This window comes from Melopsittacus undulatus, chromosome 6 (assembly GCF_012275295.1).
Source record: "Melopsittacus undulatus isolate bMelUnd1 chromosome 6, bMelUnd1.mat.Z, whole genome shotgun sequence".
Lineage (NCBI taxonomy): Eukaryota > Metazoa > Chordata > Aves > Psittaciformes > Psittaculidae > Melopsittacus > Melopsittacus undulatus.
The window spans coordinates 61,320,176-61,464,354 of record NC_047532.1 but is presented as its reverse complement, the minus strand read 5'-3'; the positions used below and the strand labels follow the sequence as shown (position 1 = coordinate 61,464,354).

Sequence of the window (144,179 nt, the reverse complement as noted above, 5' to 3'; positions counted from 1 at the left end):
AAAACCCACATCCTTAGTCCTCAAAACCTGGATCCAATTGCAGTTCCCCAAATGGGAAACTCATTATGACTAGAGTAGGGCAGTAGGAGAGTACTCAGAATTATATGAGAATTAGTGCCTGCTTCCCAGATTACACACTAAAGATTACTACACTGACCTTCCATAAGCATGGCTAGAAGACAAGTACCAAAACTGGCAAATCAAGAGTAAAGCCACGACTAGCCCTGGACCAGGAAAGCCTGACAAGAGCTTGCCAGCATAATTTGCCAGCCTATAAAACTGACACATCCATGATCTACACTAGTGCAGGATCAACCAGTGTCCTTACAGCCCACAACATATCCACCATACTAATAGTATTTGATTTCTTGTCTTCACCCTCAAAATATTAAATCCTGCAATGTTCACTGTTGGGGCTGGGAGTTATATCTTACAGGAATACAGGAATGGACAGAAAACAAGCCAGGCCAAGACTAGGAGGTTTGGACCAAATATACCAAGTAGAACAGCTGTGACAAAAATAACACTTGTGACAAAAACTACACCATCTGTGATAACCTTATTTAAAAGAAAAGAAAAAGCTCAGCTAGAAAGCAATGTGCCCTTTTTTTTTTAATGAAAAGTAACTTTCTGAAGCAAAAGTTCTCCTGGAGTCTCATATCCATAATGGTTATCCAGATGAAGACATCACACTGTAATCAAAAGAATTTAGCTAGCTTCCCACCTCTTTAAGGCTTGGTAAAGTACTTATCAATCCATAACTAGCCCCATCCAAAACTAAATCTTTTGCCTTCATGTATAGGTACTAACAGCTAGCAGAACAGGGACATGGATTGATTTGGATGCCTGGATGCCAATTCAACACAGCCAAAACAAATTAATAGAACAGTAGAGACAGACACACACCTCTATTTCTTCATGTAGCTTGCAAATAAATGAGTGACTCTCTCATGAATTTCTTCATGAATCTGCTACCAAAAACACTTTAATTATATTTCTCAGGGGTCTGCAACATTTGGTTGTTTAAGATTCATCATCTACTCTCAGCACCCCTTTAATGTGATGCTGCAAAGGTAATTGTTCTGCCAGGAAAAACATTAAAACATTCATCAAATATCAACAGTTATAAAAATGTTCAAAACATCCCAAAACACACAATTTGGCACAGCTGAAGTTTTATAGTGCAGCAACAAAACTCCAACCTTATAACCTTACACAGGCAAAACTCCAACTGAGTCCAAGGTGTTTTCCCATATAAAGAAAGGGGAAGACAGGCTGTATTTTATAGTCTGTAAACTCCAGAGGCTGGTCTAGCCAAACATCTTATTTTATGCAAGTTCCAAATCCTGATTAGTTCAGTTTTTTAGCTCCTAACAACCTACTTTTTCTCAGCTATTGTCCTTATACTATGTGATGTTTGAGAAATCATGCCATTAAATAAACACACTGTAAACATACTGCCGGTTAATGCATAATTTAATAGAGCAGCTTTTGATAACCTGTGTGTAATACTGTAGAGTGCGTAAGGTAGAAGATACAAGCACAAGGAAACAAATGAAACAGAACTATTTCATTTAGAAAGTAGTTTGCCCTTTGGAATGGCTGCCAAATAAGATCACTGGAGTGAATAGCATAGCTGAAACTTGTGTAGAAAGGCTCTGCAGGAGCAAGTAATAAAAGGGGGAAGTGAGCACTGCGAAGTCCAGAGATAAAGCAATTAAGAAAGGCTGAGAAATAATATCTTGGGCTCAAAGACCTGCTTCAGTGTGTCAATTCAGATATCATTAAATGCCCAAATATACTGAGCTAGAGAAAGTCCTGATTTTCAGTGAATAATTGACATTATGCCTCAGACTTTTGGATGCAAATAGAGTCAGTTTGTAAAGTTTGGTCCTGTACAGCTTTTTTTTAATCTGTGCTTGACTTGCACATGGGGATCCCACAGTTTCTCACAAGATCTGGCTATAATGTTCACTTTGACCTACTACTTGTTTAATATGTTTTCAAGCATGACCCTTTCCTTGCCATTTAACAAGATATTTCCCCACTCCTGAGCTTTGTCTTGCAATAACCACAATCACCATCTAGCTGGTTTTAAGGAATTCAGATTGCTCTCCCAGCTGCAGTCTTGTACATACATATGGCTGCCTCCAGCTGGCAGCCCTCCATTTCAGAAGAGCTACATAATGAACACAAGTTATTTCCATTTGTCCCTGATGGTTCTAATAAATTTGTCTTTTCTGAGATGTCTTCAACAAGAAGGTGTGCGTAACAGTATCATCTTGAGATACAAATGCTCAGGTACAGAGCTATCCATCAAGCTAGCTACACACACCATACTTGTACTCTTAACAAGAAAATACAGGTGGTAAGTATCCTAAAAAAAGGCTACTTATCTTTACAAATATGTAATGAGGACTATTTTCTCCAAGATGTTTTTTGATTGTTGATAGAAATTATTACCTTTTCAAGCCTATCCTCTGAAAGAAAAGAACATAAAGTTGGTGATGATTAGCCAGCTTTATTCTATTTACTGAGATAAGGTTTATAGCTCTGATATGAGACAAAATTCTCTCAAGACAGCTCACACTAGCCTTTTAGCACAGAAATCATCAAGATACTATGAGATGCTGTCCTATCAAGACAGCTGCTGCAGGATAGAAAGACTAAGCAACCAAATAGTAACTAGCTCAGTTGTGATCTATTGTGTCAGTTTATTGTCACTGGGTCACAGAATACTCCTCTCAGCAGAGAACTGCTTTGTAAGCTATAACAAGACACAAAGTTAAACCCACTGCTTCAATTTCACTTGTATTGCCCGTGTTTGCACAGGTCACCTCTGTGACCAGATTTCTTTTATTTCTCACATACCTAAAAACTGGCAAAAAAGGGTCAGTTTATTAAACTTCAGATCTTTCTTTTCCCTGCCATCACGCTAACAAGTGAACACCTAAACAAGGTGCTTTAAATTAGTAAGCAAACAAGCCTTCCCACCTATAGTCACCAGAAAGAGAAAAATCTAATTACATGCAAGCTAGTTTGAACATACAAAACTGCAGGGCGCTGCTCACCAGAGTTTGAACAAGCATCTCAAAAGCTCATCTGCCAGGCCCTCTCATGATTACAAGCCGGAACATGCCCATTAAGCTCAGAGTAAAATAAAAAACATACTGTTGTACCAATACAGTGAAAAATGCAAAATTTCCTTGCATGGGTGCCAGCCAGCACAGCTGCTGGAACAAAAGTTAATGTTCAGAACAAAACCACCGTGCTGTGACCTCATTCTGAACATAGCTGCTTGAGTTGAAGGGATGGATAGACAGACAAAAAAACAGAAGTAGCCATGGGGGCCTGCCCTGCTCCCACCTTTGCTCTGGGTGAAGAAAAACAGTACCTGCTAATCCAGATTAAAGGCACTAATGTTGTTACAGGTATGGACAAAGTTTAAAACAGATTTTCTTCAGCTAAACTTATTTCTGTAGAATTTCAGGAAGGAAAAAAAGAATTAATGTAAGCAGAAATAACACTTAGGGATCACCTACACAGGCTTTTATCAATTTAACTTGCTTAAGAAAAACCTTGAGAATTGCAGCCATCAGAGGAGAGAAAAGTGCAAGTACAAAAACATAGAGGCAAGGAAAACTCTGTTGGCACAGTTGTATTTTTATTTGCTCCCAGTGAGCCCTCCCCAGAGTCTCTGTTTTTTCCTGCTGACTCCAAGATCACTTCCTTGTAAGGATGACTTTGCGCCTCTCTTTCCTTGGGAATCCAAGACAGACAAGGAAATCACTGGTTAGAGAAGTCTGGCACCCAGAATCATGTGTTTCCCTCTCTGGTTTGTTTTATACATCAATAAATTCTTAATAGTCTTCCTCATTGCTTCCCTTCCCGTTACAAAGCTTTTTGCAGTTTAATTAAATGTTTACAAAGCTATTTGCAACCTTCAAATCAAGGCCAAAACAGTACTGTTCAGTTAACTTCTAAGATTGTTGATGACAAGGATTTGTCTCAGTTTACCTGTTTCAACTGAAAAAAATTAAATCTATATTTGAGACAAGACAGTTAAAGTTCTATTCACCTCAGTTTAACTATATGAAAATAAGGACCAACATACAAGTACCACACATTTCTGAAGCATGTTTTAAACTGTATGTATTGCTGTACTTAGAGTAAAATACGCAACTTGTATTTCTGCAAGAGCCTTTGCAACAGACTCAAATGTAAGGGATTTTCACTCATTCTCCTCTGTGACTGTGTGCACAGGGCTACCTAATAATGCCTAAGAACAGCTCAGCTGAGGAAAGTTAGAGACATTTGCACCTATTAATATCAGCTGCTACTTTTGCTACAGCACATACTTCTAGCACTGTCAGTCACCAGGATCCAGCAGGACACACACCATTTGATTGCACAAGACACCTTACATACGTCCTGTGGAGCCAGAGTGGTGAAATCCCAGCAGAAAGAGATAAACAGCAAATGGAAACAGTAGCAGATTTAAATGCATGCATGCATAATACGAGGCAGCTTTATCAGGGAAGACAGGTTTTAGAAGAATACCGAGAATATACTACTTTCCCTGATCCTGATTCCCACCATCACCCTCATTTGACTTTTGTATGTTTTCCCTTTAAGGACCTCAGTCAAGAACTGCTGATCTCAAGCTTGAGACACACAATCACTTTCCTTCAAGTATCAAATCACACAAGATATCAAACCATCACATATTTGCTATAGGCTTTGTGCACACATGGAGCAGTTACCGTGGATCAGCAGTCACAGTTGCTTGTTTCTGAGATGGTATAGTCATATATATCAGAAATTTTAATTTCAGTTTCTATTAAATAGTCTACAACTCATTTTCTGTGCACAGCTTCTGAGATGTAGCCCAACTAAGTCAAGCTAAGTCAGGGTGCTCTTTCTGTGCCTAAAGCACTAGTCCAACACTCTCTCCTTTCACTTGGACTTTCTGGCTTGCACTGTCTCCAAGTCTCAAGAGACTGAGAGCCAGTCTCCCTTTTCCTAGGCAGCAGTAGCAGACAGTATTTACCCTCCTTCAGTGTAACCCTCTCAGCCTCTTCTTGCTACAGAATATGAGTGGACATAAATAACACAGCAAGCATGCGATTTTGGAATGACCAAAGAGATAAAATACACAAGTTACTCAAAGAACAAGTCATCCAAGATTGCTTTACCATACCTCGAATGGCATCAGTTGTTCAGACATAATATTAAGTTAAGCTTTACCCTTGGGTTTTCAAACGCCTCCCCACCCTCCACATCAGCTCAGTAAGCACTGAAAAACTTCACATTAGGTAGAACTCTTTTTAATTTTTACCTCCTTAAATCTTCAGTTCTCATCTCTTGGCAAAACCTATTTAAACAGAGCTCACAAGTTAATGGTTAAACTTGTTGTTTGTAGTACCATTAATATAGGTCAAGCAGCACAATAGTTACAACTGCTGAGAGGGAAGGTACATAAAGACACAGTAAGCAGTTCAGGACCTTATTACAAAATGTCTATCAAATGCAAGGGTACAAACAATGTGCCTGATTCATCAAAAAGATAACTTTTGCTGACAGTACACACTGTTCCCTGGAGTCTCTTACACATGGCTCAAAAATTAAAATTGGAAATGTAAACTACACAGACACATTCTTGCAAATGTATGTTTCAGCACAGTGAGCATTTCTATTCAAAATACTAGATATAGACAGTAGTATGAATTCAGCCCTCATTTGCATCACTAAGCACTGAAGAAATCAGCAACAGCTATGACTTTACTCTGCATTTTCTCTCAGGTAGCCAAGGGGAGAATTTATCCCACCAGGCCCAAGGACACATATTTTTCACTGTGGGATGCACATGCATAATGCTTACAGGAGGGATTACCTTATGCTTTATTCAAGAATATTCAAAAGGACAGACCTCTATGCCTCAAAAAGTTAGTATTTCAGGAATACTGACATTAAGTACTTTTTCAAAATTCATGGCACCTTTCAAGCTTTACAACATGGATTACTTATGCTCAGCACCAGTCATCCACTGCCTACCAGTTCAAATAGATATCATTCCTAATCAGGCTCCCATGCTCCCTGGCCAAGGTTTCCAAACTGAAGTAAATTCCCAGATGCTCAACTGGAGCAAAACCAGAAAGAATAGCCAAGCCTCAAAACTGACAGAACCAACAACATGTGTCACTGAGGCACCTTCCTGTTCACAGTTATCTCTAACATGACAGCTTGTAGAAGCATCAATCAAGTTTGCAATGCGAAGTGCATCTTCCTCCATACCCTTTTCCCCAAAGAAAAACCAAACACGATAAAGATGGCTTTTCTGACTAAGCATTTTAAAAGTATAAATAGCATTACAAACAGTTTCTCCCTTTTAAACTGAAACCATTATAAAATCCTTTTGCTGCAGTTTATTCATACTGAAGATCTAGCAGCTCTCATACTAGAAGTTCAACTACTGTCAATCTGGGGTGAAGGAATACAGTTGAATTCAGCAAGATATTTTACTATGTGTAACAAAATACAGAAGCAATACCAGAAAAACAGTAGTCATTGTAGATTGTGTAGTAAAGTGATAACGTAGCTAAGAATTTCTTTCAGACTTGTCTTTTCATCAGCAAAAACTTAAGACAATTTTCTTCCAGTTATGTCACTGATATAATATTTTGCATTTCTGTGGTACCCATTATCTCTTATTTCAATGGGCTTTATGAACCTTGAACTAGTTCTTCAGCAAATGTGAATTACTTTAGCTTAATACCGACTTTAACAAAACTCTTTTGAATCACACTACTTTAAGAGTGATTAACAGATATTGCACAGTGCTGCAGACAGAAGGAACATTTAATAATGATACTGAAATACAATAGATCTCAGGTGTAATGCTACTAATATTTCATGAGATAAAAACATCCTGTGGAATTGTGATTTTAAACACTGCTTGAACATCACCAAAAGTATTCTAACCACCTCATACATATTATATGCTGTTATGCAGGTCTCATCTGGGTTTTTTTTTTTCAGTACAAATCATGTCATACAGTTAAAAATGCACTTTTAACACTTTTCAAACTAATTCCGGCTCATGCTGTCTATACTACATAATAAAGACAGATCAACAAATTACCAAGCTTTCTCATTACGCTCATCCTGAATGGCAGCCCCACATAACAGTTTGGATTATGAAATAGTTTGTTTCAACATAAATACCAGCATGATAATGGGATTTTTATGCATTCATCTGGACATTTTTTCTGTTCTGTATATCAGGTCATCTCCAGTAGCTTCATATATTGCATTTGCTTTACCAGGATGAGATGTGCTCCACTTTAGCATAGATGTACAAGAAACCACACTACAGAATAGTTCTCCCCTATTAACAGAGTTGAATCCCTTTATTGTATAGAAATTGCTTATATAAATTAAAACAGCTTTGTCTCACACTATTGTTTTTCCTGAACATCAATATTTAATTCATTTGATACATAAAAAGGAGAAATAAATTAACACAAAGAAAAATATCAACAACAAAAAAACCCCACAACCTGTCCACAGAAAATTATGAATAAGGAATGTAAGAGTCCATAGGACATGATATCATTGCTCGTAAAACCACATGGGACATGGGAGAAAGGCTGCTTCCTTACATACTGGAGGGATCTCTCCGCCGAGTCATTCAGGAAGCATGAGGTGGAGTTGTGCCCTGCTGATGTTCAGATTTATAAAGGAACAAGAAAAAGGCTTCATCTTATACCAGCCATCTCCATTTCACCTTAAGACTGTAGCTGCTGGATTTCAGCTGATAACACTTCATCCCATTTAAAATGAGGAAATAACAAAACAAATCCAGCAGAAATAGTAAGTCAGACAAGCCAATTCTGTTGGCCTTTCTAAAATATTGTTCTGATTCTGATGATGTTCCTTAACTATCCTATGATTCTATGTTATATTCTAGTGAATTCCCCTTCTGTTATTATGACTGTCCTGATTAAACAGTTTTAGGATGGATACAACTAAAGTTATTTACATTGCTGAAGTACTTGGCAAACCTTGATAAATCAGTCCAGTTCTGCATTCAGATGTACTTCCACTGGGTTAGCCAGGATGACAATAATTTACCTGGTTTCTACTAAAACATCAATAGAAACACATCTGCCAATAATGTAGCCCTAGTTTAACATCACACCTCTGTAAAACTGGTGCAAACTGCTGCAAAAAAAAAATTAGGCCATAATAAAAACATTGATATATCTAATGAAATCTAGCTCCTTACTAGTGAATCTGTGTGTCCCCTTATGAAGCAGGTGGATGGTCCTGGAAATATGAGACATGCTGTGAAGAAATTTGAACTGTATTAGTAATGCCCTATCTAAATGCATGTTCCCACTGTATGGGAAGGGTACATCTCCAAATTATGTACTTTATTAAGGATTCTCCTCTTGTGTGGCATGCTTGAAACATGATAAACTGTTCAGAAAACTACAAGTAGCAAACTCCGCTTAACAACAGTTCTGTAACAGGGTGAGACAATAGAGCCTTTGTGCTCTGGAGTGACTCTAGGACTGAATCATATCACAGTGCTTCAAAATTCTCTAAACGGCTTCTGAGAACAATGGTATAAAAGCAACTGGGGCTTAAGGAGAAGTACAAAGTACCATACGTTGCAGACAGCTTTCAACATTGTGGGTAGTGAAATCGCAACAAGATAAAGTGAGGATCACCTCTTTCACTATCTAGCCACTTTGCTCTGTCTGCTTTAAAGATGGTTCTTTTTATCTTCTCCAAGCAGAAAGCTGCAGGCTTACAGGTAAAATCTGTGAAACTCAGAGTTCCCCTGTGCACACAGAGGTCTTGTGTGGAAAGCTCAGATTTCTTGGAAGTTTAATTTTAACATTTTTGACATGTATTTTCTAGTCAGCTGATCCCATAGATTGTTTGGCAGAATCAAAAACATAACCATGGGAATTCTGGGTTGCTTATATTTTGGGGAGGTTGGTCAATCTGTAATATACTGAAAGGGGATTGTAGTTGTTTTTATAGCAATCAAGGCACAGAAGCTGCTTCACAGATAAGATATGACACATTCTCATAAAGATTATATAGAACTCAGCCCAATAGACCACCTCCAGATATAATAGATGTGTATTCAATTTTGAAGTTATCAGTTAGCTCCCATGTATGAGTTAGACTTGTTGACATGTCTGTCTGAGCTGAGGCCTTTCTCAGTAAACTACCTTTTGCAATAGGATTAGCTTGAAATACCTTGAGAATCTATTATAAAGCCCCAGAGCTAAAGCTTTTTAGCATTTGCTGTGGCATTTGGGGTTTTTTCTCTGGTTTGTAGGTTTTTTGGTTTGCTTTACTTTGGGGCTTTTTGTTATTTGAAGGTTTTTAACAGGAACTTTTCATGTGGCAGAACCACTGAGGCTGCAGTTTCACAAACTGCCCTGCTCAAAGAAAGCCCCTGTGAGACAAGTCTTCCTGCACAGCTGCTTTCAGCTTAGACTAGATTAGGAACAGGTCTCAACAGCCTCCAGCATCCAGTGTAGTGAGAGGGACTTGGAAACTAAAACTCTTTTTATTGCAACTTTCCAGCAGAACAAAACCATAGGGACCAAATGCCATGTTGCAATTGAGGCAAAAACTATCAAAGGAGGTGAAGGAATACATAGAGGCTCAAAGCTTAAAAGCACTCCTTGTTCTTCCAAAGAACTACAGTGCAAGAGTACCACCTTAGATGAATAACATTGCCTGCTATTTTAGCATTGCACATATAGATTATTTACTGTACCCTTTATATAAAGGAATAATTTCTACTAACAGGAACAGTGCTAATACTGCAAGCAGCACAAAAGCATAACTTGGGAGCATCCTCAACATCTGCATTTCAGGAGGTTCTCAGTGCAAGTGCCAAGGTAAGGTTTCAGATATATATGGGAAGCAGCAACCAGAGGAAAGCAGTCCACAACAGAAGACAGTGAAGGACCAAGCAAAGACAGAAAAAAGAGGTCAAAAGGGAGGGGGGAATAAGATCAGACAGCAACAGGAAGAAGCAGCAAGAGATAAAAATTAATGTGTTTGGAGTAAAAAAATATTTTTTTCATGTTGTAGAAACATTTTAAGCTACAACTTCACTTGCATCTTGCTAGTCCTTAAGCCTACTGGTACTACAGGATATAAAAATGCCCAACTTCCTGCCAAATTCCTAGAGTCTGTTGCAAAATTACAGAATATTTTACCAACTTTTGAAAATTCAGACAAGGTCTCAGCTCTTGTCCTTTCCCAACATTTTATGCAACTATGATGTCAGTGACTTGACCAAAACAGTTCTCATCAGGATAAGTTACAAGAGGATCCTAGTTCTTTATTTTTATAAAGAAAATGATGGAACTGCTTAGAATCTCCATCAGCTGAAGTCAGTGCCTCTCTAAATTTGTCTGAATGCTGATCTTGCATCAGAAAGAACTTCCTCCCCATGCTATCCATCTTCTGTTATTCACTGTTTGCAAATTGTCTCAATGTTCTCTGGGTAAATAATTGATCCAGTACATTTATTTATTCTAAAACTGATGGGTGCTTGCTCCAAAACTGAAAATCATCACAAAAGAACATGTTTTATACATTTCAAAACTCTGATGCCTTAATGAGAGCATTCTATACAGCTTCCAGAGACACAAGGCAGAGATCGAGAAAGGCAAGAAGACACTTCTTTTACAGTCAAATAGGAATGTCTACACTGGCATCCTACTCTCATTATCAGATTGAGAGCTTGCCATGCCGTTAATATGAAATGAAAAATCAATAGTTATTGTTCAGTCATTACCTCCCATCAACTGATGCATGTGTGTCAAACATGGCAGTGAGTCAATGGTAACACAAAGTACAAGGGTTACTTTCCAGAAACAGAATTGAACCACAAATAACACATGCTGGGGTCCTAACTTTTTACCTGGATGAGCATTCTGTCCCCTCTCAAGGCACAAATGATCAACCAATAAGGGCTGTGTGTCCACACAGCCGCTACCTGTTTTGGAGCTGGTGCAAGCTCTCCACAGGTAAGATCTGAGTATGCTCTTATCTGACCTTCACTGTGAACTATATGTGCAAAATTGCTTTCCCCTTTATTAAAGAAATTAAAAATCACAAACTACGTAGGGAAAACCATAAGACAATCAGACTGCTATTTGAAAAGACTCCACATTCTAACTGAAAAGCACACAAAAGTCCCTAGTAAGTCCCTGTGTGTGTTATAGAAGTGATTATTGCCCATTCTTAGGAAAGGATGAGGAAAGTACCTACAAAAAGCTGTGAGAGAACACTGAGGGCCAACTGCCCTCTGAGAGGAGACACACTGAGAGCTAAAGACAGCAACAACATAAACTTGGTAGGAAACTCACCAACAGAGTAGAGTCCTGCAGCACAGGAGCTGGTCAAGCAGAGTCTTACTGATGTTCCAGAGGTCATAGGGTGAATGTAACGAAATCAGCAAGACCAGAAAACTCAAAGAATAACTCAAAAACAAGCCTCCCTGCAGCACAGCTCAGCAAACAGATGGTGTTTCCAGCTGCAACTTAAATGAGCCTATGGCCCCATGGGTGGGGAGTAGGGACTCAGGTGAAGCTGATCAGGGCCATTAAAGCCTATTAGTGACCTCTGAGCCCTGAATAAAAAGCCCCTATTTTAATCATTCTACTATTGCTGTATTGAATGCTTATTACTGTGTGTATATATTTGTAACAGTATTTTCCAGAGGTCATGATCAGTTCTTCATCATAATTGTATAGTGTCATGTGGATCACTGAAAAACATTTCAGTCTAGTGGGAGGAAAACAAGAGTAACAGTTTTAGGATGAGAATATGAGTTCACAGTTAAGAGACATACCTGAACATCTGTTCATGTTTCTTGGTGCAGTAGAAGTATCCAGAAGCCTTCATCTGAGACAAATAACTGGGTGCAGGCATTATACAAACAGAAATGGCTGAACAGGAGGCAAAGATTTGCATGTAACTGCAGTTGCATTAACAGTCTGATTTAAAGCTGCTCCCTGAAAGTCAGGACTAGTCAGAATCTCAGGTGCTACTGCTCTCCCCAGAAGTATAGGCACTCTAATTACAGGGTCACCTGCATTTTTACTGTGGTCTAAACATATAAAATCAGTATACTGTCTAACAAACTGTGGACACATTGTATAAAAAGTTATAAAACCACTAATTAATATGCTGTACTAATCTATTATTCATGTAACTGCACTAGAGAGACTATGTTCTTGAAGGAATGAAGTATTTCTCACATCTTGTCTACTTGTTCCATTTTTTAATAACTGTAATATTTACCAAGAGTGGTAAATAAAGCCAAGATGACTTGGAAAACAATGATAAAACTGTGTTTCTTCAGTGTTATATATGTTTATGAAATATATCCGTTGAACAGCATATATATGGAATTTTATTGTGAAGTTTATGTCTAAAGTAGTTACAGTTTGGATTTCAGCATATGCCTCCAGAAAACAACCACCTTAAATTTTAAATTGCCAAGAGAAAGACTAATGTTCTGTTTAATTATTAGTACCATAAACCAGAGCAATATTTACCTGCTTATAACAAAGCTTAGGAAAATCCACTTATCTCTCCTGTCAGGTGCTACATTTCTCACAATTATTAATAAAGCTATCAGAAATCCTTATTTCTGAATGGCCTTTACCCCACTTTTCTCTCCTGTCCAGTGTCCTTCCTAATGAAATGTCCTTCCTTCAGCTTTGAAATCGGAACAAATTCTATACTTGCTCATTGGGAAAATAGAAGGAAGTAGAAGTACTCCTCTGCACCAGATCTGACCCATTGCTTTAGCATGAAAACTGAATTACTCCTCACTCCAGCTGGAAGGTGGTCCATCAAGCACACATTACTTGCTGTTGTGCAGTTTGTCACTCTCAAGACATCCTTCTATTCCTGGTTCAATTAGTTTCACTAAAGAGACCCCCTCTGCTTAGACATGAAATGCCACTCTGAACTGCTCTCTTTTGCCAGTTTTTCACATTTGCTAGGATTCAGATCATGCTTACTCCATGGTCTCCAGCAAAGCCAGTCTGTGTACAGCAGCTTCTCTCAGGGGTAGAAATTAGCTAGAAACTCAACAGAGTATGCAGAATCTTTCAGGATTTACTTTACTAAGGTAAGACTTGGTATTTCCATCCTTCCTCAAGCTAAGGTGTTGAGGGCTTTTTGGATTGGAAACAGGTGGGGATGTTAACAGCATCACCCCTGCATATAAGTACGTATCTTGAAAATAGAGAATCTAGCTACAGAATTCAAAGGTTATTAAGTTCCACTTAAGATCCACTTTAAAACCTTTTCTTCTCTGCTCCTTACAAAGTAATGTATTCCTGATATTTTATTAATAGTGCTCTAAGAAGAAACTGGTTTCTGCTCCTGAGTGTTGTTTGAGATGATGGGTGAATTCATAACAGCTGTTACTGCTGCATACGTGGAAGTAATTTCCCCCTGCCTGTTTGAAAGAAATCTGTTCTTTTCTCACAAAGTCAAACACTCTGCTCCTATTTCTAGCAAATATATCCTAGATAAGCTTTGAAAAGATTCCATAACTAATTAATATAATTTATCTTTGTACACCAATGTTAGATTCTTGAAGAAAAGGAGGTGTACAAGAAATTAAAATTCAAGTTACTTACATGAATAGACAGGTAGATAAACTTGCCTAGATAGCTCTTCTCCCACTAAGAAGTAGTTTAATTTCTCCAGTGCAGGGAGCTAGCACTAAATCTGTGTCCCACCAAAGCTCATGCTACTCCTTCAGTTAAGGCCAAAAGAGGACTCTGTGATCCACAAGTGTGCTTCCTTCTGCACAAAACTGAGATATCCTCCTGGCCAGTCCAGAAGGTTTTCTTATTGCTCATTTAGCCTAAAAAAAGTACTTAAAAATGTCTGCATTTACCTCCCCTTCTAGATATTAAATTATTAGCAGAAATGTTCATTGAAATATTTTTTTTAATTAATTATTAGGAAGAAGTCACAGGAAGCAATTTTACACTTCCTACAATACGCTATTCCTCTCCAAATATGGTTTATATTAAATTGTGTTCATCCAAACAGAGAACAGAAATATATGAGAGACTTAAATAGTCTGATCAATGTAATCAGGAAAAAAAAAAAAGTTTACATTTTGAACACCCATGAAGAATTTACCATGCTTCTCACCAGAGTTGCACCTGAATATGCTGAAAATCACAAGGGAGGAGTAGCATATGCTGAAATGTAATTTAATGCTATTACATTCTATTACTGAGGTGATAAATATAACCTGTAAAACATAAATATGTAAGAAAACAAAACAGGATATTTACTAGTGCAGTTATACTGTAAGACCCAACAGGAATTTCGAATCAGCTGATGGGAATAACTCGATTAGAACTTTATATTTCAATATTATAACTACTTCACTGAAAAAAACCCAAAATGTAAAGATCACCAGATATATCAGATTCTCCTAATTTCTTTTACAGAACTGTTGGGGAAAAGACATAAAACTGTATTTTTAATGCCTTAGTTTTGCACATGTAAAATAATATAAAATTCATGAAAGTGGAGAAAATACACTGAAGCATCCAAAAGAATTTTAAATGCCTCTGACATATCAGGAGGAATATTGGAATGACTGAAATGAAGAAAAATTTTAAAGGAGTGATTTTCAGATCAAAGAACAGAGTTTGCAAATCTCTTTCCACCTAAGCAAATCACCAGCTGAAACCAACTGGACTGCTCTCAGGACCAGACAGCTCATGCCTGGTAGACACCACGCCAGGATCAATGCCACGCTTGCCCTAGACTTTCAGTAGAATGAGGATCATGTCCTTCATTTAATGTGTTGTGCTGAACACTCACCTTTTCTGAGAGCTATTGATAATAAAGTCAACAACAGCCTGGGATGGCATAGAAGACAACAAGGAACATCCTAGATTCAGAAAAGCGACATCCAAAACGTTACAGGAAATTACAAAATCCTGACTGACCTCACTAAATTTACACCAACATATACAAGTTGGGGATTAAAACTCTTTGAAAAGGTCAGTGTTCATTATCAGTCCATTTCCAGAGCTTGTTTCTTAACATTTTTACATGCCCAAATGAAATGCCACTTGTGAAAATGCTCATACAAGAGGAAAAACTCCTTCTGACTCCATTTTTGTGGTAAATGGTTGCAAAATAATTTGATGTGCAAGAGTCAAATGAGGGATTGTTGCCAAACTTTTGAAATCAGGTTCACTTTCTTTGAGGGACATTTGTCTGAGAGACAAACAAGGGACAATTTCATCATACAAGAACTAGGGGAAAAAAAAAAAAGGACCCTAAAAGTTTTTCAATCAATTCTTTTCCTAAAAGACCTAAGACAGAAAAGCATGCATGAAATAATAAAACTACCTTTCAAAAGCCTTGTCTCACTCTCTCGAGATGAAAAGAAGAAAAAAGAAGGGGGGGGGGGGGGGGGGGGGAGAACACTGAAAACACTGAGATACAAAGTTACTTTCTGTTGCTTCAACCACAATTAGGAAAACCCGCTCTGAGTCAGGTCAGTGGCTGCTTCACCAGGGACTTCCATGTGAAAAGCCACAGTTCACGGCAGGGGGGTTGGAACTAGATGATTGTAAGGTCCTTTCCAACCCTAACCATTCTATGATTCTATGATTTGAAGCAAAGTGTTAAGTCATAAATGCTAATACTTAGGTTCAGTTGGTACAACCTGCATGCCTCATTATGTACTTTTTTCAGCTGGGGCCCAAGCATATCACTGCTAGACCTATCAAGCTGCTGAGTTGAACACAGGCTGATATAGATTGTCCTGGAGTTTCCCTATAGTTTCTTTTCCCACAGTGGACTAGGTGTAAAGAAAGGCAAAGAAAATCTGTGTGGTTACGCACCTGGCATACATTCCTCTATCTATGGAGACAAAGTATCAGAAAGGAAAAAAAGAACATTCTTCAGTGACCCTGACATTTGATACTGATGCAAAAAAAAGGAAAGGAATGACAGTGTTTGAAGCCAAAAGCATGAAGTTTCTTTATATTTCCTATGATTTAATATCTCTCCCCCTCACAAACAGCAGATTCCTTTATAGAGACTCTTGTATATGGGCCAACAGTGCTCCAGCAATTCTCTGATGACACAGTGGAAAGTTTCTAACCACACTATCATCTGCAGCATTTCTTGTTTATTTTATCCCCAGTCCCCAAAGGCATGCTTTTTCTGATGAAAAAAAAAAATTGTTTTCATTATTTATGAATGGAATGGAAAATCTATTTGATGAACAAATGAATTAGAATAGACAGAGAATCAAATTCAGATTTGTATGAAATGTGTTGTAAAAGCTGGCTTCCAACTTCTCTCAGTCTAACTAGATATAAAATATCAGTGACCCTGAAAAAACACTCATAGTATCAATTTAATCAGATTTGTAAATTAATTTCTTTCCTATAATAAATTGGAAGATACAGTAACATAGCATGTTTTGCCTTTAAAGCATTTCATATGCATTTCAAGTCTGTAATATTTGCAGCATGGCTGTGAGATAGCTTGGTACAGTTTGCTCACTTTACAAGTATAAAAAGAGGAGAGAAACTTGATTTCTGGAAGGTTTTTACAGATTTATATGATTGTGCTTGCTGCATGTACCATAGACAAACTGAGTATTCATGACTGTGACTTACTAGTTGGGTGAACAAATGTCTGATTTATACACTCCGGAATAGTAAATAATGCATAAAAAATGCATGTGCAGTTGTTCAATTAGAATTTGGAAAACCAGGCCTTACTTCTACAGCCGGCCACCCTTGCTATGAGGTGTTCTACTGGAGGACAGTACTGCACAGACCAAGTGATAATTCAGGGGGCCTGCTTGCAAGACCAAACCGCTGCAGAGTTTGCCACATCAGCCCCATTTTCAAACCATCTCTCTAGCTCTCATCCTAGCCAGGAAAAGCCTGAAAAGCAGTTCTGTTTGAGCATGAACTAACCTGTCTGCCACTTGATCATCAAAGTATAACCATCATGACAAAATATATAAAAGAGCATATGCTGCTTTACAGCCCTCTGCAAATTTGAGGAGAAAAAAACTCCCACTGACTTCAAGAGGGTTCAGATCTAGCCCACAGTGGAATAACTTCACTCCATTTTTCAAGAGACTTGAAATATCAAATATCCGATTATTCAGGCTTGAGTCTGCTCTCACAAAGTGTATGCAGAATTAATCTACTGGGCTACAGATGCAAAGGCTGTCAGTGGCACTGCCACTCAAGGAAAAGCCACATTGCACTTGTGGTGACATGCAACACAGTATCAGCCAGGGAGCTGTTATGCTCCTGCATTTCCTCTGAAAGCAGAACCTGGCCTGCTCACAGCTGAGCTGAAAAATCACCCAGTCATCTACACAACTGCCCACCTTTGTAATAATTATTTACAGCAACACCTTCAGCCATTTGACACACTGTAAATTGGTATTGTGCCTCTCAGCCTTAGAGGTGAGCACAATACTATGTATCACAGTCCTGGGATATCAATGTTTAACCATACTGCAAAGCTTGTTACTGAGAAAATAGTGTACGCTTTTGGCTGAATGGCTACAACCTGGAGCTAGTCTACAGCTTGAGGATTGGGACAATAAAATGGTTTTGTCTAACAAATCACCAACAGAGATTTGCTTGTGCTGTTACTCAGAGTGTAAAACCCCAAGCCCATTGAGAACCCTCCTTTAGGGAATTAAGGCTTGCTTGTTTTGCCATCCAAAGAGTGTTTACAGAAGCCAAAACAACCATGCTTGCTGTCCACTGTGCAAAGAGGTGATGACATCAAGAAGACAGGTCACAAGTCTGAGTTTATAGTCATTACACTTGCATTGGTATGGCTTTTCATCCACTCAGTATGATCTTATGACCCCACAACTTTACAACCTTCCACTCTCTAGGCTTCATAGCACCTCACCACTCTAGGTTAATCATTTCTCTGCCATTATCTGCCAAGAGTTCTTATCTCTTTTGCTGTCACTTTATAACAGGGTCCTCTTATCAAGCTGTACAAAATCACGTGACAGTACCAAACCTATCACAAGTTCCAATTCTTCTGATTAGAGACTATCATGAAATGGGATACACGGTTTACAGCAGGTCACTAATGCTGGAAAAAGTACAGAGTCCACTCAGAGACATACTTGTTACTTTCTGAATTCTTGGATATTTTTTGTTGTTGTTGCTCATCGTGCCGACTTTCACTGAAGGTTATTATAGCCTGGGCCTCAAGGCCAGGAAAGTTTACAGACTGCACCTCTTCTGTACTCAATGCTGTTCACCTTGCACCCAAGAGTACTGTATATTTACACCTAATAATGTCTTCTGGTTCCCACACAGCCATCATACAGGAATCTATAAAACATGGATTTACATCAGTTGGTAAGTAACAGTTTTCTGTTTTGAAGACTCTGCATAAATATGTTAAACTTTGGGCTGCCCAAACTGAAAAACTCACTACAATTGGGCAAGCCAACAAGAGTGATTAATCTGTACATGTATTCAGGTGAAAAAGAACTGTATGATACCACATAAAAATGTAAGAATACAGACGATGATTCGATGAATAACAATTTTCTCCAGTGATAATAGTATGTATTATCAAATACATACTCAGATAACTAATGATATCTTTATCTATTACAATTGCTCATAACTGTGAAATTGTGCATATGTGAGTGTATAAACACTAGCAAACATTAGATTTAAATTGCCTCTGGCATGGCTATTCTTGCTGAAGAAAACCTTGGGAATGTTTTGGGGTCTTTTCTCTGATACTCATGTCAAACAGAGATTACTTTTTATATCTGGAAATGCAGATATATCGTCATTCATTAGGGGCGGGCTGGATAATAAAAGTTGGTTAAGACTTCAGAGCAGCCAGGAAGTAAATACTTTCAGTAGCATACAGGAACAGCACCCGCTCCCCCTTGGAAAGCCAGGACGCTTGGGCTGCTCTGGCTTGCAGGCACTAGAGACATTTCCCAGCAGCTGCCCCAGGTTATCAGGACTGCAGTGGCTGTGCCGAGCACAGTAGGTGCCTGCCTCCACTACCTCCCTGCCCTTCTCCACACACATCCTATCTCAGCTCATTCTACCTCTCACCAGACACCAGGAGTGAGGCACCTTTCCTTTGGCAGGACAATAGCATCCCCTGCCTCATCAGCTGTGCCCAGGTTGGGGCTGGAGAAGGCTTGCTAAGGGAAACCTCTCCTTCACGGAGTGGAATGCTCTTCACAAACCAGCCCAGCAGCACTGCAGGTTCACATCCTGTAGTTTTGCAAGGCTATACCTCAGCACTGCAGGTTCTCATCCTGTAGTTTTACAAGGCTGTACCTCAGCACAGCAGTTAATGGTAAGGATGAAAGAAGAGAGCTTTGGCTCATGTGTGGGAACCAGGACTCACTTTCCTCCTCTGGTCTCTAAGTGCATCATCACATGGAAGGTGAAGCACTCACCATGATACTGGGTGTGATATGGGCACTTCACCAACAAGGGAGGCTTTGGGATTGTAAGGATGAAACAGCTACAGAAAGTAGATTCAAACATAGCTGAAAATTGCTCTTAATCTCCTGGGTGGAGCTGCTGCTTCCCCTGGGGAAGAGAAGGGTGCTGATGGGAAGGGCTCTCACCTTGGATTTGGCCATGTCCCAGGCAGCTGACCCCTAGGGATTCCCTTCTCACACTCTTCACCTGCTCCAGCACAAGAAGGGTGCCCAGCACTGTAGCGGGGTTTGATGAATGCAAATGGATGGCTGGAGAACTAATGTCCCATGGTTCACACAACTAGACCCAGAGCCACCTGCCTCCTGGGCAGAGCATCCCCACTCTGGGATGGGCTCTCCTTAGAGAGATTCACAGGTCACTCCAGCAGTGTTGACAAGGTATCCACAACAGCCGGAGGGCACAGGGAGCTTCCAGGTTGTTGGACATGGTTGTGACCAGGGTCAAGCCACACCTGGGTCAGGAGAGCTGATCCCAGCAAAGCCACAGAGAAATCAAAACCAGAGATCCCCTGGTGCTTATCTACAGATGTGGGATGCTCATTTATACCGCTCTATCTTCAGAAACATATGGAAAATGGAGGTGATGACAGCTTCCCAGCTGGGCCCTGCTCTCTTGGGCCTTCCTCTGACTTTTGCTTTTTCTGGCTAACGGGAAGGGAAAGGTACTGGAGGGGGCCTCTGGTCCTCTGTTCTCAGTGTGGGTTAGTAAAATAATAATACATCTCAAATATCTGAAGAGTGGTCTCTTAGATATGATTTTTCAGGGTGAAAGTCTACAACACAAAGGGAAGGAAAAATAAGACAACATCAACCAACTAAGTGCCATTTTCACAGTTTCCAAAAGACTAGCAAGTCTGGGTTCCCCAAAATCCATGGATATGAGAAACACATTGGCAGAAGTCATAGGTTAGCAGGGTTCTTTGTAACTATACCTCCAAAACACACTTATACGTGTGCTGCATCATGGATCTACCAGAACAGATGCACAAAGCATGGCACAGAAAAAAGGAGGTCTAAATCCTGTGAAACTCTCTAAAATCCTGTGTGCTCTGGGTCAGCGGGAGAATTCTGCCCTTGTGTGACACTGCATAGTCACAGCCCATGGTGGCATCCCTGAAAAGTGCACCTAACTCTGAATTGCAAACTGATCACTATACCTGTAAGGGTTAAACATAAACAGCACTACACAGAAGACCTCTGCTTGGAGGTGGGGGAACTGAATAGGAAGCTGGTTTCTGTTCTTATTTACACTTGGAGAGCAATTCTTTGGAAGGAAGAGCTGTCCTCCCAGGGTATAAGTACAATGTGCAGCAGGGCCAAGTGTTCTTAAGAGTAAATCCCATCCCTGGCTTTTTGCTTCTGTGCAGTCATTTCCAGCACCTCATTTGCTTTTTCCTCTCTAACAGGAGGCCAAGAAGGTGTGCTTGTGAGTGCTGCTGCCACAGCCTCCACAGCCCTCACCCCATCTCAGGCCACTTGTTGTTGGAAGAGGTGCCCTTATCAGGGAGTGCCTGCTTTGCGAAGGTGCATCCAGTGCATTCACCCATCTGGGGTTAAGTCAGTTTTTGGTATAAATCACTAGTGTGTCACAGCAAGAATGACCTAGCTTTCTCCCAGCAAAGAGGACCTTATTCAGGTCCCATGAATGCAGACAAGACTCCATGATTTAAATAGCAGTGAATCTGTCACTTGGAGACAAAGCATAACCAGCCTGAAGCTGGAGTGTGAGTGGGCACTCCCTGTTGTTGATACTTGCTTTTGGGTTTACTCTCAGACAGTCAAAGAGGCAGCTGGAAATCACAAAATCTTATTAGTGCATCCAATTTCCAGATGAAAAACATCATATGGGCTGATGAAAATTTTTATGGATGTGCCTTCTATCACATTCCATGGCAATACAAAGCGACTTGACTAGTTTCATTTTTCCTCTAATCAGCCCCTTAGTGTCATCAGGGACACTATGCAATTTTTATAAGCATTAGCTATGTTTATTTAACAAAAATAACTGTTTCATTAACTTGAAAAAAAAATGTTATATAAGAGGAAAACTAATCTACTTGTAGTTTCTTACTGTGAAATTTTTCAGCTTGTATAATGCTTACTGCCATCTTAATTTTAATGTATGTCCTCAGGCAGTGTACAGTATTATAATCAGTGCTCTTCAGTTTGCCAAGGTTTGTTTTTACGTTATTATTATTATCATCATTATTATTATTATGATGCATGTATAAAGAAATTTTGTATGATTAGCAAAGACAGCAAATATTATCTTTTAAATCAAGTATTATCTTTTAAAGCTTGGATTAGGATTTTGGCCAACCATGATGCAGGCAAACCTTCTACAGGAATGAACACTTTGGGCTGATTTTTTCTATAACAGTGAGCTTTTGCTGTTATTCTTTACTTTTATCAATTTTCTTTCCATTAAATACTTTTCCCATCATTATACTGCCAATGAGCTCTCTACAAAGGGGCAGTATTCACATTCACCCCCTATTTTTTCCAGTTAGTCTGATTTTAAATATCCAGTGCATGAGGAAAAGTAACAATGACGATGCGCATAGTCCCCAGAGGGAAACCTCCAGTACCGACAGAATGCCTCTAACCACTCGTCCGTGTGGGTAATTTAAAGGTCAGCTCTCAAACTTGTCTTTAAATAGGGTGAAAGGGAAGAATTATCTGCAGCAAGAGCTGTGTTTGGCTGCATTGTGTGGAAAACCATTACAACTTCTCAAGCCAAATTGTCATTAATGTCTAGAGTATACTCAGACATTACACAAGTACATTATACACATTACCTAGATATGCAACCTTATCTATTAATATATATGAATACAACGAACAGATATGCATATGTATGCAACCCTTATCAAGATTTCTCAGTATAAACTGTGCCTAGTTTACCTTCTCAGATCTTGTTTTGTGATTTTATGCTTACGTATTGAGAAATCTTATATGAAACATATATATGAGCTTAAACTTTTTCGTTATAAAGATCAGCTATCAAATTACTTTAAAATAAAGTCTTCCAAGCTAAAAGCATAATTATTAGAGGGAAGACGGGCAAGCAGACCTAAAACATCTGGGTTTGGATTTTTGTTTTTTTTTTCCACCAACAGATCAGTTGCCTCAGCGGAAAGAAAAATAATTTTTAAGCCTGTCTGTACAGGATAGAAATCAATTATATCTTACGATACAGACACTAGCGTTCAGCCCTGACAGGAGTCTTGCTTTAGATACAAATATATTTGGAGTTCTCTTCCCAGACCAAGCTCTAGGGTTTTTAATTATGTGTTCCAAAAGGGCAGCACAGGCAGAAACAAAAGAGTCTCATCAGAAGAGTAATAAACTGCCAGTGTTGGAGAGGGCAGGTGGGTTCTCAGCAGAGGAGGAGAGAGCCGGCACCGCCCGCATCGTCCCTTCGGCCCAGCCCCGCGGCGACTCCCGCTGGCAGCGCTGCCGGCCGCGCCGCACCGCGAAGCACAGAGAGGAGCAGCTGCTCCTCGCCTAGGCAGGCGGGAACGGAGCCTCTGCTTTCGCGTTAACAGCCTTGCCTCCCAGTAGGAGGGGGTAGCCGCCTTCCCCCGCGGCAGGCAGGAGCGATTGGAAGGTGAGCGTTTTCCCGTTGCACCGTTAGCGGCAACAGGTCCAAGCAGTGCAGGGCTGGGAGGCGTTTTCCCCGCGGAGCTCATGTAATTTAACGAGAAAACACACACATACATATCTAACAGAGTTCCTTCTTGCGAAACTGGATCTGTAAGTGTCCTAGTGGATAAAGGATAAAGGCTGCCGCGTGGAAAAGGCTGCGGCTCGCTGTTGGTGCCATTGACCCGGGAGCTCCCCTCCCCGCGGTCTCCGGGCAGTGCTCACCGACTCCCCCAGGGCGCACCTCTCCGCGGCCTCAGCCCTTCCACGCCTTCCAGGTTGTTCAGCAACATCTCCGCCGGAAAGCTGCCGCCCCGAAGCGAGCAGTGACAGCCGTCCCTGCACTCCCGTGTGCCGCCCCGGGCCCGGAGGTGCGCCGGGGCCACCGAGCGGGCAGAGGTGAAGCGTCACCACCCCTCACCAGTGATTCCCCTCGCAGTAAATGAAAAGCAATCACAGCGGTGCTTTACCACCCACTTGGCTCAGTCCTCGCTCCGGAGCCTCCTGTAGTTTCGCATCACGCCGCTGCCAGGTGTTTGTAAGGCAGCAGCGCACACCGGTATGCGGCAGCAGCTCGGCCGGGCGTGAAATAAAGCTTCTCCGGCAATAATTGCCTATTTGGAAATGGTTCTCTGTGTTGGGCCAGAGACGATCGACATCTCCGTAAGACAAAGGGAATGATTCGCAGCAATAAGAAGGCAATAAGCTTTGGAAAGCGATCCTCTGTGGCATGTGTTCTACTACAGAAAGTATTACAGCCTAAAAAGCACCCATTCTGATTCGCTGCCAGTGGATAAAAAAAAGGGGGGGGAGGAAAAAAAAGAAGAAAAATAAGGAAAAATAGCAATTTTGTGCTTGGGAATGATTGGATTGGGGTGGTTTTTTTGTTGTTTTTTTTTTTTTAGTTCTCTAGAGGGGCCAGTTTGCTTCTAAAGCCTGAGTTGGAGGCACTAACAGCCTCCGCTCAAAGTAATCCTTAGGAGTTAAAGCAGTATTTCCTCGGCACACTGATGAGAGGAATCCGTTTGCTACAGGATTTGGAAGGTTTCAACGTACTCCCCCCTTCGTACTGTAGGGGTGAGCTGTTTGTAACAAGGTTCGAAGGGAAGGAATATATGAGACGAAAGGGAGGAGAGGAGGAAAGAAGATAAAATAAAGGGGACGGGTGCGTGGGGAGGGCAGAATAGAATAGAGTTTGTGTTAGATACACTTTTCCTGGTGTACAGGGTCTCATAAAGTTGAGTGTGAGGTGTGCGAGGTGAAGCAGCAAACTCCGGTTACAAACTTTCCCCTCTGCCGAGGGGTCCCGTCCCAGTTGCGCTGCCACGCGGCAGTGCCCGGAGCAGCTCCGCGCCGTGCCCACCTGTGCCCATGGATGTGCCCAGGGATGTGCTCGGGGCCATGCCGCTGCACCGGGGCAGCCTGCGCGGCAGGGACTCTAGCTCCGTTCTCGGCTGCACGCACCATTTTCAGTGAGCGATTATCAGAGCAGTTCTGGGCTGGCTACAAACGCGAATACCCAACGGGAGAGGAAGCTGGGGCAGGATGCCGCATTCTCTCCTCCGTAAATACTTTCTTCCAGGTCTTTTTGAGAGGCTCTGGATTTAGACTTCCCAGCAGAAAAATTACAGCCCTCCATTTATTTATTTCTCCAGTTTGCTTCTGTGAAGTCTGTCTTGAACCAGAAAATTTCTCTTTTACTAGTTTGCAGGGAAGATAAATCAAACTTTCCCCAGGCTACTTCTCGACACAAAGTTAGAAGGGAGCGTGCTATTTGTTGCTCATGGAGCAGACCCTCCAAGTCTGAAATGTTTCTGCTTAGGGAAAAAAGTTTTGAATTTTGCCCAGGTTCTTTGGCCTCATTGAAACTGTAAGAAATTGGAGCTTGCCTTGAAATACCATCACTCAGATCCCTACCTTGAAAACAAAGAGGTGGAAGAAGCTTCAGATTATTTAAAATTAGGCAGTGGGGTTTTTAATGTAAATTTACATACATTTAAACAGGGAAGCATAAAATATTCCAGGTCTTGCTCCTTGTACTAATCAAGGCTGCCGGAGGCTCCCCGAGCCATCATGTTTTATAATTATAATTACACGCGTCAATCAAGACCTTCAGGCAAAGTCAGAACAAGGCAGACAAACTCAGTAGAGAAATCACATTGGAAAGAAAGTTTGGAGAACTTAGTAAGGAATGAAGAAGAGATTAGAAGAAAGGGTAATTAAGGTTGCTCAAGGCAATCGTGAGAGCTAGAACTCCATGTTAAATTAAATGTAGCCACAAGGGACCACGTATCATTTATAATATGTACTGCCCTAAACTGTTACTTCGGAGAAATATAAATGTGTAATAGCCACTCCAAAGTATATTCATCCGTAGCGATAGCTCGCGGAGTGGCTTTGCAATGCGCAGTTTGAATTCCCTCCAAACCCTTCCCCGGCGGAATGCCATTAAACCCATGAGTAGGAGCGAAGAGCCCCAGGAGCGATGCGAGGGCCGTGCCCGAGGGGGAGTGCTGGCAGGGAAAGCCACCCCTGCCAGGGCCCACACGGCCCTGACTGCGCTCGGACGGGTTTCGTCTGCCCCGTCCGTACGCGGGCTTTCCTTCCTCGGCTTTCCCCTATAACGCGAGTGCCTTTCCCGGAGCAGCAGTAACGAGCACGGAGGCACGGAGCGCCCTGGTGGGGCGTCGTCAAACGGCGTGACCCACAGAGCGGCGAGCGGGAGGGAAGGGATGGGCTCCTGGCCCGAATCAGCCCAGAGGGCTGCAGGACCCAGGTTCAGCGGTGTCCTGTAGATGTGTATTAAACTTTGATGGTCTGCAGTAAATGTGCTCTGGCAACGCTTCTCCTGCGGGGTAGGGCTGCGAGAAGGCGAAGCTCCTCTGTGAGCTGCCCCCCGCATCCTGTAGCCACTCATCGGGCCACAGGTAGGCAGAAGCGGCAGGGCCACAGGCCTCTCGGCCATGACCGGCTCCTGGCGGAGCCCGGAGGAGTGAGACTACCGCTATGCTACGAGCGCCGCCGGTGCTGAGCCATCCGGGCTCGGCTCAGGACAATGCTACACGGCTACGTCTGGGAAAGGTATTGTGTTTAACTGGTGTATCTGGAACCAACTTTCCAAGGGCTGAGAAATACTTCTGCCTAGAAACGAGGCCATACCCTTGGGATGGTTCTCAGCCACCCGCCTTGGACATCGAGCTGGCCGCTTCCGCAGCTCGCCATGGTGCTGTCCTAAAACTTATTCGCAGGCAAACTGCTAAACTGTGAAATCATAACTTGAGAAATAACGTGTTGATACAGATTAAGAAGAGTTCACCTGCTCGCCCTCCCGCTCGAAAGGGAATGGTGAAAAGGTGAGAATGGAAGGAGCCCAAGAGGTCCAAGCCTTTCTATACGTTGGGTCCATACCCAAAATAGCAAAGCCTGCACAGTGAAGGAGATACACTTTCTGTTCAGCGGTACTGGTGGTGAGTTGGCTCAGGATCTGCACTGAGCTAAGCAAAGGTCCCTTCTTCCATTTACTGGATGTGAAAAGTTTGAAGTCCTATGAAAGAGCACGGAGGAGCCAGCTCTCTGCACGTGGAGGGCTTGTCCCACTGCTGATCACCTCACGATCGCCAGAAGTGTTTTAATAAGCTACATTTGTCAGTTTTCACAAACTCTCTCCCAGCCCATGGGAAATGATACACCCTGCGATGGAGACAGTTCCGCACCTCACTTTCAATCGGAAGCAATTTTCAGCGCCAAATATTTTCAGCTCTTAATATACACAACGGAGACTGAAGTGTCAGAGGGGTACGGGTAGCCCGGGCGTGGAGCTCGGATGCTTTCAAAGGTGCAAATACCACTCATCCCACACCACCGAACCTGCGCGCCGTAACGGGAGCGCAGGGAAGCGCCCGGCCGCCCTCGGCGCAGGAAAGGCAGCGGGGCCGGACAGACCCCTGGCCTCGGCCTGGCTTGCAGTGCAGCTCGCCCCCGCCCCCCCAAGCCGGCCCACGCCACACAGGGCCGCGGGGCAGCCTGGCTCTCGCCGCTGAGGAGTCCGCTTGCTAGAAACGAGTTATTCTGTACAACTTGGAAACAAGTGCCGCTTGCTGCACCGTGAGCCGGGAAAGGACAGCTCTTACCCAAGCTAAGGCTCTGCAGGGCATTAGCTTTTGTGCAGACGATGCAACTGGCACAGACAGATTTCGCAAGTTTAGGGGAGGGAAACCCAAACCACCATAATAGGTACAGGGAGCTCCAGCCCACTTTTCGCAGGCTCCAGGGCTGCGCGAAGGCAACGTGGCCGCAAAGGCTGAGTTCTCCAAGGGCTAGAGTTTCCGCCGTCTACCCCCGCCCGCTCGGACGGGGAGAATTGTCCCTCCGGCCCCAAGGAAGCTAGAGCTCATCTGCCCTCATGCAGGGAGGAACACCGCTGGCTGGTTGCCCGTCGGGCTCCGCCGGGGAGAGGAGGGGTGGCTGCAGCCCAGGCCCCCACCCCGCCGCCCGGTGTAACAACCGGGCAGGAGTGTATGCGCTGGGCAAGTCTGCATGTTCCTGTGCATGTGTGGGGCGTGTGTGTGTGCGGAGGGTGTTGCTCATCCCGCCTCTGTCTTATTGGCTGCAAGGGCGGTGTCGGGCTCCCCCCTTCGCCGGAGCCCCCCGCACCCTGCAGCCCCCTGGTTCCCGGAGCGCCTCCCCGCGGGTGCGGGGCTAGAGGTCCCGACTCGGTACCTCCGCACTTGTAGCGGGGGGAAGAGGGGGAGGAGGAGGAGGAGGAAGAAAGGGAGGAGGGCGCCGGGGGTGGGAACCCTGTCCAGCAGCACCAGCGGTGGCAGAGCGCTCCTGTGCACTGCGCCGCTCCGCATGGATCGGGGCGCCGGGCTGCCGCCGCTCTGAGCCCCGGGAGGAGCTGTTGCGGGCTCCCGCGGTTCCTCCTTCCTCCCCGGCACCCCCCGGTCTTCCTCCTCCTCCTGTCTTCTCCGCCCCCGCCGCCTGCAGCCCGACTAACGCTCCTCGGCTCCCTCAGCCGCGGCACCCGGCGGCTCTTCCCGGCGGCCGGGGCGGCTCCGTGCTCCCGTTGTAGCAGGGCAAGGGCTGGCGTGGAGCAGAGGGAGGGAAGAGGAGGAGGAGGAAGAGGCAGCTGCCACAGAGCTCCCCTTGCTCCAGCTAAATTTGTGCTGCCGTGTCCAGGTGCTGGTGTCGCGGACGGACACGGAGCCCCCAGCCCGGCCCGCAGCCGCCTTGTCATGCTGCCCAAAGTGGAGACGGAGGCCCTGGGACTCGCACGGTCGAATGGGGAACAGGGGCAGATGCCGGAAAACATGCAAGGTAAGGGGGGAAAGGCACGACGCTCCCCCTCCGCGCACGCTCGGGCTCCCTTCAGTAAACCGCTCCTTCGTGGTGCCAAAAAAGTTTACGACTGCTGCCTGCGAGCTTCCCTGCCACCACCTCCGTCCTGCCCCGCGCCCAGCCGAGCCCCTGCTTTTGTGCGCCAACTTCCAGCGTGGCTCGGCCTGGCACCGGGGACCGGGACACCAGCGCCGAAGCTACGGCAAGGCCCCGTCCAAGGGGTGCAATCGCGGCCGGGAAGCCGTCAAGCATCTTGCTGGCCGGAACAGATGGGTTACAGACGTCCCACCGGTCACTGCCCGTAGACACCGGCCCTGCTGTAGATCCTGGGGACTCGGTCTAGTCCCCGGTCATGGCAAAACTGACTCGAAGTTTATGGCAGGGGGAGTTAAGCGGGAAAGTCCTGCCGAGCACCTTCGTGTGCCACACACCTCCCGAAACGGGTCCAGAGGGCTCTGTCCCGCGTGTGCGACGCCCACAGGCACAGCACATGTGGCAGCGGATCCAAACTTGGCAGTAGACAGCTTTGGGTTTGCGCCCCTGCGGGGTCCCCGTAAGGCAGCGGGATGCCCGAGCTGGGATGGGGCTGGAAATGTCTCTGCGGGGAGAGACGGGGCTGTTACCGGTGCCCTGCTCCGGGTCGCAGCGCTGCACCCTCTCCCATGGCCGCCGCGGGGTGTCAGCTCGTTGCCTCGGAACCGGCAGCCCGGTACGCGGGCAGTTCCTGCCCCGCCCCGGGCCTCCCCCGGTGCAGAAACTCCCGTCCCTACTGCTCTTTCGAAATTGTCTTTCCTGGGAGTCTGCTGGGAAGCAGAGGAGGGGTGGGCCGGCAGCTTCGGAGGTGCTGGCGGCGGCCCGCCCGCCCACCCCTTTGCTCGCCGTGGAGAAGGCTCGTACCAGGACATGGCACTCGGAAAACCCCTGATTTCCCACTTGGCTTTTCCTGCGAGGAGGGGGGAACTTTGTCCCAGGGCTGGACCCTGGAGCCGCGGATGCGAGCAGAAGGGAGGGCTGGGCCCTCCCTCTCCGCCTGCTGTCGCCCAGAATCCGCCCCACGCCACTAGCAAGCAGCGATCCCCGATCCCCCTCTGCACCGAGGTCGCTCTGGAAACGTTTTCCTGGCTGCGTGCTGGTGGATCAATGTTCCCCGCTTTCTTCGGCAGTTGTCCCGAGCGCCGGGCGCAGCCCCCTTACCCTTACGGAGTGGCAGCCGGTCCGGGGGCTTGGGGCTGACTCTGACCGCCCCGGTACTCCCGAACGGCGGCAGCCGCGAGATTACCGGCAAAGAGGCGACATCCTAAGCGGTGCTGCTGAGATGCCCGGCGCCTCTGGCCTTGGCCAGGAGCCCTCCGTGCCTCTAGGTTCGCCGAGCAGATCGGAGGTTTAACAGCAGGGAAGGGGTAGAAAAGAGTCCGCGCTGTGAGCGGCGTGGTTTCTTTTTGGGAGTAACCGGAGTGCCTGACTGGGCTCTTTGTGGGGGAAACCGGCTCAAGTGACAGCGCTCTGTACCTTCATTCAGCTTATTTTACCCCCCCGCTCCCCCTGAAGGCCGGCTTCTCCCCGCCTTTTCCTCGAGCAGCAGAAACTTCAGGCGGCCCTTGCGCGCAGGTTTCGCCCTCCGCTGGTACTGGGGGAGGCCAGCTGGGCAGCCCCGACAGCATCGCCCGCGGCCGGTGACCCTGGCCAGCCGCGTCTCTGCTGACCAGCGGAGAGCCGAAAAGCGCCTCTCCCGCCTCCGCGGGAGCGGTGGCTGCAAACCCCGGGGACTCCGGCAACGGAGCATTCACTATCGGCCCGGCAGCGGGAGAACGAACTGCCTCCTAGGGGAGGTTGTCACCCCCAGACAACGAGTTTGGGTGAGCGGAGGGCGCTGCTTTAACCTGGTTTTGCAAGTAAGTTACTTGCATTTAACGCGGCGCAAAAGTGCTGGGTCTGTAAGATACAAGTTTAGGCTAAGTAAATATTTGGAGGCTGATGTTGAAACAAAACTTTAAAGGAAACAAACTGAGTTACTTTAAATACACGAGTGACAATCTTGTCGTTCTGCTTTTTTAAAGCTTACCCCTGATCATTTTCGAATTTAAACGAATTAATTTACTTTGCGATTCCATAAAGTATGGACTAGGTTAAGAGCACTCAGTAAATATAAATAGTTAGAACATAAAATTGAAGAGCTGAGGGGTTTTGTTCCATTTGCTAAGTATGATGCAGATTTGCAGTTGATGAAAAGTTGCATGTCTCAATGCAAACTAATTCTAAAAATAAAACTTTTTTCCTCCAGTCTGCAGTGCTTTATCTCTGCGTAAGAACAGTTGCCGAAAATTTGAGCTATTAATGTAGATTCTAATTCAGTGTGCTATTTTTCCTTTCCCCAGTGTCTCAGTTTAAAATGGTGAATTACTCTTATGATGAAGACCTTGAGGAACTGTGTCCGGTCTGTGGAGATAAAGTGTCTGGGTACCATTATGGACTTCTCACCTGTGAAAGCTGCAAGGTTCTGTACTGATTACTTCATATAAACACAAGTACAGCACCCCCCGTCCCCCCCCAAAAAAAACCAAGAAACGCAACCCCCCCCCCAACTTTCAACTATAAGCAGAATAAAATGATAGTTAAATAAACCAGATGTGCAATAATTTGGGTTCTTTGATACTTTTTGTTACATTCATACAAAAAAAAAATAACCATGAAAAAAGCTTTAGGACTTAGAAAGATCTTGAAGAAACATAATCTGTGCAAAGAGAAACAACATGGACTGTTATGCATTGCAGTTTTGTCATTGCTTTTCAGCTGTTGTGAAGTTTAGCTCTAGAACAACTTTCATTCCTACCTTTCCCAAATATGGATTTTAGGTGATTTATATACATTCAGAGCATTTCTGTTCCTGGAAGGTAAAGTACGAAAAGTATCCTTTTCCTATAGCTTTGCCAAATCTAATGCAGATTTCTTAACATTTTTTCATCCTTCAATGTTACAAAGTGCAGTTCTGTGGCTATAATCACCATGCACTTTTTTTTTTTTCATACAATCTGTAACTATCAGAGCTCACTGACACACAAAGTCAAGTAACTGATGATTTGGTTTAGATTGCTCATTAATTTGGAGAATTAAATATTTGTAAATGCAACTTGTCATACTGGAGGATAAATATCTGCATGGTTCTATTAATCTAAAGCATTTAAGTACTTATAATTTATGGCAGGTCAAATTTGTACTGTAAATTTTTTTCAGAGTTCTTTATGGTTATTGAAGTAATGCACTGTAAAGGAAACTCCTTCACCAAAATAATGCATTTAAAAGTATCTAGCTGCATGAAAAATTTAACTACGCACATTTTATTTGCACTAAAAAATAATCAATGAGAAATGAACAACAAACACTTATTATGCCTTTAGTGTGCACCACTGGGGTGTACAGTAGCCAGTCGTACTCTGTATTTCTGTTATCTTTGCAACAGTGTCCCTACTTATTTAATGTAAAACTCCTTTACAGAAAAGACTTTAATAATTTTGTAATGATTAAAGAATACAAAAGGAACAGGTCAACCTCACTGTTTCTGCTACAGCTGTTAGAGGCACAGGAGACTATAGCCAGTCTAATAAAGCTCTGACAATCACTCTATAGAACACAGCACAGACACAAGGTAACCTCCTATATTGTCTGGTGTTTTCCTCCTGGGTATATCTCACTGTAATTTAAAATAAACTATGTAACTTTGTAAGTGCTTGAGTGGTGTATGAAAAATAAGTTACAATGATTTCCATGAAATTAAATTATGAAACACACTATTCAAGTCAAACAGGCTAACTTTGCTGTCTGTCACACAGGGATTCTTTAAGCGAACAGTCCAGAATAACAAAAGGTACACATGTATAGAAAACCAGAATTGCCAGATTGACAAAACTCAGAGAAAACGATGCCCTTACTGTCGATTTCAAAAATGTCTAAGTGTCGGAATGAAATTGGAAGGTAAGAGCTACAGTCTTGCTGGATTTCCAACTATACTATAGATTAATTTTGAAAATTATAGGATTATGTATGTTATTACATGTTATTTTGTGTAATAAATGGTATGTATTTATCATGGGTTTAAAAAGATAGTAAAAGGTGAAATTGCTCAGTGAAATTGTTCTTTTATTAAAAACTCTAATGACTAAAAGTAAATCATTAACAAGTAGTCAAAACCATAATCCACTTTTCCATAAATTTATGTTATTTAATATTTTATGTTTTTAGAGTTTGTGAATGAATGGATCTAGATACAATAGCTTTGCATCTTTTAAAGAAGATTTAATTTAGATTAAACATCAAGTATGCAAGAAGTGTCCAGATTATGAAAAAAAATGTCATTGCTATGGAAAGTGATCTGATTTTATTTATGTTTTATCTAGGTTTGTATATATATATATTTATATGTGTACATATATGTGTGTATTCTTCTGACAATAAGGCAAAGAAAAAAAAAGAAAATGAAGGGTTTTCCTCACACCAACTTGCCTTTGAGATTAAGGAACAAAATAATCTCTAAAGTTGTGTCCTATATTTTTGTGATGTTACACCTGAGATGCTATTACAAATGAAAGAGAATAAGTCATTTTGAAGTATGTTTTTTGACTTCATTTCACTTTCTCATGTACAAAGAACAATGAAAAGTGCACAATACCCTTTGAGACAACTGAAACAAAATTATCGACTCAAATTTGAGAATCACAGAGAGTTCATTCTAACTTTGGTATATAAAATATTAAAACTCAGATATCTCAGCAAATAACATTTCTGCTTGACCAAGGACAAGCTCCTAAATTCCTTAGTCTTACAATTGTACTGAAATGGCATTCACCCTAGACCCTTAACGAGGAAAAATCATGCCAAGGAGGGAAATCATAAACCACTAAGGTAACCATAAAGGATAAGACCAAGTCACCTGAGTCTGGCAAAGGAAAGCTGTTGACAAAACTGAAGATGAACAGAAAAATCAGCCTTCTGCAGTCTGATGGATTCAATACTATTCTATTTGCCCACAGAACTGAGATAGCACTGACACACTGCACTACACATCCTGAATCACTCCATGATCTTCCACATTCAAATAGTATAACAAGACATTTGAAATCATTTTCTTATTGTTGCTATTCAGAATAAGGATAAAATGAATTTACCTAGTCCTACTTAACTTCTCTCAATTGCTGACAACAATATAGAACCAAATTTTGCCTTCTGTTATTATATGCAATTCGCCTTAATTTCTATAGGAGTTATGCTAAAGTATTTACTAATCCAATTTGGCTCACAGATTTTAATTGTAGAATACCTGGAGGGATACTGTTTAAAGCTAAATGCATTTACTAGGATAGTGATTTAATGAATTTCCTGCATTTTTCTTGAAATCAACATTCAACAGCAATATTAGCAGCAGCATTTTTACTACAAATTTAAGCAAAGTGCTTGTAGTTTTAAAAATACTCTAGAAAATGTACTTTAGCTTCCTTATCGACACATCCATACAAGTTCTTTTCCTTTGTTTAGAAAATTGGAAGAACATGTGCTTCCATAATTGTAAATACTTGTGACATTTATATGTGTATTTCCCTGATAGTGATATATATAGCCTTAAAGTCTAGTTCATAAATTACCATGGACCAGGAAAATCATTAAACGTTAAAGTCCTTATGATAATGTACAGTATTATGCGTATCTAGCATTCATAATAAATTTTTAATGTTCTACTAATCCCTAAGATAAAAAGCTCAAGAACTTAACCTCCAGCAATCTCAGCAGTCTCAACATGTCACCAGGCTGTCAAAGGTTCCTCTTTCTATCTAATTGCCATTGGGCAAGGTGGGCTTGTCGAGAGCTCCTTGCTAGTCCATTACATATACACCATGGTGACAGACACTGCTGTGACAGAGACCACCAATATGACTCCCAAGGCAGCTGTTGAGGTGGATTTGTTTTAATTATTTCTAATTCTGGAGATATCACAAGCCAGAACAGTGTCAATAGTTTCTGTTTCACTTCCATCTTCTGTGTGGAAGGCAGCGAGCTGACAGATTTCTCTTCACATTCCAACTGCAGCTAAACATTTCTATAGAGCTGTTCACCTAACTAGAAATCTCTAAGTTTTATACCAACCTGAACAGAATCATCAAAAGGAAGTATTTCCTTTTTGCAAAGAAAAATGTGTTCCCCTTTGTGACTACTGAACATATCACAATTTACGTTTCAGATGTTTTGCTGCGGTGGAAGGCAGTAATGGAATGATTATTATGAGACAATGTGGTCCACTGGATACGTCTCAGACAAATTTTGGACATCAGCCCTTGTTTCTTAATGACATAGTAGCTTGACATAAAACCAAATATACATTGAGATCTCCACATGATCCCATAGCAGGTGTGAAATTCCTGTAGCCAAGCATTGTGTTTGTCCCCGTGTCCTAATCAATGTAAAGAGAAGTCCTTTTATGTTAGTAATTTATGCATGTGATATTTAAATTACCAGAAAAAGAGTGGCATTTGTCAAGTAAAAATAAACCTTTTTCTTTAGGAATAAAAGTGCAACTTTGAATTTTGGGAAAAAAATATTGAAAAAAAAAAAGTTACATCTTTTACATTTCTGTTCTGTCCTAATGTATGTTTCATTAAAAAAATCATGTTGATTATAAGTTTTAATTGTGAATTACTTCCTCCTCTCCCCTGACAGCTGTACGAGCTGACCGAATGCGTGGCGGTCGAAACAAGTTTGGACCAATGTACAAGAGAGACAGGGCACTGAAGCAGCAGAAGAAAGCTCTTATCCGAGCAAATGGACTTAAGCTGGAAGCCATGACTCAGGTGATTCAAGCAATGCCGACTGATCTGACAATATCCTCTGCAATCCAGAACATCCATTCTGCCTCCAAGGGCCTACCTCTGAACCATACTGCCTTGCCTCCTACAGACTATGACAGAAGCCCCTTTGTAACCTCTCCAATTAGTATGACAATGCCACCCCATGGTAGTTTGCAAGGTTACCAAACCTACGGCCATTTTCCAAGCCGTGCTATCAAGTCCGAGTACCCTGACCCTTACACTAGTTCACCAGAGTCAATAATGGGCTACTCATACATGGATAGTTATCAAACAAGCTCACCAGCAAGTATTCCACATCTGATATTGGAACTCCTGAAATGTGAACCAGATGAGCCACAAGTCCAAGCTAAGATCATGGCATATCTTCAGCAAGAGCAAGCGAACAGAAGCAAACATGAGAAGCTCAACACATTTGGGCTTATGTGCAAAATGGCTGACCAAACCCTCTTCTCCATTGTTGAGTGGGCTAGAAGTAGCATCTTTTTTAGAGAACTTAAGGTAGGTAACAATCTTACATTCTATTGTCATTAAATCAAGAAAAAGATTACCTTTTGTTACAATGTTGTACTTCAAGCAAAAAAACATGGTTTATCTTTTCTTCCATCTGTCCCATCTCATTGTTAACCTACTTCGCTTGAAGTAGGCAGACTATTACGAAAAGAAACTTGTAGCTGTCTTCCACCTGAGCCTGTAATTAGCTGTAGCAGAGAGATTCAAGTTTCAGTTCAGCTCATCTGTGTTTTACTGTTATCACAACTGTTATTAATCTCCACAGAGCCTTGCATAAATTTTATTCCTCCCCTGTCAGTACTGCTCACTGTTTGGTTTGCGTTCAGAGTTGTAAGCATGCCTGTTCCATTGTTCTACATTCATTTTTGTAATTATTCTATTACTTCATTTACCATACAGGGGAAAGCCATTTCTGTCCATCTCTGTATACTCACTAGACAAATCCATATTTGAAATATTTACTTTCTCAATGAGATACTATTTTGTGCATTCTTGTGTGTCTAGTTAACCGTGAATGCTGAATACTAAGAAGGGTATACACAGAATAGAAAGCAAGGAGGAAGAAGAAACCTTAAAGACTGCTTTTGGTTTTCATCACCATCGATACATGGGGGATTCCTTTAGTCTAGGCTGGCTACAATGACCTTTAGGCTCTTAATCTTGTTGAAGTACCCAGCAAACACATATGCACAGGGCTCTGGTGGTCAGAAATCCTCCCATTTACATTTCTCTGATTTTTTTTTTTTTAAGGCAATTTTGTGTGTTGTGGTCAGGTCTGAAATTTTAAGCTAGAAATTTGGGATTGGACAGTAAGAGATAAACTACCACTTTTAACCACTCTCTTGGTACAGAAATTAGCTTGGGAATTAATAAAATGCCTTCTATCTCAAAACCCCCTCTAGATGAGCTCATATCACATCTGAATTTCCCTATTATATTGCTAATTACCAAATCTGTGTCCTACACAGATGTTCTTGCCATGATTCTTTGCTGCTGAAATCTGTAAAGTTTTGTGACAACCCATAATTTCTTGCTGGCTATTGTCAAGCTAAGGGAAAATAATAAAGTATCCAAATACAACAGTTACTGTAGAAGTTCACTGAGAATTGAATTTACATGAATCATGAGCACAGAAGGGAGATCCCATTAAAAAGCTGTAGTCAGGATGCTTGCCACAACAGTATTTCTGTCATAACCATAATGATACAGACACATGAAATAACCCCTGATTACAAGAGTATGTGTTGCACACACAACTCAAATTTCCCTCCATTTTTTCAAGAGAATGATCCTAGGAACCATTAAACACTCAAGTCTATACAAATACAAAGAAGGGAGAAGCTTACTCAGGGGTGAGGGAAATGGACTGGAGAGAGAAAAAGAATGTCACATCTTTGCTAAGTTGTTTACAATTTTATAGCAACCTATAAGTCATGCTACTCATTTTAAATAACTTCAAAATTAAAATTTCCAATAGGCTATGTTCTAAATATCAGGGAACATATTTTTCTACCCATACACTGGTGAGTACTTTAGTCAAGTGTAACCATGCTAAAAATCACTGAGACTTGCAAACCAAGGTACTCTTAAGTGAAAGAATTTTGAAATTATCTGCCTTCAAATGCTATCTCTGATTAAAGTGAATATATTAACAGATATTCAAGCAACATTTACTATTTATGGTTCCGTAGCAGATTTTATAAGCATTCAGCTTATAGTCCTATACTACGAATAGTTTCAGAAATGGTCTTCACCTCCAACCTCAGCCTGGATTATATTCTTCTACCAACATATGTTTACTAGAATGGACACAAAAACCTGCAGAAATTTATTTAAGGAAAATGTTGACAAATTTATCCTGGCTCTGGATGTATATATACACTACCATGTACATAGAGACTCCTGGAAATATATATATTCTAGAAATCCACTATATATAGCCTTTGGCTAGCAAACTCACCTTCATGTATTTTTGAAAGGCATTGTTTTCATCATAGTATTTGTACACTTTACATCTTAGAAACTTAAGAGTTCAGACAGTTTCATACTTTCTGGCGTATCCAGATTATTATTATTTCTGCTTAATTGGACAAGATCAGCTAAACTGCACAGTATTCTGGAACAGCAATAAGACACTTGGAAATCCATCCACATGTAGTATTTAGGGACCACACTACACATTTAAGAACTTTAAGCTTCTCAAATTAAAAAAAGTGAGCTGCTCAAAACATGTTCAGCTTGGTCTCTACACTTTTAACTGCACCAGGTAACACCATCTCTTTGCAACTGAGAGGATCAGAATTAAATAAAGGATTTCCAAACCTTTCCTGAACACAGCTCTCTTCTATCTGTCCGTGATTTTAGCTCCTTCCAATCAAGGTAGCAAAAACAGCTATTTCAGGTTGCTCCACAGAACATGAGTACCTGTGGCAGAGGGAAAAAAACCCCAAACACCTAAGGATATGACAGATTTTAAATGCAGAAGAAAGGGAAAAAGTAATTATGATAAAGATGCAACTAGATTTTCAGAACAGATAACTTTGTTCCCTGCTGATACACAGCTGACAAGCCTGTGTTTGCTTGAGAAGGTATTTTCCTATTATGCCTACTTGTCTAAACTTAACAACTGATTCTTGACACATCTTTCAGATAAGACGGGTGCATTAGCAGATCTCTGGAACTAAAATTTTAAATTACTCAAATAATTAAACACTAAAGAATTACAGATATATTTTGTATGAAATTCATATTGATTTTGCCATGAAAAGTGATGCCTTGCACATTCATCTGTGAGTTACTAAGCATCATCTTTGCAATGCTTTGCTGTATCTTTTTACTTCATTTTAAATCCAGTCTTACACATGTCTCTTTAATTCATATAAAAGAGCAAACATTTTTCTTTCTGCTACACCTAGAGATTTCTAAATAGCAGAGTTCAGGAGGGACTGAAAAGGAGGAGGGCATGATATGAAGTCCATCAGTGATTTAGGACCCATGTACCTTACAGCTAAGAAAAAAAAAAAACACCAGTTTTTATATTTTCTCTTTTTCTTTTCATTTGGCTGAAAACCTGATTTTTTTTTAAGGAGGTGTCAAGTAATAGCAAACATGGTTAGAAACTTTATTTCATGAAGCTTTTATCAGCTTATGCTTATCACGGTCTTTTCACTTGTTGCTCTACAAATTTTCAATGCCTCTTTTGGAATGTGTTATATGTGTAAGCATGTAAAAGGTAAAAATATTGACTGGGCATAACTGCCAACAGCATGAACTGCATTTTACAGAATTTGACCTGAGTATTAATTTAAGCATGTAATTTAAGTCTAATGCTCATCCTTGCTAAGGAGCAGATCCTCCCATCTTCCTACTGGATATCAGAAATTAATGGAAATATGAATGTAGCAACCTAGTCAGAATTAATACAACATCAGAGTAAGATCCAAAGCAGTCAATTGCAGCTCCCTGAATTTGAATAACTTTGAATCTAACAACTGCTAAAAATCTCAAACATATCTATCTGTCTTGTGAAGTCAGAATACTTTGTAATTGATAATTGTCATACATTCTGGGATTTCGTATTATGTATTACTTGCTTATTCATAATGAGAAATGTTTATGTATAATTCTTTATACACAGATAAAGTAAAAATACAGAGATAATCTCCCAATAGACTCATGATGATACTAATAGCAATAGTAAAGAAGGTGTTTGTTTGCTATTCTGGAGTTGCTGAAAGCTCAGTAAATATAAAAGTAAGATATATCCATCTTATCCTCAGCTAAGAAAACTCAGGAATGCCCTGGGGATGCTGGATTTGTAGTGAGCCGTCTTAGTCAGGTGAAAGGTCTTTGTACAAAGCTAAAAAGAAAATATTGCAGGAGTTTCTAGAGTTCAAAGGTTACCTGGCCCCAAGCAAGGATGCAGACAGTTCCACTGGACTGGTGTTTCCTTATGATCCCAATCAGGGAAAATTCAATAACCACTTCCAAAGCTAAGTGTTCCTGAACACAAAAAGGAAAGCAGTCTCTGCTTGGGGCAGGAAGAAAACAGAACCTGCACTGTAGAACAGTTCTCAGAATACTCTTTTCTGGCTGAGGATCAGAAAATTTACTAAATGTTGATAGTTACAGAAAAGGCACTAAGGGACTTGTGACTCACAGAAAGTACTACCTTGACTTACTTGGCTATTTTAGTGAGGATGTCATAGGTCAAAGTACTATGTGAGCGCAAACCCAGTCAGTGAATTATTGCAGGAAAAGCCGGTGTATTTCATGTTAAAGAATCTCATCCTAGAACTATTCACTGTGTTTGCAAATTTAGGCCATTCATTGATGTCAGACAGTACCAGTTCTGGGGCAGAGTTTTTATTATAAGTATAAATTTGTCCATACTTACATTAGCTGCAAATGCAGTCTTCAAAGAAACAATGGCTCTACCAGGTCTCTCAAAAGGACCCTATCTATAGAACATCTACTGTACTTGGTAATACAGATACTTTGGCAGCTAATAAACTAATAGAGGCTTATTTTTGTAGTACATATTCCCCATAACCACAGTATAATAGCAGAGTTTCAAATTATTTCACAAAGCAATGAAAACTTAGTGTGAGTAGGATTAATGGAATTCCTGGAATCTCTTATTTTTTTTTCTGTAAAATATATTTAGATAGATACAGTAATATAATACTCAATACAGCTTTAATTTCAAATTACAGTCTGAATGTAATTAAGTATCAAGAAATGCATATAAGAATTATAGTACAGAAATCCAATTATTAAACTGACTTAACACAGACTAGGAAAATAAATACTTGGGGGTTCTTTGAGGAAAAAAAACAGCTGTGGAACACCTCAAAAGTTCTTCAGGGTGACGAAATGTTAATATTATTTAGACTTAAGTTATCAAAGACAATTTGATAACTGGAAGTGCTTTTGGACTTTGTAGTATAGGTTTATCAGGACAGGAAACGTAACTAATATAGCTAATGAAACAAAACTTCTGCAGTGCTCTTTCAGTCAGAGAAGCTGCAAGAAACTGAGGTCCAGGACTTCCCTTAATATCAGTAATCAGATTATTTAATATGTTGTCATATGTACCTGTTGAGTTTTAGTCTGGCTTAAGTGTATCTGGATCTGAAAAAAAATATTTTTCAAGCATTTAAAAAATTTTTGGGTAAAGTATTTCTCTTACACAGCCAAATAATTCTTTGCTGTAGAATCATTAGTTTAATTTTCAAGTAGTAAAATCATTGCTATAGAAAGAAGCCTCGGCAGAGAAACCAGGGCTAAATGAAGATTATATCTGTCACCCAGCTGAACCTCATAGGGGAACACTCTACTAGAAGTTAATTTCCAAATCTTCTGGTTCTCCTGTGAACAAAGGATGTGACTAAACGCTGTATTTAAGCATGTAGGCATGTCATTTTGCAGCTTTTCTAAACAGTTTGTTCAGTGCTAAGCCTCTGGCACTCTTTCTAGGGGTAAGAAAAATGGCATTCTTCTATTCCTATTCATTTCAGAGCTGGATCCTTTAGTTTCACTCTGCCAGATGACACTATCTCCTCTGATAGCAGGAGACTGAGTTCAGTCAATATGAATTTAGTCATTTTTCCATCTCATACCCTGTGTTGAGCATCATGCTGAGGCAAAGAATTATATTACAGTTAGTAGTGGAGACTGCCACTTCTACACTTCAACGGATCTGCATTCACCAGTTCACTGTAGCAAGCTTACCTAGGTTCCCGTAAGTAGCCATGGTGCAATAGCAATGTTTTATTAGTTGTTATTAGAGAAAATTTGAGTAAGTAACAATTCCAAAAGCTGTCCATCCCACCCTAATGCTAGTGACAAGCAGAGACATAATCAGCTATAGTATCGACATGAGGAATTACATAGCTATAGCCACTTCTGCCACATTGCCTGAAGCAGACACTGTAGCTTTGGTGGGGGAAAAAGCCACACTTGCATGTTCATCTGTGATTCAGAGACATTTGTTACACAAAACAGAAGCTTATCATCATAGTTTGACTTTTTCCTTCAAAGTGTAAGTTTCCAGTTTAAGCTTGATAGTTGTCAGCAGTGACAGTAGAAAGATTACTTGGTTGCATTACCAAGAATGTATCACATTGCTGTAGGGCAAGATGTACTCTTTATATCTTGCATGGTGTGCCTAGTCCAAAGTGGTATCAAAGTGAATACCAATAATTTCTACTGCACTGGCCAAGAAACTGAACAGTGAATGCTCATCCATGTTAACATTACCTATTGTATTTCCAGACTATTTTTTACTGCTGTTTTCTGCTGTAAGGATTTGCTCTTTTTTCTAAGTGATGGAGAGAGCATTGCACATTAAAAATTCAAGAATTCCAGTCTTTTGGAAAATTGTATATCTATTTCCCGATTTTGCTTACTGTTTTATTGGAGAATGACAGATCTTCACTTGCAAAGAACCCAATTTTTTGAAAGTTTCTGTCACAAAAGTGCAAATTTGCAAATTTGACATTTCTTACAGCCAGGCAGTAAATCTTACTATAGGAGCAGAATGCGTTTCATTTAGATCCACAGTTTTTTCTATGATACTGTATCATTACAGCAGATCCAGCACTTGTGTACAATATCTGTATGATATTTCCATTGTACAGGATGGTTCACAATTACAGTGAAAGTTCACCACTATAAATCTATCAAGGCTGTTCAGATTTATGGATGTTTCTCTGTTAGCCTGTAGCCTTTAGGATCACCTATAGTAAGGATTAAATCCTAGCCATACTGAAGTCAGAGACTTCCTATCAGACATCGCTGAAGTCCTACAATATAAATGGATGTTCCTCCATACTTTGTAAACTGCTTGAGATTAATGGATGATCTTTCTACATACAGGACTGTGGAATCAATAGCTCACATAATCCACTCAGCAGTAGGGCTAAAAAAAAAGCTAACAAATTACAAGAAAAGCAGGAAAGAGTGATCTATGAAGAAAGATTACGAAATTTGAATATTCAGAGCTCAACGAAGCAACAAATAAAACCAACCATAGGGCTGCCATGTGGAAGCACAACATGTGAACAAAACAAAGATCTTGGAGAGTGAGGAATTGTGTTCCACATGTAGTGGCACCAATAATATGGTTTCCACAACATTCAGTCATCAGACACATTACTGGAGAAAAGACATAAAGCTGAGAGATTTCAAACTCTGCTGTAATTTATAAGATCACTCAGAACATGTTGGACGCGCTATACAGCTATATAGGCACAGGAACATATTAGAGGACTCAAGCCTTTTTTATTTCCAAATTTAAAATTATTGTAAAATGGAGTTTCAAAAAGAGGCACTAAAATCAAAAGGCAGACTCCATTTAAACATCAATCTGCTACCTGTACTTCCCGACGCTGGACAGAATGCACTAACAGGCGGATTTTCAGGCTTCTAAAAGAGCACAACCATCTATTGCCAGGGAAGCATTTCATTCTCTGCTAGCAAAAAAAATGGGTGTAGTTTTGTGTTTTCATTTTTGCTCTGTTTTGACTTTTCTTTAATTTGGTTTGGGTTTTTGTTTGTTTGTTTTTTCATGCATCGAATCTAGCATGGTTTTACTTCATAGTCTCAAGTTACAAGGCTACTTATAAAAGGAAGTAAAGCAAATTTTCATGTGCTGGAAACAAAATTCAGTTTCTTATTTCCCCCACTCTGTATAAGCCAAGATGTAAAAAATAGCAACTTCAAGAAAGTGTATTTTAGTACAAGATGAAATATTATTTAAAAAATTACTTTACATTTAAGTGCAATTCAAGAAATATCCAAATGAATGATAAACATTTGGCTTGACCTTCATTACAGCAAATGTAAAGATAGTGGAAAAGTACTGTATCTGGTACTCTACTAAATGAGGGCAGTACAGATCTTTTATTAAAGTGACATATACAGCAGGTATTTAATCCTTCCCATTTTTCCACACCTGCCTGGAAAGAGAAGTGTAAGCTGCAGTGTAACTATTACATCTCTATGACAGCCTTTACACATTTTTTGATTTTTACTTATTTATAAATAAGAAACCTCTTAATTATAAATTTTGCAACCATTTCAACTCTGAATAAACATGTTTTATTTAGAGTTAAGGCTGGCTAAATCACAACAGGTTGTCTTACCACGTTATAAAACTGATTTGAAATGTCATGATTTGAATCCCCACATGCCACAGAAAGTGACCGGCACTGAAGCCCAGCCACTTCAGCCCGACTGAGGGGCATGGGCTTGCCACCCCCACGGGGCAGGCCTCAGGGACACCAGCAGCATTGTCCCACCCCACCACCCTCATGAGGCCCAGGGACATTTGAGGGGACAAGGCAAAGGCATGCACAGACAGTGAGGGAGCTTTACCTGTGACACAGCACAGAGAGCTGGGACCTTGGCTGGAGCTTCAGTGGTGCCTCAGGTGAGGGCAAGGTGTGGCTCTTAGGGCCTGCAGGTGCCCTTAGGGCCCTGCTGGGTCTGGAAGAGGAGATGGGCTCTGTGTGCACCAGCAAACTGTGAGCAAACCCTAAGAAAGCAGCTAACTCAAGAGCCATGGCTCTGCCTCTCTCACGTTCCTTCTCTCTGGTCTGAAACTGACTTTTTACCGCTGTGTAAAATGGGTAGGGGAGGCAGACCGAGGTGCTGCACAGTGCTGGACTCTGTCCCCTTAGCAGCCACTCTGTGATCCTTGTTTCTGCACCTGCATGGCAATCAAACCCTCTGTAGGAAAGGGTGAGGTGTGCACTGGGGCTGTGCCATCATTAGGAGTAGGCTGCCACGGTCTCCTCTGCCCTTCACTGGTCCCATGAGGCAACACTGCTGTGTGTAAAATGGAGACACATACACAGGCATCATGGCACCAGCATACTGCATGGGCTGGAGCTGCCTGGGTTTGTCTTCTGCAGGAGTGCAGCACCCTTACTTCAGCCTGTGCATGTCTGAGTGGATGGCAGCTACCAGGGAAGAAGAAAACATTCCTGTTGACAGGGGAACCGCCAATCAGTCTCATGCTTTGCTTCAGCATTTCTCCACATCCAACAGCTTTCAGTAGAGTCTAAAGATATCCACCAAATTTTCCCCCAAAATGGTCTTTGTTTGCTGTTTTGAAATAGGGGCTGAAAGTTGCTGCATTGGCATCACTACAGGCACATTTGTAGAGCAACTCCAGAAGAAATAAAAGGTCAGATAAGAAGGAATTAAAGAAAACTGAGAGAGATAAAATATGGTACAAGTAGGAAAGTGAAGCTATAATTTCAGGTGGACATCCTCAATGTCTTTTTTTTTCCAGTTCAGTAACTGCAGAAGTTCAGTTATAGGTGGTTAGGTAAACATCAGGGCAGAATAGACAAACAAATATTTAACACTGTGCCTTGGAAACACCCCAGTAATTAAAAGCAATCATTAAAGGCAAAAAAAAAAAAGATATGATATATTAGTAAAATAAGATATCAATTAATCGTGTTGAAAAAAAGAAATTTCATTTTGTTTAATTCTGGCATAATCTGTCATAGTTATCACTTGCAGAGGGAAAATAAATAAATCTGTTTTCAGAAATTCAGAAATAGAAAAATCCTTTTTACATCTAAATACAGCTCTTGCATTTGTTGAAAGAAAAGCTACTTTGATATTTGTTGCTAAATAAAATCTTGGATCAAGTAAATTTAATTAAAAAAATTAGTTAAGGCAACAATGAACACAGGAAATATACATGAATAAAGTGTTCTAAAAGCCAGGCAACTCTTTTAAGACTATAAATATCACTTAAGCAAGGCCACTATAATTAGCAAAGGGTGAACAAAAGAAGATGTCCAGAAATAGATGGGGAGGGGGGAGGCTGTGAGGGTGAAATGTCTTGGTTAACCTTATTTGAGTGTTCTTTCCATAGCATAGGAAATTGTTCCAGCTAGCTCATGAGTTCTGTTGGTATTAACTGATTTTTAAAAGGACATATCCATGTTGTCTGTATGCCAAGGAAATTCTTTTACTGGCATGTTTGCTGAATACAGGAAACATTACCCTGGCTAAAGTGTGACACTGGATGTGATGAAGAATTGTATCTTTATTCTGGTGTTACAGTCAGTACCATCTGTTTCATCTGGATACTTTTTGGTATTTATTGGGGAACACTTACTGCAATTTTGCAATTTGTTCTGAGTAATGACCAAACACATTTGGTGGTGCTGACTCATAATCCCTTACCACTCAAGGAGCTTGCTGCAGCCCTTGTACACCAGATGATTAGTCTGAGGGCCGATCCAGCACTTCAGGGAAGGAAGGGACAGGGCTATCTAGTCACCCCTAATCTACTTCATCTTTCTTTAAGGTAGGGGCAGAAAAGACTTACAGAGATCTGGGACCCATCCTCATCTCCATGCTATGGCCAGAATTTCCTGTACAATGAAATAAAAGTGTACATACAACTACTTACTCTCCTAAACAGCTGAACAAGCTAGTCTTGCATACAGTAATTTTCAGTGTAAGTCAGTTTGTGTTTATAGGCCCAGTCTTGTACTGCTTATCAGAAGAGAACTTTACTAAAGCCAATGAGAATTTTGTCCAAAGTGCAAGTTATGATCTTGAATTACTGTATTTCCAGTTTCACTCACAGCATCTGCCAGCTTCCTGTTCTCTTCTGTAAAGCTGCCTGTGTCAAGTATTTAAGTTTAATTTGCTATGTGTTATTTCTAAATGCTTTGTTATTTATTTTCTCTTTTCCTTTCCCTTTCTTTGGAATTGTGTTAGTATCACAGCCACTACATAGGAGGCAGTAACTACAGTTACTTGTGACTCCACTGACCTATCCCACAAAAATGCTCAAACAGCAGTCAGTGTGTTTCAGTGACAGCCCCTTAAAGTCCTTGTGCACCCTTTTGGGAAAAGGTGGAAATCTTTGAGAAACAGGTTTGGAGTGAGTGGGTTGGACAGGCCAGCAGTCTCCTTTCCATCTTGCTGCTCCTGGAGCTCAGTAAAAATCACAATAAAACCACACAGATAGTTAATCTACACTACTATTTTTCCTTCAGAAAACAGCAAAAACCTGTAGGGACAATAACAGGTGACAATTGTCCAAAGTCTCTGGTTCTACTTCCATATGTCTGTGTGGTAGTAGGGCATAAGGATTCAGATTAGAAGGAACCATGGGAGATGGTAGGAATGTACTAGACAGTGCTGGAGGCATGAAACTAAATTAGGTGGTGGTACAAATCACCTGGTGTGCAAGTGGAAGTCAAGACTAATATGTAGCTCATACCCAAGTCACCACAGTCTAAAATAGCTTCAGCTTCTTTTGTAACCACAGCCACTGGTCTTCCCTCTACACATGAAGAGAAGAGGGTGAGATAGAAAGCAAGCTACTCACAAACAAATACTTTTGGAGTATCGTTTGGGGTAGCATATATTACATGAAAAGCAACATCAGACAATTTTCTGCATTTGAGGATGAGACCTAGAATCTCCTAACAGTATTTTGAATATTGGCCATATTGCTAGGAGTTTAGCCAGACTTTTTAGTTTGAAAAATCCGAAATTGCTATAAGGAGTAACATCAAAAAACTGTCTTTCTGATGTAGGACTGGGAAAACGATGGTTCTTGTTTATAAATACAGTGAGTTAACCACAAACATATTAACAACAGCAATAATAATGATAACAACTTTAAGCAGAAATAAACACATGGCAATTACTTTTCTTTGGACCTGTCACTCACAAGATAGGTTCTCAGTCTGCAAGTGTGGTGAAGGACAGTGCTCTCTCCTGACTCTGAGTGAACTTTCAGGGGGAGTGTTCCCAGTAGGAAGAGTTAGACCTCAATGTCAGTGTTTATATGACTAGCTCATTTGGTAACATTGAACAGCATTTATTTTTAATTTGTGTGCCTCTCCTTTAAGGCATACCCTTCTCTGTTTGACTTCAGTGGGAGCTCCACATGTTTTGCCTTTGATTTTGCTGCATGCTGGCAACTCTAATTAGTGTTAATAGGAGTTTCAGTGGAGCTTTTATCTCTCTTTCTCTGCAAGAGAGGATAGTTTTCAGTAGTTATCCCAGCAATGACTGGTGTTTTTACACTTCAGGAGTCGGAGCTTTATCAAACTGGCACATGGTGCCTATCAAGTATGTATCTTAATTTCTCCTCTGTCCCTGCATTACTTTACCTTTTCCTCCTGGCTGAATAACAAATGATGAGAAAACTGACATTGATCATTCTAACAAACTCCTCTCAGTTTTTAAAAGATTGCTTAATATTGTCTTTGGGATTTTTAACAGTAATAATTTTAGCTAGTTAACACAGCCTTTCCTAATGATTTTCTATCATAGTAACTTGCTGCAATAAATATGAGTTACAAAAGATCATTTCTTCCTTTGAGACTGATTCTATGGCTATGTCCTGCAACCTATACTAAACCTCAGCCTGCTCTGCCCTACAGAAACTGTTTTCAGACTTAGTTTGCATAGGGACACAATACTACATATTGAGCAGCAAGAGTGGGGGAATCTGGTCATTTTTAGCAGTGCTGCTGGTTTATTTTTAAAAAAAACCTTCCCACCCTCATCCTTTGCATCAAACCTTGCATGTTGAAATGGAAATAACAGCAATACTATTCCATTTTGAGATTTTCATCTCAGGCTTGCATACCTGCATGTACTGCCAGGCACAATGAACAGGAGCTGCTTTTCTCCTTCATAAGAAGTAAGGCATGTGGCTTTCTGTGCTAACATAACCCTCTTTCCAAAATTTCAAAAGACACAGACCTTCCCAGAATGATGCTAAAGTTTTCCTGTGTTCCAATAATAAAAGCAGAACGTACCAGTAATTTCCAGTTCCTCTGTGGTCAGGCAGCCTGTGAAGACTAAAACTGAAGTACCCGACCTGCAATATCAGTGTGGGAGTCGGAAACAGATGTTCACTGGACAATACAATTTGTTGTCACTGTCGATATTACATGGCACTTTTCCCAACAGAAACTGTCTGTAGCTGGAAAAGAATGTAAGAAATTATTCATGCCCCAAATTGCTATTCTTATTTTTAAATGTTAAATACTCCTTGTTTTCTTTTGTTTTAAATGACTGAATCAGGGAGTTGTAAGCTTTAAAAAATACAATTAACTTGACTTGTAGTGTCTGTGTAGTATACCAACCAACTAATTTAAGGTTTTTTCCTCAAGACAAGACACTATGTGAAAACCAGCAAGAGTCACACCCTGTTCTTTAGACTCAGAGTGCTGTAACCTTTAATCTCAAAAAATATTTGATGCTCAGTAGATATTTATACAAAAATTGCATCATAGGAAGTAAACGGGACAAATAATTTCATGTGCATTTGAGTGTGCATTTATAAAGATCATGATTTATTATATTCATATAATAGCATTATTGTACATATAATAACATTTTAAGTAGATTCTTTATGCATTAGAAATTCTAATAGGCCATTTGGGCATTCAGAACTGATCAAACACTCAAATTAGCAAAATCTTCTATTGAGTAACATATGATGCCTAGCCTTGATTTTCAAATTTCATGAATATTACAAAAGCAAATGCACTAGATCATACTTACGATAAAAGCCAATAGATTGGGCTAGGTACTCTTTAAATTAAATATTAATTTTTTTCAGGGATATATTGAATATATTAAAAAAAGATAAAATCTAAATGAAATCAAACCTAAATACAAATTAATGTTACAGATAAGAGTGTCAAAGAGAGCTAAAGATCTGACTGTGAGAACACTTGGATATATCACCTGTATTTTACATGAAAAAGCAACACTAGATATTTTCACAAATGATGACATCTGGGGTTTGAATTGGAGCTCACTGAAACTGGTGACAAAACTCACATGTAGTTGATGACTGTTCTAACTCTGGTAGACTTTCTTTAGAGATATTAAAAAGAGGAAAATGCGATTGTAATCACATGGCCTGAACAAGAGCAAAAGATTTTATCACTGTAAAATCACACAACTGTCTTATATTTATAAATGCATGTAGTAACACTTTACTGTAATCTTTTTGCAATAGTAATTTTGCATTTACTATGTTGCAGTCATCTGCAACAGTCATTTAATCCCATTGGCTAAAACCTGCTCTACGTCAGGTTTTAGTCAGTGGAAAACACAAAATGTTTTTCAGTTGTGCATTTCTTTCCAACCACTGCATAATTTAGCATTAAGTTCTAACCATAGTTTAACTTCTTTTATGCTTTTAGATTTCATTAATTTAGATATATTTCCATAGTGAAACACTACCTGTTCAGATGTTCTTGGATAAGAGCTTGAACCCCACAAAATTTTCGAAGTCAGCATGTGATAAGACAGAATGAATAGGTAATGGATAATGTTTAGCACGCTTGTAAGCAATATGCTGAATTTGTGTGTGTGTGTCTGTATTTGTGTATTTTTATATACACTCCTGGGTTAAACTGATTTTTTCATCAGCTAGGTGTTGGCAAGTGCCAAAGTGATTTAGGACTAGAATGCGATTTAGGCTGATCTAGCTACAGTTGTATTTCTCATTTCATCATCATGCCAGGGATACTGTGACAGTTGTGGGGTTTTTTTTTAATTTATGAAATAGACAAAATTAAATGTCCATACCAGACATACCGTTAGGTTATGGGGAGTGAAAGAGAAGCACTGCATTAGGCCTTGTTCTTTTGTCTGCACCCAGCAGAGACGTTCTGAATGTACAAAACAGCTGGGAAGCTTCCTATGTAGCACACAGCTTGAAAAATGCATTTAAGATTCAAAGAAAAAAATCTATCCGATTAGACTTTGTTTCAAACAACTGTTATTCTGGTCCTGTAATATATTTCTTTGTAAAATATGAATCAGTACAGATGTGTGTTATCTGCCTGCATTGCATCATTTTTAATACTAACTCTCATTTTAACCATCATGACAGTTGAATCCCAATAAATGTTTTAGACTTCAAAGACTTCTCGTTGCAATACCAGAGACAGCATGTGCTCATACAGAGTTTTAGTATTACTTAGTATTTTGAAAATTAATGGATTAAAACAGACACATTTGCTAAAGTGACTATTCTATCTTTTTCAGTGATGCTGCTTTTTCTATGTTTTTATCTGTTGAATGACGTTTTGCTGTCTCTCCTTGTTAATTTAAATGCCTTTTTCAAAAAAAGCAAGGCTTCAGGAGAAGTCAAATTTTGACATTCAGGTTACAGGAAAGATTTCCAAAGAGACAACAGAAAAAGAGATTACTGAAATTATCAGGAGCACGGCCCACCCATTAGCAAGCGTTGCAAGCAGTATTTGAAAGAGAGGAAATCCTTGGCCACTGCGTAGCACGGCTGTGTACATCAGAGTTAGTTAGAGTGCTCTGAATCTCATCTTTTGATCTCGGGTGATATTTTTCTCTGTTATGTCACAGAGGTCACCTGGCTCATGTGTGACAAACTGCCTGCATAAGTCACAGTGCCAGTGGCAGAGATTTGTAACCATGTCCCTGGTCCATTGCCTTTGAATTATTTCGCAGGCCCTCTGCTTTACATTTACACTCTGTCGGAAGATGAACAGGGGAAGGGAGTAAAATCAAGGGCAGGGTCTCATCCTGAAGGACAAGGGGAAACAGGTGGAAGGTTAATGGCCCTGGAGCGTATCCACAAGCCTCTCAGGCTTGATATATGGGCCTCAGGCCTAAAACGGGCATTGGCTTTCAAAGATATATTATTTCATTTGAGGAGAGACATTCTGGAGTTCCTGCATTTGTCTGCTGATAGATGATCCTCTGTCCACAATTGGTTATGGCGTGTGAGTTTTCCTTGGGCCTGCTCCCGTACATAAAAATTTTGCTGAGCTCTCCAACCTTTCGCATGCCTGTGAGAATGGGACGTGTGCGGGCCTTTTGGCAGGCGGCTGGATTTTTGTTGCTGCTATTTTTGTAGTTCCTTTTGAAGCGCCAGGCAAGTGGGGGATGAAAGGCACTTCTGTTCATTCATACGCGGCTGGGCAGGGGCAGCCTTGCAGGAATGAAAATGGGGGAGAAGAAGATGTCAGGGATCCATCACGCATACATGTGTCTGCAGCCCAGGCGGAAGTCACTCCATCTAAGCCCATATTTTATACTGGCACATGCCTACAGAGAGATAAAAATGGGGAAATAATTTGCATAACTTTTATGACCTCTCTTCTGTTAGTGTATTTTGGTTCTGATAGGTTTCACAGCTTGTGGGAAAAAAAATGAGAGTTTATGTTTATTGGGGCCCTACTTAGAACAGTTTACCTCAAGCACCCCATAAAAATGGGACACTACTGCCTACATCTTAGCAAAGTGCCAGAGGACTTAGAGCCAAATCATGCTTTTGCATGTATCAGAAAATCTCTAACTGGCTCAAATGTATAGGGTGAGATTCTGTCAAGTGCAACAGGATTGCACTGTGGGCAGGGCAAAACATTGGCAGGATCTGGCCCCTGATCCATTTGCTGTGCCCGGCTGGAGGAGGCACCAGAGGAGAGCCTGGTGGCAAAGGCCTTGTTCCAGAGAGGAAGCAAGTCCTGCATTCACTGCCACACTGGCATTCCCACAGCATCTTCTGCCATGGGAAGGTCTGTTTAAAAAACAATTAAACCCCTTAACATATATTGTGGTTTAATGTAGCCTACTTAACAGCTTGTTAAGTTGTTATCTTGATTTTAAAAATATACTTGTTGTAACTGTTATGGTATTGCCTTTCTAAGATATATTACTCTATGAGAGCATGATTTAAAGAAAGTGCGATGTATATTTTTGCTATATAAAGCATATCCATTTAGATTCGTTTTGATAATAAATAACTTCAGTTTCAAGGGATAGATTTTGCCTGAAAGAATTCACACTAACTATACTTAAGTGTCTCCCAGTTTTACCTTTTTTATTTTTCCTATGCAACTTAAAAAGCAAAGTAAGCATAATATGTATATCGTAAGTTTCAATATAGTTTGTTTGGTTTGCTTTTGCTACAGTAAAATTTGTAGTTATATAAATAGATTAGTAGCTTAGTGGATTCAATTTAAGCCTAGCTCATGTGTCAATCTGAACTTTTAATTGAACTGTTACAACAATCCTGTGTTATTTGAGTAACTAAGACCTGGTATTACAGTCACTGAGCTCAATTGCTAAACTCTCAGCACTCTAGTGTGAGAAGGATCAGGCTTATTCTGCATTTCTGTCCCTTCCTGTAGAAAATGTCCTGTTGTAATGCAATTATTCACTCTTCCTTTAGTGTCCTGCAGAGTTTAAGTTAGACAAGTGAGCTAAAGACCTGAGAGACATATTTAGTGTTTCCTGCAGCAGTAGGAAGGAAATCTGAGGACTTGCTAAAAGGAAAGATTTAGAAGCAGAAATTCTACAGAGAGAACTGAACAGAGTGTTAGCAGGCAGGAGGATCTGCTTTTCCACTTGTTGCTTTGATAACAGATAAAAGACTGTCATGAGCTGCAGGCTACCAGCTGGGAGCAGATAGAGTAATCCTGGCAGAAGGCTGGCCCAAAACTACACATGCATTCTTTTAAATCTTCGAGACCACTGGAAAGTTGGTTTCCCCCTACCATTGTCATCATTATTCATGATCTTGTTTTTGACCCCAGTTTAACATGTTGGTCTTTTAAATCTACTTTAAAATAATTTTCTCTTTGAAACAAGAAAATCGCACGTTGACAAAAACATTTCAGCTATTTCATCCAGCTGCTTAAAGATTCCCAAAATAAATTCCAGAAAATTGGTTCAGGCATAAAATTCCCATACTGTATGAAATCTGCCTTGGCTGATTGTAAAGTTATATTGCGCTCAATGTGCAGATAATCATAGAAACAATTTGTAAAATATGTCTTCCTTGTAATCAACACACTTGATAAATGAAACCTAGAGGATGTATTACTTGTAAGAGATAGCAACAGAATGTCATTTGTTAGAAAATGAGCCGCAGTGACCCCTGTATGATGCAAACAAGTGCAAACAGAATGACAGACAGAGAGAGCACAGCACACCCATGCATGCCTAGCTTTGCTGGTGTGCATTGTGCCACCAAGGTCATGTTACCAACATGCTTGGACACATTCAAGACTGGGCCAACAGCATCTGTTAGCATGTGCACAGATGCTTGACAAGTTGTGTTGCTTCAACCTGCATTATTGCAGACAAAGAAAAAAAGAACTTAAAGATCTGATTGTCATGCTACACAGTCAATTTTAATGATATATTTAGGGACCTAGCTTACTTTGTATTCTTATGTGCAATTACCCATATAAAAAAACACCACTCATTAGTGTTCTGTTCCACTGACTTAATTATACTCCTTAATTAAATCTTGACTAACTGGGGGTCACTGCAGTGTCAGTGGGATTTGTCATTGTTTGTCAGCAGGTGTCTGGTCACATCTATATCTGGTTTCCCTGTTGCTGTATTCTATTTAACAGTCTGGTCTCTCCTAAATGGGAAGGATGATTATACATTACCTTACTATGTTTTGTGCCTCACAAATTAAATGAAATACCAGTGAATCCATCCTGTAGTACTAGCACTCTCCCGGTCCTGACATACAGGAGTTGAGGAATGAAGCAAATATAAACCTTTTCAAAACAGAGTTAATTACCTCTTGATTACCTCACTTGTGTTCCTTTTCAAAGGCTTATTTTTCCTGCACTCAAAAGCCATGTTCTTATTAATTAATCAGATAATCTTGTGTTCAACAGGTGTAAAAATATATTGCAAATATCAATCTAGGAATATTTCTCCTTTCCCTTACTCCTAAACATGAAATGAATTTGAAACATGACCGGCAAGAGTGAGCTAAATCAATATTACATGCATAACAAATACCACATGGCATGTGCTGCTATTGCTGTGTTGCTCAGAGTCAGAAGACTGAAGCTCCAGATACAGTATTTCCTGAATAATTCAGTGGGAGTTCTGCATGTGCAATAAGTGCATAATAGTACCATTTCTTTCTAGTTCAAATTTGCATGTTTTGGATTTGCTATTTTAAAAAGTTACTTAGGGGAAATAAAATTCCCATGTTTACACATATAACAGGCACCTAATGTTCATCTGAATAATTGATTAGTCAAGTCAGGCTTTCATAATTAGCTATTGGCCTTCCAGTATAAGCCCACAAAACACTTGTCAATCTACAGATGTTTTTAATTTATTAATATATATCTTATCAAAAGAGCTGCAGTAGTTACCTAGAAAGCATTTATTATTTATCCTGTCAAGGCTGAGGAAGCATTCTGATTCTAGACATGTATTTTCAATCTATTGTAACTTTCCCAGAAGATTACCTTTTTGTTCTGAAAGTTTTCATGAACTCTCTCTGCCTGTAAGCACTTGCTTACAGTGGAAATTGGAAAGAAGCTTGCTTCTTTCCCTGAAGCCATTCCTGTGTTACACAGAACCTAGTGACATGATTCATTGATTATAAATACTGTGTACCACTTATTTGTACTTGGATACCTAAAAAACATCTAACTAGATGCCCCTAGCAGATATCCCTAATGCAGCCATAGATTCTGTGACCAGACAGATGCAGCTAGCATGTGCATTGATAGCATGTGTGACAGTGATAGTATAGGTATGAGCTAGGGAGCTATGTGGTAAATTGCAGATTCATAAGATAAATTGTGTTTATCTTTGAATTCATGACCTCATTTGAACTCTGCCACTAATCTATTTTTGCTTTCTCATGCTCCTAACCAGTTTTCAAGTGGTTGTTGTTAAAGGAAAAAATATCCCCCTTACTCCAGAAACTGCATTTTGAGCCCATGATATGAAGTTCATAAAACAAGATATTTGATAGTGAAATCCAGAATTAAAATTGTTCAATTGTTACTAGAAGTAAATTAAAAACTAAACCTCTGATAAAATGATGAGACTAGAAATTTTATGGTTTATTTTATCAGGAAAGAAACTTCACATTTCCATTGGGAGGCAGCATTTACTTCTAGCACTTGTTGAGTGTGAAACACCAAATTTAAAAAAGATGTTATTTATGGAAAAGGTATTGTAGTTCTATATATGCTATAAGTTTACTTTTGCTTGCCCCCGTTCAGAAGAATCACCTTCATTTTAGTGAAAATATATGTGTCTGCTTCCCATCAGTGAGATCAGGAGAAATGCTTCGAGGAATATGTAAAATGCTTTCCTAAATCAAAGTTCTTCTGAGGCCTGTACTATTGGATGTGTATTAAGTTCCTTGCTTTATAAGTAGAAAGATACAAATATAGTATCAGAATTCTAAAACCCTTTTAAACCTAAAACACTTCTATTGTAGAATAGTTGGTTTAGTTTGCTTGGAAAGAACATGATGTAAAAACCACATCATAGACATAGAAAAAAATTACACCTATTTTGGTGATGTGATTTATTTAATTGTGGTTCACCACTATGAATTTTGTGGTCTCACAAAATTCACACAGGTCCTTGAGCAACATTACAGCATCCTGTGTACCATACACATGTATGTATTATACATACTTACTCAGTTTCTGCTTGAAGACATAAGAAATGTTAGAATCCTTCTCTTTATAAGAAGCTTGATAACATGCCTCCCATTGAAAAATTAAAATACATTTCTAAGGGTGTCATTATAAAGTCCCTCCTCCACAATACATGTATCATGTGTTAATATAAAATTCCTTTATCTGTCTTTATATCTATTGCAAAATAAAAAAAATTAGATGCTACATTGCAAAGAGCACAATACCTGTGAAGGATTCAGAGCCAAGTTTGCAGCTGCTGTCCTGATTTTCTATATAATATTTTCTGCAGTATTAAAAGTTCAATCAGTGTTATACTAATATAATTATTTTCTATTGGGATATTTTTAAGCATAGGAGGCTCTACCTGGGAAGTATTTATAATTTAGGCTGGTGTGCTAATTAAGAATTAAAACTGTGTGAGCATTAAAATGTTCACATTCTCACTATTAACATACAAAGTTCTCACCAGTGCCCTATCTATTCACCTAAGAGCTCAGACACATTTCCCAGTAGTATTGTATGGCTAGCTCGGTTCTTCCATTTAGACTTTGAAAGAGCATTGTTTTCAAATGTGTTCTATAACTGCAAATAGATGTATCTGCTAAAGAGATTCATATTTCATGATTAGACAGGTGATTTGATCGTAAAGCGGAAGAGAGTTCATATACATAAACAATGAATTAAAAACCCTGAATAGGATTGTTAAGTCTGTTTTTCTAGGTTACAGCTAAATGAGAGCCATTATGTGAGCTTTCAGATAAACTCACAAAGCTCTTATCTGTATAAACTTGATAGATCTGCCATTATCCTTAGTGACTAAAAGGAGTTATATCATTTACTTTCATTAAAAAAACATTAATCCTTTTTAGTAACCTTCTTCTAATTCATTGATTCAATTATAAAATGAACAATAAAAGTGTTTGATATAATAAAACCACAGTATTAAAATGTTTTGTACATATAAATATTTCATTGCAATGAGATTATTCAGTGTTTTAAAAATATTAACAATATTAATGTTATGCTCTTAGACAACACACTACGTTTCTTCAGCATCTCTGTAACTATACATAAAAACAGTCTTTAAAATTCAGAGTTCTGAAATAGTTGTGCATAGTATTACTTGTGGTCACTTCATGGACAGATTTCCTGTAAAGTTTGTGACACTCACTAGCATAGGTTGATTAAAGGACAGGAAACTGTTTATGGATGTATGCATATATTGCTCCTAAATATTGGGAAGCCAGGCTCCTCTAATGAGATCAATTTCCCCCAAAGTTGCTGGCATTTGGCCTAAACAAAAACAGATTAAGACTCCCAGGGTTGGACCTTGAGCTGATGCAAGTCTTGGGAACGTTTTGCTTGGCTGGTGGTATGCTTTGTACATGGCAGCATTGTGAGCAACTTTCACAGCTGTGGCAGCTGCTGCAATCTCACTTACACCAGCTAAATAATTCAGATCACCAGGATGCCAGTATAGCTCTTGATCTGACAGTTCACATGAACTGATTGGAGTAATTCACCCAAGACTTTAATCGATTTTGACAAAGCTAGTACTTGTTATAGTTTGGGATGCGGTTATTTTTATTCATTTTTTGTGGCAGGAGAGCAAAATACCATTAGTTGCATTATACATGTTACCTCAAATACCGGTCCCCAGGTACAGCTGAACAGGTTTCTGTGTGTGACAGTTGATGGTACTGGTTTGCTTGTGAAAAGCTGGCATGATTTCTGTGAGCATTTCTAGACTAGAGAAGAAGAATGAACTTCATATTTTCATCAGTCATCCCATTACAGATTTACTTTTAATTCTTTCAGCAAAGCAGATTATTAAAAGCAATGACCTGAGGTCTTCATTCAGATATCAGACTTGCAATCCTGTATAATGTGTGCTGCAGGGCAGAGGTCACACTGACGAGTCTGTTAATGTAGTCACTCTGGGATAAGATCAATCTCCATACTTCACCATATTGATCTAATAGCTCATTGGCACTTCCCTCATTGAATTGATTAGCTCATGTGTGAAAAGAGATTGATGGGTTTCTGACCCTGAGGAGTCTGTCAGGGGCACACCCACGGCAGGGGAAGTGGATGTTTTCGCTGCTTCATTTGGGTGGCTCATTATGTGGATGTCTCATGGGGAATAAGGGTTATAACATTGTTTTATGAATTATTTACAACAAAATAGCAGGATTTTGCTTCATTTGATGTTCCACCTTTACCGAATCCATTCTAAACAGAGCATGAAAAAATATACATGAATGGTCAAATGTACCAAATATTTGTGTAGAAGAAACCACCACCTATAAGTGACCTTAAAAAGCAATTTTACTAATATAAGGTAATCATAATAGATATGAGGGTAAGAATAGACTTCATGGGTCATCTAGTCCATTCCCCTTATGCAATGACAGAATATTGATGATATCTAGAAATGAATTACATTTTAACTGCATATTCTGGATAAGTACTTAAGGTAATCTAGTTCAGACATCTCATAGAACTTCACAGTGCACATTGCACTGTAGAAAAAAGAAATTTACATGCAACATGTGAGCTAAAAAATAAACTATGCACATTTCTCAGTTGTTAGAAATACCCTCCCCCCAAAAAACAGATTCAACTCCATTTATCAAACAGTCATATATTTGCACAATGCATATATTTGACACAGTAGATTGGATTTTGGTGCTGTGTCTGCTCGTACAAGAGGAAATGTAAAAGAAGCTGTTGCCAGAAACTGAATTTAGAAGCTGGCTCATGTTAGGTTGCACTTAAAAAATGTGTGCATTATCAGAGCCTTCACAGATATAAAGCAATAAAACTAAGGGACAGCTCCTTCTGTCTTCTGTTGAAGTTTTTGTATTCCTGTCTGCATATGAATTGTGAAATCAGTCTCAAAGATACTTACAATGAAATAATTTTTTACATATTGTCCAAGCTCAGGATAATACCATACCTAGGAATGTGTTACATAGCAAGTCAGGTTATATGGTCATACCACAGTACAAACAATATTAAGTAAAATATTCTCACAGTGTTGTTAAGCTGATGCTTATATTTCTGTAAGGAGACAGTCTGCTTCACTAATATCTTGTATTATTTAACTGGACATTCTGGGTTTATTTAGGGGCTGTCAGTTTAAACTGAAAACCAGATAATTTTATTTACAGAGAAGTGTCTATGCAGTCAAGCAACCTTTATTAACTATTAGATTTATGGTAGAATAAACAGGTACTGCATAAAACCAAAGTAATATGTAGTCCCTTTCCTAAAGACCTTATATTCTAAAAGAAACAGACCCTCAGTCAGATAATTTAAAAAAAGAAAAAAAAAAAGAGAGAATTCAATCCATTACCTGTTGGTGCTGCTATAGAAATATATATATGAAATATATTCTGTTGCATATTTCTATAATCTTACATTCATTTATAGGTATAAACCACTCAAGCTATTTTATGTACCAGGAAAATTGCCCTGGTATAGACTTCAGTAACTATATTATCAAAGTTTCAATATACCTCAGAAAAACTTACCAGAAGCAGAATTGTGGTGCACTTTGAGAAGTCTGGGATAAATATGGGATTCATAAATAAGTCTTCTTACATTTGGGTATCAAAGTTATATTTTAGTCATGGTAAATTTTAAAAAATAAAACTCATATTAAACTTAGTTATGAAAAAAATAACTAATACTCCAATGCAGATTAACAGTAGATTGCCAGACACTTGAACACGAGGTGTACAAAATTTATTGTTTGAAGAAAATATTGTCATTTTATTAGAAGCTCTTGCTCAGTGACCAAGTTTCTGCATGTGGGTGAACACTAAGGAGTCAGAGCAACCTGATTTCATTGCTCATTGCCCCAGCTGTATGCAGAAAAGAACTAAGAAAAAACTAATCAGATGTACAGAATGTCCCCCTTTTTCCTAAGTTCACCGCTACTCTTCTATTGTATACAGATATGTAGGAACCCAATTTAAAGACCGAAATTTTGATAGCTGTGTTCAGCTGTGACAGCAGAGAAAATCAGAGGCTGGCTGAGCTGTCACAGTCCACAGTAATTTTTACGTGTAAGGTTCCTGCTCAGTCTGTGTTTTGTACTGCAAAAGTTCCTGTCACCAACACAAAAACCAGCCCAAATGAAAAGTTTCTTCAAGAATATTTTAAAACATGAATATTAATCTTAACTGCAGTTTTAATGTCTATATGGGACCTGAGCGGAGTTCTTACAACCTTAATTTAATGGCAGGGGTGTTGGAACTAGATGATCTTGAGGTCCTTTCCAATCCTAACTATTCTATGATTCTATGAGAGATTTCCAAATTAGAATACAGGAAACAGGAAGTGGGAATAAATGAAACAAAACCAAATGAAAGCATAAAAGAAAAAACATTTTAATACACACTTGCTTATTCCTTAAACATTCATTCAATCAACACTTCCTGTGATTTTTTTAATAACATGTCTCTGCTCTTTTACACTTGACTTTGTCAGAAAAGAAGCTGATTTTTTTGAAGATTATGATCATAGTTGAAAGAATTTAGCTAGATGGTAGATGCTGCATGCTGAGAGCCTCCTGCAATGCTTTTAAGATATAAAGAGAAATACTAAGTCTGTTGGATCATTCCCATATACTGTAACTCATTGGATCATGCATCACTGGTTCTCAATACCTCTCCACAACCTTCTTGTGTGACTTGGGTTTCTTTTGGTGGTGTTTTTAAGCATTTTTTCCTATCAAGTCCCATGGATACTGGTTTAATACATGACAACCCCTATTCATAATGCTGAATTTTCTTTCACTTTCTCCTGTACCATTGGGTCTTCTTTCTCATTTAGTCCCTGTCCCAGTGACTCACTGTTACTGCTGCAGCCCCTGGGATGCAAGACAACTTTTCTCTATTTTTTCTTCATCAGTTTATCATCTCCTTTCACAACTTGACTGGGTACTATTTCTCATTATTTCATACTGCTTTTGCTGTGGCTTTTTTTTCTTTGCTGTTTTATTATGAAACAGAGGAAAACGCAGTGGAATACATTCGTATGGTGAGTGCATATTTTACAGCAATGCCAGCTTCTGTTGCCAAAGCTGTATTACAGGTGACTTTCTGTCCTGTTTTGCACACTGTATCTCCCAGTCTTGAGACTTCAGGTCCATACAGAATCATAGAATAGTTAGGGTTGGAAAGGACCTTAAGATCATCCAGTTCCAACCCCCCTGCCAGGGGCAGGGACACCTCACACTAAACCATATAATCCAAGGCTTCATCCAACCTGGCCTTGAACACTGCCAGGGATGGAGCATTCACAACCTCCCTGGGCAAGCCATTCCAGTACCTCACCACCCTATATATTTCAGTGATTCAAGTATGATCAGAGGAAATATCTGCCCTTACATAGCTGGATGTTTGTCAAAACTATGAAGAGGATTATGAATAGTAAAATGTAAACCAACATATTCTAATTCCCCCAAAAAACTGCAATGCTGTGCAGTCAAAAGATAAATAATTTTTAAAATACGAAACTGCTGATTTGACAATATCTAGAAATTCAATGGAACATCCAGTGAATGAGATTTTCATGTAGTTTATCAGTGTTCAACCCTGGCTATCATTAATACTTACCTGGAAATTTAGTCTTCTCTAATTGACACCATTGTAAAGGAGTAACTCCTTTTTAGTCATGGCATCAGATTACTTATATTTTCCCATTGGTATAACTGCAAATATAGTCCAATGCTATATACACAAACCAACTTTTGTAGGTGTAATCTGTTGAAAGAGTAAGGTTATATTTCCCTTATGGCTTCCCCTTTTCCCAGACTGCATGCTCCCTTGAATAGCTGTACTGGAAATGAGCACAAATGCTATTAAAAAAAAGAGTAACCACATAGTGTAATTTAAACAAGAGCCAATGTAAGTAATGCTAGTGTTCATGCATGCAAAAACCAGTGTTCTGGGGCATGCAGCCCTTGGAAGAACAGGACCCTAAGTGTGTTGAAAGATTACTCTGACTGCCTGTTACCATATTAAAGAACCTTTCCAAAATTAGCACGTCTCTTGTGTCACAAGTTAAAAATATTTTCCATATTATACTTAAGTGACTGAGCTTTAACAGAATATTTATTTTGTGGAAAATAAACTTAGTTCTTACCATGACTTTGTTTTAAATATGAACAATCCACCCCTGTGTGTTGTATTGATCCGTGTCAAAATATGACATTGCTGTTTCTTGAGAAATTTTACAAATTAGATCTAATGGAGGAGCCAAAGTTTACCTATACTCTTAGAATAGTGTCAGCTGCAAAAAATGGTGTAGCTGTAAGAAAACTGAAATAATAATTTATCCAATAAATCACCAAACAGGAAAGGAACATTACATATTAGAAATGCTTTCATATAATACTAAAATATGTGACTCGAAGAAGATCACTGAGACTTTAGCTGATTGTTGCTGTACAGTAGAGTGAAACCATTTATTCAGTATATTTAGAATAAATTTGCCAGCAGTACCACAAAACTTACTAGACTCAGTCTTGTTTTCTGATTCCCCGGAGGACATCTTTGTGCACCCTAAAAAGCAAATCAGTCCAACAAGGCAAACAAGGTATTGAGTGGGCCTAATTTTGATTTTGTTCATGTGGAAGTCAAAGAACTCGTGTTCACGCAAGTTAAGAGTATGGCCCAGCACATTTTTTCTGTTCATTTGTTGGCATCAGAAAAAAAACAGGTGTATTTCCAGAGTAATTTGAGGGAACCAAACAGTTTAGTACTAAAATTGCTACACAAACTACACAGAATTATCTTATTTTTTATTTTTAAATTCTAGACCCTTTATGCATGAACTTATGCTGTACTAACATCAGTAGAGATACTCACAAGAGTAGAATTTTGAAGGTCAGTTCTATGGGTTCAGTCTTGAAGAAGGCACCTTCTTCCTCACCCTGCAAAACAGGTGCTGAGGAGAATTAATTTCCTCTTTACTTCTCTTTGCATTCACCTTGACAGGGAAGAAACAATGCATTGTAAGCAAAATTTTCAGTTGAGACTAAAATGAAATCTTTTTTTTTCAGTTAAAATATCCCACCCAAAAAAGAACCTAAGGAAAACATATTTATAATTCATCAGAAATAATGCTGACTGCAAAATACTAAGTCATTTTCATGCAGTTTACACAGATATAAATGTGGGGAAAAGGAGAAAAAATAGAAGTGTTACATGTTTGATTTGAAACACTATATAATCTCTCTATATATACACACACAGAGTTTCTGCAACAACCCTTTAATCTAATCTTTAAAGAACTGAGATTTGTCATTTACCTTATCCTTAATGGAGGGGGAATACTCTCTAGAGTCCAAAGATCCATAAAAGAAAGGTCTTATTCTGTAGCAGGATCACCATCTGCTGCTTGCCCATACTCCCTTCAGCAGTCTGAGGCCTCTAGACTCATGCACCTTGTGTTATATTACTGCAAGAAAACAGGAGTGTGACCTGATGCTCAAGACTGCTTTTATTGAAAGTATTTTGACATAATTAAAGACTAACACCGAAACTGGGAAAAGGTTGAACACTGCAGTGATCTTACACACAGCTGTCCAGGGGCATGCAAGGGGGAAAGCTGTTACAAAGCCGTATCTCTCCCCATGTGTGTTTGCTAAGCAGGAAACACCACACACCATTGAGAGCATGGGCAACACATATTCACGTTTTGGAACAGTGGGGATTTTTAAAGTTATGATGTTGCTTGGTGCTACAAATTTCTTATCTGTGTCCTATAAAAAAACTGAAAAGTGGCTTGATATTCCGATTTCTAATGTATGCATGAGGAGGAACTTAATGAAGCATTTTAGTCTTTTCCTCTCTGTAGGTTCTCTGCTCTTGAATACAGGGTGAGAGTGCTAGTCTTTCTTTCAGCGTGGTACCCAGCAGTTAGTTACTTTCCTTTATCTGGTTACCAATTCACACAAGGCATATAGGAAGTTAGTATCTTGGATAGATGAACTCCCTTCTGAAATAAGCTGGCAGTGACTAATGGATTCAGAAGTCATTGAAGGAAGAGGGATACACACACATATGCAGGCACACACCAAATATAATTGCACCATTGTAACAACCTCTTTACATGCTGAAAAGGAGCAGGAAAAGGCAAACACTGAAGTATTTCTATATTTCCTTTCATTTTTAAATCATGAAAGAAAGGAAAATGCTACCAAACTTAGGAAGATTTTATACCCACTTTACACTAGAGCTATATGGCAACAGGGCATTTTTTGAACCCAACATGGGCTTTTAAAGATCACTCCCTTCCTTTACCTAGAACTTTTATATAACACACAGGTTTCTAGTTTACTAGAGCTGGAACAATCATAGTTAATATTAAATCATTTTTTCTTGAACTTTGTATCATTTTATTAGTGAGGTTATAGGTAGCAATCACATTTTATTAGGGCATTCACTGATTCTGAAAGTTTTGAAACTGCACTGGCTGTTAGGAGCAGCTTTTTGATAACAGCCTTGCACAGGAGATTTCCCACTATTAGCAGCAACCCATCTGGAGAGTCCAAATCCTTCTCTACCTATGCAATGATTTAGAAACCACATATGCATTCAGGAGTGAAAATTAGCCTCTGGAGCACACTACTTCTTATAAAACTTTGATTTGGGGCTATTTGCTTCACTATAGCATAAAAAATGGAGTAACAACTCAAGCTATATGTCTGCAATGACTTGTGAGTGATCTCCTAAATACATTTGAAAGAAAGTTCAACCTTGAACCTGTATGCTTCAGGCTGAACAATTCAGACAGATGTTTAATCACTTTGTATTCACTAGGAAATGGTTATTCAAATGGCCGTAGAATTTAAAAGTGGCACTATGAGATGAATGTTTGGTGTTATTTCTATATTGGCATTCCCTTTTAGAAGCATAAGTAAAAATAATTCAGCCGAAACCAACACAGATTTATCACATAATTTTCCATTATCTTTTTTTTTGTAATCATTTGATACCCTTTTAAATTTTTAGTAGCAGAAAAGCCCAAAGCTATAGTGTAAGTAGATGCAAATGAAAAGAGACGAAAAAGGATTCACCAGCTTCTCAGAAAGGGAGGTGTAGACTGGGTGAAAGGTGAGTGCATTGTTTAACTGAATCTGCAGCAATAATTATAAGGAAAATATTTAAGTTAGAGCAACACAAAAACCCTGTGACCCTGAAACATTTCACAGGCAATTCCTCAAGTGTCAGGCTGAAAATACCTCTTCAGAAGAAAAATTGTAATAAATCTGTAGTTGTTGGTTACAGTATGCTAAATATTGTGAAATGCTTTCCTAAAAGAAAGACACAGTTTTGATAAGATTAAGGTGCATTTCAGCAAAGCATACACATTATTCTTCATTTTACTGTTTGGCGATTTCAATATTCTTCTTCAGAGAAAACAAAAGTTTATAATGATTAACGTTCTGTGCTCTGGGAAGCATACACTCTACAACAATACTACTCTTGTGTCACACTAGCCTTTCTCATCTATAATATGAGCACAAATAGTTTTTCAGATGAGTAACCAGCATTTCTGAGATAAGTCCTTCCTTTAACTACAATTGGTAATGCATGACTTTGTATTTCAGTGTTGACAGAGGACTCAGCAAGCCTGACAAATTTCCACTGAGTCCTATACCAAAAGCTTAGCACCCAGCTGAGGGGGACTCTAGGGTTTAGCAGGTAAATGTGACATTTCCATCCCCAGTCCCAGATCATGGTTTTGTCCTGCCAAGATATAGTGTGTCACCACAGTGCTCAGGATTATACCTTTGCACTTCAAATTGAGTGCTTCCTCCCCTCCTTGAAATATCTTATATGGCTTGCATTGTACTGATAAGATAAATGATGCAACCTAAGAATTGCATCTAAATGCAAGGGATAGGCTGGAGAGCATGGAACTCTGTCTGGGGACAGGTGATCAGTTAACAGAAAGTTTGTGGGTCAGGGTTAAGGGGAAATTGGTGATGGGACACATTACTGTAGGGATGTGTTACAGACCGCCTGATCAAGAAAAACCTGTGGATGAAGAACTATACAGACAAATAAGAAAAGCCTCACGCTCACAGGCCCTTGTTCTCATGGGGGACTTCAACCACCCTGACATCTGTTGGGGCGACGATACAGCCCGGCACAAGCAATCCAGGAGGTTTCTCGATTGTGTGGAAGACAACTTCCTTCTGCAAGCAATAAAGGAGCCGACAAGGAGAGGTGCCGTGCTTGACCTCGTGCTCACCAACAGGGAAGGGCTCATTGGAAATGGGATGCTCCAGGGAAGTCTTGGATGCAGTGATCACGAGATGGTCGAATTCGAGGTCCTCAGGACAGTGAGAAGAGCATGCAGCAAGCTCACTGCCCTGGACTTCAAGAGAGCAGACTTTGGGCTCTTCAGGAACCTGCTTAGTAAGGTTCAATGGGATACAGCCCTAGAGGGCAGGGGGGCCCAAGACTCTTGGTTGATATTCAAGGATCACCCACTACAAGCTCAGGAGTGTTGCATCCCAACTAGAAGGAAGGGCAGCAGGAGGGCCAGGAGACCTCCTTGGATGGATAAGGAGCTGCTGAGAAAAATTCACAGGAAAAAAGAGGCTTATAAAAGGTGGAAGGAAGGACAGGCAGCCTGGGGTGAATACAGGGATGTTGTCTGGGAAGCTAGGGACCGGGTTAGGAAAGCTAAGGCCCAGTTAGAGCTAAACTTGGCTAGGGATGTTAAAGATAATAGGAAGGGACTTTATAGGTATGTAGCGGCTAAAAAACAGACTAGGGACAATGTAGGCCCCCTCTGGAAGCTTTCAGGAGATCTGGCTACACAGGATTTGGAGAAGGCTGAGGTTCTGAATGACTTCTTTGCCTCAGTCTTCACTGGCAAAGGCTCTGACCGCAGCACCCGAGTCTTGGAAGGCGGACATAGGGACTGTGAGAATGAAGACCTTGGGCCCACTGTACGAGAGGATCTGGTTTGAGACCATCTTAAGAACCTGAACATACACAAGTCCATGGGCCCTGATGAAATCCATCCGCGGGTCCTGAAGGAGCTGGCGAATGAAGTTGCAAAGCCACTGGCCATCATATTTGAAAAATCATGGCAGACAGGTGAAGTTCCTGATGACTGGAAAAAGGGAAATATAACCCCCATTTTCAAGAAGGGGAAAATGGATGAGCTGGGGAATTACAGACCTATCAGTGTCACCTCTGTGCCTGGCAAAATCTGGGAGCAGATTCTCCTGGAAGGCATGCTAGGGCACATGAAAAACAACAAGGTGCTTGGTGACAGCCAACATGGCTTCACTAAGGGGAAATCCTGCATGACTAATTTGGTGAGAGTGACAGAGCAGTGGAACAGGTTGCCCAGGGAGGTTGTGGAGTCTCCTACGTTGGAGATATTCAAGTCCCGCCTGGACAAGTTCCTGTGTGATGTACTCTAGGTTACCCTGCTCTTGCAGGGGGGTTGGACTAGACGATCCTTTGAGGTTCCTTCCAACCCTTGGGATTCTGTGATTCTGTGATGGGGCAACGGAAATGATGGACAGGGGTGGAGCAGTTGATGTCATCTACCTGGACTTGTGCAAAGTGTTCGACACTGTCCCACACAACATCCTTGTCTCTAAATTGGAGAGACATCAATTTGATAGGTGGACCACTCGGTGGATAAAGAACTGGCTGGATGGCCGCACGCAAAGATCAAGGGTTCAATGTCCGGCTGGAAACCAGTAATGAGTGGTGTCCCTCAGGGATCAGTCTTGTTTAACATCTTTGTCGGTGCCATTGACAGTGGGATTGAGTGTGCCCTCAGCAAGTTTGCTGATGACACCAAGCTCTGTGGTTCAGTTGATATGCTGGAGGGAAGGAATGCCATCCAGAGGGGATCCGCCTTGTAAGGTGGGCTGATGCCAACCTAATGAAGTTTAACCATGCCAAGTGCAAGGTCCTACACCTGGGTGGGAGCAATCCCAGGCCCAGCTACAGGTTGGGCAAAAAGGAAACTCAGAGCAGCCCTGCAGAGAAGGACTTAGGGGTGTTGGTTGATGAGAAAATGAACATGAGTCAGCAGTGTGCACTTGTAGCCCAGAAAGCCAACTGTATTCTGGGCTGCATCAAAAGAAGCGTGACCAGCAGGTCGAAGGAAGTGATCCTGCCCCTCTACTCTGCTTTCGTGAGACCTCACTTGGAGTATTGTGTGCAGTTCTGGTGTCCTCAACATAAAAAGGACATGGAGCTGTTAGAACAATTCCAGAGGAGGGCCACAAGGATGATCAGGGGACTGGAGCACCTCCCATATGAAGAGAGGCTGAGAAAGTTGGGGCTGTTCAGCCTGGAGAAGAGAAAGCTGCATGGAGACCTCATAGCAGCCTTCCAGTATCTGAAGGGGGCCTACAGGGATGCTGGTGAGGGACTCTTCATTAGGGACTGTAGTGATAGGACAAGGGGTAACGGGTTAAAACTTAAACAGTGGAGGTTTAGACTGGATATAAGGAAGAAATTCTTTACTGTTAGGGTGGTGAGGAAAGGGTTGCCCAGAGAGGCTGTGAATGCTCCATCCCTGGCAGTGTTCAAGATCAGGTTGGATGAAGCCTTGTGTGAGGTGTCCCTGCTCATGGCAGGGGAGTTGGAACTAGGTGATCTTAAGCTCCTTTCCAATCCTAACTATTCTATGATTCTATGTATTCTTATGCATGCCTGTTTTCTAGTCCTTGTTAGCAGAGAACTCAGAAAAGTGATTTAAACTCCTATAATTCCAGCTTGCAGTGGAGGAATTTGGGCATGCAGCGAGGGAATTCTGTGTTCAAACCTGTGTTCAGATATTTAACAGTACGAAGTTCCCTGTGCAGATAAGCAACACCACGTGAATCTTTCACAGTGAACAGTATCACAGTTCTACCAGGCTCCAAGGTTCTATTAAACCCCTGGGAAAAAAGGTCAATGGACTCAGTGGAGAGGACACATCTTTGTCCCTCTCTTTTCACAAATCTGATTTATTAAAAGTTTTAAATGGGGAACACTATTTTGTAGTGAAATTGAAGAGTAAGCTAATATAGGGAGCACAGTGACTCTTCTGGGTTTGGTGCATAGACTCTGGTACTGCACTGTGACCCACCTTCATCCGTTTCTGTTCCAAGACATATGAACTCCTCCTGATCCAGCCATACAGCAGTTCTGCTCTGGTGCTTTACTAAGAAGAGCTGGGGTGGTCAGTGGCTGGGACAAGTGCTGCAGCAGTAGGCTGTGCAAGTAGTGATTTCCTCCTGAGTATGGGAGAAAGTGAGAGAAAGCATACTAAAGGTTTCTTTCACAGTGGTCAAAGTACTGAAATATCATCAAACAATACTGACACTGTGCATATTTCTACCATGAAGTTACTGAAGATGTTTTCAAGTCAGCACAGGAAGGGCAAAATCTTAAAACCTTATCAGAATATAGTCTATTACATCCTGCCATCTGCCTGTACCTAAAACACCTGTCAGTGGATACTGCATGGGAAAAGTGACTGCACAGTGTCTCATTCACTATCTTGACCTGTTTAGTTATTAGCGCTCCTGATGCTGGAAGACCCTTTCTGCATAATGAGCTATGCTCTTACGTTAGTTTATTCTGGCTGGTCTCCCAGCTTATAACTTGAGGAATATTCCACAAGCAGTCCCGACACGCACGAGATACAAGGTTATGGATGACACCAAGTTCTGACATGCTTCCTTTGTCCTTGCTGTAAGCATAGGTAAATTGGATGATGGTACAGGAAATAGGATTTACCTACTGCCATGTATTAATGCTATCAGAAAGCTATGCCTTGCTCCATCTTTGTATCCATACTGTTTGAGAAAGTAGACAATGCTCATGTGCACTTTCACCTCTGGGATTTCTCTTGCCTATGCTAGTGACAATTGCTATCCCCTGCTTCTCTAAACACAAAGTGCTTGCTCCTTTTTTGTGCCAGCAGCATCACTTACTGTCACACAAACCATCTAAGTCTGCATCTTGTCCAACCTCATCATCCTCACATTCAAGGTTTTTACCTGACATTCAACTTCCTTTATGTCTTCTCTCACCACACTGCCTCCTTGTTCCCTTCCTTCAAAGCCTCCTCCTAAGCACTCCCTTTGCTTCCCTTGTCACTTATCAGCAGTTTTACAAGTGTGATGTTTTACTCTTCATACTCATAACATTATTACTCTTCCATGCCACCCTGCATGCTGGAAGTGATCTCTTATTTCTCTTGAGTCACACAATCTCCCTCCACATCTTTCCTTAAAAGACATTTCTTCAGCAAGTTTCCAGTTATGCTATCCCCACTGGTATGTCTTCATCTGAATGTCACTGGCCAGAGAGGACCTAAATTTAACCATCTAGGCACAGTATTCAGTCATGTTTTTCCTTGAGGCTAGGTAGCTGTCAAATGGGTATCTCATTTGACAATTTGCTTAGGTAAGAACTGGGTTACATTATCCTTATGTCAACTTTCTGTTATGGCAGGGAGCAGCTGCAACTTCGGGTAATGTTCTTGCAGCAACTGGTTGTTGACTGCATGATGGTTAACTTTTAGTTACAAGCATTTCCTATAGTTGAGACAAAGAGCATTTTTTTCATTTTGCTAAAACATTGATAATACTGGTAAAGACCTCCACAAACTGAAAAACCTCAAAGTTTAGCCAATAGTTCAAGTTTATGCGTTAGTTCTAATTGAATGTATAGTACAGTTGAAAATTATATTGATTATAGCTAAGACCCAGACTAGAGCTAAGTCATTTTTGTGACAAAATCTTACCTTTTCTCCTGCTTATTTTGTTAATGGTGGACTGGAACACTTCGCCTTTGGAGCTAGAAAACTGAATTCCATCCCAAGAGGACCTTCCTCTTCAGAACTCATTCTCCACTTCAGCCACAAAACTTAAGCCTCTTTGCCTACAGGGTCACTTTAAGTCACATACTTGTTTCAGTGAAAGGCTGATTTTTTAGTTTTGCCAGATACTATGCTTCTGCAACTCATTTATTGATATGCCACAGAAACACAAATGTGTTCCTGTTCTGACTGAAGTTACACACGTTGTAAGATTTACCAGTTCATTCTAACATAAGAAGTGATGTGTTGCCATTTTCATTCTTTGTGATCTACATTGTTTTCTATTTTTCATTTCATATATATTAGCAGAGATAAAGTATGTGTTTTTTCTCATCTACATGAGTTTCAGAAGTAAGCTGGAATTGATCACTTGGCTTACAATTTAGTAATCGATGACCCTCCTTAAAGTCATCTCTGTTTCTTCCTACGGCAAACTGGGAAAAATTCTGCTGCCCCACAAGCTTTTGTAAAATGGCAAAAGCAGCTGGAACTTACAGTCATCTGAAGGCAATACTGTGATTTGGATGTGTATTGTTCTTTTTATGCTGTTTTACAGGCTTTCACAGGTTAAGTTACAGTGAATGCAGAGGAGCAGGTTTTATGAACCACTAGCAGATGTTCGCTGTTGCTAGTATTATGATTCTTGTCAAACAGCAGGAACAGACTATGTGCAAAACATTTTTCTTATGATTTTGCCATGTCTTACTGTTCTCACAGCACTGGCTCAGTAATGATATGATAAAGCTTGGGAGGTAAGCTTTGATTGCAGACTAGCTGCTGTCAGGACCTTCAGAAAGCCAGACCTGTAAAGCGCAGTTTGTTTTCAAAAGCCTGTGGCTAAGACAGATGGGTTAGCTGGAAATATGTCATTTATAATATAATCAAATGCTTGACCTCTTATTCAGGTATTAGTTGTTATGACATGGATGCTGAATGTTTAAACTGTCTCACAGTTTGTTTCATTCAGATGGAAGCTGTGATAGCTTTGTGTGAAATGCTAATTTCAGATGAAATTATCATAGTAGCATGATTTATTTGATTTTTTAACACCTTGTTGTACAGACGAGAAAATTATCACAGAACAGCTTCATGTAAAAAGCAAGAGTATTAGAATCTGTAAGTTTTAAATATTTTCTTCAAATAATGCCTTATTTTAAACCTGTCCCAAGTTTGGTTGACACACTATCAATACAGAAATTTATTGTCCCCTCTTGAGCTAACAAGTCACTTGGTTGAAGTGGTTTTGTAGTTAAATACATGCTGTGGGGATAGAAAGAGATCTTTAATACAGAATCAGCTTTCCTCTGTGATCTGAACAGAAATGAATTATCATGGGCACAGACAGCATAGGGATGGAGCAAGGCTGAGTCTGTGACAGCACTAGCTTTACTTTGACTTAGTAATATACCCATTTACAGAATCCACACCTCTTTCTTTCCTCCGTCACTATTGCCAATGGATATGTAGCTTATAGGAGTTGTCTGAGCATACATGTCTTAAAGGTGACTGCAGGCAGCTGTGATAGAAGGTTATTGTTTATACCAGGAAGCCAAAGTACGCAAAGCACTTGAAGCACCAGAATTGAGAGTGTTTGCACAATATTAATTCAGCCTTTTTGTGTCTATGCATTAAAAGCCATTATTAAAAAATGCAGATTTTTTCTTAAGAACAAAAGTGGGGATTTTATTTTAAAATTAAAACAAACCCAAACCCCATGAAAATTATATCATCCTGTAGGTAAACAGTAGTGGAAAGAATGAGGTGCACAGTCTTCCAGCAGAGATACCTGTTGCAGTCATGAAGCAGGCAAAAGAACTGAGGGTCCTAGTGCAGGCTATACAGGAGGATGTGATCTGCTGCACGCAGATTCTTCTGCCCTTTTCCTCCCACTGGCTTTCTCCTTTTCTCTCCTAATCTCATTTGCTTGCATAGTCCAGCAAGAGGGAATAATTTGAGACAGATACCTAAAGGAGAGAAAATGGGACAAGAACACTGGGAGAAGACTGTGAATGGAGAGAAGGGAAGTTGAGTGAAGGAGGCAGACAGACTTTGGTGTTTAAGACGCTGATGTCTGAGCTATATGGCAAGTGACTGGCAAGATGTGGCCAATATTAGGTAACTTTCAGAGGTGACACTACAAAAATCCATTAGTAACAAATGTGACTTCCTTCTCTACTACACACTCAGGAAACAAGCTTGAAAGAACAAAGTTCAAAAATCTGTTAGGTCATAGCTGATAAAATTTGACAACATCTATTGCATTATCTAATTCAGCTCATGCAAGTTTGCATTATGATGTGGTTTCCTCTACATTATGAAATTTTGTTCTAAAGCAATTGAAATTAAAACTGAAAATCAATTTTAATAGTTCCATGTTCCAGAAATTTAATTTCTCCACTTTAAATGCTCTCTTTGATAATTTATTATTTAATTTTATAAATTTTAATCCATAGCATTTTTAATCTGTTCAGCAATTGTTATCTATGTAGGTTCTTAGAGGCATTTTAACTATATACATGTTATTAACACATCTGCATCAGACTCTTAATTATAGTGAGGCTAATGTACACATCTCTTAATTCTTTCAGGACACATGTCTGAAGTCAAAGAATTGTTTGATTTTAGGAAGAAATCAGTAAGTTCAGTAAGAACATGTCCAGAGGGTATTGGTGCTTGCCATGACTAAAATTCATAGTTCTGCCTTCCATGGAAATGGGAGAAAAAATATCACAAATTAGTGGAAATCTTAATTATTTTTCAGTCTTTAAAGGGAATAAAACTGGAGACAACCCAGTTGTAATAGGGACAGTTTAGTTATATACTTTGTTGTCCTATCATATGTACATCCCAAATAACAGTGTACAAAAACTTAACATAGGTTGCTTGTGCTGAAGTGCCCAGTATGTTTCTTCTATGAGCTAATGCATTATATGTATTACTGCTCACTACTGCTTTACCCCGCTGGTGACACATGAAGCTGCTCAGCTTCTGTTTATGAATAAGTTTTCTTCTTTTTTCATAGTACCACCACCATCTCACTTCACTTTTTCCTTTGAAAGGGATCTATCTCTGACATGGACTCGTTGCAGCAATCAGGCTCTTAAATCCGCAGATACCTTACTATTTCCAGAAGCTGATGTACAAGGATGGGGATTATGGGAAATTCCACATTAACATTATTTCTGTTCTTGTTTTTGGGTAAAAAAATATCCCATTTACATGAGCACAGCATAAATATACTCTTATTACTATTACTTTGCATAACAAAACTGTAGTTCTGCCTTTCTAGAATATAATCAGCAGTAAATATTCTTTACATTTCATGGATAAGGGCTTCAAGCAATGTCCTATTTATTCAGCTGAAAATAGCAGGTTTGTGAATTAATAATTTTTATAGCATTCCTGTTCTCATGACATTAACTAGATGAAGGACTGACTCCACAGTGTGATGTAAGACTTACTGTCCGAGTGATATCACCAATGTTCATGTTTGCTTTACAGGTTGATGACCAAATGAAGTTGCTTCAGAACTGCTGGAGTGAACTCTTAATTCTAGATCACATTTACCGGCAAGTGGTGCATGGGAAAGAAGGCTCCATCCTTCTTGTTACCGGGCAACAAGTGAGTATGTGGTCTCTGAGAAGTATTGATGGCTTTTCAGTAATCATTTTCAAAACTGCAGGAGTTTTACTAGGTCAGAAGCACTCCTGTGTTCTCAGATTCACCACAAATAATGTAGATAAAATGACTTGTGAACTCTGTTCCTAGTCTGCTAATTACAATTAAACTTATAAAAGCAAATATAATCATAAGCACTTTGCTTCTCAAAAATACCTGTATACCTCAGTGATTGAAAAATAGCAGATGAGAAGTGTTTCTCAAGAAGTTGTACTTCTTTGGGCCTAAATGGTTTCTGACAGCAACAACAACACTCCCAAACTGTATGTTTTAGGTCTAAGCAATTATAGCTGATTTTCGGTTCAGAATTGTGGTTTACATGAAAGAAACATTAGCTAGGTCAGAAACTTAAGAGAATCTGCAACTACTACCTCTGAAATATCCTGTTTTTAGAGAAATATGCACATGTATGAGAAACTGGGCAGCTGAGACATCTAATCCCCAGAAAACTATTCAGTCCATAGGATACAGAGGCAGGTATTTTCCCAGGAGTGGTCATAGGTATGCAGTCTGCAGTTTCTGTACAGCTTTCCAGGGCTTAATTTTCTTCAGGTGTCAGATGCACAGATCTCCCAAAATGCAAGAGCAATAATGTGGCAAATCCTAGGAAAACTGTGAGAAACCCCAAAAGAAACAAAGAATTTTGTCTCCTTCATGCTTCCCAAAGCACAAAGAACAAGTCAGTAAAATAAGAACCTTATTCCTAAAATTCTTATTCTGATTATAACAGAAAAAAATCCCACAGTATCAAAGAGAAGTAAAGTGTGCCTGTACATTATGTTCCTGATTCAAAGTGAAAACACACAATGGCCTGTGGGTACTTAAGTAGCTGTAAACTGAACCTGCCTCCATTTATACAGACATGGGAAGGAGCTCCTTTTAATAAGATACTGTCGTGGTTTTAAGCCCAGTCGGTAATTCAGTACCACGTAGCTGTTCACTCCCTCCCCCCACCTTCCTTCCTCCGCTCCTGGGGGGATGGGGAGAAGAATTGAAAGAATGTAACTCCTATGGGTTGAGATAAGAACAGTCCGGTAACTAAGGTATAACACAAACCACTACTGCTGCCACCAATAATAATAATGATAAGGGAAATAACAAGGGAAGAGAATACAACTGCTCACTACCCACCGACTGATACCCAGCCCAACCCAGCAGTGATCTAGCCCTTCCAGGTAATTGCCCACAGTTCTACATCCTGGGCATGATATACTGTGGTATGGAATACCTCTTTGGCTAGTTTGGGTCAGGTGTCCTGTCTCTGCTTCCTCCCAGCTTCCCCTCCTCCCTGGCAAAGCATGAGAGTCAGAAAGTCCTTGGTCAGACTAAACATTACTTAGCGACAACTAAAGACATTGGTGTTATCAGCACTGTTCCCAGGCTGAAAGTCAAAAACACAGCACTGTACCAGCTACTAAGAAGGAGAAAAACTACTGCTACTGCTGAACCCAGGGCAGATACGTAATTTGTGTCTGCCTGTTGAGGAATCTACTTACAACTTTAGTTATAATTTTAAAACTGAAGCTATTTCTTCACACTAAGAACAAGTGTTTATAAGAATCAGAAGCAGAAATAACTGTTTGCATTTATGTTTAAAAGGTGTACAGTAGAAGGGAGAAATGATTGACTTGTCTAAGAAAGGGAGTGGGAAAATTGAAAATCTAGCTATAGAACTTACTCCTGCACCTTTGTGGAAAGTCACTAACCTATCTGAGATAAAGTTGTACTGCCTAATTATATGAAGAAAAACTAGTTGCATTATTCTTCATTTATATTTCTGCTATTTAGAAAAAGACTGATCCCCTTTTCATTTTATCATTTCCAAAACATGGACGATTGTTCTGGCAATTATTTTATGTACCACACAGGGTGCTTACTTATTGCTTTGTTTATAAAGCTGTAAGTACACTAACAGTTTTGTGTTCCTGAGAGAACTGCTAAATTAGTGTCTCATTTGTTATGTGATTAGCTAGTTTTTAAAGGTACTGAGCACCTAAGGCCCACTGAAATCATTAGAGACATCTAAATACCCTTAAATTCTAGACATTGTCCTCATTTTTCCACAATATTAATTCTTACCTCATTAGCCACTTTTATCTTTTCTTGCAAAAAAAAAAAAAAAAAAAAACAAAAACGCAGCAGTACATGATCTCAAGGCAAAGCAGAGCATTTCATCACTGCTGGACAACAGGTAGCAGGTTGCTTATTAAATGTACTGCTTGCAAATCATCAGCTGGTTTTGGAAGCTATGTCTTTCCAGGCAGAATTAAAGTCTCTGACTACATTAAAACCTGGCTAAATTGGACTGATTGCATCCATTTTTTGCTCCAGATTTGTCATATCCTCCTTTCAATCCAGTTTCACTTTCCTGTGCCAAAGTCTGTAATTTTGAAGTCAATGCAAGCACCCCTGAGAATCCCCCATCATTTGTACACCTGTACACTTTGGCTGCTTGGAGGATGAGGAGCCATATTAGAAGAACAGAAAACAAGAACACTATAGCTAGTCCCTTTCCTTATGGATGGATTCCTTCCCATTTCACGCTTAACAAAGGTTGGAGTTTTTTTCTCAACTTATATCCAATGCTGGTCACTGTTCTCCTCCTTGAGCCCTGCTGCAAAGCACAGAGTCTCAGATATCTTGCTAGTAAAGACTGAGGCAAAGGTGGCACTAAATACTTCACACTGGTCTGTGTTTGCTGCCACTAGACCAGCTGAATCCAGCAGCAGTCCATGTTTCTCTTGTTCATCCCTAAAACAACAATATAAAAACTTTTGCAAGTCTCAGCTCTAGATGAAGACTGGGTTTTTTCACACCATTCCTACATGCTTGGACAGTGTCTCTATGGTTACTTGTTCTCAGTCATTCCCGGTTTCAGCTGCTGTATACCGTATTTTTGTACTGTAGCTCAGTTGTTAATTACTTTTTTAGCCAAGCTGATCCCATACAACTGCTTCTTTTCCTAAGTGTTAAGATGGACCACCTTGGCAGTATCAGCTCAGCCTGTTGTCATTCTATGACACAACACCAGTTCATTATGAAAGGAGAATTATGACTGTTTCCTCTGCATTAACTGTAAAATAATTCTGGAAAGCCACACTTCTAGATCCAGACCCTACAAAGAGTCTTTGCTATTGCAGTAAATGCTGCATGGTTTCTGGTTGCTGCCCTGATCCTCTCAGTTCCTCCAACAGAGAAAGGAAATAACCATGCCACAGTGTCATAAAAATTAATTGATTAAGGTGTGGAAAGCACTGTGACACTTCTGATGAAAAGTGCTGTAGATGGTTTTATTTACTCTTACCAGTAAAGCACTATGATCAAAATTACAGTCAATCACCTGGCTTTCAAAGCTATTAACTCTGAACTGAGCACCTGAGCTCGATAGCCTACATTATTATCTGAGAGATCATGATTATTGTCACAAGTTAGCAAATTTAAGACCTCAGAAGCCTCATTCTGTGCTTTCCTTAATATATCTCTCCATAAAAGCTACTCATAACACAGTCCTTTTTGCAGTCACTATCAAGGGGGAAGCTATATGTGGTAATCTTACCACCACTTAATTAGAACATACCTGCTTTCTCCACTTTGGCTGCATAACCTCTGTGCCTCAGAGACAAAAGTCAAACTTCATCCAACTCCCCAGGGCCATACCACTGTCAGTTCCATACTAGGTATCTAAAATGGGCAGTAGTTAGAAGTACACCTGATAATTTTCAAACACATTGTCTCAAAACCCGTTACCTACGGGCATTCCTATCACAATTCCATACATCTGCATTTCCCTTGAGCCATTGGCTTATGAGATTTACCTAATGTTAATCCACTGTTCCCACTTTGATGGGGAAAAAATGCAGTCAGCAACAAAACAGTAAGCATTGGCCCTTGCCCCCCACCAAAAAAAAAAGACTGTTTTATTTTATTTTGTTATCTGGTTGGAGTTTCATAAATGAAGCTGTTCTGTGTGTATGTGTTTCAAGAAAGCACTGTTTTTCAGGTCTTTACAATTCCTCAGCAATTCCTCAGAAACAAGTTCTTCCCTACTCTGCACACTTTGTTTTCTGCACTAAGTACCGCCCTTCAGCAGTAGCAATTACCATTTCAAAAGGAAATAAAGTAGCACAAATGCATTTTACAACACTCCAAATTTCATAATAGAAAACAGCTAAGAAGTTATTTGCAATGTGGTGGTTAATTGTAAATCATTGCCAATATGCTCTCCACACGCCAAGTTTTGTAGGCTTGCCACTTGGCATGTAATTTTAATATCCCATTTCTAATTATAGAAATTTAATTCCTCCAACTTGAGCACTTTCCTTTTGTATCTTCTACAGTAGCAATACAAGCTTACAAGCTTCCAAGACAGTTTCCATGATCCAGCACACACACCATAGATACTAAAGCGATGTACAGAATATCATTGTTCATGCAGTAGTCAACACACAACGCATGAATTGTAATCTTGGCTGCCCAGACACAAGCTGCTCATTTTATTCATGCCTACATCTTTCTCATTGTTGCAAATCTTTCTTCTGCTAAGTTTAGTCAAAGCCTTTTGGACTAAAAAGTTTGTTCAAAAACATGCCCAAATCTCAGATTTGCTTGAGATTGTTGAAACTTTTGTTTCAAAGTCATCACACATACAACTTTCCACCTGGATTTGTATTCCAAAGCATAGCACCAATGAAAAGCATGAGAGATAACTAAGATCTTGACAATATCGTGTTTTGAAGTAAATCAAAATTTAACTTCAATTTAGATCAGAACTTTGTGGCTTGAACCTCTCCCATAGATGGGATACTTTGTAGATCTTTCAGCTGTTCCTTATTGAAAGGTGGTGATGTGTGGCCTGGGAAATTTTCTGTAATTTCAATGTAATCTATGTTAGACTTACGCACTTATAAAGAAGGCTTCTAGTATCCTAATGTAGGTGTATTTGCCTTTGGAGAATCTGTTTGTCCAGCGAACAGACTTGCAAGTTCAATGAAGGATCACCTTGCCACTGAAAAGGTTCTCAAGAGGCAGCAGAACTTCCAAACTGTGGGTTACAGATTACTGTATCACAAAGAAAGATCACGCTTGCAGAAGAATCACTGCAGAAAGTTATGAGTATTAGTCAAAGGAGTGTCTCTGAAGGACAAGAGAAAGGAGCTGGAAAACAACAGATAAGGAAACAGTGTTTTGTTCATCCTCAGGAATGACTAAAAATACATACAGTATTCATAGGTAGGGAAAAAAAATGGATAGCTAATGGAATGACATTTTGGCATTTGGGGGCCAAATCTAGAAGTCCTTACATAGGGAAAGAGAGGATTTGATTCAAGGTGGTTGCAAACAAGGTCAAGCTGTCATCAATCTGCTGTTGAGCAGTTCTCTTGTATCCAGGTTTGCACAGTTCCTCACCCTAGTGGTTTCTGTATGAAGAACAAGAAAACAAAGTTATGCTAAGTTGTTAAAAATGCCTCATGCCTTATGAACACATTATGCTAGCTGCTTTTGGGAGCTGAACTAGGTATTTGCAGTTAAACTAGGTAAAACACATCAAAATCCAGTTATTAATCATGAAGTGTCCTATTCAGGTTTGTCCAAATATTAAACATTTTGAGCTATGGACATACCCGTGAACAAACATATCCCAATTTACATTTGCTTTGCTTCGTTGCCACAAAAACCTCGTAGCACTATGGCTTCATGGCAAAAATTCCCATTCCAGTAAAAAATCATGGACAGGGCACCCAACATGAGTCTTTGCACACCAGAACTGTTTCCCACATGGTAACTCTGTTGTGTTCATAGGAAACACATTTATTTTGTATTCTGCACACATTGCTCCCATAAGGAGAACAAAAGCTATTTGCCTAGGGTCTGGAAGCATTTCTTCAAGGCTGATAGTCCTCCACACAAGTGAACTAATTTCTCCATATAAATTCATGTCAAGTCCTGTATTTGATTTTAAGCTTGATCACATAAAAGACAAGTTGTTCAGACACCAAACTTAAAGCAGAAAGCACTACATCAGTCTGACCCAGCCATCTCTTGGAGTAGCGATACTGATGGGATTCAAGATGAAGACATCCAGTCTTCCACGGATAGGAAAGGATTTACAATAGTAAAGTAGAAATTTGTATAAGAGGCTAACAAGGGAACATGAACTTTGTCATAAGCTCCTTAATAAATAGTCTGAGTCAGCACAGCCCTTGTGATGTTACCTAAACATTCACAAAAAAATCTCCAGTAATGGTTTATCTTCCAATGCACTTTATGGATATTAAAACATAGCAGTGATTCCACATCATCTCATTCCTGCATTTAAAAAAGTGCATTGCATTTTGCTATAGAAATGTATTCAAGGTTACCATGTACTCTAGGTTAGTTATATTCTGCAAATTACTTTAATGTCTTCATAATAATAATTTGAAGAACCCAATAGGCACAATTACTAGAGTGGAAAACTTGAGGGTACTGATTAAAACAATCATCTGCATAAAACTTAACTATACTTTTATTACTATAAGTTTTATAACATATATATATCTATTACGAAAGAATTTATATATGATCAACCACAGGGCATAGAATAGTCTTGATGTACTAATTTCTCTGAAACTAAGACAAAGTAAATGCACTTCTTTGGAGTGTTACTATTTGCATATTATACCTAATTAGCAAGCACAATAACACCATCCTAGGGGAAAGGTCCATTGGCAACTTAATTCACTATCTTCTATTATTGTGTACCTATTAAAATGACAAGCATCTTAAGCTGTATAAGACATCACAATTTTAATTAATGTATCCAAGCCTTCTATAAGCATACCTGGTGGTTTTGTCCATTCTAAGTCCTCCTCAATTTTTGTATCTAGGCATCTCTTCAAAGTGTTTTTCCATGTTCTTTTACTTAGAGACATAACACAAATACTTCTTTGAATGTTTTTAATGGAAGTATTAATTATATGGAAAGCTTAAATGAGTTAAATAACCACCATAGTTGCCACTGAAATATATGTATTTTAGGAAACAGTGGAAAAGTAAACATGTTTGTGATAGTAAATATATAGTGTGCTGAATGTATCCTTCTGAGAGAAAGGCTCATTCGCCCACATAACCATACACTAGAGGCAACTCACAGGCTCTCAGCAGGGTCAGGATTTCAAAACCCAGGGCAGGACATTGTGGACAGCTCTACAGGCTTTCAGTGCAATTAGTAACTGAGGAGGGAGCAGTGAGGATGCAGCTGGCCAGGGTTGCATGGGGCAGAGCAGAAAGGAGCAGGATGGTTCCTTTGCTGCACCTAGGTACCCACTGCCTTCTTCATGTTTGTGCCCTAAAAATACAGTAATCTAGTTTACTAAATTAAATCAATCTTTCACTAACTTGAACTACTTAGTCTGCTAGAACATCTGTTCATTATACAAGTACTGTATATAGACACAGCAGGGACTTTATTCCTTACTTGCACAATTCCTGTACTGACTGAAAGGAACGGCATTCAGTGATAGCCAGTATGTCCTAACAGACATCAACAAATAAAATCACTCTAATCCTATATTCTGGAGATTTCGAGCTTGCTGAAGTACTGAAAAGGGATGGGACAGTTCCACACATTTCCACATGCCATATTGACCCACTGTCGTATCCTAGAAATCAAACAATTTCATTTAGAAGAAGAAAAGAACCTGATTCCACCATTAAATGTTAGGTCTGTTTTGTGGGCAGAGAGAGGAGCCGATACCAGGCAACTACCTGACTCCACCAGAAAGTTTCCTTCTGAGCCCAGTGAAACCAGGGATTTGGCTTCCAGAATCATTCATTACCATGACAAGTCATTTGCAAAGCAAACAACCACAAGTGCTCACTGCATTTCTGGCCTTCAGCCTTAGCATTTATTTAGCCCAGGGTATAGTTTCATACTGTTAAAAACGTTTGTCTTTTGCTCTGCTTTGAACAGTATCTCCCTGTGTTAAATGAAACCTTCATGTGTGAAAAAACCTGCAGAATTAGTCACTTCCAGTTCTCCTACCTCTCTGTTTAACAGTTGAGAAATTCTTTGGTGTCTGAATATCTAAATGCTGCTGAACTCCAAGCACTTTACTATGATATATTGTTTTAAAATAGTCTTTTCATAAACATTCAGCACTGCCCTAACTTGTTTTCACTGACATTAAAGGGATTTAGGCTTTTAAGTCACTCTCAACTCTATCAAAAAAAGGATTTAGAAAAAATACGCAGCATTGCCATGTCTTTCTGCAGTCACAATTTAAGTTATGACCCTCTTACTACTATCTTCTTTATTTCTTTTCCTTGCTGCTAGTGCCTCTGTACTGCCCTGCCCTCTCGCAGAGCCTGTAGCCTCATCCACCCAGCCTGGACCTCTGCAACACAGTGAGTAGGGAAGGTCCGCAGCAAACTAGGTGGCAACTGTATGAGGTATCTTTGAGAATCACTGCAGAGAGAGGCATGATGTGAATGCTGCCTGTCCAATGGACTTTTGTGTAGCTTTCTATTTGGGATTCCCAGCTGGAAGCTCCTTCTTAGAGTTAAACACCAGTCAAATCCTTCCTCTCGAAACCAAGCCAAAGGTCCCCCTCTTTCTGCCCAATACTCATGGTCAAAAGGTATCTATAAGATGCAAATAATTTATGTGAAAAAACTTGGTGTTTCTCACTTTCAGAAAGATATCAAATTGTCATGCTATAGCCTTATTTATTTATTTAACCCTGGATTTCCCATACTTCAGTGGTCCCAGCCACTGGCCTGCTGAAGAAATCCTGCCTTGGGAATTTTTGCTGCCTTAGGTTTATGAAAGCCACATAGCCCATAAAACTCAGATTTGCTGTATTATGAGCTGGGGACACAGTTATTTACCTCTTTCATGACTTGGGTAGTCCCGGCCATGTCTCGAGGCATTTAGTTTGGCACCTAAAGGCTATTAGAAGTTGGAGCTGTGAGGACTTTAAGCACCAAATTAGGTGGCAGCAGAGCTGAGCTTTTGAAGAACTAATTTTAGATTTAGGCACTTCAGCTAACGAATAGTATACTACAGCACAGCCTGCACTATAGCCTATATAGCAATAGCTGTGGTAACCTTAAACATGCCAGTTTGAGCACAATAATGGTGACAATAGGCAGCAGTGTAAATTATTCAGCGCTGTTCTGTCTGCATTGCTTTGGTACCAAGTTAATCCAATTAAGAGTCTATAATTACTTCATCATTACTATATTCATCATGTGAGATAGCATTGTGTACTCATACACAAGGAATTCACACTTCCATTTGTCTGTGCATCCATAACTTTATGCCTGTCATTTTACTTCCAAATTAGGTTACATGGAAGCTTCACCAAAGCTTCTGATTTCAAAATTCCAGTCAATGTACCATCTTCAACATCAGAAACAACTGTGAAATATAATACTATTAACTGGAAAGCAAGACTCATTTACTTCAGTTGTGGATTTGATCTAATCAAATCAAATTACTGGTACAATATAAAGTAAATGCTAAGACTTCAGTGTGCAATTAAGCATTTTGCTCAAGATTAAGACTTTTAATCTTTGTCCTTGAAAAGTACTTTTAGTTATGAATTGGAGGGTGAAACAGTTAATACACCTTTTAGTATCAATTTTTGCATAGAGAAACAAGCAAGCAGGAGAGCATACTCTTTAATGTAACCATTTTTCAGAATATACATTAACTGATGCTTTTTCATGCACAGTTGATTTAGTATAAACTGATTGACACCTTTGGGGGTCATCTTTCCACTGACTTACAAATTTGCTCACTCTCGAAAAAAAGCCTCCTGCACACCCAGTATTCTCTAGTTAAAGCTGAAAATTCAACTCATCATATTTACACAACAAAAAAAAAAATCCATTCTGCGTTGGTTTTAATTGCAAATCCTACCCAAGGGACCAATTCTCCTGCTTAGGAGGCAGCCCCGTGCCTTCTCCTAGAGAACCAACTGCAGTCAATTATGGTAATGAAATGTCAATAAATATAAAACTTTAATACAGGCTGCTCTTGGTGAGTGGCAGATGAGGACTTGCCTCCCAGACAAATCTGCTGGTGCTGCAAATATTAAATGCACCTGAAAGGGTAGCAGGTTGCCTGAGAGCTCTCCAGTAAAGGGATGGTGGGAGATCCAGGCATCTACTGGGTTTTACCATTATGGCATAATCACTGCACTAAAGCCACTGATATTCCTGACATCCAGACATCTTAACTTCTTATTATGAAGTGAGCAGCATATTTCCTCGACAAAATGGAATCTCAGTGAGGGATTTTGAGATTTCCCACCCTGCCCTTAACAATTACAAAGGGGAAATTAAGTTGTGAAAGCTGATATTTTTATGTGACCAGTTTCTTAACATGAATTAGTTGAATCAGTCACTGTATTACACTGCTCTTTGAATAAAAAGTATTTGAGGTATGTTACTTTATATTTTTTATTACTTAAGTATATATATATATACACACACATATATATATGAAGACATATGTATAAGTACACAGATAGAAAGAGAGAGAATTAGCAGATGAACTAGAAAGTAGTTTATGAATGATGGTTCGGCTGAGATTTCCAAAGACCAGATCCTACTTTTGTCACAGATTTCTTTGGCCTGAGTAAGCAATTTAATGTCACTATTTCAGTTTTCCCAGATGTAAGGGAGAGCAATAAAACCTACCTCACAGGATACTTTAGCATAATCCATTGACTTATTTGAAATATTAGTGCAATGTTAATTGCTTTGCAGAGCTCATGTCGTTCCATTCTTAACATCCATACAAAACGTGTAACTTCAGTTTTCTTATGCAGTTATCTCGGGAGCACTAAGATTACATATAAATAAAATATCTTATTAAAAGTCAGTAACCTATTGATTATATTAAGGTTATCACTAGGAAAAATTATATTTAGTTCCCTTCAGTTATCTCTGTCTTTCCTGGCTGAAATTTTGTCAGGTTTAAAGTCTTTCAGGTTTGTTTCTTTTGCTTGCCTAACTGCTGTTTACACTTCAACAAACTCAGATCAATAGTTTTAAAATCAAAAAGCATATTTCTAAATACATGTTCCTTAACAGTTCTTTAAAAAAATAGATGTTAGGGGATCAGTGCATAGAAAAGAAAATTTCACAGTACTGGTCTGTTTCCTCTGGTCATTTTTTATTAACTACCTTATTATAGGAGACCTTAAAGATGGGATTATAGCACTGATACTTTTAAGCAAGTCATTAACCCCGAATGTGTACTTACCATTGTGCTTAGTCTTCGTTTAAAGCCGGACTTCACTTACATGTGCTTACATGGAGTCTGGTTAGCAATTTCCCTGTTGTTATGGAGGCTCCTAAAAGAGAAAGGTGTTGGTAATATTAGAGCAGCCAGCCAAGAAAAGGCACTTTGAAAATGCGTCAATAAACAATTTAGGTCTCAGCCAGTTGGCTGAGGTGGTTCATCACAGAAGCAAGCAACACATCTGGCTCTTTCCTTGGGACGGTGGCACTTGCAGGGGATAGCTTGCACTCTGGTGAAAAGAGGGGTAACTGAAGGTATTTCAGCTGAAGTATCTGCTCTGATCACCCCTGCTCCATGCTGTTGTCAGTGTGCTGGAGCTGCCCGGTCTCACCAGCCATGTGAGCTCTGAAACAGCTCACCCCAGTCCTTGCCCTTCACCTTCACATCACATCATCCCTGTACTCTGCCATACCCAAGCACTTCACTGACCACCTTCCAATGACAAAGTACACACATCTTTAGAGTGGCAGAGGCTGGTACAGCCATCTGCATAGAAACATCCCTTAATGGGAATGGCATTAGCCAGAAAACTTTCAGCATAGAAGCAGTGGGTAGAATGCCCGAGATTCAAGTCTAGCTGGGGGTGTGTCAGCTATTGCAGGCTTTAAGCATGCTTTACTTGTGCATATTAACTTTTCAATGCAGTGTATTAATTCTAGCTTTCTTTTGGATATCTATGTACAAGTACCACTTCAGAAAGCTCATAGACAGGTCAGCCTCCCCCTGAGAACAAATGAGCACATGACTTGGGCAGCAGACCCCCAGAGAAAGCAGTTCCGTGTGCTGTGGTTGCTGCTCTGGACAAGGCAAGTGCAGCTGGCCTGTCAGGCACCTGCCTTCTCCTTCTCTGCTAGCAGGGAAGGACATGTCAGAACAAGCCCATTGGAACCAACTCCAGTGAATACCAGGATTTTGTGTAGCTAAGGAGAACAGAAACTACCTGCACAAGGCCTCTTTCCTGTGGGAATACACCAACATTTCTAGGTTTGAATAGATGTTTCTGGCCAAGTTATGGACCCTGGACTGTTACTCATGAATACAGTTATGTCCCTCTGGACTAATGTACCCAGTGTAGGTGCAAAGCTCACTTCATCAGTATTTCTTCGTGATAATACAATTACAATGAGAGCAAGAGACACCAAATGAATAAAACAAACAGATATGGGGACAGCTACTGTGTCATAAGCAGTTCTCATATATAAAGCTTCTAAAAAAAGCCAATACAGACAAACCAGCATTGACAGTGATGTGACATACCATTAAGATATGTGGTTTAATAATATTTTTAGTGCATACCTCTGTGCCAGAATCAGTTTATGTATAAAATCATCTTGACTTAATAACATCATTATATTGAGAGTGATTCTTTTATCCAGGAGTCTCCTGGTTGTACGTGACAGCTTGAAACATCCGAAAGTGGTTCTGTGGGTGTGACAACCAGACAGAAATACAATTCTCTTTTACAGGTGGATTATTCCATAATAGCATCCCAAGCTGGAGCCACCCTCAACAATCTTATGAGTCATGCACAAGAACTAGTAGCAAAGCTTCGCTCCCTGCAGTTTGATCTACGAGAATTTGTATGTCTCAAATTCCTGGTGCTGTTTAGTTTAGGTAGGTACACTCTACTCTTCATACTTGAAACTGCTATTCTTTTTTTTCCAACAATATTTATAATATTTTTCTTTTCTTATTTTTTGTCTGAAAAAACACAATTTTGGAATCTGTTTCATGAGGTTCACAGTAATCTGAGGATTATTTTTAAATTATCATTTGCAGGAAAACTATGTATAATGATTAAAAGTGGGTGTCTATGGAAATTACTCCTAAAACCTAGAGAATTTCATAGGGTATTACAAGCTTTCCCTATTTCTGTATGTGATTTCTGAATATTTCAGAACAAAAAAAAAATCCTATTAGAAATTCTAGAGAACAGGGGAAAATACAGATTGCCATGTTTCCCTATGATAATGAATAGAGTTATGTAAAGCAGATGGAGTGGGGATATGGTTGAAATACCCCTGTTTTTCAGCAGCATCTGTGGTAAGTATAAACAATCTTCTTTGCATATGATGGCTGTCACATCATAACCCATAAATCAGGAATGTATCTCATAGGTTTTTAAAAGTGAAAGGAACTCTAAAAGTGAAAACTAATGATAATAGCTTTATGAAAGATCTAGCTAGGAAATAACCTTTAAAGGGGAGATTGTTTTGTACTAGTGGAGAGGACAGAATGAGACATACCTATGCAAGACAAATTAGTTAAACCAGTGCCCTCCAATGAATCAGTCAAGAAAAATCACCAGTGTCAGGAGCAAAAAAGAGCTTAGGGAGATGGATTCCTATTGACTTCATAGGAATAGATTTTTCAGCTTGTCCTCTGTTTCACGTTTGCACTTTGTTGACTTAAAACTGGTCTAAATAAACTTTGGCCAAGTGAATTTTTATTTACTGGCAGGTAGTTGAAAGGAGAGACTTCAAAGCACAAATAAGGTCAGATCCAGTCTGATCTTCTCCATAGCCAAAACTCCTGTTTTACTCGAAAGGTATTTTGTCTACAAAGAGAGTGATCAGCTGAGCCAAGCACAAGAATGAATGAAATATCAGCAGTGATGACATTTAGTAATGTTTTTCTTTTATTTTTCTGTTTCTAAAAAAATCTTCAGTAAAGGAATAAAATTCTATAAATTAATTACTATAATACAATTGCAATTAGATTCAAGGGAACAGTTTTGGTTACACTGTAACACAACAGTTTCTTTCTTAAATATGATATCCCTCCACGTGGTGTTTCTAGAATTTGAACCTTCCTTGGTTTTGCTCTCTTTAAATACAAGAAGCATAAAAGATCAACACTTCAGAGGTATAGAACATGGAACTTGTAGGGGAGAAAAGGAATTCTTTTAAAAGACACAACAATGCCAACAGAATTGACTGTTATGAATTACGTACATTCTGAAACCTAGGAAGTGATGATGGATTTCTCTGCTATTAACATTTTGTATTCAGGGTTTCATTGCTTTCTGTCTCTTAGATTCAGAGAAGGAAAAGCAAGCTATCTGTCGCAGAAAATATGTTTTATGAATTAATCTGATGAATAGCAAGAATTCTGATTTCCTAATTCCTAATAAGTAGGTTTTTCAGTCATTAAACATCGGCACAGAAATATCTAAAAGGGCTTGCAGCTTTCTTTTGACAAAACACTTAGAGAATTCATCCTCATTCCATGATATTTTAAATTAGCTGAATAAATGAAGTGCATTTGAAAACTTCTCGGTTTTAGGTGGCCTTTTGGTTTGATGGCTTTCATCAGCTCTTCTAGTATTTTGCAGTGATTTAGGAATTGTTCTTGCACTGCTATCTCTTCTTTATCACACTGTCAGGCAGTGTGCTCACCTTCTGAAGCAGTTGGGCAGGAATACCTTGCAAGCATGCACTCAGCTAGGTTATACAGTTTTAATTTCATTTATGCTACCATAAAAATGGCTAATTCTGCTTCTAGTAGGACCCTTGTAGTCACATCACTTGCATATAAATGTTGATGTAACTAAGAAAGCTTCAATACCTTTGAAACCAATTAGTTCATTATTTAGAGCTACATGTTATTCTGCAAAGACTAAAATGTAAAGATGTTATCACTAAATCCACAGGACTGATACAAATATTTAATAAGAATGATGACAAAACTGAAATGAAATACACAGATACATTTTGCAGCAAGTACTTAAAGTTTGCACCCAAAAGTATAAATCAATCATCGGGCTGAAGTTAGCATGATGCCTCACATCCTAAAAATGAGTCAGGTTTTTGAAGACAGTGAAGAACAAAACAATGGTGGCAGGCATTTGGTAGGGCTTTCAAAACTAGCTAAGCATCAGATTCTACATCAATAACTCGGTGCAATTATTGTACCTAGGTATCTAGGTGTATTTGACACATATCTGCATTTCTTAAGCATCTAAAAAGAAAACTGGTCTTTATGCCAAAAATATATTACTTAATCAAAATATCTCAAAAACCTCATCTGGCTTTTGCTAGAGATGTGGTCCCATCATGTTTAACGGAATAAAAAGCACTTCAATACATAGCAGCCTTTTGACATATCTAAGGGTGTTCATGCCAGTGTTAACCAAATCAATAAAAAGCTATTGTTCTTTAGAATAGTGCCTGGCTGAAAAATATATGTCTACTATAAAGCCTTTCACAGGCAACACAATGTCAATAATCTGCAGAATTAATTTCTTGAGAAGAAGCTGTTTGTTTTTTATAACTGTACAGATACAAGGCTGCCTTGTAAAGCTGTTTGCTATTCATGGCTGTACCATATTGTCCGTCTCTTCACAAGATGGCAATCTCCTTCAGGGCAAAGAACTTTGCCTCTCTCTTTTTTCCTGACATTTCAGAAGTGATTATCACAGTCAACTAACAGTAAAGTAGTGTTCAAAACCCAAACCATTTACAATAATTTTTCAAAATAGAATTAAATCATAAGTTTTGCTTTCTAGATTTTAAATGAGAGAGGTAGTTTGTTATCTACTTGTCAGAGGTTCCAAAGGATTTAAACAGGAAAACGTTTTTGGTTGATGGCAGCATTAAAGAAGATGCTGTTGAAGCTTAGAAAGATGCATATATATTGTAGTCTTTGGAGCTAGCAGTGAACAGCTCTTCCTGCAGTCAAATTGCATATACCCACCCACACCCAGGCACAGGAGCTCAGCTCATTTCTCCTGTGGGCAATCTAGTGTGTCTATTCTGATTAATACTGCAAGTATATAATGATACAGGTGACTCAGCAATTATTTAATAAGCCAGAAAAGTTTGGTAACTAGTTTCTTACCTGTGACAACTTCAGTTTAGTTCCATATAGTATTACTATATGTACCATTATGTAACTTTTAAATTCCTTCCATCAGTTATAAAAAACAAATGTCTTTACAGCTAGGTGGTTCGTACTCTCTGTATATAAGCTTTCTTTATTGTCCACAGATCTTCATACTTCAGTGACTGTCTATAACTAGTGGTCCCTTATGCCATCCTTCAGTCCAATCACTGCCAAACTTTGGAGAGAAGCAAGTCCATCAGACCTATTCCTCTCAGCAGATAACCATTTCAGCTGAATCAGTCCTTCAGTGTTTGTGCTCCCACAGGTTAAAAAGACAGAGAACAAATCAGCCCTTACACCCAGCACAGTCATCATGATCACACTGGAGTTTATCATCTTGTGTGTGGTTCAGACTCAGCTGTATTTTAGATTAGCAAGAGCCTTGACTCATAAGAACATTAAAGCACAAGCAGAGACCCCTTCCTTCACAGCTTCCCCGCATCATCACTGGTCAGTCAGTTACTCTGTCAAGACATCGAAAATCTGGTGTAATTTAAAGTCTATCACGCTACTTTGATCTGCCTACATAATCTACTGCATTAGTTTACCAGGGTTCTCTTAAAGAATCACAGACTTTGCTTAAGTCAGCCCTCTGTGGCAATTCCCTCAGTGCCTACCTCCTCACTACATATAAACAAACATACGTTGCTTTCCTCTCTTACCACACACAACAACAACATTACACAACTGAACCAGTCTAATTCATACCTGAAATCACAGTAAATCAAATAGAAATGGATATTGTAATCGAAATTGCCCTTCACAGTTTTTGGTTCTGTAGCCTGGTATATCTGCTAAGGTATTTTCTAGACACTGCTTCCCCTACTTGATCTCTGATGGACATGTCTGAATTCTGTACCAACATCTCTCTTTGCTGCAAATGGTACACTAGATGCTGATCAAATGTTTGAAGATGAGCTGGACTGCCAAAGCTGAGGCATTTGTTGGAAAGGAGCAATCCATCTACCAGCATGATTTATTTGAAAGAAGTCTTCTGTTTAGGTGGCCTAGAAATAGCAATTTCTGTTATCAATCTCTATTTCAATTATCTTGAGCTATTATCTTGCTTTGAAGTGAATCAGGACACCAGTTCTGACAGCAGTTATCCTTGCTTACCTTTCTTTGACCTAGGTTTACATATATTTGCAAACCTCAAAACATGTGTCTTCTGGGGCATTATTCCTGTGTTTTCACTTGTAGAAGTGTTCCCCCCTTAATTCTAACTAAATGAATTAATCACAGAATCATTATAGAATGGTTTGTGTTTAAGTGACCTTAAAGATCATCTACTTCCAAGCCCCCTGCCATGGGCCCGGACACTTTCTGTTAGACCAGGTTGCTCAAAGCTCTATGCAGGCCTGATCCTGATTAGGATGCCAAAAACACAATGTAGCTTGGGTATATCAGCCATTTTTTCCCCCACAATCTGAAGATATATGAATAAAAATATCAGTAGTTCAAGAGATACGTAAACCTGGATTTTCTTGACTACTGAGTTGCATTTGGAAGGTTTCTTTCAAGCAAAAAGAAACATGACAGAGCCATGAAAATTCAACAACTGTAATAACACAGTTGATGGAAAGATACTGGGCAGACATATGTTGCAAAACTGTGAAATAAAGAAAGCTTTAACAGATTAAAGTTAAACCTATTTTTAACGCTGCTTTATGAACTCATGTTCAAAATATGAAAAGAGCACATCTGAGAAAGATGCTGGTCACACACGTGTATAACTGGTCATCAAATTTGCCACTTAATGAAAATAAACTTATCTGGCTTTCCCAAAACTAGCCAAATTTAAAATAATGCAATTTCTTTACCCTAATCCCAGAGTAACAATACACCTAATTTTTCTATAGCATATAATCAGTATAGTCCACAGTACACATTATCACAAAGTAGTTTTAAAAATAAATACAAATTGTTTCTTTGTCTTAATGATTGCTAGTTTGAATTGAGAAACACTACAGATAGAAAAAGCAAATGTGTCAGCTTATCACTCTTTTTGAATTTTCACTACTAAATTTGACATTAGCTTGGAAACTCTTTGTCATAAGGCAGAATTAGAAATTAAAAACAAAACAAAAGCTATCCACAAAATCAAACTCTCCCCAAATGTGCTGTTAAATTCTCTAATTCTGGGACTGAAATGGATTGTCATGTTCCACTGGGCTGAATTCTTGGCCTTGCTAAGGACAAAGAGAATTCTGGACTGTTTCTACTGGAGCCAAAATTTGTCTCACTGTTTCTTTTATTTGCTTCCTATCACAGAATAAAGTTCAGATCATTTTTTCAGCAATTAAGTGTGCTAAATGACTAGATTTAAATGATGCTCGAAGAACCAAATGAATACCTTACACAGGATGCTTTCTATCATCTTCTGACACAACAGATCTCTTCATTTTACCATCCCCTAGCTTTACAGACTGGTCACTTAACCTGAAATCAGCCATTGTTTTCTCTTTATCAAAACTTCCCATTTGTCCTGCTAGTTTTTATTATCTGAACTCAGCAAGGATGATTTGTCAAATCTCCCATCAGAGCACTTTGTAAAATGAAATGCCAATAGGAGGAAAGTTAGACATCATTTGACCCATGTCTAGGCACTTGTCTGCCTGTGGAGCTAAATGCCAGACTAGGCAGCAGCTGACTAGTACCACTCCCTTATCATTGTCAGGACATAGATAAATATACTTCTTTTAAGAAATGAAGGCTTTATCAATATACAAATAATTGCAGAGCCACTATTGATCCCACATCTTACTTAACATAAGACAAGAGGGTCCTGTAGAAATGGTAAACATTTAATTGCTCTGGATGGCAAAAAATGGTTCTTGTTTACGCAACAAGAAGAAATAAAAAAGCAACTCAGTTTTGAAACCACAGCTGTACTTCAGGGTTCAGCGGATATCCATCTAGATCTGCAACACTTCATTCCAATTTCTCTTAAATAAGAGGAATATTAGCAAATAAATCTTTCCTTTCTTTTAGACTTCCTAAAATATTAGAGCTCACCGCTCACAGGACTTGAAGGAGTTTTCTTCTATCAACCATGCACCAAAGGAGCAGCAGCACAAAGCCAGCCTGTGCTCTGTTTGACCTGGTTTCAGTAACTCACATCAATGCAGTTATGCAACATTCTGGAGCCGTAGGGGAAAAAAATTAGATTAGCTATTGTACTTTTTAATATACTTCATACAACGTTGTTGGTCTATTACATTTACAGACTAGCCAGAATCTCTACCTCAGTGAGCTTGCAATCTAAATAGACAGAAAAGATAATAAAAGCAGCAGCAAATGATGATGAAACATGAGGCTGTACACATCTTCTCTTCAGTTTTTGCCGAGGGTTCAATTTGGGGCATTATATATTCAGATAGGAAAATAAGTACATAAGTGTCAACAGGAAGTAATATAACAAAGACTATTGATTAAGTTTTTGTAGTAGTCATGATGCTGAAGGGCACACAACAAAAAGGAGAATGAAATGAAAAATTAGTGAGGCAGGAGGATTTATCAGACCAAAAAGAAAACGGAACAAGACTAGAAAATTAGAAAAGAGACAATGCATGCAGGATTATAGATGCCTAAGTGCAGTACAGACATAAAGGCATAACCTAGCAAATTTTGGCATGTAGATCTCTATTGCAGCCTTCTTAATAATTATGTTATACTTTCAACAAACACAGATCTGCCTTTCACACTCTGTTTAATAAGGCTGAGAATACACTAGCTTTTCAAAGCACAGTCCAAGAAACATGGAAACTTACTAAGGACAAGAACTGGCCAAAAATCTTCTGCATCCTGGCACCATTCTGATATTTTAGTATCAGAACAGAACTAATTTAGCTAGCAGGTGACTGGCTCAAAATGCAAAAATTTATTCTTCAACATAGCATATTATCCAGCTCTGGCAGTCCTTGCTCCAAGATGTAAAGGATGCTGAAAGTTTCTGTGGTTACAAAAGTTACCTGGAGAGCTTAACAGAGAGAAAATCCATTGAAAGCTATGAAATACAAAAAATGCTGCTCCTGGCTGTTGCTAATTTCCAGCTGCTGGAGCCTGAGCGACTGCTCCTGGGAGGTATCACTCCATGCTTTTCTTCTTCTTACACTGTTCCCTAGGACATCTGCTCTTGGTCACTGCCAAAGGTAGGACAGTGGTCTAGATGATCCAGAGTGCCAGCACAGCATTTCCCATGCTCTCATGGGGTAGGAGCAAGCCATGTGTAGTTTTCAGAGATGCCGTTCTCCTTCCTGTAAAGTGGGTCTGGTGGTTATCTCACAAGACACCAAGAAGCTCACAGATAATACTACTTTGTCTTCACAAAGCACATGGCAGTCCTCCTTGGCAAGCCAATGTAAGCCAGTCACGGAGCACTTTTCCAGTGATGGACTTGCCATCACAAATATGTTGACTGCTTACTCACACTGCCAAACAGTATTTAGGGTTCAATGCTGTGCTCTTCAAAAGTGGTCACTCTGTCTGTTTTTATTTTTTGCAGGTTTTAAATATACAACTACTTTTACATCTTCTTTTATATATATATTATTTATAATTGATATATATATGGGCTGTTATAATAAGGTGGTTTTATTAAATCAGTTTTCTGATATTCATCCATTCTGTTACACAAATGTACTTGTAAGATATTGTACAGGGTAAACACCAGTGAGTAGTCAAGGGGTTCTATTCAACCAGGGCTTTCAGGCTTCCCCACATTACATTTGAATTTAGAAAAATACTTACTGCACACTTGTCAAATCCAGCCTCATATCTCAACACTACAGCAAGAATACGAGTATAATATTGGCAAAGAAACATTTCCTAAACTTTATGTAATCATTTGAAATTCAGGAAGGATTGATTAGTATTCAGGAGATGTGACTGCTCAATATTTGTACCATAGAGACTTGGCAGAAGCAAATAATAGTACATAAAGCTGATGCTTGTCTTAATTAAATGCAGTATAATAGGTGTTAGGGATTTTTTTCTTAGTGAAGAGAGCAGTTTAACAATGACCAGATATAACTCATTCTGAAGTTCAGAGTTTAAAATGAATCAATATATATTTATAACAAGGGAGGGACTGAATACAATTTATTATTAGCGGACAGCTGACTAATAGATAAAACCAAGATTTATTTAAGTATGTTTTTCCACAAAATATTTGCCCCTGTGGATTCTTGATTATTTTTTGCTGTACTAACAGTATTTCAAATAGACTTTTTGAAATGAACATCTGATCTGCAGATAAGCTGGGAATGAAATCAGAGATGGTAGAATGACACCCCTAGCTGGGATGATCCTTTCACTGTGACAAATTTATTAAGAGTAACATTTCCAAATTCCCTAATGGCAGGTGATATTTTAAAATGCTCCTTTAAATGCATCCTATGTGATGATGTTGACTGGTATTGACTAGCAGACAATACAAAGGTGACAGGCACTATTCTGGTTTGGAAGACCTCATATCTGGGTATGATGGAGGTTCTGCTTCTTGAAACCTGAAATCAAGATGACCACTTCTTTAAATCAATATGATGCAGCTCAGTCAAAAGTTATAAACTTGATGTACAGCTGCTGGATGAATATTTATAGCTTGCACTGAGCAGAAGGATGAAGGAAGTAATAATGGTGATTATATCAGTCCTTTCTTGTACCTAAATCAGTGAAACTAAATTTCATAGGAAAGTTTAGCACGACTCTCCTAATTTCAGTTTTCACAAATGTTTCTCCATTTGCCAAGTTTAAATTTGATAACTTCTAACGTGGGCAGTTGTCAGCAATTTATACAGTCCCTTTCTGCTGCATGTCCCACATTGCCTTGGAAACTAGGGATAAATCTCTTATTAAAGATGAGGGCCAGGAGAGTAGTTAAATAGCCAGTCTGCTCCTGGAACATTTAACTCCTCTCTGGATCTCAAGCACAGCAGCCAGGCTACTTCACTCTGCCACTAGAAGAGCTAATCCACTTTTCTACTGCAATCCTCTGGGAAAGCAAAGTAAATGAATATGGACAAAACCTCATTTCAGAATCATCTCATGAGGGATGCTCTTCTTTCATGGAACCAGCATTGCCCAATTGAGAAATCAACCCTCTTGTCTAATTCTGCTTCTGACTCTGTAACTAATTAAGGAGCTTTGAAGTCTCTTAAATGATATCTCAACAACCCTATCTGGTAAATGGAAACAATAGTTATCTATCTTTGTAAACAGTGGTGAAATCCAGAGTATTTAAGATAGTATACACAAATTGAAACAATTGTTGTTTCATTGTTGTTTAAAATACCTACTGATAATATAAAGGCCACTGTTAAATAGAATCTGATTCAAAATATCTTGAATAGATTTTGAAAAAAATTGATCCTTTCCTTTATAACCTACTCAACTTCAGAGTAGTTCCTTGGTTTATTTTCATATTAGGGCCCAATAATTTGCAAAGGATTTTAAAATTCAGTTTTTGAGACGCTATTTTTAGATGTGAATTTTAGCATTTTAGCACATGCAGGACAAAGTAGATTTTCTTTCACCCTATTCTTCAATTTCTTTGCTTTTTCTGATTTATTTCTAGAGAAATGGAAGCGGGCATCTTCCCTTCCCTTATGTCAAAACCCACAGCAAAGCCAAACAATTAAAAATCAGTCCTTAAATTCCTTATAGATGCTAAATGATGATGTATGAAGTGATGACCTTGATAAACAACCATGTTCTCCTGCAAACACTTTTTCAGCAAGCTGACAAGTTTTTGTCCAGGCTCCCATTCAGGTTCCACACATCCTGCAGACACTATGAAAGAAAGTAGGACAGTGTTTATCTCACAGGTATCTATCTTCATGAAAACTCCAATCAGTCAGTCCTGTGGGAAAAAAAAAAAACAAACAAAAAAAAAATAAACCCCAAATCCACATAATATAAAACATACAAATTCTGGGGTTATGAGCCACAGTTAAGAATTTAACCAGCATTTTTAATAAATAAATCTTTAATCATTCATCTCAGCCCTGGGTGTAGGAGTCATGAATGATAAAGTTCTTGCAGGAATTCCAGAGGTAGCCATCTGTTTCATGGCTGATTTGTTTTTTTTGCATAAACTACACTAAATTATAGAGAAACTTTACTAATCACTGTTTTGGAGTCACCAGCCTGTGATTTGCCCTGATTTTATTTCATGAAATGCAATGAATATTGCAAATTCATCTCCAATGTAACTGTTGAGTACAATGATGTTATTCAAGGCATGAATTTGATCCAATCTGATCATTACTGGTTATGTTTTCTGCTTGTCTGACAGCTGAGAGCCATGGAAAAAAAAAAGCTTCCCTGCCTTCAGCAAGTACTTCTTTTTGTGTTGTTTTTCTCTAAAATGCATATTTTACAAGGTTTCAAAATAACAATAGGATTAGATGCTTGAGAGAAAATTAGGTCATATATTTGTTAGATACAAATCTCGCAAGTAATTAGAAACATGGGTATCAAACAATATTTGTATTCTGTACTGCTGCCTTTGTGTGGAGACAGTGGGGATTTCAGGATAACCCAATCAGTGTGCACCGTACTTTTCCCCTCTCTAATATGGTTATACAGTACTAGTAAGTATAGCTTTTTAACAGCTCCTGTAACAGGGAAAAATACCTGAAATAACCCACATTTATATGTGTCTCTACTTTTGGAATATTTTTACAACTTCTGTCTCATTTTTAATATACATTTTAGACATTTAAGGGGCAAGTTGGAACGTATTATATGTGTAACAGAGGAAGCATGCGATTATACAGAATTTTTTTAGCTCCTATTGGCAGAAATGTTTAACATTGGTGGCTTCTACTGTTAGCCAAGTTTCCCAGCATAACATGGGAATAAATGGCTATATACTAAGATATACATAAATGAATTAATATCCTTAATCTTGGAGCCAGTAAGGTCACCCTATGGTCTTAATGTGAACATGCGTTTAAAAGCTTCACTGAATGAAGGACATGCTAAAGGAATATGATAGCTAAATCTACTTTGTAGTTGTAACAGACAACTTATTACTTTTTAAACCAGAATGTATAGACTAAAAACTACACCTCATATATTTCTACTTAAACACATTGCAGAGACTCTTATGTTAAAGTTTTTATATGCGTGAACACTGGCCAGTACTTGGAGACACACTACAGACTAGGCCAAATTCCCCTCTTCTCACTTTGCTGCTTATGCAAGATTGGACACTAGAAGAGAAACAAAAGCAACATCTGTCTCTGAGGGAGTTAAAATAGAGAGATGAAATATTGTAAAGACACAATGACAAGAGGTAGCATGAGAATTAAACAGGAGGCCAGGGGGAAAGCAAGTATCTGTAAGAGTGATGGGAAAACAAGTGGCAGAGAAGAGGATACGTGGGCAGAGCAGGAGCCAGAACTGGTAAACGAAAACAAGGGATAGCAGTGTTGTGGATCAGAGGAACAGAGAGAAACCGGAGGGCTTGAGATAGGAAAGGAGTCAAGAAAACAGGGGGAAAAGGCCAGGAAGGAAAGAAAAACCACAGAACTGTGATCAAAGCCAAGCCAGAGGTGGAGAGGGAGGAAATAGAAGCAAACAGGAAAGAAACAATGAAGGAAAATTCAGAAACAAACTTTATGGCCCAGCCTTGAACGCAGCTGCGACCATGAATTGGGAGGCAGAAGGGGACTGTGCAGAAACACTCTTTCCCAAGTTCATAGCTTGGATTGTGTCCCTATGTCTTCTGCTGGCAGGAAAGGGGAGGGAAGTGAAAACTGCAACTCCTTAGGCTCTGTGTTGTTCTGGTCCTGTGCATGTCCATCGAGCATGGGACAAACTGAAAGAGTAAGAACCAAAACAGTCCATATGGCTGGCAAAATTTTAATATGTACATGGCCATCTTCCATATTTTAAGAGCTCTTCTTTACAAGATTATTGAAAGATTAATAAGGAAACTCCTATATTCAAAATCATCTCTGGCACTGGGGGGGATTGATGTTCATTCTAAACATGTTGCACCACACCTCTGCTTGCCAGGAGAAGGAAAGTCTCATCTCAAGAAAGGGAAAGGTCTCAACCTCAGAATGGGGAATGACACTATAATGGCATCTTTCCTCTCTCCCAACAACAAAAATTGAAATAGAGATCAGTGAACTGCTCAAGACAAGATAGACGATGCTATCCAGTCTTTCACCAGGGTAAACCCCATAGCCTAGCAGAACAAATGATGTATACTGTTCTCTTCTTTAGAGAATGGAGTCACCAGCAGGGTTGTAAAGGACAGGTATCAGACTCACATTGCCTGAAGAAGTACTGGAAAACAATACGCACAGTGAAAATATTCTTTCAGAGAGGAACATTGCTAAGAGGTTACTGTGGGAGCAGTGTCACTTAAACTGCACACTGTTCTCCAGCTAGCCAGCTCCTACCTGCATTTCTTCCTCCCTTTCCTTTTTGAGACAGAGAAAAAAGACCATTACAACTAATTCAAGCCACAGATAAAACTACCAGAGGTGAGTCAGGGAGTAAGGAGGGAACAAAGCAATTAGAACATTCCTGCTAAAAATTCACTAGACATACCGTAAAATTCAGAGATTATTGTGCTCCTCAAAAATGCAGCAGAGAGAAATAGACACTTAAAAGAGCTTTCAATTACTTACGTGCCTTTGGCTCCCTTTCAGGATGCCGTGGAACTGGAAACAGCCATGGTAAATGTATTTTCTCTGCATTTGCCTTTCTTGACAAAACAGCTACAATATTTTGATCTCAAGAATAATCAGCTCTTTTGCATTTCCTTTTCAACTAACTGCAGATTTTTGCAAGTTAAAAATTAATGACAACTTCTCTTCCTCTATTTTTTTTTAACAAATCCTCCTGTGCTCTTTTTTGGAAAAAAAAAAAATATATTCTTTTTCCTACAACTTTCAGCACAAGTCTAAACAGCGTTCAAGCCACTCTTTCTCCCTCCCTCTGCAGTAACACACAAAACGAATTCCACCACAACAAAACAAGCTGGCTTGTGGAAACCATTATTTTGAAGATGAAACATTGTGTTGTGTCCTTTACCACTATTACAGGCAGTCAGTCTGTTAGAACATATTGGGCGATTATAGGCTAGGCTTTTCAGAGAAAGCCATGGGTTTCAAGTTAGCAACAACCATCTATCAATTCTTGAGATTATGCCATGATTTACTGTAACAGCATCATGTATTCTCTGATTTTCTGCCTCCTGTGAAACATTGTGCTTTCCTTTTCTATTGATGTATCAACTATAATGGTTACAAGCAGCCACAGAAAAATCAATAGCAAACTTTCATTACCGTGCACATAAAGACTACCATGCTGTGAGAGCACCTAGCTGTTAAATAGTCACCAGCACTAAGGTACGCTATAAATGTCTGTTATTTTGGTCTAAATGAAGAATGTATGAATTGGAAACAACAAATATGTAGGATTATTGACATCACTGGATTCTATGTCAGGTTTTTCCAGTATGTGATTTTTTTCCAGGTGTCAGACTTGATTTGTATTTTTTAAACCTGAAGCTGACACAGGAAATTAATATCAAAATAAATAAAGTATTGCTGGGCTGGGCTTAACTATAAGGTCATTAGGCTTGGTTGGACAGAAGTGGTAAGAATGGTGATAATCTCTGTTAAACTAGTCTATATTTATTAGTCAAAGTAAACTGATTAAAGTGAACAGACCAGTAATCTCTGTGTTAATAAAATAGAGGTTAAAGAGGTATTACAGTTGCGCTGCCAACACAGAGGTGCTCTTAGGACAGTGCACTGGGAGAAGCACCGAGTTGTTTTTCAACACAGTTTGGAAAAAATAGTATATTTTTTTGTATAAATATACATATTTGCTTCCAGGAACACATTAACTTCCAATTAATGAATGTACATGAAGAAGGGCAAAAACAACAGCTCATTTAGAGCTATACATGAACTGTTTATTGCTGAATACCTTAGATTTGAAAGCCTGTGAATTTCCATGAAACTGAAACACAAGGATGCCCATGTGTACTCACATGAATTATGTCCTGCTAATGCAAATCCCACTGTCTGCTGTGGCAGCAAGGCTACAAGAAAGCACTATCTCTTGGCCTGGGCATAACTTGCAGCAAAATTAACCTTTAAGGTAAGAAATCCAAATTGATTTTACAATTTTCAGAGTACCAACACATAAAACTTTTAACATAAAATGAAAAATAGAACAGAAATTCCATTCCAAATGGTAATTCACAGTCCTGTCTGTAAAAAAAGAATATGTACAGATGAAGAAACACCCCTGCTTTGAAGAGTACAGTGAGATCTAGCTAGAGCCAGCCTTAATCCAATGAGTGTTGATTTAGGTGGAGGCAGATCCAGAATTAAAAATCCTTCCATACTTTCATCAATAAAGGTAAAATTCACAGTCTAATTCAATAAAGAAAGCATTGAGGAACTCCTCAGAGCATTGCTGGGACCCTGAGATTATATGTGTCATTGGTACAACAAGCCTGGTAGGGCAGGAAAAGTGGAAACCTCAGTTTTCATGAGGCTCCCTTGTGTTCCTGAGCCCCTTTGTGGACCATTACAGGAGACACTGTGCAGTGCCAGAGGTGTGCTCATTTCCATCATCTGGCATGTGGCATCAGGGGATCAAACTACCTCTGTCCCTGTGCAGGGAACATGAGTTTTTTGTCATCACATTAGGGACAGCTCCAGCCAGGCTAATGGGGACTTGAAGACCCTTAATTCATGCACCTCATGTTAAATCTACTACCACGGTGTCTACGGAAACATCCGTACCCGACCAAACATTTCAGTCTGAGCTGAGCAGTGAGCACAAATCTGGAGTTTACCTGATTTATTTCTGCTCTTCCTTAGTGAGCAAGTGAAATGCTACCAATGTGCTGAGACACTACTTTATCTGAGAGCATCCAGCCCTTTCTGATGACGGCTTCTTGTCAAGAAACCAGAGGCAGCTGGGTGTTGTGGTTTAAGCTGAACGCAGGACACTAAGAAATAAAATTCCCTTCCAAGAGCCTCATTTTTTAAATGCAGGTGTTAGAACATTTTCTTTATTTCATGCTTCTCTACCCTATCCTTTTAACTGATGAGTAACCATGTTGACAAAAGGACTTTCAAGTGGGCTTTTCTTTAGCTTTCATATTTGTATGTTTAAAAGTATAAGCAATGAGGACAAAGATCACTGGTATACGCATCAATGTATTTCAGAAAAGAGTCCAAAGGCTGACACACATCTGGGTGCCCCTCCAGCATTTCCTGCATGCCAGCACTGACACTTGCAAAGTGCTAGCTGCAGATGTCCCCATTTGGGCTTCTGTCACTCTTGTTTGCCAAACCACTTCTACAACTAAGTGCAGACATATGTCACAACAAAAACTGAAATTTCCAACTTCCACTTAAATCAATAGGCAATGTCAGAAACAATATGTTAAAATACTGCAGCAGAAAATTACTTTGTTGTGTTTACTGTCCCTGAAAACATGACTGAAAGTACAGGAGAACAAAGTGTTTCTTTTTATCACCACCTGCAAGAGGCCCAGCAGCAGCCAGAGGGACAGGGGGACAAGGCAGGAGACTTGTCTGAGTGCCACCAGTTCTGCTGTCACTCAGTGAGGAGCTCCAGTGTATGGACCACCAGTTCTGTTGTCACTCAGTAAGGAGCTCCAGTGTATGGTGCATTGCATTTAAGCTAATTCATGGCCTGCTGCAGTGAGGTGTGGTAGTGATCTGATGACTGATACTGTCGTGGTTTAAATCAAGTCTCCCTACTCCCGGAGAGTTAGGAAGAAGAATCTAAAGAATGTAGCCCCCACGGATTGAGATAAAAACGGTTTAAACTAAATCTGCACAGTTCCCCCTCTGTTCCCCTTCCCCCCCCTCTCCTTCCCACTCCCGGAGGGATGGGAAGGAGAGCCGGAGGGATACAACTCCCACGGATCGAGGTAAAATCAGTCCAGCAATCAAGGTATAACAGAAGTAAACTACCGGTACCAATAACAAATCAAAGTTAGAGGAGACAAACAGAGAGAGAGAATACGATACCACCCGCCGCCACGAGGCCAGCAGCCGGAACCCCACAGCCGGAAGCCCCAGCCCCAGCTTCCCCTTCCCTTCCCGAGCTCAGCCCGGCGTGTTAACTCCTTCCCTCCCGGCTAGCTTCCAGTCCCCTCCCCAAGCAGGACGTGCTGTGGTATGGAATACCTCCCCGACTAGCCCAGACCAGGCGCCCTATCTCTCCCTCCTCACTGGCAGAGCATGAGCTACTGCTGAACCCATGACATTATCCACCCCTTATTCCATACCATTCACGTCATGCTTAGATCCCACATTTTTCAATACATCATCACATAGATATACACACACATATATATACATCTGCGCACACCCAGACAAACAAAAAGAAATCATTTCTTAATATATGGACCAATCCCTACAATGCAATTGAGTCCATTTGGTCCATGACATTAAGTTTGTAATAGTCCTTTATAGCAGGGAAGTCTGTGTGCAGTGCTGGATAGTTGCCTGCTGATATTGATCATCCCTTTACTGCAGAAGTCATCTGGTTCTATCAAAGTTCATTCTCTGTTGGGACGATGGTTAGAGGGAAGTCAGGGCCAGTTGCTGGTGACCTGAAGACATCTAGTTGATGGACTATATATAAAAAAAAAAATTACACAGCAAGCAACAACGTATAATTAAGTTCATTGGCTGTTTTCCCCTAAAATCAAATCCCCTTGAGGTATACATCGGACTTCCCCATCTTCCTGCATTACCCACCAAGTATATCCGGGTCCTTGAGCAAAAGCAATCCCACGAGTGGGTTTGCCTTGGCCTGAAACAGGAGTAACCCAGACTGTCTTCCCTAGCAAATTTCTCATGTGCACTACAGGCACCTTGTCCCCCTCTACAATATGTAAAAGTTCTGACTGGGCTGGGCCAGCCCTGTTAGCAGATCCTCTGGTGTTGACCAACCAGGTGGCCTTTGGTAAATGGGTATCCCAATGCTTGAAAGTTCCTCCACCCATTGCTCTCAGTGTAGTTTTTAACAGCCCATTGTACCGTTCAATTTTCCCAGAGGCTGGTGCATGGTAGGGGATGTGATATATCCACTCAATGCCATGTTCTTTGGCCCAAGTGCCTATAAGGTTGTTCCGAAAATGAGTCCCATTGTCTGACTCAATTCTCTCTGGGGTGCCATGTCGCCACAAAATCTGGTTCTCAAGGCCCAAGATAGTGTTCCGGGCAGTGGCGTGGGGCACAGCATATGTTTCCAGCCATCCTGTGGTTGTTTCCACCATGGTAAGCACATAGCGCTTGCCTCGGCGAGTTGGTGGGAGTGTGATATAGTCAATTTGCCAGGCCTCCCCATATTTATACTTCAGCCATCGTCCTCCATACCAAAGAGGTTTCAACCGTTTAGCTTGTTTAATTGCAGCACATGTCTCACACTCATGAATAACCTGGGCGATAATGTCCATTGTTAAGTCCACCCCTCGATCACGAGCCCATTTATACGTTGCGTCTCTGCCCTGATGGCCTGAAGCGTCGTGGGCCCACCGGGCCAAAAATAATTCGCCTTTATGTTGCCAATCTAAGTCCATCTGAGCTACTTCAATCTTAGCAGCTTTATCCACTTGCTGGTTATTGTGGTGTTCCTCAGTGGCCCGACTCTTAGGTATGTGGGCATCTACATGGCGTACCCTCACCACCAGCTTCTGCACCCGGGCAGCGATATCTTGCCATAATGCAGCAGCCCAAATGGGTTTACCTCTGCGTTGCCAGTTGCTCTGCTTCCATTGCTGCAACCATCCCCACAGGGCATTTGCCACCATCCATGAGTCAGTATAAAGATAGAGTACTGGCCACCTTTCTCGCTCAGCAATGTCCAGGGCCAGCTGGATGGCTTTCACCTCAGCAAACTGACTCGATTCACCCTCTCCTTCAGCAGTTTCAGCAACTTGTCGCTGAGGACTCCATACAGCTGCCTTCCATCTCCGATGCTTTCCCACAATACGGCAGGACCCATCAGTGAACAAGGCATACTGCTTTTCACTTTCTGACAATTTATTATATGGTGGTGCCTCTTTGGCACGCATCACCTCCTTCTCTGGTGACATTCCAAAATCTTTGCCCTCTGGCCAGTCCATGATGACTTCCAGAATGCCTGGACGACTGGGATTTCCTATCCGAGCTCGTTGTGTAATTAGTGCAGCCCATTTACTCCAAGTAGCATCAGTTGCATGATGTGTAGAGGAGACCCTGCCTTTGAACATCCAGCCCAACACTGGCAAGCGGGGTGCCAAAAGGAGCTGTGCATCAGTGCCAATCACCTCCGAAGCAGCTCGAACCCCTTCATAAGCTGCCAATATCTCTTTCTCCGTTGGGGTATAATTGGCCTCCGAGCCTTTGTATCCCCGACTCCAAAAACCAAGAGGTCGACCTCGAGTCTCCCCTGGAGTTTTCTGCCAAAGACTCCAGGTAGGACCATTCTCCCCAGCTGCAGTGTACAGTACATTTTTCACATCTGGACCGGTCCGGACTGGTCCAAGGGCCACGGCCTGAACTATCTCACGTTTAATTTGCTCGAAGGCTTGTTGTTGCTCAGGACCCCATTTGAAATCATTCTTTTTCCTGGTCACATGATAGAGAGGGCTTACGATTGAACTGTAATTTGGAATGTGCATTCTCCAGAACCCCACAGCACCCAAGAAAGCTTGTGTTTCTTTCTTATCAGTTGGTGGAGACATTGCTGTTATCTTATTGATCACTTCTGTAGGGATATGTCTACGTCCATCTTGCCATTTTATTCCCAAAAATTGAATTTCCCGTGCAGGTCCCTTGACTTTATTCCGTTTTATGGCAAAACCGGCTTTCAGCAGGATTTGGATTATTTCCCTCCCTTTCTCAAAAACTTCTTCTGCTGTATTACCCCACACGATAATGTCATCGATGTATTGCAAGTGTTCTGGAGCTTGCCCCTGTTCCAGTGCAGTCTGGATCAGTCCGTGGCAGATGGTGGGGCTGTGTTTCCACCCCTGGGGCAGTCGGTTCCAAGTGAACTGGACACCCCTCCAAGTAAAAGCAAACTGTGGCCTGCACTCTGCTGACAAAGGAATTGAGAAAAATGCATTGGCAATATCAATCGTGGCATACCACTTGGCTGCCTTTGACTCTAATTCATACTGCAGCTCTAACATATCCGGCACGGCAGCACTCAATGGTGGTGTGACTTCATTCAGGCCACGATAGTCTACTGTTAGTCTCCACTCTCCATTAGACTTTCGCACTGGCCATATGGGGCTATTAAAAGGTGAGCGGGTCCTGCTGATCACTCCCTGCCTTTCCAGTCTACGGATCAGATTATGGATGGGAATCAGGGAGTCTCGATTGGTGCGATATTGCCGCCGGTGCACTGTTGCGGTCGCAATTGGCACTTGTTGTTCTTCGACTTTCAGCAACCCCACAACAGAAGGATCCTCTGAGAGACCAGGTAAGGTGGACAACTGCTCAACTTCCTCAGTCTCCAAAGCAGCAATACCAAAAGCCCACCGGTACCCTTTTGGGTCTTTGAAGTACCCCCTCCTGAGGTAGTCTATGCCAAGGATGCATGGAGCCTCTGGACCAGTCACAATGGGGTGCTTTTGCCATTTCTTCCCAGTCAGGCTAATTTCAGCCTCTAGTACAGTCAACTCTTGGGACCCTCCTGTCACTCCAGAAATATAGATGGTTTCCACCCCTTGACAATTTGATGGCATCAGGGTACACTGTGCACCGGTATCAACTAGAGCCTTATATTTCTGTGGGACTGATGTGCCAGGCCATTTGATCCACACAGTCCAGTAAATACGATTGTCCCCTACCTCCACCTGGCTGGAGGCAGGGCCCCTCTAATAGCCATCGTCGTCAGAATCTTGGACACCTAAATCGTATTGAAATGGATCATTCTTCTTTATCACAGGAGCTGGAGTAAAATCAGCTCTTCCGCTCCATCTGGGAACCTGTTCACCAGAGACTGAAGCTGCAGCTCTCATGGGGCGATCAATCTTGGCCCTTGCTCCTCTTTTCAATTCACCCACACGTTCCTCCAAGACTGAAGTAGGTTTTCCATCCCACTTTGTCATGTCTTCTCCGTGATCCCGCAAGTAAAACCATAGGGTGGCCCGTGGTGTGTATCTTATATATCTTCTCTCTCGAGCAATAGGACGCCTTTTGTTAATAGCTGAAACACGTATTGGCACACGTGAAGAGCTAGATAAATCAGACAGATTATCCCTCAACTGTCTGAGATCCTGTCTGAGATCCTGAGACATTTTTTCCACAGCTGAGATGATGGAAGGGGTAAGATTGTCTTCAAATTCTCGGAGTTTATGAACCATTTCATCCACTGTTGGTGGTACTATGTCATTCCAAGTTACCGTTGCCAATGAATGGGCATATGACGACGGTGCGTTTCGTGTAAGCTTTCGCCACATGGGTCGTGTGCATTCGACTTCATCTGGGTCTATGGGTACATCCCCATTATTCGGCTTGATGTGATAAATCATCTCTACGATAGCTGATTCCCTCAGGGACTGGATGCCTTTGTCTATAGTATTCCACTTGGCCGAACGACTCATAACATCATCCTTGTATGGAAACCTTTCTTTCACAGCTGCCAAAAGCCGCCTCCAAAGACTGAGGGACTTTTTCTCTCTTGCAATTGCTTTGTCAATTCCCCCTTCTTTAGCAAGTGACCCCAGCTGCTTGGCTTCTGTACCTGCTAGTTCATGACCATCGGCCCCACTATCCCAACATCGGAGCAACCAGGTGATGATGTGCTCCCCTGGCTGACGGGTGAAATCTTTTCGCATATTCCGCAGCTCAGTTGAGGTCCGAGATCGAGAAGTCACCTCTTCTTCTTCGTCGTGTGATGATGACCCCTGATCAGATACTAGACCAGGTAGTGGATGCGTAGTTTCTTCATCCTGCCTCGTCCTTCTTGCCTCTCTTTTGGTTTTTCTCTTGTGTACAGGAGCAACCGATATTGGTACGAATTGGTCCTGTAGTTCAGCTGCACTGTCTATCGCAGTCGAGGTTTGAGTAGCTGCTGTACTTGTTGCTGGGGTAGCAGTTTGGGTAGCAACTGTACTTACTACTGGGGATGGTGTAGCTGCTGTACTTGGAATTGGAACAGCTGCGCTGACTTCTGTGTTGCTATCAGATCCAGGGGCATTTTTTTCCTTTTGAAGATGTTGGACAATGTCGATCAAGGCCCTATAAGCATAGGCCAAGCCCCAGCACGTTGCTGTAATTTGTCCATCTCTGGTATGGCCAGGACGACAACACACCTCATTTAGCTGTTTTACTAATTCTTCCGGATTCTTCACTTGTTCAGGAGTAAAATTCCAAAGTACTGGAGGGGCCCACTGACCTAGATGCTTGCCCATACTATCCCATACACCCTGCCACTCATGACTATCCAGCCTCTGGGAAGATTTCCTGGTCCTCCTATTTCGTCGTTTAACCCCAACACAGGACCAGACCTGACTCCGCTTAACTCTTGAAATCAGATGAAATAACTGTGGGCAAAACACACTCTGTATGCGTGCTAATATGGCGATCCCCATCGCAATCAGCATACAAGTCTCAACAGTATTGAAAGGCCATTCAAAAACTTCAAAACCCTCAAATGATGTTGCAGACCATCTGGAGAGAACACTGGGAGGATAGCAGAATGTCTCCTTCACAGGTTGACCACCCGAGAAGGAGAAAAAAGATGTGAAATTCCCAAGCATTTCTATTATATACCTCCCAAAATATAAAGTTGGTGACCATACCGGGAGCATAAACCAAATCAGTCTCATGATTAATGTTTCTATTGTATTACAAGTCATTACCATAAAATACAATGAGACCAGAACCTTAGCCCAAATCCCATGATTGATAAACACTAACACAGCTAGTATATATGAAAAGTAATTGGTAAAATCCTGAAACCGTGAGAGCAAGAGAAAAAACTGTGAGAGCCAATAAAACAGCATTGTGACAAATGACTATAAATCCGCTCAGATCTGTTCTTATCTCAAACCCTCTGCCCCACGTTGGGCGCCAAAAAGTGTCGTGGTTTAAATCAAGTCTCCCTACTCCCGGAGAGTTAGGAAGAAGAATCTAAAGAATGTAGCCCCCACGGATTGAGATAAAAACGGTTTAAACTAAATCTGCACAGTTCCCCCTCTGTTCCCCTTCCCCCCCCTCTCCTTCCCACTCCCGGAGGGATGGGAAGGAGAGCCGGAGGGATACAACTCCCACGGATCGAGGTAAAATCAGTCCAGCAATCAAGGTATAACAGAAGTAAACTACCGGTACCAATAACAAATCAAAGTTAGAGGAGACAAACAGAGAGAGAGAATACGATACCACCCGCCGCCACGAGGCCAGCAGCCGGAACCCCACAGCCGGAAGCCCCAGCCCCAGCTTCCCCTTCCCTTCCCGAGCTCAGCCCGGCGTGTTAACTCCTTCCCTCCCGGCTAGCTTCCAGTCCCCTCCCCAAGCAGGACGTGCTGTGGTATGGAATACCTCCCCGACTAGCCCAGACCAGGCGCCCTATCTCTCCCTCCTCACTGGCAGAGCATGAGCTACTGCTGAACCCATGACAGATACACATATGTATACGATGGGACCAAACTCACTGGCACTTTTCACCTAACCCAGCAAATTTCTGGTCAGTGCTAATTTGGTACAGAATTGAAAGAGCTGAGAGACAATGGCTTCAATGTTCCATCAATGGTCTTGTGAGCGGTCTGAGTTACTTTTATATAGCCAATAATTATAACTACCCAAAGTAGAGTCTAACTCTTCTAAATAACAGTAAAATTCAGACATGTGGCTAATAGGAGTCATATTTGTTTCTACTGTAGTCCTGTCTGAGTCCTGTCCGGCACTGAACAATTAAATGAATGCATTTTGCTTTATATTATTCCAACAAAATTACATAAGGAAACAGGGTTTTTTACTGATTTCTATTTCCCATACCTTGAACAGGCAAAGGTGATTATCTTTTTCATGATATTTCTAAATTAGAATCAGCTTCCACTGATACATCAGTGAAAAATAAAAACCCTCTTAGTGCAAATATTGACACATTAATAAAATCACATGCCTAAAGTCTCAAAAAAGAGGAAAAACAGGTTTTTGAAATCAAAATGTCTGAAAGAGGATTGGTTGATTGTCTCACACTTGTCTCAAAACAATGCAAAAGACTTAAAACTCTTAATTATTTGTCAATTACACTGACATCAAGTCACTGTGGAGTACTGTTCCTCTTAGATCAGGAGATCACTAAACCATCTTTGCTTAACTATTTCCTCCCTTTAAAGAGAATATATTGTAACAAGTTTTGTACCTGTGGCACTTTGGATCTAAACAAAAGGATAAAACCAAACAAAATTCACCAAGTAATAAAAAAGTTGTATGAAGTTCTACCCTTGTCTGGAAACCACTATAATGCTGTAACTGGCTGGTCTAATATTTTTAACCAAGTTCAAAAAAGTTTGAAATACAATAATTAAATGCAAATACAGTCCTGATCCCAAAGACCAGAAGAATGCCTTTAAGCTAGTATTTATAACAAGAGCTATTCGGCTGAGCTCTCTTGTAAATTTTATCATACCTGCGGCAGTTTTCCTCAGTCGATTAGCTGGAAAGCTGAATATATCCTGAGGCAAACCAGACATCTAGTACAGGCTAAATTCAACTACTGGAGCTTAAATTTGGCTTAATATATCCCCACTTGGATCTGCCTGTTTAATTCTCTTTCATATGATAAAGTTGGTTTATTCATAGTCTGGACTTGCCACCTGAACAAACTGTACCTCATATCTCATTCTAATGGAATAAGAAAACTTTGCAAAAACCACAAAAGTTCCTGACTGAAAATCAAATGCAAATTTGGGATTAAAAACTGTTTTGTAAAGTGACTACAAGATTAGTACAGAGAGATTTTCCCCTGAGGAGTACTGCCTTTTATGATCATGCATTTTTTATACTCTGCAGAGACAGATGGGCTTTATAAAAGGATACAGCCTGATGCTCAAAAGGGTTTCAGTGGCAGCTGCACTTCTGTGTTTTAGCCACAGTAGAAATGTATATTCAATATTTTTCCAGAAGATGTTTATATTTCTTCTTTCAGGACTATATTCGCCTTTGGTGTAGTTCTAGGGGCAGCAGTAAAAATACCTCTGAGATTAATCTGTCCATTATTCCCATTTTAAACAGTAGGTGAGTAGTAGGAGAGGAATAGAAAGAGAAACAAAAAATAATGTGCAAGCTTCTCCTGAGTGCAATAAATCCAATCACTCAGAAAAGTTGCAAATGTCTAAGTGAAAGCAGAGCAAATATTTTCCAGATAAAAGCAAATCTTTCAAGATTTCTTTTAAAAAAAAAATCATTCAGCTTTGTTTCAGCTAGATAATAGATTGTTTCTTGCTCCTCTCCACATTATGCCAAACTATTATTACAAGTTGCATATAACACCCCTTCTGCCTCAGTTCATAACTTCAAGGATTTTGTATGATGTCCCTATCACCATTCCCAGGAACTTCATAAATAATTATGACATCTTAAACTATTCACACCCTACAAATTGTAGACAGTGACAGCCAATTCCCTTAAAACACCAACAGTCCTGTACTGTTCATGTGCTATTGAAGATTAAAATGATGTTTCAGAAATTAACTAGGGAAAACATTAGGTTCAATAAATTTACCATTTATTCTATTAATTTTTTTAACTGTTATCAGAAGCCTAAATTCTGCTTTATTCAATTGTGATACTTTTTTCTGGTAACTGTAAGTGTGATATGAACTAGGGCTACAGCTGTAGATTTGCCTGCATCTAAGCACATATATACATTCAAGCCTGCTGATAGCATAGTAATTAACATATTAGTTTTCTTATCTATGCTTATTCCAACTGAATATTCAGAAGACAAACATTTCCAGCCCAGACATGTAATATGAACCTGAGATTAGGTGAAGAGTTAGGAAAAATGAGGTTTCACTCACGTTCTTTCCCAGTTTATCTGCGAGACCTTCGCTAAATCACCTGTGCCCCCGTTTATCAGCATGTGCTGGCATACAAATATGACCATGGCTCCAAAGGAAAGTGGTTACACAACTTTCTCTTAAAAAAGAGAGACTTGGATTGAAACAGTTTTCTAGGATCAATCTGTCTCTTACCTTAAGTGGTCCCTAGGTCAAATATATAAACATGGAAGCAGGAACCAGAAACCCACGTCAGCCCACCTTACCACTCTCTTACCACCGGACTACAAAGGCAAGCTATAAATCTGAACTTAAATCATCTTAGGTTATTTTTTAGAGTGCATCAGAAGAGCTTCAATGTGGACACTGGAGCCCACTTTCACTGAGAACAGCTTGTAGCTAGCAATAGCCAAAACCACACACTGGCATGGTGGGAAACTCCAGTTGTATGGGGAATTTCCTTGAAGACACAACAGAGCAAGTGCTGCTCAAATTCCAGTTCCTCTGTCATATCTTCAAAGAAAGCAGCCACGCTGCTCTAATGTGAAACCTAATCCTATCACTGAGTTTTTAAGCATGGATTGTAATTAAAATACCTACAGAATAAGCCATGAGGCAATAGACAGGCTGCGCTCAGTCCCACATGAGCAAGAGACAAGCAACATGTTGCATTGCTAACCCAAAGCAGGAGCAAGTCTGTGAGACATCAGCAGGGACATAACTCCAGGCATAGATGAAGCTTTAGAAACAGATAAAAGTTAGGTGGTACTAGAGTTTAGGCATGGCTAGGATGAAGTGCCAGCCATGGAACCACTGCTAGGGACGTGGTGCCTGTGGTTCTGCTCAGCATCTTCTGGGCCGGGCCATGGTTTCATCAACCAGCTATCTCAACCAACTCCCCACACCCCTGGCTCTGTGTCTATACCTGCGTATGCTATTCCCTCATGAGTCTCAGTGAGAAACACTGGACTTTGTATTTAGGGGTGTAGCTGGCTGTGGACTTTGGGCCAGGACTCATGAGCAGCTCTTCCTCCAAAGAGGCCTGGCTGCACCTTATTTTATTGTGTTTCAATTACCACCATATCACATATTGACTCATTTTGGTTTGCCAGGGTGGAGATTTTGTTTGTTTGTTTAACTTTTGAGTCAGTAAATTCAGGCTGAGGTGTTGAAATTCAGGCTGGTTTATTTTCCTAAGTGATGACTCAGTAATTACAGCAGTCACAAAGATTCAAGAAAAACATTAGGCTTTGCCTTTTGTCTATACTGGCACTGCAAGAAAAGAGTCGCACAAGGAGAGGAATTCAGCATATTTCCCCACTTCTCCCTTTCCACTGCAGAGCTAACAGTAGCAGAAACAGCTATAAAATTCTTCACAAAAGTCAGTAGGAGTGACTCTTAATATACATCAGGACCTGATTTTCTCAGTAAGAATCTTTTTGGAATAGAAAAATACATTTCAATATTTTAAATAGCAATAGAAAGAAGCCTACTACTATAAAACAACAACAAAATATGTCTTAGTTGAGTCTGAGTTGTTCTGAAACAAACCAAAGGTCCATCAGGACTGAACACAGAGGGAATGAAATAGGATTCAGACTAACATTTACAGCTTCTTCTAAGTATCTTATTCTTAGTTAAAAATATATATATAATTTTGCCTAATACTTAGGTATGTGTCATGGTTTAAGCCCAGCTATGCCTGAACCCAGGACAGTATGAATGAAATACATTTCTATAGAAGAATTTAATCAAGATCTTTAAAACAATGTGACCATTATCTGATGCTATGTTCAACTGAAAATGAAAATTACTTGATGACCCTAAAAAACAGTCAGAGATTGATCATTGCAGTGTTACACACAGCTTAACCACTGCCAAAGTATAACCCTTCTAACGACAGGAAAAGTTTTCTATGCATTCAGTTTGGACTTGGAAGTCTTAAGTGATTTCTGTTGTTATAACACAAAGGTTTTTCAGGGTATGGAAAGTGCTAAATATAGTGCCTTACCACTGATTAACAAACACATCTATCGAGAATTGTTTCTCATGACTTCTAAGTGAATAATATTCAGCACTACCCTGCAGTAATAAAATTGAGGGGAATTTTGCGGTAAGGAGCTTATCTTTACCATAAATCTTCCTTCATTATAGCATTTTGTCTGTCAAAGCTTAGCTATAGCATGGCATATATCTGCCTTTGTGACAGATGTGCTATATGGAACCACTATTGTTGCTATTAGTTTCAATGAAGGAGAATTGTGGGTAATTTTCAGAGATTGGCACTTTATCAACCATTACTACTCTTGCCGTCAAAATTTTTTTTATCACATGTCAAAGATCTACCTGTGTTTCAAGTCCTGGGACCCGCAGGATTTGCAGGGCTGGCAGAAAGTGGAGGTGGCGCTGGAGTGAAACAGGAAAAAGCTTGAATAGAGGAAGGTTTGGTAGTGTCGCCTAGTCCTGGGTAATTCTCCTTCTTTGAACTATGCAGGGGAAAGCCTTCCTCAGTATTAACATACTCCATCTTGAAAGTCAAATGGGAAAGATCTCACAACAAAGCCCCTGACAGGAACCCCAGCTTTGGTCTGAGGAGGCAAGTTGTATCTTTCCCTAATAAAACAGCATGTTTCTAAGCAGAGGAAATGCTGCCTGTTAGGCCATGTGGAAAGAATAGAGAAACCTCTGGGAAGGTGAGCCTGAAGGCCAAAGGTAACATCACTAGGGTTTGGAAGACATCATATTTCAACAGTAATTTCAAACAGCTGCTAAGCATTGGGTCCATTGGGTTTTGATGAAGTCCTTAAATGATGGGGTTCATCAGCCCATTCAGGGTGAGAAAGCTCAACCCTGGGCTGGTAACATGTACTATTTCATGGAGTATCTGTCACAAGACTGTTTCCAGCCTTGTGAAAGGGAGAAATTTCTCCCCACAGAGGAGCATAAGCACAACCTTATTTCATCCTTGCAGTACACAGGACTTGCAGAGGTGGAAAATGGAGAGGCAGCACAGCTGTCTGTTTACGTGCCTCCTCTTTGCTTCATGTAGAAAGAGTATCTGATAAGGGATGCGAGCAGTAAAATTGAACCAGCTTTCTTCAGGAAATATTTACGCTGCTCCTAAGGAATTACTGGTTTTCAAATTTAAATCTCTCATTCTCTTTCATTTTTCTTTTCAAAATCCCCAGACCAAGGGAAGCTCTCTACAGATTAGTACACCACCAAATTTTCAGTATTTCATGTTTGGAATATGAGAGGGAGAAAATCTCTCTGAAACCTAAATATTTTCCCCCTCTAAAGACCAGACCCATTTTTGGGGGAAATATGCAGAAGTGTTCTCTTCAGGCTGAATGGTGTTTGCAGTTTTACCTTCATGCACAGTTTTATAACAGATGCAGAAAATAATCAAAATGGGGGGATTTCTGGGAATACTGGCAGATCTTTGCTGCGACTGCAGAGCAGATCCTGACACAATGTAATTCTGGTTTTGTCTTAATCATCAAAAGTAAGCTATAGAGAGCAAAAATTCTTTGTTTGACAGAAAAGCAATTGCTACTTCTTGTAAAACACATAATATATTCCAGAAGACCTAAGGGTTTACTTTCCAATAAGGATAGAAAAAGATGTGCTCCCCACCGTGAGCCTAGAGTAAGGCTGTTTCATGTAAAAAGTTGGTAATTAGTCCCTGAGTGAATAAAGTAGAAGAGCTAAGAGACTGATACTTACTGTAGCAACACAAAACACTTTTTCTAGCTGCTAGGTTCTTAAGGGTGTGTGGGTGGGAGGGGGGGAACCCATTCCTCCTCATTTAATTTACAAGCATCTAAACCTCAGAAAATGATTTCTTGCATTAAGCTTAAACATGTGTACTTTAAATTGTTACTAACCGATGTAAAGATTGATAAGAGACATTTCCATTCTAAAGAGCTGACAGGAATGGAGAATTCTATGAAAGCGTGAAAGACTTGCGCTGTACACATCGGTAGCAGCTTTCACGCTCATTGTACACCACAGCCTTCAGCAGACTTATACAAGTATTGCTTGATGTTTTTCCAAGTTAATTCCTTAGCATTCAAGGGATCTTTATCAAAAAGGAAATATTTGGAAAACTAAAGCATGTACCTTCAGCCAGTTATATAATAAATACAGAGAACAAAACCAATCCCAAACAACAGGAAAACCATCAACTTACAAACCAGAGTTATTATTTAATAACATTTATATCTCTATCAGCTAAATACAAAGTACCAGAAGTGACAACTGTATAGCATTTCTTGTTTTACCTGCAGAAATTAGAGCTACTGGAAATAACTTAATATCTGCTTTTTTCTTTTGTTGTTATTCATCCATGTAAGAGCTAGAGGTTTTGATTCTCTCTAATGATGTGTTTGGCAAACCTCTTTTTAACAATATACAAAACATAGATTGAGACATGACAATGGAGCTTCACATATCCTTTGAGTTCCATCTCTCTGTTCAATTTGTCTTGTTTGTTTTGCTGCAGCATTTATCGTTAATGTACATGACATGAGAGCACTTATCAAAAGTCATACCCAAAAATCTTGGTTACTTCAAGATGACTCATTCCAAAATACATAACCAGCTATCAGGTTGCCTCTACATCCGCACTATTATGACTGCAGTACTGGTGAGATCTACACACAGATGAATTGTGTAGTGATGTCCTAAGCTATGATCATTCGGACTATGAGTATCTAATTCAATATAGAAAGAGTCACGAAAATTCTATGTATTTTCACTAGTTATCTAATAATACCTTGTTTACAAGCACTGAATTTCACCACAGATATCAAGATTTTGTGTAGTGCAAATACATTACAAGTATTTCCTCAGGCTCTAAATGTGGAATAGAAGCCCCAAAACTACTTTTTGTTTGCTGTTAATTGGACTTGTTTTTACATCTGACTTCAGTGCTTATGTTGCCACATATAATTATTTAAAGAACTGTCCTCTGTGAGGAGAAAAAAAAACCCCACAATCAACACAGACTTTCTTCCCCCGTAGTTCTGCAACATCCATGCAATTCAGCCAGGCCATGCAGCTGACAAGCATATAGAAACACACAGGTATACGTACTGCAAGAAGCCATGGATCTTGTATATGGCAGTAATATAGATATAATGACTCCATATGGAGTATGATATTAATATAAGTGAAGAAGGAATGCATATCTAAAATGCGTGCTGAATTCACCACTTTTGCAGAAAAATACCAAAACTGCAATTCTCAGATATTGTTTCTTTTTGATATTTGTGATGTTGCCAGTGAACATGTATTCCATGCAGTAACATTTAGACAAAGAGCAAAAATGAGAATGAAACTGGTTTTCCAAGAAGTCAGCACAATTTAATCTCACGGCACAATTCAAACCAGAGACAGCAACACAAAGATGCCCATTGAATTTAAAGGGGGTTAAATAAAACAACAGTTTCTAAAATTTCCTGATTATTAAAGTTATTTTTAACAGAGGAGAAAAGTTCAAAATACTGATTTGGAATTCATTATACATTTTCTCTTGTTGTTTAACACTGTTTAATCTCCAGCGTAGTCCCTGTTTTCTGTGGGAATTTCTTATGTTCTGACAATTCATTCATGATTGCATTTTGTATCTGAAGGCAACCTATTTAAAATAACTGTGATAGTTGATAATGTGCCTTTCTTAACTTTATAAAAATATGCTTAGAACACCAAATTTATAAACCAGGTTACACTCACTACAAAATACCTTGGGAGTTTTATGCAGGTATGGAAAATAATAAATAGCTACATTTTGTGTGAGAAAATGTCCAGCATAATACATGAAAACATGATTATCCAACTGATCTCCAGAGACACTAGCAAAGAGACTTTGGATAAATGAGTTTGAATAGCTAAGGGACCAGGCATAGCAGCTTTGAAGTTTCCAGTTCTCCTCACTAATACCAAGTTCAGATGATTCTTGCTGGACAGCCATCAGAATTTAAGTGTTGTTAATGAGCTCCTTAAGACAGCTAGCAAAATTCAGATGGAGGTCATGTCCCCAGCTCCCAGACAAGCAGCACAAAACCAAGAGCTACCTGTTTCATTTCCACAGTGAAATGGGGAAAGGAAAGAGGCAGGCAGCAGTGAGCACAGCAGGAAACATTCACCCCAGATCCTGCAAGGGTAAACATGAAATGCACCCGGTAGTCAGCATGCTTCAGAGTGGCTCCTGCTCAAAGCAGGTAACAATCGCTGGAGGCTGTGCATGCTGCCCAGGGCTGCCATTGGGATCCTTCCTACACTCTAGTCCTGAAAAAAAATTTTCCCTACTCCAACCATTTCTCTCATTTTCCAGCACAGAGTTATGTGCAGGAGCCAATATTTGCTCTGTTTAAAACCCTGTAGGAAAAGGTGTGAGACTCAAGCTACACACCCTCCCAGGCTTCTGATGAACTGGGGGACCATCGTGTGTTCCTGTTTTGCAAAGGAAAACACTCTTTTCTCCTCTAGTCAAAGGCTGGCATTTACAATGAACCAAATTCTGCCAAATTCCCCATCTCCTGTGCCCCAAGAACATCCATAGAAGTGCAGATTTGTCTCTTGTCAAAGTGGATCATCAGCATAGCTATGCCAGTATCACTATGCTTTAGCATTACAAGAAACTGCAAGTGGAAGTACACTACTGATGGTATAAATGATCAAACACCAATCAAATCAAGTTCTCACAGCAAGAGCACTTTCATGGCTTCACTCTTTCTGCATTACAGCAGCACTCTAGAAAAGAAAGCAAGCTTCAGAATAGCTTTTGCAATCTCCAGACATGTCAAAGGATGATGCCATCAGGATAATTTTTACATAGGAAAGCAAATAATGAGGAGTTAATATACTGGCATTTATCTGTGACCAGCATTTCCAGAGCTTGAACTTGCTGTATAGGAACAGAAGATACTCAAACAGAGGCAGAGTGAACAAACTGTACCTGCCTTACTGATGTAAAGGCCCCTGTTGTCCAATACTAAAAAAAAAAACCCAAAAAAACAGTCTGTGTTGGATTTCAGAAACCATATTCAGGTTAAAGGGTATCATTCCTATCTGGTATTCCACCCAAAGGACAATTATTTCATTTTATAAAGATCATTAGTCAGTGAAATATATATTTTAGAGAGTTTCTAGTAGGGAAGATTATTTTGGCAGTCACTGGAGTGTACCAGATGGTTCATTAACATAGGCTAGACAAGTCAAAGGCTTTCAGAATCATTTAGAAAATGTCAAACAGAAACAAGAACCCTGTCACTTTTTATTAGAATTAACTACATCATACCCTGGACACAGATTTCACCTTGGGTCAGAAAAATTAATACAGAATTATATGAATTGTGTAACATACTAGGTTAAAGATAGGGCTTTCTCTTGGGACTCATTTGCTAGCAATATATTATGGTCTTCTACTTTAGGAATCCACAACCTTTCTTTTTGTAAGCTATGAAAAGAGCTGACCTTGCTCAGACTCCATTGGTGTCTAATTGATTTGAAGTATATGCAGAATTTCAACAAGACACTCTGCTAAAGCTCTTTTGTGATCATTTTCCCAGGAAAGTTGGCAAAAGGGTTCACTGAATATTCAGCAGCTTACAAAGTATGCTTTTGTCAGGAGGAAAAAAACCACATCAATTTAGTGAAACACTGCCTCCATAAACAGGAATTAAAATGCAACTGAATCGTTACCTTTCTTTTGTTTTTTATCATTCAGATGTCAAAAATCTTGAAAACTTCCAGCTTGTGGAAGGTGTTCAGGAACAAGTGAATGCTGCTCTGCTGGACTACACAATGTGTAATTACCCACAGCAAACAGAAAAATTTGGGCAGCTTCTCCTGCGACTACCAGAAATCCGGGCCATCAGTATGCAGGCCGAAGAATACCTCTATTACAAACACCTGAACGGGGATGTGCCATGTAATAACCTTCTCATTGAAATGCTGCATGCAAAGAGAGCATAAATTATACCCATTAGAGCTTCTGCTTTCAAGAAAAAAAATAAATATATATATATATTCTGAACTGCTCCAAGCAGCACTAATTAAAATGTGGTTTTAAGACTTCACAAAATGGTATAATAATCAAATACTAATAGTAAATAAGTGATGTATCAGGGTATTTGTATTGCAAACTGTGAATCATATGCTACACAAACATCCCCAAAGGAATTTATATAGGACTTTATATTGGAGTGAAGTGAACTTAACAAGTGGATACTCTCACCAACATCAACATGGAAAAGGACAGAATGATTCTTGTATATTTAATTCTGCTGACTGCCAATATGAAGAAACTTAAGAGGAAAAAACCTGATGTGTATTATCAAGCTAAGATAGTGGGGAATTTGAGCACACTAAATTCCTTCACTGTATAGCAGGACTTCTAAAACAGTTGTAAAAGATGCAAAGCTGCATCTATAGCATCTTCTGTCACCCTTCCAAGGACCCAACCAACACTTACTACTTCTGTGATAAATGATGTGGCATCCATTCAACAATCTGTAAGAGAGAGGCCATGTGCTATGTAGTATCGCCACCAAATCCTAAGAGGCTGCTTTTGACTGTCGGTCTCTCAGAACTGCAAATCGCTAATATGAGGAGTCTGTTATCCAGTTAGCTTGACATTCTTAGCTATGTTCTGAAGTTAAAACTATGTTTTTTCATGTGTTCATGTTGTTCTATCAGGCAGTATCCCTCTTCTACTACCATTATCAGACAGCTATTAAATAGCTAAGAGATAGACTCAAATTTAGCCAATTCAACTATATACTTAACTAGGGCAGTGGCTGAAACATGGCTTTGTTATGTATTTATGGCTATTTCAAACAAAGGAAATAGAGATATTTTAGCCATCACAAACAATAGTTTCTTTGACAAAAAAAAATAAAACTGAAAAATTAAGACAGCAAATACTGATATTTAAAAAAAAACAATAGAATTTTTAAAAAAATGCATTTAGTGATGCAAGAATACACAAATGAATTCTATGACCTGACAATACATGGAGCTTATTAAGAAATTATCTTTAAAATTGCCAGCAATTAAGAAACTAAATTTCGACTCAAACATCCAATATCTAATGAAAATTTTCCTTTTAAAAGTTAGGTAATACACATCTTTTACGCAAAGAAAGAAGAGTGATACTGCTGTGTCTATTTAGGCCAAAGTCTGCTGCAGAACAAATATTGGAAAAGAACAAACAATTCTCTCTCTGTTCATATGAAGATATCAGTATTAACAGGTAGTGCCACAGTTAGAAGTCTTGCCTTATATCATTATCCTTAAAGGTAACTGTGCAGGTGTGGATCAACATACATTTAAAATAAAGTATTAATCTCTAACATTAACAAAAACATAGTGTTTACATTCTTTAGGTCCTGTGGGGAAAAAACTGTGATAAAATTGCAGAGCAGTGATTTCCTTATTATTTCTTTTAAATTGGTAATTATTTTACCAGTACTTAATTACTATATGTCGTGAGACACTAAAATCAATAGGGGTATTTCATTTTGACTTTAATTTTTGAGATTATTGGCTGCACAATCACTTGTAGAAACTGTACAAAATCCAAATCCTCTAATTTTTTTTTTCATGAAGATTGCTGGCTTTTGAATAGTTTATTTATATTGTATATGATAGTTTTCACTGTAGAAAATTATGATGCTAATTTATTGTTCTTTGGTTTCATCTTTATATAAGATATAGCCAGAATGAAGAAGCCAAATATCTGTGTTTACTGTAGCATGTCTTCAAGTTAGTGGAACATAGTTCAGGGATACACAAGGGTCTTTACAAATTAAAACCATTCACTTGATTAAATGTCTGTAAATCTTCATAATCTTAAATGTAGTTTATTTAAATCTCTTGTAAATTATGTGAATTCTAGCTTTTTCTGTTTCATGTGAACTTGAAAAGGTCCGTTTCTCTTTTTTCCAAACATTCACATATTATATACCAAAGACATCAGCTATTACATACACATTAGTACAAAACACACTGTTTTAATCACCTGTATTAATCAGCTCTAATATTCTGTCCATGCATAGGGTACAAACACAACAAAGCCTAGTTTCTGCAACTTCTAGATGTCTGTCTTGTGTCACAGAACACACATACTATCCTACGGACCAAAAGCAAACCGAGCACCGCTCCCTTAGTCATCCCACATGGCAGACATGCAAGGGTTATTTAAATAACAACATTCTACATCAAAAAACCTAAATTAACAGAAACCAAGGTGCGGGTGGCAATTGCTGGTGGTTGTGAAATACATTTACCCATGTGTACAAGATAAGTGTGGTCATCCTTTTCTTTTTGAAAGAAAAACAGAGCACACCTCAAACGTTTGCATTCCATACTTTTTTTTCCTGTTGAGATGCTACAGTGAATCTCACTCGATATTAAGACAAAGCTTTAAAAAAGTGTTGCTAACTGTATTCACAGCACCATTATCTATGTACAGGCCAAAAGAATTAAATGTAGAAGAAAGGAACAATTTCCCATACAGTTTAATCAAAACAATCTCAGATAAACTAACACATATTTGCCCGCATCTGTGGTTCCAAGAATCCCAGCAGATTGCCCAAAGTACACGAACAAAAAAAAAATATATTAAAGAAAATAAATAAATCACCAAACTTCCCCCCATGTTAATTATTAACTGCTTTGTAACCAGACATTTACTTCTGACTGCCTTATCGCTTACAGGACATATTAGTAAAAGCAGACTAAAATTCAAAGGGTTTGGTTTTGGCTGGTTTATTATAGTTGTTCGTGTTTGTAAACAGACAATCCGTAAAGTTTGACTATTTGTATTACAGATGTTCTGCAGCTGCCTTGGATTTAAATCCATGCAACTCTTAGAATGTGCAGTGAGTTACTTGTTGAAGTTGAAGTTCTCTTACTGTATTGGTGAAATACATATTGTCATGTCAGTTCTTGCCAGGAGTTTCCCATCCCAATGGAATTATTTTTTTTTTCAGTATTTCAATAAATATTGATATGCCCGTGCCAATTACTTTATAATTGTCTTTATAACAACATCATCCCACTGAAATGAAGCATCAGTCAAAAATCTGTGACTCAGAAGTGGAGAGTAAAATGCAGGAGAAATAAAGAGCACCGAGGAGAATTTGATGCAGAGCAGAAGACACAAATGTAGAGAGCAGCATCCTCGAAAGCTCAGACAGAAATGGTGAAATTGCCTAGGATAAAACCAAATAATTACAGCTAAACAGGTTAGAGAAGCTTAATCACAGAACCACAGAACACCAGGTTGGAAGGGACTTCAAGGATCATCTGGTCCAACCTTTTTAGTCAAGTGTGATCTAGACTCGATGTCCCAGCACCCTGTCCAGCTGAATCTTAACAGTGTCCAATGTTGAGGAATCCAACACTTCTCTGGGGAGAGTATTCCAATGGCTGAATGATCTCATTGTGATTTTTTTTTTTGTCCAGTTGGAATCTCCAATCAAAAAGGAATTTACCAGCTAATACTTTCAAATTAGTACCTTTCATCCCCTACTGCACACTTTTAACTTTTGCTTTACAAGTTAACCATAAAGAGTTAAGCAACCAAAGCATTAGAGAGGGAAAATGACAGAACAAAAGAAAATCAGGTAACAGGATCCAGTGAAGCTCAGGATAACCTCTCAGCAATGTAAATACATGGCAGGGCCAAGGGCAAGCCCACAGCTTCCAACACAAGTGCCAGCGGAGGCTGCCAAGGAGGCAGATGTTACTGCTACTAGAGAAAAACAGTTTCCTAAAGTTGCCCTCTGGCTCATCTGATTGCCATTTCCAGAGATGAAGCTGAAGTGATCCAAGAGAGCTTGTCAGTGGTACCCCACTGTTTAGAGACAAAGTCCACCACTTCCCCTCCACTGTCTGGTAGCTGAAAAGGCACTGTTTTCCGAAGTGCCAAACGTTAATGCTTCCAGGGGAAAAAACAGGGCTATAATTAGATATTTACAAATCCTGCACTTGAATGAAGCAAAGCTGGTTCAGTGTTGCAATAAAAACAGAATAAAACAAATAGGGTTAGGAGGCTGACAAGTTAGGAAAGATTATTTAACTTTTAAGAATCATAACTGAAAACTACAGTTTTGCCCAGGGGAGATTTCAGGGTTGATGTATTCTGGGTAGGTTTCCCTGTGAGATATATTTTGGGGTGATATATTTAGCATATACACTAAATGTTTAAATAATGAGGGGATTTATTTTTAACTGAGTTTGACACTGGTTCTGGAACAATTTGCTGTGTGTTTTTATTGGAAACATGGAAAGAGTGAGTTCAATGTAACACAGGTCAAGTCAGTACAATACTTAGTGATCTTGACAATTTCCTGGAATACTGAAAAACACTTTTTATTAACCCCTAAATTTGAAGCCCATAGTCTAGGTACATCACAAAAGTTCTAATGATATTTCTACCATCTCCAATATAGTTGCTGTTTTTTTCCAGTGAAATTCTCTACAGGTGCATCTGCTGGAATTTGGAATGGCAGATACAGAGCATGAAACTAACAGGAAGACATGAAAATTACAGATAAACTTTTAGAAGTGTCAGATCCTAGAGCTATATAAACCCGTGATGCTGGCATAAGCCCAAATATTTCTGTGCCAGTCCAGTTGCCTGCAAGCCTGTACAGAAAAGGTTCATTTTCTGAGGGTAATTTGCCAGCAGTATGAAAAACTTTTGCTAAATGATAAAGGCAGAAGAGGGCCTGACCCTCAGATGCAGCACAGACATGTCTACCCTGATGCTAGTGGACTCAAGCTGAAGAGAGCAATGCTAGAAGCTACTTGAGAGATACAATCTGGTCCATCATACATCACTGGGATAAGACAAAGCTTCCTTTAATCAAACATGCTTTCCAAACCTCCTTTTTCCTCTGTAAAACACTACCCTCTCCAATTTATGGACTTGCAATACTAGTTGAGTTTTCACCATTGCCCCACAAAGCTTCTGATCCCTATTCCTTATCCTGTACATTCCTTTAGTCCTAGTTTGACTATCAAACCTATGGCAGCTTCTGCTATGAACATCCTTTGCACACCCAAATGGATAATTCCTGCACAAGGTAAAGCAAGATGATGGAATACAGACTTCTGATGCTGTCTGTATTCATGGAGGTTCAGCTGTACTGCCTTGCTCAGATCTCACTGGTACCCTGCCTCAGTAAGGACTACAGGTTTTAACCTTAGTTAGTAATAAAACACAGGCTGAAACAAATAACAGAAAAACCTAGTGCTGGAGTCACAGTTTTTCCCATTCTTGCCCATTCACATCTTGCACTTCCTGTGCTCTAGAATCAGTGAATTCCCTGTAAACAAGTGAAGTCACTCTCAGTTTGAGGTGCAGGATGTTAGGGCCCTTCCAGTAACACCAACTGTTTGCCAAGCTGCCGCAAACCAAAACCTTCACAGAGCAATGTGCGGCATTCACATCAATCATGCCGTGCCTGATGCTGCTGAATGCTTGCTGGATACTACCAATCCAGGCTGTCAGTTGTAATTATATAGTAAAACAGGGACTGCACCAGAGGGGATAAAGTGTATTTGTGGGAAGGACCCCAAACAAGCCACTGTTTGTACAACAGAAACTGCTGACGGCCATTTAGTAGCTGCTGGCAAGCCTACAGACACAGGCACACATGCCACATGCCACTGATGGGAATTCCTAAAGCACATTCAAACATCCAGTATTTCTTTTCCCATATAAAATATTTCATAAGACACCACTCCCCAGGGACTGCAGTCATCCGCATGGCTCGATTCCTGGTTGGCAGCGACATCCTTCTGCTCGTGTAAGCAGAGAAGAGAGGCAAGCCTTTCTAATCAATACTGTGGTGTTTGTATCTTGCAATACATCACTATAGCTGTCCTACTCTTTACAGATTGATCTCAACCTACATGTATCAAAGAAGGAAAGTTCTTCCTATAGCAAAGGAGCACATTACAACTGCCTACATTGGAATTCCACAGTAAGAAATATGAAGTATTGTAAATGTCTATTATCATCAGCCCATAAACCATAGTAGAAAGTCAAAGAGATAACAGGGGAGGAATAGCTCCAAAATAAAATAAAAAGTTAGTACGTGGACATGGAGGAGACAGGAGGATATTTGTGTCTCATAAATACTTAATCTTGATTAACTTTTAATCTAAAGGAAAAGAAAATCAATAAAATATGACTAGTTTTTATTTATTTTTTTATTTAAAGTGTTAACAAGGCCTGAATAAATTATTTCTGTATTTTAGAGACCTGCCACAGTAAGTGATATTGATTTTAATTTTCATTTAATAAACATAGTTTCGGTTTGTGTATAAATTTCAGATAAAATCCATGGCATGGAATAATTGATTGAATATGTCTAATCAATTCATTCAACTCATACTGTGAAAAAGGATGTTTATTATTGGAGTATGTTTTTATTCAAAATCAAGCACTGTAGCTGCCTCACAAACCATGTCAAATTGTTTTGCACTTTAGCAAATTCAGAGGAAATATTCTACGGCAATGCCCTACTCTCACTAAGAAGACCTTCCATGAGTCCCACAGTACCTGGGTTTGCAATTGCAACACCCTGCATGTCTTTGCATACAGAACCTCAGATGCTGAAGCCGAGGTGCTGGCCCTGAGAAGGTGGGGCTGGGCCACACCTCATGATTTTGTTTCTTCCCCTTAGTCTTCCTCCTCTGCTCACTCACATCACTGAAAACCCAGTTGAATCTCCCCAGTGGCAGCCCTCATTCTTCATGTGAGCCTCTTGCTGCTTTTCCAATCCTTTCATACCACTTGGATTCCCTCCACCCCAATTCATGCTACACATTTCTGCTTTAGTTTTCCTTTCTATCACAAACAAACTCACAAGTCAACTTTACCCAAGGCATCAAGATTTTTGGGAGAGTTACCAACATGCTGGGGAGGGAGAACAGTCAAGGACACAGTATTGTCTGCATGTTTTGAAGCAGGAAAGTGACCACAAATGTCAAAACAGGAAAGCACTCCTGGACCTGGTCAGACCAAGCTGAAGAAACCCCAGCCAAAAGCAAGACAAGGTCACCAGTTAGTCCACTATGCCTTAGCTTACAATGACCAGCTCTACAGACCTAAATAATCAACAATTCTTACCAAACATTGTTTTCAGAGGGAATATAGGAAACAGCCAAGAATTTCAGTTCAAGAAGAGTACATAAATACTGACAGTGGAACCTAAACAGAGGAACAGCATCAGGGCTAGGATTAAAGTTTTTTAAGACAATTTTGCTCCAACACACTTTGCAGTACTCAACCAAGAAAACAGCTTTTGCCAAGAAGAGAAAAGGGAACAAAATATCTCTTTTTAATATTTTTGTTTGTTTATGGGGTTTTTCTAATATATAAAACTTGGACCCGACTTTAGCCCTTGGGAGTCCTGCAGGGAAAAATAAAACTAAAAAGAAAACCCACTGCACTTTCTCAGGTGACAGATCCAAGACACCTTTCCTTGCTGTCAGCAAGACTGGCTGGTACCTCACCTGTTGTGCCAGGATCCCAAGGAAGTCTGGCGGAGCACCATCAACAGTGTCTCAGTAATGTTTTGCTCAGGATGGAGCAACAACTCCAAGGAGGCAACAGGGGCGCTTGCTGCACAGCCTGACTGTGTGATAGTATAGTGGTTGCCTGCCTGTGAAAAGATAGAGGTAGGCTTAGTGAGACTGCTGTTCTAGGACTATTTTCCCCAACTAATATACTTGGAAGTAATTCATAATGTAGAATCACTGTCCATTTATTGAGCATGGGAGTTGTGAAAAAACAGCAGAACTTTAATAACAGATATTTTCAAACATTTAGATTACAATTGATTTATTAAAGGATCCATTCACTGATGCTATGAGCTTCACCCAGACTCACCTCTCACCTAATTTGTTAAATTTACAATTTGGCACTGTTCTGAGGCTGACTTTATGTGAATAATTACACACAGAAATAATATACACAAAACAAGAAAAAAGCTCTAGAAAGGAAGTGATCACTTTAAGGTGATAAAATTGAGGCCAAGGACACTAGAAAAGCCCTGTTTTCTTCCTGGTAATCACTTTGTAGTTGTTCTCCTTTGTTTTAATGCCTTCTCATGAAAGCCATAATACAATACACACTAATGTAGCCAGGAAGAAAATGATAATTTGTTTGCAGTTTAAAGAATTATTTGAGGAAAAAAATGATGTGCAGACATACACACGTGTTCCAGAAGACAGATAAAAGAGCAAAAAGTTCTAGCCCTATTAAAAAAAAATCTATTCTATTTCAATAGGTCTGTTAGTCATGAGGCATTTGAGGATCTGATCAGTAATACAGCTTACATTAAAGATGCTTCCTGGAGATCCAGAGCAGACGACCCAGGAATCCCTAATTCTTTTCAGTCGCAAACTCCTCTGTAATCCTGGAAAATCCCCAGGATGCGCTGCCTTGATCTTCCCATCTATAACACACAGCCAAGGCTGACCTGCATCCTACGCTGTTCCAGAAACATGATTACTTGTCACAACAACACTTAAAACCCATGACAAACATGAGAAATAGTTGATAAGTGCCATGAGGACATGAGGTGTTACTGGTTTATCTACCCTGGAGGTAGACTGGCTTCCTCAAGAGCACCCAGGCTGCTACAGAGGGGCAGCCTTGCGATGCTGGATTTAACAGGCAGAAGGCAGCTTTTGTGCAGATCTCCCGCATTCACAAATAAAGCCTGGCTATGGGGATGGTGCTTTATTGACGGACTCCCCATGTCCCAAGGTACTAAGGGAGAAAAGGGAAAGAACCAAAGAATAAGGCAAGCTCCCCTGGGAAGAAACACAAAAGAGGACAAATTCCCTCTTTCCGTTTCAAAGGATTTTTCTTCAAGTTATTTGATATCATTTCAAACGCAAGCAGAGATTTCAACATGTTTCTTCTGAGAATATTAGCCTCTCTAACAACTCGCAGTCTCTCCCCTCTGATTTCCCCAAACACATAAAATGCAGTCATCAGCGTGCTAAGTGAAATGTTCCTCCCTCCTCCCTTAAGTCATTATTTCCACTTTTTAATTGTTCTTTAAGCCTTCTGTAGTATTATTGTTATCCAGATCGTGTTGGTGCTGCTTTCCAAACACAGATGAGTAACAGTTCCTGCCCTTAAGAGTGTATATTCTCAAAATAAACTTGTCAGATTCTCCACCCAAGACAAAACACACCAATTACAGCTGTAACGGTCCTCAAAGGTTTTTCAAACCTTCTCAATTCGTATTTCTGACATGAAGCCAAATACATATCTTTTATTAACTTAAAGCTAAGTGAGGCCTTTTCCAAGAACCTGATATTGCTACAAAACTGATTTTGAGGATCTGAACTTGTCCAGAAATAAAAAGCTTGAGTGTCAGATCTTTGCCGTGCCTCATCCTTGTAGAAACTACAAAAGGATCACTGTGTCCCAGCCCAGCTTCATTTACGAACAGCGCATACACGGCATATGTGTGACTGGGAACAGCCAACAATACATTGCTGATGGAAATCATCCTCCTTTCATAGGCTGAGATGTTGAAAGGTAGCTAGCAGACCTGTTGCACAGATAAGATAGAATGGAAAAGTTAAAAGGCAAGGCTTTTGGAGAAGCCATACAAATCTACAACAGAAAACGAAAAGGAATTCATTCCAATTACAGCAAAGAAAGAAGCTGAAAATGACTGAGTATTTTCAGTCCACTCTATTGCACAAAAGACTTTTTTCCACAGCCCATTCACATAACATAGTGTTTCTGGTTTCTGGGCACTCTAATAGACTGCAAAATGTAAACTCCAGAAGCTAATCAATCCAAGAATGTGTTTTTCTGCAAAAGCTAGGAGGGAGAAGGATTGCATGGAATCATTAAAAAGAAAAGGAAAAAAAAGGGGGGGGAGGAGGAAAAACAACCCAGGTATAACTGCATTTAAGAGAACAATCACCTCCAAACATAAAAATTAGCAGTTAATTTAGGAATTGGTCTCATTCTGTATTTGTTGAAGTTCTGAGCACAGTCATGTGCTTGGTAACTGCAAAACATCTCTCTTGAGCACGCTGATCTTTGATTAATATCTGTAGGTTTGTAGCCACTGATTCTCATGATGTGTTTTGCTACTGTGTAATTTCCTCTAAGCTACACTATATTATAAGTAAAAAAAAAAAAAGCCTACTCAAGTCACAGGAGGACATTTTCAACAGCACTTGTGGTGCAGAAAGTTTTACTGCTGAGCTTTCGAAGGCATTTAGCTCATCATGCAGATACTCAGTCTATTGGGTTGCTGAACTGTAATAAAAGACATCATTAAGTGAAACGTTTGATGGAGGTACTTGGCTCATTGGGTCAGTGCTTATAGTTACAAGGAACTCCTTGTGAAGCTAATAGATAAAAAAATGAGCCCTTTTGATTTCCAAAACCAGCCTCTCTTTTTAAAGAGGGATACATGGCAGTTCCTAGTAATACACATAACAACCTAAAGCATTTTCAGTAAGACCACATGCTGCCAGTGTCAGAGATGCAATAATACTTAGGGCACTGGCATGTACAACCAGCATAGACATCAATAAATTTATGTTACAAAACTTGCCATGACCCACATTGTACTTTTATGATGGCAGTGCTGAGAGTTTCACTGATTTTTAAGAATTCTCCAAATCCACTGCCGCCTTGGAGTCAGACAAATCCATTGAAGCATACCAGTAATACAATTTCTTTCCAAAAGTGAGATAATATCCCCTATAAAGTCACCAGGAGTTTATGCTTCTCACTCTTCCTCTAACCTTTGTCCTATTCATTCCCCACCTATCTGCACCCCAGACCCTAAAGCCTAGCTCAGGCCTAACTCAGCAGCCAACAAGATCACTCTGCTTTGATTTTCAAGCTTTACATGGAGCATGGCAAGCACTAGAAAACTGGGTGTTAGCTGGCCAATGTGCAAACCCCAGTGCGGCTGCTGACTAGCTATTTCATTACTACAGCTACATCTCCAAGTAAGTAGTCACAGAGGCCACCAGCCTCTTCCCCCTATCCCACCTCCTCTGCTCTGAAACTTTCCCTCAAAGGACCGGCTGCCCTTCCCAGCACTGATCAGGACAGTGAGCAGGAAATTACTGTGCCCAGCTGCAGCCAAGAGCCATGGATGGCAAGGAAGTCACCCCACAGCAAATGTTTTAGAAACATAAAGCCTGTGAAACCAGAATGAACAGTGATGGGCTGGTTAACAACATTTAAAAAACAGGTGTTGACAATGTACTTACTAAATCCAGCTGCAGGAGAAGAAACAGGGTCCTGGAACACAGCTTCCAACTTTCTTTGGAGAAAGGAGACTAATCTGAATATATACCCCTAGGAAAATTGTCCTTTGGACCTCAGCCACAGGTAAGAATGAGTCTCCTTTCTTCTGACACTACGAAGAGTTTCCTGATGAACTAAGCCATGGGGAGGGTCCCCACAGGCTTTACGTTTATTACTTCTTCAGACAGGAATCTCCATTTCAGAGGGACACTTGACATTTCAAATACATCCATATGGAATGGATTAACCTGACTGGTGGTGTATCTTTTAGCAAAGGGTAAAACAACAGAGCACAGCTCCTACAGCTCAATTATGACTTTTTTTTCCCCTCAAAGTAATGAATTTCAAGTACTGAGAACAGTGCGCTCACACTCCAGCATTGGCTGATACAGTATACTAAGAGTAAAGAAGCAACATGCAACATCAAAACATTTCCATGAGTTTTTCTATTACCTTGCCTTAGCAGTGAATGTTTTTGTGTTCAGAGAGGTTGAAATACAGCATGCCTACAATGGGGAGATACTGCTCTCTAATAATATCACTGATGTTATCTATATGATAGTGGTGTTTTGATTTATATCAAATTTCATTCATTGCACAGGAAGCTGTATGTTTATAACTAGTATGACAAAGCCCTGACCTGACTGAGTACTTAGCTGCTACCAAAACATGTGTTTGAAAAGGTTTAATGCTTAATAAAGGAATAGCAAGCAGGACACAGCACTGCTCTCATACTTCTCTACTACTACACATATGAAAGAGTTCACTTGCTTCATTGCCCCTCAGTTTTTCAGGCTCTGTTACTTCCATTCTTATGCTACCTCCTGCCTTAATTTTAATCAGCAAAAGCTGATTAAAAATTAAGCACTTCTGTATCAGTAACAGACAAATCCAGCAGCAAAAACCTTTCCTAAGACCTTCACCCAATGAAATGCTCCCCAAGTATGACACAGGTCCGTGGAAGACTCTCACTGTTTCCCAAACAAAATACAAAGAAGCCTGTGGTATAATTTCCCTTTCTGCTTAAGGGAGGAGGATGTGATGCCCAACGTACCATCTAGCTTCCTAGTCCTGAAGCTGGAGCACACCACCGGAATATCAATTTCAAAAATATCAAAAAAGTGACAGATGAAAAAGAATTAGAACCATTTTTTTGAACGTAACTTTCCTCACCATATTTTTCTTTCCTAGAGAAATTACTTCTCATAACCAGCTTCCCAAAATTTTCTTTCAGCTCTTCATCAAGGCTTTCATAAATAAGACAAAAATGTTAAGACCAAGGTAAGGTCTTACCTTTGGATACAGTTGGGCTTCTGGAACAGCAAGCAGGAAGATGAGGGTCACTGAAAGAAGGAGGTTTGAACATCCTTGTCTCACCCTCACTTACACTAACAATGTCAATGCCATCTAGTGGTCAAGATAACTGTGATGTAAAAAACTGGGTAAATTTATGCAAATACTGCTTGGGGTGAAACCAGAGAAATATAGATTTTTATATTGGATACTTTACACCTCTCATCATGAGGAACAAAAGATCAATGTATACTGGAAAGGTTGTTTTTCAGTACCTGGAAATGCTCCTGAACTTTGCTCTCCGTGGGTTCAGCAAAGAATGGTATATTACATGTGCCTCTGCATCCTTCTGCTTTTAAATATTATAGAGGAAAAAATATATCAATAATGGGAAAACCTTGCATCCAGCTGCATGAATAGCAAAAATGAAATAAGTTAGGTCAAACAACAATATTTAGATTTAGTAAATATGTAAGACTGAAGCATTTGTGAGCTGGTTTTCAACAAAACCAGGCAATAAATACAATCCATTTAAGGACATACATGCAGCCAATAACATCTGTAAACATCCATCACATCACAGTGCATTTAATGAAGGTGGGAAATAGAAAGTTCATAAGGATAAATACACAATACCTAAAGACTTTTTGTTAGAAAACAAGGAGATGAATATTTAACATCATCATCAGTATTTAACATGTTTTGTAATACCTTTTGTTCCAGCCTGATTCCCAGTTTGGTGTGAGGGGGATTTTTCAGTTTGCCTGAGAATCCTTCTGCCAAGGTCATCCAAAACTCAGTATGTCTGGAAACGCAGCAAAAACAAACCTTGCTGAAAGAAAGCCGCTCCTTACCAGAACCTACTCTACTTTCCTTTCTGAAAGCAGAAATGTCTGACATACACAATGCAAAAAAGCTGTTATGTCTGCATAAAACCTATTCAACCTAATTTTCCCAGAAAATATGACAGCAAATTGCAAGGTATAGGGAAAATTGCAAAAAGTGTTCTGAAAAAAAAATCATGTCAAGACATTTGGGAAAAATGCTGAACTCATTCATGTAAAATAGCACATACGCTGTTCTTTGAAAGAGAATGAAAACTTGCCATTGGTTTCCATAGTTTCTCCTCCCCTTCCCATATTTGCTGTACATTCAGATAGCAGTTTTGCAAGCACACAGCTCTGACCTCAATCCCCACCTAGCTCAATCCTCTCTTCAGAAGCCCCTGGTGTTCAGATCTTCCTAAATTGTTCTTGCACATGCAAGATTTGAAGTTTCACTGTTAGTTTTATGTATAGAAACACTGCTTCATACACACAGATGCTGGTGTGCAAACCCTAGCCACTTGGTAATGTTTGGAGCAATGCAGCATAAAAGCAATGTCACCTTAATGATGTATTACATTAATACATCATCAAAGCTTATGATATATTATTTTAATACATCACAGCATACTCATTTCATGACAGCAATATAGAACATAGACTCATACTAGTGAGCTGTATGTTAAATTACTACAGAGATTATTTGCAGAAGGACAGAGGAAAAGACCTATCTTAAAAAGAGAGGTCTTACACCTTGTTCCAGTTCCCTTAGGAAAAACTTTAACTGGTCATCTGTATCACATGTCTTTCCATGATATGATAAGACTTCAGTCAGTAACACCAACCACAGGCAATGCCTGGACAAATAAATCAATCTAATTTCTCTGACATAAAAGAAATTATTTGCATAATCTGCATTCCATTGTTCATAGATAATATGTAGATTTCCTCTAGACGTTTTCTTCCATGATTGCCGAAACCACACCAAAATCAGCCTGACCAGTGAGTCTTTGTATGTCTACTAAGGAAATTGGTTATGCATGCATGCATGACTTAGGAAGGGATATTTTGCATATGTTCTAAAGTCAAAACCAGAAGACACACTGGAACATAACAGAAGAGAGAGCACAAAAGCTAAAATAACTTACTGGCTCTAAAGTAAAGCCAGAAAGGAGAAAACAAAATTATCATCTGGAAGCAAACAGAAAAGAAAACAAACAAACCAACAACCAAAAACCTCAACACGGAAATAAAAGAAAAAGACTCCTCCCAAACAAAAATAAACTGAGGGGAAAGTGCCTTCCTCAAAAATCCTTCAGAAAACCTAAACCCAAGCAATATCAACAATGGAACATTTCAGACCCATGGTTCTCCATTGATGTCACTCTAGCATAAGCAAAAGCAGAAACTAGAGCATGAACAGAGAGCCCTTAGAAGCATCAGTAACAGTGAGCGCTGTATCTGAAGTTTCAGACAAGGTCTTATAAAAGCTTTCAGGTATTTTGATATTTGCTTTCCTCTATTTTGAGGGACAAATAAATCCCTTTTTACCCCTCTCCTAATGGACTTTGCAACGCATCCAGACTGTCACAGGAGGCAGCATAGCAGAAGCCCAAGACCTGTCTCAAAGACTGGTGGCATGAGGGGATTCCACACAGGGACTGAACAAGGAAAAGTGCCCGTCACTCCATGGACTAGTGCCCTACACCCTGACAAACAACTGACTGTGCAAATTACATGGTAAATAAAGACATAAGATTAATGAAAGCCACTTGATTGCTTTTTGGGTCTACAGGGCCTTACACACAAAGTCTTTCAACAGAAATCAGTATTTACAGTTTCCTGAGTCTTTGGGGTTAACTGCATCCCAAGTTCAGAGTTCATCCCCTGAATCACTGCCTAAACACAAAAACACTGAACCACTATAAAGACATCCATTTGTACATAAATAAGCCAATTTTATGAATGTCAGCTTGTTTTTTGTAGTCTTATCTCTAAGATTCCCTACATTACTATTTTCCAATGGTATAATATAACCTTTAAGAGACACTGCTTTCCCTACCTAACAGATCAACTCTGTTTCTGAAGAAAAAAACACATTTCTTATTGTTTGCATGCAGAATAAAATGTGCCATTACTAGGCTACAGTTAAGTTATTCTCTATTAAATTACACTTGTACACATTCTAATAATTTACAGGCAAATGTGAGTCTGGCTTCAATTTTTATTTCCCTTCATTTGAATACATCAATATTCTTATGTTTCTTTGGTACACAGCATTCTGTGTTTTCCCACAGTGCTGAATTCTTAAGAAGCATAAAACATTAATCATAATATTACTGGAGGGGGGATAAATGCTACTTACACACATTTGCAAATCACAAGTCTTTGCAGAGAAGAAAAGAAAATAACACACATTAGTAGAATGAGAGATTAATGAGAAAAATGTATGCCAAAAAAAACCTCAAAAAGGGGTGCTCATTTTTCAAAGGGTGGGAAAGGCCTCATAAAAATAACTTTCCTGTTGTATAAAATCAATTGCTATATAACAGACCTGAAAAAAAAATAGTGCTTTGTATATGTACAGTCCCTCTTCCCTGTAGGTCCCCAAAATCTTTCTTTTAGGTGAATCTGCCCTTAACAGATAGCAGGGTGGGTGGAGAGAACAAAACCTTTCCAACCTGAGTGATTCTGGGGAAAGCTATGGCGTAATTTTGGGAGTGCAAAACAGAAAGTAACTATTTTCATTAGTCCATTGTTACCTAGTCCATTATTCAACACACATCACAAGGCTGGGTAGTCCATAGGACCCTGCCCTTCCAGCTACACCTGAGAGCAGAGCTGGAACAAAGAGAGTAGGCAGCAGCCAAGACCTTCACTGTCCACCCAGCAGTGGGCAACAGAGCCCTGTCCTCCATACACTTTTCCTGGGACCATGCCCAGCTCAGAAGATGTTTTTAGCTTTGTGAGCCACTGTGGCTTGCTGACATTGCTGAAGCATCACTCTCTTCAGGATTATGAGTTTTGAAACCCACTAACATAAATACTCTATCAGAATAAATTCTAATGAAAACATCATCGAGACTCATCTGTGTGAAGAAAATGTAGAACAGATCAGCTGCTCAAGTACTAACAAATTACAGTGTCTTAGTAGCAACAAATATTGTGCAAAGATCTAGAGCCTGACATACGTACTGGATAAATTGAAACCACATGAAAACATATTTTAATTATGAGATACTAATTAGAAAATAATAGCACCTAAACCATTGCTGGAGATAAAGAGAGGCAAAGGGAATGAATGAGCCCTGGGGTACTTCAGAGTCAAGGACCAAACCCAGGTTTTAATCCTTGTGCTATTCCCTCCTTCTGAGCAGAGCTGCACTGAGTTCTGTGGAGTTCAGTGTGGAGACCAAAAACAGACAACACACCTGCCAGCACTGGAAAGAGGTTAGTATTAAGCATGGGAGGAAAGAATAATATGCCTCCTGCTTCTGAAAAGAGAAATAAGGACAGCCAGGCATAGAATTCCCAGGTGTAACCCCCATTCCCACTGCAGGTCCTCAACACCTGCACCACCACACCACCATTGGAAGGTATGGTGGTGCAGCCCCAGAAGAAAGCTGTCACCACCCTGCATACAGCCCCTCTTCAGTTGGACCAGCCTTCGTACATACAATAAACATCCTGTTCCTCTGCAGTCTGTGAGCTCAAGGAACAAAGTTAAGCCATAAAAAGGTTTTGCTGCTCGTTAAAACTTCATGTCCTGAGGGACAACTTCTAAGCCTGCAGTCCTCAGCCCAAAGCTCTGGCCTGCAGTCACGAGCATGGCAGCAGTGATGTGTGACAGAAGGCCTCCCCACTGGTGGTCAGAGCTCCCAGAGCAGCACAGCGGAGGGGATGGGATGTAGGGACAACCTCCAAGAACTTGGAGAAGCTGCTGATGCTTTCTGCAGAGGTATTTTCTGTATATTAAGCCCATAGAGCATCTGTAACTGGTGTACCACTGGCTGCATTTTGCCCAGATGATTTTTAAACATCATCTAACTTGTACTGCAAGCAGCTCAGGGATCAGACAGTGCCCTGGACTTAGTTAAAAACCATAGCACAGCTGAAACCTCACCTGATCTGAATGCATTCATGCAATGTTAGCCAACTATTTCAGAGGAAAATGGATAAAAAAATAAACTGTTTACTCACATGTAGATCTAAGGTTTCCTTTTGGGGGGAGTGATTCAAGTATTTTTCTGAGGTCTGCTGCCTACTAAAGCAGTTATGTACAAATCCCCTGTTAATAAAACCAAAACATAAAAAGGAGAGCCATGCAATGTTATAAATCTCATTATGTAAAGTCTAATGTTCAAAATTATTAACAAACAAGTTTTGAGTCCTCATTACCCTCTGTATAATTCAACATGTATTTAAAATCCTATGGTATCAGCTCTCTCTACTAAGTCTTGTTCAGATCACTGCAGGAATTTATTGCAAATTTTGCAATGCTTTTGACCTGTATCATCTTATTAAACTTTTATGAAAAATCAATGGAGTTCAATCATATTATGAGCTGTTCTTCACACACATGTCAGTGGCAAATGGAAAAGTCTATTTATCTCATTGTTTGGGTTGAATTAGATACAAGTCTGTGACCATATGTCCATGGTGCTGATGAACTTTAGAGTACAGGATTAAGAAAATAAGAGATATGCAACTTTGGAAGCAAATATGAGACTGAGATCTTGAAATCAATGTTTGTGAAGGAGGGGTGGGTTAGAAGTTACAGAAATACAAATTAAGTAATTGCATTAAAAGAATGTTTTAAGTAGACACCCCCTAAGGAGCTACATTCTGATTCAAGTGGAAATAGACAACTTGATCACATATTCATATCACTACCACCACTAGGAGAAAGAGAAAAGATGGAAGCATACTTTCCCCTTTTCCTTTTTACTAGGGTCATTTTGAACAGCACAAGCAGGGTAGTGAGGAGTTGGTGGTGCTCTTCTCTGGGCTGGTGTACTCAAAGAAAAGTGCTCCCCTGACACACACTGCAGTCCTGCATGGGAGCAGGAGTGCATGGTAGTTCAAGCACCTCAAGAAAGACTTGACAGGAGAGAGACCTCACACTCTTGAGTGTACAATGAAGTTACACATCCAGACAACCTGATATCACCTATGCCTGCCTGGTGAGTCCTATAAGTGCCAGCATCTGCAGGGGTACAAGGAAAATGAGTTAATAAACAGACCACATCTCCATATCAACTATCACACCTTGAATATGGACTCTGGGATGCAAGGCTACACTTGCTAGCTTACTGCTTTTTTACACATATTAGGGACACAAAGACAGGATTAGTTTCAGCTTCTAGTTTCAGGATCACCACATTTCCAGTTGCAGAAACTGAAATAACCAGGAGCAGAAACTCTCTCAGGGATGTTTCAATACTTTAAGCTCCAATATATTAAATAAGCAATGCACAACACATTAAGCTTAACAGAAAAGATAGTGTCTCTTGTTTGTTCTATTTCTTTATTTTTCTTACCTATTGTTTTGTTTTTAATTTCCGTGAGTAAGCAGTATTGGTATCCTGCTGGCTTCCTGCTAGCCACAGGAGAAGGAAGGGGAATTTCTGCAATATAAAAATACACTGAAAGTATAGAAAGGTTAAGAATTCTAGGACAAAAAAAAAAAAAAAACAACAAAAAATAAATAAGCTAAACAAAGGCAAAGCAACCTGACAAAATTAGCCTTTATCAAATAACCACAGATGAGAACTCTACAAAGAAGAGGCTGGTAAAACTGAGTCCTTGGTAAAGATACACTGATGATATTTTAAAACAAAGCTGTGAATATAGCTTGTTTTGTTTGCCTCGGTTTTGTTTGTTTGGCTTTTAAAGTAAGATTTTGAGTGGTCTCCAGCAAGGCATGCCAAGGTGCATGAAAGTGAGATTACTATTCACATACCTCAAATAGAGGCATAATTCAATATCCCACTGCAAATGGAAGAGAAATCTTTAGACACTAATGACAATTTTTCTGTTTATTATCTTGCCAAATCCACAGGCTATTTGCTTTTATGCCAGCCAGGGTTGTGCGGGGGTTTTTTTCTAGGAAAAGGCAGCTGATGTGCTTCTAGTAGGCAAAATGGGTTTTGTTATAAATAAAAGAAAAAAAATAGTGAAAATCAGAAGAGAAAAACAAATGCCACATTTTAAAAATTTCAAATGCACAAATATTTTACGCCAACTACTTCACCTCCTATTACATTAACTACTAGTTACATTAACTAAAACATGTGGAAAGGCTATTTACATGTGTTTGGCATTTAATAAGAGCCTGAAACCTTACATGCTGCAAGCATACCTTAGCAAAGACTTGCAGTTTTACCCAGCTGGAGTGGACAAGGGTCAACAGGCCAGCTTCAACCAGCAACAAGTCTGAACCTAAGGAGCATTATGCACAACAATGCATTTTGCTAAATGAATCTATGTTGTGGTACTTTTTACTGTGGCTCTCTTTGTATAGCAAATTGAAATCACACATATTGCAAAAAGGAACTAATCCCAGGACTTAGTGCTTAACAAATGTTGAGTTCATTTTGTTGCTGCATCCTCTGAAGGGAATTCTGTTTTGCTGTCTTCACCCTTGATTACTGTGGGGAAAAGACCTAATGGGATATTCTTTTGGCCTGATGGACAAAACATGTGTGTTGATGCATCTCACAATGTGAACATGGTCATCAAGGGAATTGCTGCTTAACCATTCTAAAGTTAACTTGGGTATTGCAGAGTGTTTTCATTATCTTTGGTGGACTGAAAAGACAACTGAGGAAAAGACGTTTAAAATGCAATTTTCTGCAATTTACATCAAGTACATTTATAATGTAAGAAGCAAACAGTAAGTTATTATAAGAATAGAAATTTATAGTCAAACAATACTCACTTTACTCAAGATACAAATACTCTCATCAACTGTTATTTAACAAAATTTATCGAGATAACAGGGAACGTCTGGAAAGAGACTCTGACCACTGTTTTGACTTCAAATAATGTAGGAAATAAACTTGATTACATTTAATGATTAGTTTAACATCTATTAAAACCAAATTTCCAAACCTCAGCTCTAGTCAATCATTAAATATAATCATCCCTTGGGAGTAAAGGAATTCATTCAGTTGTGTACATGAATGATATTTTCTGTAATGACTTTTCCAAAGCTGACTTGTGCCTTCAGGTGGTTTATTTAGGTTTCTTTCTCTCTGTTGGAAAGGAGGGAGTTTTGAATGGTGATGAAATTCAGAACACAAGTGTCAGGTGTGAATCTTTGGCACTTAATTTGTAGGGCGTGTGGCTGAGGCCACCTCAGAGTTGGGACTGGAAAAACCAAGGGCTTTTTCTCAACATGTTTCAAGCAGTCTTACATACTAGGTTACACAAATCACTACATGAAGTTTCTCAGTTTCAGTCTGTAAAATGGGAACAACTAGATTTCTCTGCCTCATTGTGGTATCACTAAACTAAGACACATTAATCCTTGGCAAGTAATTAGATACCATGCCAATATAAACCATATTAATAAGCTAAGATAGTGCTACAAAGTTTAATTGAGTTATTCACAAACTAGGAATAAGTGATCAGAGGAAGAACTCAATTTTCATTATAAGTGCTTACCTAGTTTTGTCAGTTTTTATCAGTATCTCATAGGTTATATTCTTTGATAGTGTAAAGGGCAAAATGGCCATTAACTTTAAAACTAGGCCAACTGATGCCAGCTGAAGTTCACATCTAATCCTGCTCCTACTGAGTACAGTGAAAATATGACTCCTACTAATGACTCCAGAAAAGCTGCAAAACGCTCTTCCTTTTCCTTGTAATTATGCTGGTTCAATACACTTGGACTTACTCTGCTCATGCCATATATCAGTTATTTTATGGGAAAGTCTACTGTTAGATTAACAAAATCCCTTCCAATTTCAATGTTACTTTTATATAAACCAGTATAGCATGTGCAAGGATCTAATTTCTAATTACAGTAAAACAGGAAAAGAGGTGGAGGGAGGAACATGTAGTTTCATTGTCAGACATTTTATCAAATAGCATCCACATTTGCTTGGAAGTAAGGCTTAACCAACAATCTTCTTCCTCAGTAACTACCCTCCTTTAGCTTTTAAGCCAGGTATGTAGGTAATTAACAGAAACTTTTTGCTACCTCTAAGGAAGTCCATGAAATTTAGTAAAACTTTAGCTTTAAAGAAAGGCATGAGTTAGCCAATGCAGAAGAAATCTTGACAGTTAACCTGGCTATTAATCAGATTATTCCTCACTGTGCTCCAATTTAAGGGGAAAGGAGAAAGCTCTGTGAACTATCAGGTGTGTTTGGGTTTCAGTTGTTTGGTTTGGTTTTTTTGTTTGGTGGGAGGGTTGGGGGGGTGGGTGTTAATTCTTTTTCTTTATTAAATGGGGAGATATAAAAAATAAACCAAAACTACTTCAGTGCTATACTGTTGAACAACAAAAAAGTTCTGACAATCTCTGTCAACAGAGGAACTCCCTGAACACACCAAACAAACCACTTTGCTGAGAATGTCACTTTATAGTGCAAGTATGTTTAATTAATCTTATGAAAGATGGAATAATGTAAATGTGCAATATACAAAAAGCTTATTTTTAAATTACTAGACCAGGTTTTAATTGCTGATAACCTCAGGTCAGACATACAATAGGCCAGGCCTCTGTGAAGCAGTAAACTTGGCATCAGTTCTCTACATTCAGGCACAGTCTGATCAGACTTTTAGTTTGCAAAGGTCATTTAATTAGTAGTATCAGTAACTCTTACTACTTTATTATTATCTTCCTTTAGCTAATGATACCATTTTGCATGTGCTAAGTAAAACAGGAATTAACAAAATTCCAATGGCTTACATAAATGATAAATAACAAACCATTTTAAGGAAGAAATCTCCTAGGGAGTGCGGAAAAACCTGCAGCTGAAGGCGAGCGAGTCAGGATGTGTAACTCTGCACAGGCATAAACAGGAAACGGAGCAGCTTGCATTTGGATTGACAATCTGGCTCCAAATGGCTCATCTACAGCGGGCACAATGCTTGACCCCTGTCAAACATGAGAGCTGTGGTTTTGTAAGTCTTCTGTCCTGATACCTTTCAGGGCTCCTTTACATAAAATAAAATCTTTATCATTCCATATGGTCAAGAAAGGTATTGCTTAGTGAAATACTTAGAATTAATGATGTCATTTTATTGCAGAACATTTCCCCATGCATCTGCTTCCTATCATTTTGGCAGTAAACCCCCCTGGAATGGAAACATCAGAAATTAATAAATTTTTGATTAATAATGTTTTGTTCTTTTGTTGTCATGTTCCAACATAGTTAGCTTTATATTCTAGAAAATAAGTCTCAAATGCTATGCCCACCAGTGTCACCAACTCTACTTCTTCTATAGATTTCATGTTTCTGATGCACTGACCCCAGAACAATTAAACATTTTGTAAGTTCATTGTGCAATACCTTATCCTGGTGTTTCTAATGCATATGTCCTGCAAG

The 144,179-nt window shown here is 39.7% G+C and overlaps 1 protein-coding gene across 1 annotated transcript; it reads left to right on the top strand.

The window, feature by feature from the left end:
- The first annotated feature begins 28,468 nt into the window (after positions 1–28,468).
- On the top strand, positions 28,469–121,153 carry NR5A2 (nuclear receptor subfamily 5 group A member 2). Its single transcript, XM_031048052.1, has 7 exons — positions 28,469–28,552; positions 30,949–31,067; positions 32,401–32,542; positions 35,276–35,922; positions 74,796–74,915; positions 87,732–87,879; positions 120,906–121,153. Exons 1-7 carry the CDS (start codon positions 28,471–28,473, stop codon positions 121,151–121,153), a joined length of 1,506 nt encoding a protein of 501 aa, XP_030903912.1. The 5' UTR covers positions 28,469–28,470.
- Positions 121,154–144,179: the final 23,026 nt, after the last annotated feature.

Excerpts from the sequence above, each read along its gene's own strand:
- NR5A2 (XM_031048052.1), top strand. The coding sequence starts at position 28,471 with ATGCTGCCCAAAGTGGAGACGGAGGCCCTGGGACTCGCACGGTCGAAT. Across the intron at positions 35,923-74,795 it reads TCTTTTTTAGAGAACTTAAG|GTTGATGACCAAATGAAGTT; the intron begins GTAGGTAACAAT and ends TTTGCTTTACAG. Across the intron at positions 87,880-120,905 it reads CCTGGTGCTGTTTAGTTTAG|ATGTCAAAAATCTTGAAAAC; the intron begins GTAGGTACACTC and ends TTTATCATTCAG.